Source organism: Trachemys scripta, chromosome 7 (genome assembly GCF_013100865.1).
Source record: "Trachemys scripta elegans isolate TJP31775 chromosome 7, CAS_Tse_1.0, whole genome shotgun sequence".
Classification (NCBI taxonomy): Eukaryota; Metazoa; Chordata; order Testudines; family Emydidae; genus Trachemys; species Trachemys scripta.
Window position 1 is genome coordinate 92,659,077 of NC_048304.1, and position 123,548 is coordinate 92,782,624.

General features: G+C 43.4%; 2 protein-coding genes across 4 annotated transcripts; both read right to left on the reverse strand.

The window, feature by feature from the left end:
* Nucleotides 1-44,567: 44,567 nt before the first annotated feature.
* Nucleotides 44,568-82,011, reverse strand: PANK1 (pantothenate kinase 1). 3 transcript variants are annotated; one of them, XM_034775389.1, is made up of 7 exons: nucleotides 81,640-82,011; nucleotides 66,992-67,344; nucleotides 55,297-55,550; nucleotides 51,350-51,526; nucleotides 50,594-50,717; nucleotides 46,580-46,705; nucleotides 44,568-45,920 (listed from the first exon to the last, which is right to left on the reverse strand). In XM_034775389.1, the coding sequence occupies exons 1-7, from the start codon at nucleotides 81,839-81,841 to the stop codon at nucleotides 45,861-45,863; spliced, it is 1,296 nt and encodes a 431-aa protein (XP_034631280.1). In that variant the 5' UTR covers nucleotides 81,842-82,011; the 3' UTR covers nucleotides 44,568-45,860. The 3 variants fall into 3 exon arrangements, with proteins under 3 accessions (XP_034631280.1, XP_034631281.1, XP_034631282.1); XM_034775390.1 differs by lacking the exon at nucleotides 81,640-82,011 and adding an exon at nucleotides 80,847-81,067; XM_034775391.1 differs by lacking the exon at nucleotides 81,640-82,011 and having other exon boundaries at nucleotides 66,949-67,135.
* Nucleotides 82,012-91,046: 9,035 nt separating this feature from the next.
* Nucleotides 91,047-105,598, reverse strand: LOC117880254 (uncharacterized oxidoreductase C663.09c-like). The gene is made up of 4 exons (XM_034776262.1): nucleotides 104,958-105,598; nucleotides 101,727-101,904; nucleotides 92,409-92,691; nucleotides 91,047-91,883 (listed from the first exon to the last, which is right to left on the reverse strand). Exons 1-4 carry the CDS (start codon nucleotides 105,282-105,284, stop codon nucleotides 91,820-91,822), a joined length of 852 nt encoding a protein of 283 aa, XP_034632153.1. The 5' UTR covers nucleotides 105,285-105,598; the 3' UTR covers nucleotides 91,047-91,819.
* Between the last annotated feature and the right edge of the window lie 17,950 nt (nucleotides 105,599-123,548).

A 123,548-nucleotide genomic window follows, 5' to 3' on the forward strand; every position in this document is an offset into this window, starting at 1 on the left:
TCTGTGGCCTGCCATATGCAAGAGATCAGACTAGATGATCATGATGTTCCTTCTGGCCTTAAAGTCTATGAGTCTATGAGAATTCTACAGCTTACTTTAACCCAGGTGGTTAGTCTAGTCCAGTGGTTCTCAAACTGTGGGTCAGGACCCCAAAGTGGATTGCGAACCCTTTTTAATGGGGTTGCCAGGGCTGGTGTTAGACTTGCTGGGGTCCAGGGCTGAAGCCGAAGCTTGAGCCCCACCGCCCTGGGCCAAAGCCTAAGGACTTCAGCCCGAGGTGTCGAGGCTCAGGTTATGTCTGGGGCTGAAGCCCTTGGGCTTCGGCTTTAGTCTTCCCACCCCGGGTAGTGGAGCGCAGCCTTTGGCTTTGTCTCCCTTCCCACTCCACCCCACCCAGGGTGGCAGGGCTCAGGCTGGCTCAGGCTTCGGTCCCTCCTCCTGGGGTCGGGTAGCAATTTTTGTTGTCAGAAGGGGGTCGCAGTGCAATGAAGTTTGAGAACCCCAGTCTAGTCATTTGTCAATATATGTCAGCCTGTGAACTCAGGAGCAATAGAGAATAAGACTCATCAGTCTCTTCAGGGACTAAGCAACCATCCCCTTATCCTATTATTCTACTCAGTCTAGTTAACTAGATTCCATTACCAATAACCCTTATTAAGTGAATCTATTTAACCTTAACCAGCTTATTACACAAGACATCAAGAGAAACAAGAATGATGCAGTATCAGAGGACAGAGATTCTAGCAGAAAAAAGTTTAGCTGTAAAAACATAAGATCACATTCTTAAAAATCAATTTTGTCTGATTTAGTTCAATTCTTCCCCTGAAATATGCAATGCTTCAGTGTTCTCTTCAGAAAATTTTCCTATTTATAAAAGTAAATTAATCCCATCAGAGAAACTATTACTATGTGATTTACGTGAGCAATCATGTGACTAAATTCTAAATACTGAATATCTGAAAAAGGATTCACTCTGGACAGTTAAGATAAGCCACGAGCACATATATTGTATGTTCATAACTGTTTGGCAAAAAATTATGAACAAACAAGTTAGTACGAATTCCAATCTGCTTGTGGACAATTCATGAACAGAAAACAAGGACAGATCCAATAAATACATTGTTCACAATGAATAGTTCATCCATCTCTGCTCTTATTTCTTGTCCAGTTAAGTGCAGCTTCAATTTCTTTCTCCGTCTCCCCCTTAATCCCCTACAATTTCTAACTGCCTTTCTTGTTCTGTATGTGGAAAAATATTGTAGACATCTCTGGCTATGAACATTCTTTTGGAATCAAGTTCTTATTAGCTTGAAAGCCTCACCTGATTTATTATTAAAAAGTTCAACTGCAAATGAATTATGCATCACAATTTAGGCATGTTTTAAAAGCCTGTGGGCCATATTCTGCTCTCGGTTATGCACGTACATTGACCATCACCTATGTTACTGAATGCTGTTTGTGGAGATGTGGATTATTTGTGAACAGTTTAATTACAAGTTGAAGAGTCATTTCTGAGAGGCTATGCTTCAGGGCATCCTGGACTTTTGACCCAAATATGGCAATAAATAGAATGTCATGAGGACTGCACAACTACCAATACTCCTTGTCTTGTGTCTGTATGCTACATACAGTATGTATTTGTGTCTTTGAACAGCCAGCTCCTTGGGGCAAGGATTGTGTGTTTTGTGAGATTTCATTTGATATACTTCACCAGTTGTAAACTGCTACATTCATCTGTAAAAGAACTGCCTCCCATTCCTTCTGAGGCAAGTAACCTCCCTTTTTCTCTTTAAAATCAATCCTTAAAAATATACTCTATGTGTTTTACATTGTTGCACGAAGCCTTCCGATGTTATTCTCCTTGACAGCATGTCTGCACCTTTGTGTACTTCAGTTTTAACTAATGTCTTAGAGCAGATTGCAGGGAACTGCTCTTTGATGTATTGGTAAAGTGCTTCATATGGTTACTGTATTCTATAAGTAATTGCAAAAGCTCTTGCTCCTTAACCAGTCTAACCAAATGGCAGTCCTATATTCCAGGTTATCCAAAGTGCCTCTTGGGATTTACTCTCTCAACAAAGCACAGGTTAGAAAGTAAAATCAATCCCCTAAGAAAGTCGTCTGGGATTCTGTCTTTAAGAATTTCCCATGTGAACACTCTCATTTGGGAAGTATATTACTACTACCATCCGTATCTTGCTGGCAAACAATCAGATCCTGAAAACTATACCAGAAGGCACTTGGATGAAGGCTTCATTTCAGCACCAGTTGTGTGTGTTTGGGTATTTTTGCCCAAAGTGCAGCACAAACAAAAGCAGCATTATACGACCTGGCTCTATAGCAGCTCCCAAAAAATGACTATCCATCCACTATCTTCTCCAACAACCAACTAGCTGTGTTGAATTACTTGGTTAGTTCATTTTAACTTTGCTACTGCAGCAGGGTAAATAAAATTAAAACTAATAGGATAAAATCCAACCACAGGTAAAAGGTGAGAGAATGACTCCAAATAGCAGAGAGCTGGCTAGTGGTGGCCCAGCAACCTACAATAACACTAACTTTGAGGTTCTCTCCTCCACCTCCACCCAACAGTGTCCCTGTATTGTTTCCACATCTGGATCCCTAAGCAACCTGGACTGATTATTTTTCAAACCCTGGGAGATTTGTATTGTGCACTATTGGATTAAAGAATGTCATCCAAGGACACAGTGCTTGTTTCTACAGGAAACAGGCTCTTGCTTGTGTGCACAGTGATGTCTCTGTTGTGAAACTTTGTTGCCCTGCCAATTTACATCTCAGCCACATGCAAAAACCAAAACCAAATTGAGGCAACACAATTGTTCTCCAATAACATCCTGTTTTGAAGGCTGAGCATTTTCACATTTTTAAGGTAGAAGACAGTGTCTGTGTGGCGTAATGACATACCGTGCATATTTTTGCTCTTTGAAGGTTTTTTTTCTCCAAGCTGCAATGCTGCATACAGTACATGCTTCACTTTGTCGGATTCATTACGCTCATCAAATTGTATTCTGTAGAGTCTCCATTTCCCCTTTTGGTTGCAAATATGAATGTGACCCAAGCATAATGAAATAGAGGGAAAGTGACTGAAATGATGTAGACAGGGAAATTAGCAAATTTAAGCCCCAGTTCAGCAGTAATATCTTCTTTCACACCATAAAACTGGGGCTTCCTGGGACCTCATATCAGTCCCTGATGTGCAGAAGTTGCTTATTTTTGTATGAATCAGGCCCTTGCAGAGTAGAATTGCTGCTCAGACTCTGGCTCAGCTAGGTTTCATTTCATTTCACGTGTCTTCACAGAGGGATTATTTTAAACCTCTATCGCCACTTAAAAACATAGATGTGTTTTTGCCAGTCAGTGTACGGATGTGATTTGTTTTTATTTACATTATGCCATGGGTGTACGTGGCACATCACAGGCTTCTTAGCCAAGAAGAGACTGCAATTCTAATAAAAAACATAACAAAATGACAAAACATAGCCTGAACTGAAATGAGGAGCACTGTAGGCTGAGGTGGGGAAGAGGGGGAGGGGAGGGTCTGGAAGATACTGCTTATGGAAGTAAAGCTTCTCCCCAAAGAGCAAACTGGATTGGTTGAGTAGATCAGGCAGCTCAGACAGGATGACCTTTCTTTGGTGGATTCATTTTAAAGGATTTATGGAAGAAATGTATTTTAAGAAGTGGTTTCTATGAGAGCAAGGTGGCCAGCTGGTGGGAAAGTTCTCCAGGCATATGATGCAAGATGAAAGATGGGCAGATGAGAGTGGGCAGATGAGAGTGCTTTGTCATCCAAATGAAAACATGTCTTCTGGAAAATCAGAAAGTTTACAGACAGAAAGAAGTGTTAATACAAACTGGTCTGGTCTACACAAATGATAGCAGAGGAGGAGGAACAGAGAAAACTAAAATCAGCACAGTCTCAAATTGGAATATCTCAGGGAATCAGAATGAGAAAAGCCATTACACTGCAAACTGAAAAGTTATTGAAAAGATTGTGATTGAAAAGATGGTTCTTTGGTCTCATTAAACTCAGCATTGTTAATGTATAAGGCACCGATTATTTCACGGAGGTCACAGAAGTCACGGATTCCATGACTTTCCATGACCTCTGTGACTTCCGCAGTGGCTGGTGCAGCTGACTTCAGGACCGCCTGGGGCCAGCTGCTCGGGTGCCCCATGGCCAGCCACACTGGCCACTGCTGGAGCGACCCTGGGCCAGCTGCTCCAGCAGTCCCCAGGACCAGCCGCACCAGCCACTGCTCGGGAAGCCACTGGCAGCTTGCTTCAGGGATTGCCCAAGCAGCGGCCAGTGCGGCTGGTCCCATGGACCGCCCAAGCAGCAGTCCTGGGAGCGGCCCTAGGGAAGGCCAAACCAGCGGTCCCAGGGCCCACCCCAGAGCCAGCCACAATGGCTGCTGCTTGGGCGGCCCTGGGCAGCTGGTCCCTGGAACTGTGCGAGCAGCAGACAGTGCGGCTGGTTTGCTGCTTGGGTGGCCCTTGTCAGCTGGTCCCAGGGACCGTATGAGCAGCGGACGGTGCAGCTGGCTGGTCCTGGGGGTGCCCTGGGGACCGTCAAAGCAGCGGCAGGATCTGGGCGGCTGGAGCAGCCCCAGGGACACCCTGAGGCCATTTGGAGACCGGTCCCCGGGAGCAGCAGCTGGGGGGGCAGTCAACCCCCAACACTGCAGCAGGGCCACCCAGCAGGGGACCCCTGGAGCAGCAGGGACCCAGAAGTAGAGATTTAGTCACCGATATTTTTGGTAAAAGTCATGGACAGGTCACAAGCAATAAATAAAAATTCACGATCTGTGACCTGTCCATGACTTTTATCAAAAATATTGGTGACTAAATCTTAGCCTTATTGATGCATTTAAAAAACTTGTAATTGTTTATTTATTATCCACAGTGCACTTGGCTCTTCACAGACAAGAATGAATATAAGCTCCTGGCCCGTGGAGGTTACACTCTAACTATATGAAGGGCGGGATCGAATAGCCAGCAAGTGACTGAGTGGTGACACTGGCACATGCCTTGACAGTTAAACCATTTTGGCATTGGGATTTTTTTCNGGGGGCTGCCCGGCAAACCGTGAAGCCGGTAGCGCTCGGGCAGCCCTTTCCGCGTGGCTGGGAGTGGGAGGGTGGAGGGGTCGGAGTTAGGGCGGGGTTGGGGCGGGGAAGGGGCGGAGTTGGGGCGGGGTGGAGGTGGGAAATGGGCGGGGCCAGGCCCCCGTGGCGGGTCCTCTTTTTTTATTTGTTAAGTATGGTAACCCTACTTTCCATAGCACTTAATTGTACATAACTTGAAAAATCCAGAGGCAATATAGCACATGCCACAGCAAACACCAGTGATAAATAGTACAGCTGAAGGGAACCAAACTTAAAATACCTCAGTGTTATTTAAGACCTTGATTCATCTCTCAGTGACAGTGGGTTTACATCATTTTACACTCATTGACTTAAATGGACTTACTCCTGTTTACACCAATACAAGTTAAAGAAGAGTTAGGCCCTAAAACTACACTTTCCATCAACCTGAGAATCTGTTTTATCATACACATTTACATATTCTCCCCCATAAAAATACAGCTTCCTTTAGTCTATTAATTCATCTAAGTGTACTAAATCTGTTTCCCCAGAGAGAGATTAATAAAAACACAGTTCCTTGTGTACATCTCTCTGCTTCTTTCTTTTCTACAACTTATTAAGATGGAGTTCAGAATAAAACCAATAAAAATCACCTCACAATAAAATAACAGAAAAAGGAGACAAGAAAAGGGAAATATTCCAACAGTAAAAGACAGGTAACATCACTGACTCAAAATGACACTAACAAACTCTTCAGTTACCATCCTCTAAGTTCATTATTTCACCTTCTAAGAGCATCAAGTAGTTAAATGTGAGAGTTTATAGAAGGGAGGCACAGACAAATAATTATGACACATAGGAGGGAAAAAAATGAAAGCCTTGTTTGGTTTGTTACAAGTGCTTAGGAGCAGAAGAGCAGAGTACACCACTTTAGAGAGAACCTTGCAAACAAGACAGCTCAGTGCACAGGCTTTGCAGCCAAAGTAAACTCTTAAATGGCATCATTTACTTCATGACAGGTAACTGATCAGGTTTAACAGGGATAAACAAACTGATTCTAATAAAGTCACACACACCTGGTGATCTCATTCTCCACAGCAGCTCTACAACTCTCAGCTGCAGGGCAGGTCTGGCTCGGGGAAGAGGCTTTTGAGACTCCAACAGTAGGCTCATCTTTTGGCTAAGTTATCTTGCTGTTGACTAAGATTTACTGCCTCTGAAGTTTGCAGGTAATGAGTGCCGGATTTGGCCTCAACTATTGAAGGAGAGAGTATTAGAGGTTCTTCCTAGCTATATTTGAGTTTTGCAGGGCACCGTAACATGCAGCCTGAGCAATCTGATCTCAGGTATCAATCACTGTATTATCTAGAGACCATATGGTAACTGAATATGCACGGAGTTTGTTCTACAGGGCATCAACCCCTTCCCAGTGAAATAAAAATTGGGGATATGTCTTGCTACTCCAAAACGAAGAATAACCCTAAATACAAGGAGTTTTTTTTATACCCATTACTTTGATACTAGAGCACAGCTCCTAAAGGATTAATATGACCTCTAGATGTGGTCAGATGGGTCCTACAAAGGGAAATTTTAGGCTGCTTCTTTTGTTTTATTGGTAAGGGGCCAATGCCTGCATTCCTTACCTAATCTTCACTAGAACATAACTCTCATGGAAGTCAATGGGCTACTGCTAATGCCGCTGTTAGTGCTATCTTTTGTAAAGAGGGCAGGGAAGAGTGGGGACGGGGAAGCAGAGAGAAGTGGATGCTGCACCCCCCCTCTCCCTGAGTGGTGCAGCAGCCATCTGTGCTCCTGAGAGCTCCAGAAGTATTGTGTCTCCCTGCAGCACAATGCATCCCAGAGCTGCTGCTGGGCTGGGCGGTCCTGCACTCCAACCTACAATGCAAAGCTGTGGCTATCTACTATCCAGCCCAAGGAAATTTTTGCCATAGTGAAGGCTGTGTAAGAACTACAGACTTTTACCCAAGATCCCCAGCAGAAGCCATTTATATTACATAGAGGGCAGTAAAATGCACCAAACCTTAGACCATGAGATCACAGCCCTAATTAAAATTGAAGGGGAATAAATATTGGCCAACACCAGCTGGGTCACCACATTCAGCTGCGCCTGAAATCCTGCACGCTCAAAACTGATCATGGTAGGCAATTCAGAAAAAGAATTTGGCAGCTGCTTCCAAATCCAGTTTGAATTGATGTGTGACCCTAGCAACAATGGGACTCCCACCATAGCAAAGGGAGATCATCCTTTTGAGAAGAGCTCTACACCTTTGGGATTGGATAATCCAAGTGAAAAAAACCCTACTCCAGGGATGAAAGATGAAGCCAACGAGGTTTGTGGATCTATAACTTGTTTTTAAATATTCATTCTTGTTTAAGTTTCTTTATATAGGAAACAAGGAGATGTGAAATATGTGTACCATTTCTTTAAATGGGTCTCCGGGTCTCCAAACAACTGGGTTCCAGGAATTTTTAAGATGAAACTGCAGTGATGAAGAGCTGGGGAGACTGAGTAACTTTAGGGAAAATACTGGCTTCTTTATTCTAATAAAATTTCTCATTTCATGTAGAAGACTTTACCACTGTCTCAGGACTTTAACAGCAAGTAACTGTAATTCAGAACTTTCCCCACATGAGTATCAAATTCAGTTCCTGTTAGAAAAGTATAGTAGGGATGACAAGAGGTCTCTTGAACTTAAATGAAATAGTAAGAAGTGGCATAGTTTTTATACTCACTGTAAATTGCCCGTACTGTATAGTATATCTCTCGATCTCTGAGAACAATGAAGTATAGCAGTGTTTTTTTTATTGATACCCACACAGAACAACACAGAAATGTCTTTTGATGTAAATGTTTTGTAAGATGCTACAGCAGGATCATCATGTAGAAAGAATATATGTATCAGGCCAGGGTGGGAATAGGAATTTTAAAATACTGATATAAAAGCAACACACTTTTATTCCAGTCGGGAACCATTCACAGTGTAACATATGGGAATGTTACACTGTGTGCACTTTGAGTATTCTGTGGATGTGCTGTTAAAGTTTTACATCCTCTAAAAGTATTATGCAACTAGCCATGTTTTCATTTAGAAGCACAGTCAAGGAGATTGAAAACTCAGTGGGCACGGCAGCTTCCAAAATCTAAGCAGTATACATTGTGACTAGGTAACTTTGCCTACTTTTAACTACTGTGTATGCTGAGAGGCATCTCAGCATGCTTTACAAAAAGAGTATTGGTTATTATCTGGACACACTACACTCCTGGAGCTTTACAATTCCACTTGACTGGCAGAATGCATTCCAGTGAATAACATTCAGTTCCTATCAATACAAAGATCCCTTCCTGTATGACAGGTGTGATTGTAAAGCTCCCATACGGCAAAAAGAACAGTACAGTAAATGTCTCCTGGAATTGATTACAATTATCACCAAATACCAGTAAAGTAAAATCAATGAGGACAAGCATCTGCCAAATATACATAAAAGTGCATGCCTTCTTTCTGTGTGTGATCACCATGGCTGCACACACCTACCTGTTAACTGCATGCCCAAATGATCAGATGAGGATGTTTGAGCATTCAGTTACTTTTTGTTTCATGCAAGTGCAGTAACCACACACATAATTAAAGAAGGCAGTTCCCTGTGCATACCTAAAACATTTGAAAATCTCTCCCTACAGGCTCGATCTAAAGGATTTCAGCATTTGGCCCAGCCTTCACAGTCATTAAAACTGTATTTTTTTTAAAGCCATTTGTTAGGTAAAGGTATGAACACTCAACCCCAAAAGCTGGACAAAATACTCTGTTTTCAAGCTTTTCCTCCTTGAATTTTTGTAGCTAAACCAAATTTGACAAAGCTTTGTAAAATAAAAATGCACTCTCTTCCATTGAGATATTTTATTTCATGCCATTTCCCAGTCTTAATTTAAAGCAAAAGTTAATGAGTGAGTTTTAAAGTGCTAAAAATGGAGGCTTCTAAAGAAAATACTGACATATCCTCAGTTAAAATGATGTTGCCACACGCTCTCATAGGTAAAGACAAAGTAAAAGATAAAATAGAACAGAAAGGAAAAATAGGGTATGAAATAAAATAGTGGAGAAAAAGTAATGAATGGATAATACTACGGACTATTTTTGTGAAAGATTTCATTGTAATGATTGTTACATTAATAACAATATTATCTACAATAAAGGCATAACAGACCTCTTTTGAGCAAAATGTAATCCTGCTACACTTCATTAAGTTTCATGTTTTCCCTGTAATTTCCCAGCATTAAAGGAAACGTTATTTCACTGACTCTGCAGGAACAGACATACAACAACAAATAGAATGTAGCTGCTCCAACTAGCTTGTTAATCCGATAAAATCAACAGTCAAAAGGTTATCACGCAAACGTACTTGAATTCATCCAAAATGTTTCATTAAGAGTCTACATTCTTGGAAATTAAATAAGTTTAAAAGTAAGTGAATCAAAAAGCATTAGTTCAGCCAAGACTCATTATCAGTATAAGATTTATCAAGTATATTTTGCTTTTTTGGTTTCTAGTTGAATTATCAAGCATGTACTAATTTATAGAGATACAAACAAATAATTGTTTAAAAACTTTACAGTGTAGGTAGGTTTGAAGGTATTTGCATATTTATATTACTTCATACTTATGGGTTGGCTCAGCCCAGCAAGATGCTGATACCGCTAGCACTGAGGACCTCCCAGAAGGCACTCAACGCGATTGAGCCCTGTCTCAGTCGCCATTTTTATTTTTATGGTTTTAATATCCCTGTAAAAGAAGATGGGCCACATTTAGCAATCCTTCATCACAAAATTACTTCCATTGATTTAAATGGGACTACTTCTATAAGTAAAGACTATGTGCATCACTAAGGTTTTGCATGATCAAGTCTTAGGTAATGAACTGACAGAAAGACAATTAATCCTCTTGCACATATTACATACTACAAAGGCATAGCTCATGCTGCAAATGCTCCAATGTTCATTCTTATATTTGAAATAATTATTTCCAAAAGAATTTGGAACAGGTATAGTTGTACAGGTATCCCAAGGAATAAGAGAATTACATTCTGTGATACCATCTGGGAATTTGGACAGTTAAAGCATTTTTTTTATTGTATCACTCATGGTTAATCATACTGATCCATTATAAACTGAAAAATTGAAAACAAATATGTTTTTAAGATCAATCAACCACAGTTCTGTGGTTGGAAACCACAAAAGTAGAGGGAATCTGAAGACCATTCACTTAAAATATTGGTTAAGAAACTCATGTGATTCAAACTATTGGACTACATGACAGAGCTTTTATGTAAGTTTGCCTTATTATACAATCAGCAACAAAAATGTAAATATTGTGGAGCTGGTCAAAAAAATGGGACTCAAATGATTTGGTGTGTGTGTGAAAGTTCCATCCCACTTTTCCTGTTGAATTTTTTTGAATTTTGAAATGTTTCTACTAGCTCCACAGCTAAGTAGAAAATGGAATGAATTTTTCACACACTTTTTTATGAAATATGTGCTCGTTTTAGTACAAAATTTTCAAAGTTCAAGGTTTTTAATAAGCTGTAAAATAATCACATTTATAATTTTATACTACTCTGCAGCAAACTATTTCCATATATGCAGGGCTAAATATAGGTCTACCACAACACACTGTCTCTTTAAAATCTCATCTCCAATACACTTACAGGAAGAGTGTTTGACAGACAAGCACAGAATGCCAGCTTGTGGTACCTCTGACTCTCACACATTGAGTTAATACCACTGAAGTTGACAGGGTACCTGTGGAGGACAATGCTACTCGATGTGAGTAACACAGCACAGCCTGGCTCCAAAGCAGCAACCCTCTTCCCACTGAATTCACTAGGCATTTTGCCTTTGAACTCAAGGGGAGAAAGCCGGACTCTGTCCTGTAACAGTTTTGCAAAGTGCATTTTTGAAATTATTTCCTGTTGAAATTCTTCCTAGCTGGTAAAGTCTAACTTCTTAGATCTAAATCCTGACATCCCTTTGTCTCAAAATAATGCTCTTTGGGTTGCTTTGGTTTCTGCACGTTGCAAGCAGGCAGAGAACAAGGCTGCACTTTGCTCTGGGAGACCCCTGCCCATGTCCCCTCCGGTCACCTCTCTACCTCACCTTGCCCAGGTAACAACACCACATCCTTGTTCTGAGACTGTTAAAACAACTAAGGAAAAGCCACTTTCCCCAGGAAGTTTCCTAGCTGATTTAACTAGAGGAGCATTTGGAAATCTTGTTGCCATTGGCCAGGGGCAGTGAGTTAGATGGGCCCTTGGTGCCCATGTCCCAGCAAATTCAAGCCACGGGGGCCCAGCTCCACCAATGTTTGGGGCCGGATCTTTCCCCCTGCCCCCGCCTGCTGCCCCATGCGCCTTCCACAGCCCCAGCTGCCACTCACGCGCGCCTCCCCCGGAGTGTCCCTGCCTGCACCCTGGGCAGCGGGCGGCTGCCTTGCTGCCCCTCACTGCGCTCCCTTGCTGGTCAGCCACAAAAGGGAGTGGTGCTGCAGCAGGCTGAGGCAGTGGCACAGCCACCGCCTGCAGAGGGGAGGAGGCGCACACGTGATGGCAGCCCTCCTGGCACCCACCACAGGGGAGGTGAGGGGGCTTCCTGGACCTGAGAGGGGCCCCGCACCTAGGAGCAATGCAGTGATGGTGCCGGATGAGGGTGCTGCTGAGGGCGGACGGAGGGGCCCCTCCCCTGGAGCTTGCTGCTGCCAATGGGGAGAGGGCTGGGGGGACTGTGGAGTCCTCCTCTCTGGTTCCAGCCCCGAGGCAGCCTGCCTGCACCCCAAACTCCTCATCCCCAGCCCCGCCCCAAAGCCCACACTGCCAGCCCTGAGCCCCCTCCTGCACTGAGAACCCCTTATCCCTGGCCCCACCCTGCAGCCCTCACCCCTGCACCTCAACCCTCTGCCCCAGTCCTGAGGCCCTCACACCCCAAACCCTCCTCCCCCACACCGCAACCCTCTGCCCCACCCCTGAGCTCCCCCCCACATCCCAAACCCTCTTTCCCCCACACCGCAACCCTCTGCCCCAGCCCTCCCACACCCCAAACCCTCACCCCCCACACCGCAACCCTCTGCCCCACCCCTGAGCCCCCCACATCCTAAACCCTCATTCCCCCACACCGCAACCCTCTGCCCCAGCCCTCCCACACCCCAAACCCTCATCCCCCCACACCGCAACCCTCTGCCCCAGCTCTGAGCCCCCCCACACCCCAAACTGCAATCGTCTGCCCTGAGCCCCCTCCTGCACCATGAACCCCTTATCCCCAGCCCCACCCAGAGCCTGCACTCCCAGCCAGAGTCATCGTCTCCCCCACCCCACATTGTGCAATATAGGGAAACTGTTAATCCAGTCCGTGTTCACATTAGTTTGAAAAATATATATCGGCTTACAAGGCAGGTGTGTGTGTTGGGGTGGGGGGAACTTGGACCCATTCTGGGCACCCCCAAAAATTATACAAACCTGCCGCCCCTGCCATTGGCTGCCGTTGCACCTTGGATGTCTGTCTGTCTGCTCCTGCTAAGGGACTGGCTGCCTCACAACATGAACAGGGGTGGTAGGGCCAGAGAGAGAAACTCTCTTGTCATTATATACAAGCAACAATTCCGTTGAATTCCTTCCCCCAATCATACCGGCCCTTTCCCCCCACCACAACCCTCAGCACACACCCCGTTGCCCCCACACTCTCACACACATTCGCTTTCCCCCTCGCCCAGTAGGGTCCTAGCCCATGACTAGGGCCGGTAGGTGCTATTGCAATCCCAATAATAATGCATCCCCCCCCCCCCCTTAACTCCACAGGTCTTTCCTCCGCTGCAGCCCCCCCTTAACACCCCGGATCCCTTTCCATCTCCTATCGCACCCCAATGCTCCCCCAAGGACCCGCACCCTCTTCTCCTCCACTACCCCGCTGCCCCCCTCGCACCCAAACTCACCTACCGCTTAGCGCTATCACCGCCCCCGCCTAGCCAGTCCTGACGAGCTGCTGCTATAAAACCCTAACCCTGGTTCAGTCTCGGCCCCGGGGATCCGGAGGCGCTTACCTCGCGTGTGGCGCCGCCGGATGACTGGGCTGCAGCTTCGCCCCGCACGCTCCGAGACCCGTGTGGAAGAGGTGGTCAGGTCCGGGGCACATACAGACTCCTCCTAGGGCTGCCCGGGGCGTTCAACTTCTGCTCCTGCCGATCCGCCGTGCGCTAGGCGCAGCCAAGTTACAGTGAAATCCTCGCCCCTAGCTCACTGGCCTCGGATTACACCAACTCCCCTGGCCTCGGCTTACTTCCCATGGGGCACCTGAAACCACAAGGATTTAATACAAACCGGGCTGAAAAGAGCTAAATCTGATCTGGATTGCCTCCAAGTGGGCTGCGGGAGAGAGCTTTGTGGAACGAGAGGCCAGTGTGTTAGTTTTTGCTTCCGGCATGATGTGTTCTCTTTGATTCAATTAAATACTCGGATCTTAAAAAATTAACCACCAAAGCCTGTAAATGCGTATTTTTCAAAAGTACTTTAGGCATCACTTTAAGCAGTTTAAGTATCGGAGAAATTGATGTGGATTTTAAGATCGAAAATCTGGCCAGATGAGCTGGCTGGATATAGCTTTATTCACAATAAAGTTCCTCACTTTACAACTGTCAACTGCATTAGTCCAGGGAAAGACAGTGTCTATCTGAAATGCAAGGTGCTCCTTATTTCAACTCGGTATTTGACAAAGAATTCTGGGAATGATTTAGTTAAATCTATGCCACAGTAGAAATAGTAGGATAAACCCAGCACCTTTCCCAACACTGAACTTCACTCACAATTATCCCAAGTTGATGCTAATATTTGGTTAAGACAGGCTCGCCATAGTACCTATTGTCCAGTCAAGAGGAGCTGCTAGAGACAGGTGGGAGCAAAAGCAAACAGAAAGTTGAGATTAATTTGGGGAAGTGAATTATGCCTGGACTGTCCAGGACTTGTCTAGGCTAAGATTTGTGGAGTAATGTTACCCCTTTTATCTCAGCCATTTTAGCATGGGTTAAAGCAATGTTCCTTGTTTACACTAGTCTTCAAAAACGTATTATATGTGCCAACATCACATATTGAATCTAGTCTAAACAAGGCCTGTATTCAGCACAATAAAGTCCTGTCTTCTGGGGCAAAAACGCGTTTTTCAATCCAATTTCCTCAGATGAGTTATCTTAACTCAATTAAGAGATCCTTTAACTCTTAGACTTTACCTGCTAGGAAGAGTTAAACTTCTTAGATCTAAATCCTGACATCTTTGTCTCAAAATAATGCTCTTTGGGTTCCTTCTATTCCTGCACGTTGCAAGCAGGCAGAGAATAAGGCTGCACTGAAGCCTAACAACCAGCTCTAAATACTCTAAAGGTGCATCCACATTAACAAAACAAAACAAAAAAGTGGAGGGGAACAGGTTACTGTGTACTAGATAATGCGTGATAAAATCCTAGAGTGGGCAAGGCAAGTGTAATTTATGCATGGGTCAGAGATAAATACCAGTGGGGAGCTGAGGGTTTACCTCAGCGCCTGCTAAGGTAGGAAAACCTACAAACTGAGGTGTCCACATTAGGAAATTACCACATTAGTGAATGTGGTAAAAAAGACACCAGGTGCTAAAACTACCTGAGGGGAAAAAGTCTCCTTATTTGTCCATCTAGCCACAGCCTCAGAGGCTATTGTGCCTTTCTCATATTTTTTTAAACCCTCTGACTCTTGACAGATGAATTAGGTGTGTTTTTTTAAATTACTGTGGCTCAGTCAAATTAATTTAACAGGATTAACAAGCCTCTTTGGTCTTCATGAGCATTAAGGGCATGTCTACACTGCAGGTGAGAACAAGCCCTCGCAACCAAGGTCCACAAACACACGCAAGTGCTCCAGAAATAGCTGCGTAGATGTTGTGGCCGGGGGTGGAGCGCGGACTCTGAAGCCTGGAGCAGGATGGGGAAGGACTTAAGAGTCCAAGTCACAAGATTAAAGCAACTTTTACACAGCTATTTTTAGGGTGCTAGTGCAAGTCTATGGCCTGCACTGGGAGGCTCATTCCCACATGCAGTGTAGACATACCCTAAGAGGGCTTCTTAGTTAATTCAATCGAGCTAATACAATTAGAAACATACCCTTTTTGCCCATCAAGACAGAGCCTATAGACAACCTTTGAACTTATCTCTTACTAACAGTAACTCCAGACTTTCCTTTAACTCACTTAAGGAAAAAAAAAGACAGTTACCTTTTCCGTAACTGGTGTTCTTCGAGATGTGTTGCTCCTGTCTATTCCACAGTAGGTGTGCGTGCTCGCCACATGCACCAGTGCCAGAAGTTTTTCCCCTAGCAGTACTCGTAGGAGAGCGCCCCTAGTAACCCCTGGAGTGACTCCTCCATGACGCGGTATAAGAGGTGCTGCGCGCTCCCCCCACCCTCAGTTCCTTCTTGACAGACAACTCTGATGGAGGGGAAGGAGGGTGGGTGTGGAATAGATATGAGCAACACATCTCGAAGACCATCAGTTACAGAAAAGGTAACTGTCTTTTCTTCGTCAAGTGATTGCTCATGTGTATTCCACAGTAAGTGATGCCAAGCTATATCTGTTGGAGGTGGGTAGGAGTTCACAAATTCTCGGGATGGAGCACAGCCCTGCCGAACCCAGCGTCCTCCCTGGTTAGGGAGACGATTGCATAATGCAAGGTGAAAGTGTGAACATATGACTACATGATGTGATCCAGTTGGAGAGCCGCTGAATGGAGATCGGCCAACCCTTCATGCATTCGGCCGAGGCGATGAACAGTTGCGAGGACTTTCTGAATGGTTTTGTCTGCTCCAGGTAGAAAGCCAGAGCCCCTCTCACATCCAGCCTCTGGAGGCGGCCGAGGCGATGAACAGTTGCGAGGATTTTCTGAACGGTTTTGTCCGCTCCAGGTAGAAAGCCAGAGCCCCTCTCACATCCAGCGTATGGAGGCGGCGCTCCTTACTGGATGCATGGGGCTTGGGGCAGAGGACCGGCAGGAAAATGTCCTGACCCATGTAGTAAGCGGAGACCACCTTCAGGAGGAACGAAGGATGTGGGTGGAGGTGGACCTTATCCTTAGGGGACACCGTGTACGGGGGCGCAAAGGTCAGGGCCCTGAGTTCCGAGACCCGTCTAGCTGATGTGATCACCACCAGAAAGTCTACCTTCCACGAGAGGTGCGACCAGGAGCATGTAACTAGCAGCTCAAACGGGGGGACCTGTGAGGCGGGCCAGCACCAGGTTCAGGTCCCAATGTGGGACTGGGGGTCTGACATACGGGAAGAGACGATCCAATCCCTTAAGGAATCGGCCAGTCATAGCATGGGAGAATACCATGTGGCCCTGCACCGGTGGGTGGAAGGCCGATATGGCTGCCAAGTGCACCTTGACAGACAAGGGCACCAGGCCCTAGGCCCTAAGGTGAAGGAGGTAGTCCAGAATGAGCTGGATCAGGGCAGCCACGGGGGAAATGCTCCGCTCATCCGCCCATTGGAAGAATTGAGACCACTTTGCCAAGTAGGCTTGACGTGTGGAGGGCCGCCTGCTTTCCAAGAGGATGCACTGGACCCCCTGTGAGCACGTCCTCTCCTCCCAGCCTAACCATTGAGCAGCCATGCCGTGAGATGGTGTGCGGCTAGGTTGGGGTGGAGGAGGTGGCCCTGGTCCTGGGAGAGCAGGTCCGGGCGGGACGGCAACGGCCATGGCGGGGCGACTGCCAGGCTCGTGAGGGTCCCGTACCAATGCTGCCTGGGCCATGCTGGGGCAATCAGTAGGACCTGGGCCCTGTCTGCCTTTATCTTTTCCAAGACCTTACCTATCAGTGGGAATGGAGGGGAAGGCATAGAGAAACCGGCCTGACCAGGACAGGAGGAAGGCATCAGAAATAGCACCCCATTCCAGCCCCCCCTTGGAGCAGAACCGGGGACAGCGATGGTTCTGCCGAGTCGCAAACAGGTCCACCTGGGGAGTTCCCCACTCTTGGAAAAGTCTGTACACCACCTCTGGGTGAAGAGACCACTTGTGCTAAGAGGAGAAGTCCCTGCTCAAGCGATCCGCCCGCAAGTTCCAGGTGCCTGGTAGGTGGTAGGCCTGTAGGCAAATGTTGTGGGCTATACAGACTGAGGGCTTCCTGACAGATGGCAGAGGATCGAGCCCTGCCTTGCCTGTTGATGTAAAACATCGAGGCCATGTTGTCCATGAAAACCCTGACCTCCCACCCCTTCAGGTGCGAGCGGAAGCCATGCATGCCAGCTGCACTGCCCTGAGCTCCTTGATGTGGAGGGCCAGGTCCTGCACAGACCACAGACCTTGGGTCTGAACGTTCCCCACATGGACTCCCCATCCCAGGTCTGAAGCATTGGACACCAGTTCCATCGATGGGGGCCTGCCTCTGAACAGGACCCCGTGGAGCATGTTCCCCAGGGAGGACCACCATCGTAGGGAGGCGATCACTGGTTCGGGCACAGTGAGGACTTTGTTGATCCTGTCTGGCCTGGGAGAACTCCGAGGCCAACCAGAGCTGGAGGGGCCTCATCCTGAGTCTGGCGTGGCAGACCACATACATACATACCGACATGTGACCCATGACCTGGAGGCATGCTCTGGCTGTTGTCACTGGAAACCTGTGACAGTGTCAATGAGCCCTTTCAGGGTCTCGAACATGTCCTGAGGGAGGGAGGCTCTGGCTGACGTGGTGTCCAGGACTGCCCCGATAAACTCTATGTGGTGTACCAGGACTAACGTGGGCTTTGTGTCGTTTACCAACAGGCCCAAAGTGGCACATGTGGACAGAAGGAGCACCACGTGATCCCACACCTGCGATCTGGGGGGCTGCCCTTGACCAGCCAGTCATCCAGATAGGTGAAGATCTGGACTCCCCCCCCGCCCCGGTGCCTGAGGTAGGCCGCCACCACCAACATACACTTTGTAAATACCCTGGGGGCAGTGGACAGGCTAAATGGGAGGACCGTAAATTGGTAGTTCTCCTGCCCAACCGTGAAAGTGTCGAGGGGAAGTGTCTGTTCCCCTCAAATATATGGATGTGGAAGTACGTATCCTGCAGATCGAGGGCAGAATACTAGTCCCCGGGATCCAGGGAGGGGATGATGGAGGCCAGGGAGACCATGCGGAACTTGAGCTTCACCATGTACTGGTTCAGACCTCTCAGGTCCAGGATGGGCCTGAGCCCCCCTTTGGCCTTTGGGATAAGGAAATAGCAGGAGTAGTACCCCTTGCCTTTGAACTCCCCGGGTACCGCTTCCACAGCTCCTAGGCCTAGGAGCCGCCACACCTCCTGCTCCAGCAGAGCGAGGGGTCCCCCAGGAGGGACGGGAGCAGAGGGTGATTGGGCAGGGTGGAGGTAAACTGGAGGGTGTAACCTCCAGAGATGGTGTTACCTCCAGAGATGGTGTTGAGGACCCATCGGTCCGAGGTAAGATGTGACCACTCTGGGAGGAAAGCACACAACCGGTTGGAGAAAGGAAGCTTTATTGTGGGTGAATTCCTGATGAGAACTGGCAGGGCGTCCCCGGGCGTCCTGTCAAAACTGCTGTTTCTCCGCCTGTTTGCCTGGGGGGCAGGCCGAGACTGCCTCTGCAGGCATTTCTTATAGTCCCGTGACTTTTTATAAGTGGGCTCGTATTTAGAGTGCGAGGCCTGGGCGGGAGCCTGCTGCGGCTTAAACTTAGGTTTAGCCGGAGTCAGAACATAGAGGTCCAGAGTCTGAAGCATCATGTAGGAGTCTTTCAGGCCACGGAGTTTTATATCAGTTTGTTCCGCAAACAGGGCTTTGCTGTCAAACTGGAGGTTCTGCAAGGAGCTCTGCGCCTCACTGAACAGCCCAGAGAGCAGGAGCCACAACACCCTTCTCATGGACACCGCGAAGGCCATGGACCGCGTGTCTGTGTCCGCCGCATCAGCCACTGCCTGTAGGGTTGCCCTGGCCGCTGCTATACCCTCCTCCACCAGTGCTTTGAACTCCTTCCTCTCACGCTCCTGGAGGAAGACCTCGAACTTGGGCAAAGAGCCCCACAGGTTGAACTCATACCGGCCCAGGAGAGCCTGATGGTTCGTTACCCATAACTGGAAGCTCGAGGATGAATAAATTTCTCTTCCAATGAGTCCAGCCTCTTTGACTCTTTATTTTTCAGAGTAGGGGCTTGTTGTCCCTGCCGCTCCCTGTGGTTGACCAACTCAATCACCAGGGAATTAGGAGCAGGGTGGGTGTATAGGTATTCATGCCCCTTGGTGGGCACAAAATACTTGAGTTCTGCTCTCTTAAAGATGGGTGCCAATGAGGCTGGGGTTTGCCACAGGGCATTTGAAATTTTCGCCACCCCTTCGTGGAGCAGCAAGGCCACCCTGCCTGGTACCAAGGTGGACAGTACGTTAAACAGGGAGTCCGGGGGCTCCTCCACCTCCTCTGCCTGGAGGTTGAAGCTTGATGCCACCCTTTTTAATTGTTCTTGGTGGGCCTTAGAATCCTCCCTCCGGGTCCATAATTGCCTTATCAGGGGAGGGCGAGGAAGCCAGCGCCTTACTTTGCCTGTCCACCAGCACCGGAGGGGCCACCACCTGGTCGGTCTCCGGGCACAGTGCTGAGGTTGTACGTCCCACCGACTCCTTCCTTGGAGGCCGGGAGAGGGAGGCCGTTGGCCCTTCTGAGGCTCCGGACACCGAGCAAACCCCCACCGGAGGCTGCGTCAGGGCCCACGGTGCCCACTGGTACCATTGTGCCGGCCACGGGGCCCAGTGCCACTGCACCTGATGTGGCACCAGGGGAGTGGGCTGCTCAGCCTGGCTGGCCTGACCCATCGATGGATGGCTACAAAGGGAGGCCAGGCTGATATATGACCTGCCACTGTCCCTGGACTGGAAGGAGTGGTGGCCCCGGGAGTGGTGCCAACCCTGAGACCTCGATCTCAACTTGGAGGACTGGTACCATCGGTACTGCTGCTCGGCAATCGGCTCCAACGGGCGGATCCACGACAGGGACTCACCGGCGATCGATACCCAGGGCTGCGGGACCGGTGCCGTGAGATGAGTTTCACCCAAACAGCATAAACATTCCACATGCAGATGACTCACTGGCATCGGGCACCTACAAGTGTCGCACGACTTAAAACCTTCCGACACCGGTGCACGTGGCGAGCACGCACACCTACTGTGGAATACATATAAGCAATCACTCGAAGAAGAACATCAACTACTTCACTCAATAGGACTCAGATAGTGTTAAGAACCTGGGTTGATTAAGTACTAGTAATTTCCCCATGTATGACCATCAGGGTCACCCTTTTCTGTGTCTGCTTGCAATTAAATTTAATTAAATGTTAATTTTGATATATTCTGTTCAAAGATCCAGGGTAGAATATGGAGGCATTTTTCTTTAGGATGCATTTTTAAGCTGCGCCAAATGCACTTAGTTCATATGGATAGGTCCACTTTTTAGCATTTCCATTAATTGTAATAGATAAATAATAGAATACTGCCCATGTGAGGATGCCTCCTTATTTCAGTGTGCATGGATAATGTGCTGTACTGCATAAATCTCTAAACATCATGGTAAGAGTACATGTATGAGTTGGACTGCTAGCATTGATTCTGAATGCTTACAGCCTGACTCAGAAACCACTGAACCCAATGGAAAGACTCCCATAGACTTCAATGGGCTTTGGACCCTAGATTCAAACTCTTGGAACAACATGCTCAAATGCAAGCAGCCTTTCAATTATATAAAGAAGATAAACTGAGTTGCATGCTGAATACTGCAGGTGGATTTTTCAGATAAGATCTGGGCCCTCTCAGCTCTACATGGACATTAAAAATCCCATGGCACTTACTATATAGGACTATGAGCAAAATAGGGCCAACATTTTCCCTCCTCCGATGCTATTCAGTGTGCTGAGTGTTGTTTGGTAGCTGTCTTCCATCCCAGACCTGGCTCCCTGTCCGTGGTGCTGTATGTAATTTACAAAAAGCAAGCGCAACACTCCCATTGACTTCAGTGGTGCAGAAGCAGGACCGAGGAAAAGAGCTATGTTGTGTATTTATTACACAGCTTCCACAGAGCTTCTTCAGGGCCAAATCTTGGGCCCCATACCCAGCACAAGTAACTGCAGTATGTGCGCAGCAAGAGAAATTCTTCTCCCCAGGTCATGGAGCTATTCTGCAGGGATACTGCAATCCAAAGGTGAGAGTAGCCCATTTGTCTTCCAGCACTGACAACACATGCCCTACTTTCACCTGAACCCCATGTCCAGGCATCCAGGGTGCTCTTGTGGAGTGGGCTCTGCATTGCACAGGGGTGCTGCCTGGATACCTCTTTCCTTGTACTATGGAATCACCCCAATTCTGCTGCCAGGGGGTGCTCAGCCCAGGGCTGGATTTGTCACAAGCACAGAACTGATAGGGGGTCATTTAAAAAAATATATAAATACAATGGTTATATTTTTTGGTGAGGTTCAGATTATTCTGGTTTCTGGTCTTAAACTAAAACCCTGTGATGTTATCTTAGTATTAAAAGTCTTTCCGCATAGGGAACTCATGATTTAGTAGTAGAGTTAATACAATGTGTGAGAGCACCTCTGTTGGGCATCCAGCTTTTTAATACTGTATTGTGATGAACACTTGATTACAGTTAGAGATGCTCTTCTTAGATTGGTCTGCCGCTCCAGAGACATGAGTTCTATTCCTGCCTCTACCACACACTTCCTGTGTATCTTTCAGAAAATGATTTAGACAGTGCCTGCACTCAGAGGAGCCGATTTTGTGATTTCCCCTGGGGGTGCTGGACTCCCGCTCCACCCCAGACCCCACCCCCCACTCCTTCTCCCAAGCTCCCATCCCCACCCCGCCTCTTCCCACCCCATTCCACCCCTTTCCCATGCCTCTTCCTGCTCCCGCTCCTCCCCCCCCCCCAATGCCTTCTGTATGCCACTGAACAGCTGATCGCTGGGTGGGGAGGCACTGAGAGGGAGGGGGAGTAACTGATCGGTGGGGCCCACCAGTGAGTGGGAGGCACGGGGAGGGGGAGAAAGGAGCTGATCCAAGGGGCTGCTGGCGGATGCTGAGTACGCACTATTTTATTTCTGTGAATGCTCAAACTCTGGAGCACACAGAGTCAGCGCCTATGCCTGCACTGGTCTTTATCCTCAATGGCAACAGTAATGGTGGTGATCTAGCCAATTGCTGCTATTTCATTTGTGTTGACAAGACACAGTTCTCTACTTCATACAATAGGGGTAATAATACTTTCCTACCTCTCTGAGGTGTTGTAAAGATACATTCCAATATGAAGGTGGTAAGCACCATAGAAAAACATATACATACATAAATACATAACCAAATAAATAAAGCAACAACATTACAGGGATTGGGAATACATGGACATTTTGTAATGCAACTACAGTCTGCTGCACTGGAAAATGACAATTTAACAAATCATGTAACTTGTTTACATCATGTGTATATATAGTGGTCAGTAATAGTAGGGGCTGAGATATGGCTGGCTAGAGTAATATACATGACTTCATTGAGTCATTCAGGAACTGAAAGAAATTCTCCATGCCAATAAGAATGTTGCAGGATCTTGTCCTACATTCATGTCTTTCTGACAGGTTTCCCCATGTTACTCATGGACATTTCTTTTAGCCCATGTACATTTCACTTGTTGCTACATGAGAAGTAGTACTTTGAGATATTACATGAAGCAGTTTATCAAACAATAATGGACATGGAATTCACTTTGATCCCTTACTGCTCTCTCTAAAATTTTCTGTTCATATCAAAGGAACACATTCATTTACCTGGAATACTTGGCTGTGAAGAAGTGCATTTCCAGAAATATAATTTTTTAGCTCTTGTTTAGTTTTCTGTCCATGTGGGACAGAACATAAATCTTTCAAGTTTTTCAAACCCCTTCTGAAACCAGTGTGATGCAACACCTAACAAACAGAAACCATGATGCTAGAAATTGCCAGATGCGTGAGGCGAATGCTTTTGGAAAGTTTGGGAGAGCAATAAATGCTCGCAGTATATAATATCATTAGCTGTCTCACACAGATAAGTGTACATGAATGTTAATATTTCACCTACAGCAATTATTTGTGATAAACTCAAAGCAGCGCAGCACCACCTCCCTCTCCCTGCCCCATTAAACCTCCCCAGGCCAGGATTAAGGAATATATTTTAATGGTGTGTTTAGGCCAACATTTTAAAAAATGGCCACTGATTTCAGGTGCCTCCATTTTTGGATGCCCAGCTCTGACACCTTGAGATTACAGGCAGTCATCGGACTTACGACACAATTGGTTCCTGAAAATCGCGTCTTAAGTCGAAACATGGTATCTCTGAACCGATTTTTCCATAGGAACAATGTTATAAATGGGGGACTGGTTCCTGAACCAAGGCCAGATACATTATTTTCACCAAAATAACCCAAATTTTTGTACTCAATCAATTATAAATGAGTAATTTAGCTACATTAATGTATTTATATTGTAAATAACAATTATATTGACATAAAAATTACATAAGCTAAAAATACATAAAAAAATATAGTACTGTACATTACCCCTACCTACAAATGATCTAAAAAGCATAGACAAATTTTAAAGTCTTAACATTTTTTTTTACATACCTTGTCTTCATCATTCCTGGGTGTTGCTGATCTTGTCATTTGATTTGTAGGTTAAGAAACCTACTGAAGGAATGAAGAATGGGACACCTTCTTCTGAGCTCATGACTAGGTCTAATTGGGTGAAGTTTTCAGGGGTTTTTGACGTGATTTGAAAGGACTTCTTTGAGATGACTTTGCTGGACTTTTTGAGGGGCTCTTGGCTGGAGTCTTCTCAGGAGTCTTGGCTGCAGGTTTTTCTGGAGCCTTGTCTGCTTTCTTAAAGAAAGTGTCCAAGGAAGTTTGGACAGATGGTCTCCTCTTTTCCTTGTAAATTTCTCTGTAGCAGCTGTACATGTTGAATATGCCCCTATTCACAGATGGACTGTGTTCAATGTTGGGGTCATGTTCCTCAAACAGAGACATGGCAGCTTCCAAATATTGAAATGCCTCAGCCAACACTTCTGATGTCAAGACTTTACGAGGAGTCTCTTCACCAATGGATGCATCGTCTTCTTGCTCTGCCACTTTCGGCTGTTCCAATTCAATGAGGTCCTCATTAGTTAATTTTTCAGAATGTGATGCCAGCAATGCATCAACATCCTCTGGTGCAACATCTAAGCTGAGTTCTTTGCCCATTTCAACAACATTTTGGTCACCTCTTCAACAGTGTCTGTAAAACCTTGGAATTCAGACACAAACTCAGGACACAATTTTCCCCAAACACCATTGAAATTTGATTGTTTAACTTCATTCCATGCCTCACCAATGTTCTTAACTGCATGGTAAATGTTGAAGACCTTCCAGAATTCCTTACGAGTTGGTCCACCTTCCCTCTCAGTTGTCCTGATAGTCTGGGTAAATGCGCTCCTAAGATAGTAGGCCTTGAAGGATGCAATTACCCCCTGGTCCATGGGTTGCAACAATGAGGTGGTGTTCAAGGGCAGAAACACCACTCTGATGTCAGGCTGCATGTCATCAAGGATGGTTGGATGACCAGAAGCATTGTCGAGGATTAATAATGCTTTAAATGCAAGACTGTTTTTGTTGCAATAATCCCTGATACTTGACACAAAATGATGAATAAACCAATCCTCAAAAATGTTCTTATTAACCCATGCCTTAGGATTGGATTTCCATATCACTGGGAGAAATGTCTTGGAATATCCCTTGAAAGCCCTGCTGTTTTCTAAATGGTACACAAGCTGCAAAGGTTTAAGTTTAAAGTCACCTGCAGCATTTGCACCAAGAAAAAGAGTGAGCCTATCTTTAGCAGCTTTGTACCCTGGCATGGATTTCTCTTCTTTGGCAATGTAGGTTCTCAATGGCATTTTTTTCCAAAGGAGACCAGTTTTGTCAACATTAAAAACTTGCCAAGCACAATATCCACCCTCTTCAATGATCTCAGCCAATGTCTCAGGAAAAGCACAAGCTGCCTCCTCATCAGCACTGGCAGCTTCACCTGAGCCCCTGATGTTATGCAAATTGGCCCTGTCTTTAAAACACACAAACCATCCCCTACTTGCATTACATGGATTTTGATCCTCCAGCCAAACGATTAACAGTTTCTCAACTTGAGCAATAAGTCCAACACGCTGCTTAGTTATCACAGTTGATTGCATAGGAACCGCGCCCTTAACATGTTCTTGAATTCTTTCCTTGTCTTTCGGGATGGTCACAATAGTCGTTCAGGAGCTATCCAAAGCTCTACCGATTTCAGTTGGCGTCTCACCTTTTCTGAACCTCTTCATTATTTCCATTTTTGTTTTCATAGTAACTGTTCTAAGTTTCTTAGAAGAAGAAGAAGAAACATCAGATTTATTCTTTTCTGCCATTATTATGGGAAAATAAACACAAAATGATAAGAAGAAGTTTGGAAACACAAAGATTCACCACATAAAAATGGCATCAGAAGAGCAACTGAGCGTCTTGAGTCAGGTAGATGGGCGGCGCAGAACGTCAATGCGCACGTATGAACGTATTAACTTGTTCGCTGGTATGGCGTTGTGTCGGATCGAGCATCGTAAATTCAAAACCGACGTCAGGTGTCAATTTATAAACGTCATCAATGTTGTTCATCGTAACTCAAACATCGTCAAGTCAAGGACTGCCTGTAGTTTTCACAGTTGCTGAGCACCACAACTCCATTTGAAATCAATGAGTGTTTGGGTCCTCAGCATCTCTGAAAGTCAGCCTCAAGCTCTCAGGCAGGGCATCCATAAATAGAATTCCCTATCTGCATCTATAACCCAAACCTAGACACCTTTGGAACATGCAATTCTTAACTCCTTACATTCAAGACCAGCAAGGAAAGGCTCTTATGACCAAATCATGTAGTCTTTCTTAGCTATTTATTGGACATCAGTGGGAGATCAGAAGATAGTCTAAATCCAACACCAGAATACACTGCAGCCTCAAAAATACATAAATGCAACTCCAGTTCCATTAGATACATTTAGATAAAATGTACAGGGGTTGATCTGTAAACAAAAAATAGAAAAATAAAGTTTAAGGAAGAAATGTCCATAGTATAGAATTAATTAAGATGACAATTATTTGTGCTAGCTGAAATCTTGGTTAGAGGGGAAAAAAGAAACATGAGAAATTAACAAGAGCTTAATATTTACCCTCCTCTCCCATAGCTGTTGTGGGATTAGAAATCACTGCATGTCTTTTCACAGACCATTTTACATACATCTCAGCACCACTTTCCTGCATCTCTGATAGAGTTACCGGTTAGAGCCTTTTAGATCGGGTAGGCTAAATATAGGCATATCAATTTTTAATATTAGTTTAACAAAAATATCCATTTCCATTCAGTAATTACCAGCTTACATACTTTAAAATTGGATATGAGAAAGTACAGAAGTGATCTCTTATTCTTTTCACTCGGTGCTAGCCTGAATACCAAAAAGTCTGAAAGGGAAAATCCTCCAGGCATTGTCAACACTGGGAAAATGCATCGTGTTAGAAACTGTGTTAACTAACATGATGTTAGACACTGTTGCACTTTCCTTGGATACTTAGGGCCTGATCATGTCAGGTGCTGACCACCTCCTGTGAAGTAAGTCCAAGAGCTGCTCATCACATTTCAAGACTGGCCCCTTAAAAAACAACTCCAGTTCATGGGTTTCCAACCAGTTAACCCCAAATTAAAGGCTAGATAGAGCCCATTTCCATGATCAGGTTGAGGTGTTGCCAGGGCCAGCACTGCCATTTAGGCGACCTAGGCGTTCACCTAGGGCACCAGGATTTGGGGGGGAGTGGCATTTTGCCGCCCTCGGTGGCAATTCGGCAGCGAGGGGTCCTTCCGCGCTCCCGGTCTTCGGCGGCAATTCTACGGCGGGTCCTTTGCTCGCTCTGGGACCCGCCGCCGAAGTGCCCCGAAGACCGAGAGCGCGGAAGGACCCCCCCACCGCAGAATTGCCAACGACGACCGGGAGCGCGGAAGGACCCCTGCCTAGGGCGCCAAAAACCCTGGCGCCGCTCCTGGGTGTTGCTTTGTACTATTGAAGGCTGGCAGCCTCAGGGGCACTGCCGCTGCTTTTTGCTCTTCCTTAGGGCAGTCTGTGACATGGCTTGGCATGTTCTTCCACACACATGGAATTAGTAGTTCATACTGTATAAAAAATAACACAACACTACAGATACAAGACAAGATTCTGCCTGGCTCTTACAGAGCTGGGGCTGGGAGGAGAGGGCAAGGACCTCTCCCCCTTCACCTGGACTTTACAAACATGAGGCAAAATTGCAGTTCCACTGCTGAGGACAAAAAAGGCCTGCTCCTTCCCTACTCCCTAGTGGGTGTGCAATACCCAACTGGGGTGGGGGGGGGAGGGAGAGAGATGGAGGTGAAGCCATGGCCCTCTCCTCACTCCACACCAGCTCACAAGGCTGGCGGTGTTGTGAAGTACATTAATTTCATTTCACAGATGGGGAAACTGAGGCTCTTGAACTCCCTCGGTCTCTGGTTTTCCATCTGTAAAATGCCGATAATACTAATTACCAACCTTCCTCTGAAAAGTACCCACCAACTGGCCTGCCTGCACTTAACAAAGCTGCCACTCTCAATGTGGGAGGCGGTGTGCACGAAAGACAATCTCACAATGAACATTCAGGGACTAGCTACCAGATTGCCACCCATTAATAAAAGATCTACATTTCAAGTGAAGGGGGATCATACAAAATGAACTGGCAAAAGAAATGGCATACTGTTTCCTAAACAACCTTTTCACTCAGCTCTGGGAAAGCAAAGATGGATAGGGGAGTGTCTGATAGACTCACGCTTCCCTTTTCTCAGCATTTTACCGGCATGAATAACTAAAATCCGGGGTAATGATGCCATCTAGTGGTAAAAGTGGCACACAGCTGGAGCGCTGAACATCAGACATATCACCGTGGTTTTATGTGAAGAGGAGGAGAAAGAAGAGGTTTAGATGTCATAGTTCCATCCATGGAAAAATGTTATAAAAACCAAGAGCTAGTAGGTCAGCATGGAATCAATGTTTCCATTCGTATCAACAATTTTTCATACAGTTTTTCCACTGCACAAGCATGTAAGAGAATGATTCCACACAAACCCACCTATGTAATTTTGGAGACAGCCCTGAAAAACATGAGATGTTAATCTTATGCTGGAGAGGGTCCCCCCCTTCTTTCAGCTTTGGTGAAAGAGGCTCCCATCTGGGTCTGTGTAAGGCATCCTGCCCAATTCTTGGATGACATGTACCAGTCACCATCTATACACCTGAAGCCTAAAGCCTTCCCTTGGTGAAGAATGTTCAGTGTGATCTTGTCTCTTGCTGGTATATGAACTATATCTTCTAGCTGCTGTAAGAACATGCATTCCATGCAGGGAATGGATGGATCTGGAAACTAGTGACTGAGGCGACTCCTTCATTGGTAGGTTACTGGGTCAAGCCAAGCCTGAATAGGTTGTTATGGAATGAAGAGCATTTCTCTGTGGTGGTTGTTTATTGTCCTTTATAAAAAAGAATGGGTAGATTTCCGTCCATTTCCTAGTGGGCAAGCGTCCACATCACTATCCTGACCACCACACCTGGCAGTCTTGTTCGCAGGCTAAGCAGAAACGTCAAGGTCTGAAAAGGAACAGGAACAAAACTAGGCTCTTTCCTCCAAAAAGCAGGCTGAAGCAAATGAGGGGGAGCTTGCTCTTCCCTACTTGTTTTGTGGATAAAGGGGTTTCAGCCTCTGGATCTGTCTCCAACACTAACATAAGAACAGCCATACTGGGTCAGACCATCTAACCCAGTATTCCGTCTTCCAACAGTGGCCACCGCCAGATGCTTCAGAGAGAATAAATAGAACAGGCACTTGTGAAGTGATCCATCCACTGTCTTCCACTCCCAGCTTCTGGCAAACAGAGGCTAAGAACACTCAGAGCTTAGTGTTGTACACCTGCCCATCTTAGCTAATAGCCATTGCTAGACGTATCCTCCATGAACTTATCTAGTTCTTTTTTGAACTCTGTTATAGTTTTGGCCTTCACAACATCCCCTGGCATCCAGTTCCACAGGTTGACTGTGCGTTGTGTGAAGAAATACTTCCTTATGTTTGTTTTAAACATGCTGCCTATTATTTTCATTGGGTGACCCCTGGTTCTTGTGTTATATGAAGAGGTAAAAAACACTTCCTTGTTCACTTTCTTCACACCAGTCACCATTTTATAGATCTCTATCATATCCTGGGTCTGACGAAGTGGGTATTCACCCACGAAAGCTTATGCTCCAATACATCTGTTAGTCTTAAAGGTGCCACAGGACTCTCTGTTGCTTTTTACAGAACCAGACTAACATGGCTACCCCTCTGATACTATCATATTCTGTTAGTCATCTCTTTTCAAAGCTGAAAAGTCCCAGTGTTACCAACTTCACAGCTGATGAAGGCATTTATTATATAATGTCCTCACACAACTACCCCCCCCCACACACACACACTGTGATGTCAGGAGGGATCCTTCTTGCCCCCCGCCTAGTAAAGGATGTAATAACTGAAGATGTGAGGTTGATAGACTACAGGGAAAAGGCACATGAGACATAAATAGAATAAACATTTTTAAAATGTCACCACCACTGTATTGTAAGAAAGAAAGCTATTTAGATTTGTCCAGGAAAGTACAATCTCTTTGCATATCTGCTTTGTAACAAACTTTTGTTTGGAAGATTACTTCTCAATGACCTAGTAATAGAGCAGAGATGTTAAATAAATGATGTTAGAGATTCAAAAACTCTGCCTGGGAAAAGGTGAATAATACTCACTGAAAGAAAGAAAATCAACTTACATTTATGTTTCTTCACCCAGATCAAAGTCCAAACCCAAAAGGATCGTCTTTAGAGAAAAGGCAACTTTTTAAACATGGTTCCAGCCCTGACAACGGAGAAAAATCATGGTAAAACACCACAGGGAACTATGGATGTCCATTAACTCCTGCCTATCTGAAAATGAGGAATGCAATCTGTCAAGTGAGATGATGTCAATGCCGGGGTCCTGGGGCTCTCACAAAGAACAAGCCTTAGCCTCCCCAGCATAGTCCCTCCCTACTCAAACCTTAAAGAGGCTGATCATGCATTGAAGAGTTGTCAATGCTGTGCAAGGGTAGACAGCAACAGCAATGCCTGGTGGAGAAATGATACCAGTTATTTCCAGTACTTGAAGGAACAGAGGGATCTTTTATACCTGCAGCTGGTGGCTGAGATAGAAAAGGAAATGATGAGAAACACAGAGATCAAGGCTAGAATCCTCATCTCTGTTTTCTGTGTCTGATGAATATTTCAGGATTATTCGTCACTGTGATTTTTTTTGGTGAAAGCTGTAAACTAACTCAGGAGACTTCAGCTAAACTTTAACCTATCTGAATCCTGAGCTGTCTGCTGTAGCCAAGAGCAAATATGCTGAACTCTAGCTGAGTAACAGCATGATCCTTTTCAAAATGCCTTATCTTCTTAGAATAACACAGATTTGTTTACTTAGTCAAATACACTTGAGTTGAGGCTGCTCTAAAAGCTAACAGGATTCCAGTAACTGATACTGGCATTTCTATTAAATATATTCTTTATCAAAACTCCTTTTGCCATCTAGTTAGAATGATGGAGGGTCCCGTTTTTATTCAGCTCCAGTAATTTTATTTCCATTTTATCTGAGACTTTAATTTCCAAACTGAGCCCAAAGAGAGAGCAAGAAACAGCCTTTTCCTTTGGAGAAATTATTCTATGTTTCCCCAGCATTTCTGTTGCTCTAACAGTACTAGGCCAGCTGTGCCCCGTTACAAATACACTCATACATAAAATGAGTTACAGGGGAAACAGTGAGATGCCAGCTTGAGGATGTGTCTACATCTGGAATGCTAGCAAAGAGTGCAACCAGCAGGGGAGACCAAGGAGTAGTTAAGTCTGCTTTATAGACTGGCCACCAGTTGGCAGGCATGACACCGTAACTCAGGTCAAAGGTCTGAGCTATTTCCTCTAACTGTTGGAAGAAGATAGGAATGAGAGAGAGGAGAGAGTTTAGATTGGAGAGTTGTCCACTGGCTTGATGAACTAAACCTTCTCATCCTCACTGTATTTTATATGCTCACTTTCTACCAAGTCCAGCATCTGCACTCTGAGGTTTTAGCAGCTGGGACCAGTCTATTTGGTCTCTGTGCCGTCGAGCACATTGGTGGATGCTAAAAAACAACAAATAGTGATGCATCAATAGCCAATCAAAACACACCATGTTTTGGCCTGTTGCTTAAATGATGTAGTGCAGGGGTAGGCAACCTATGGCATGCATGCCAAATGCTGCACGCAAGCTGATTTTCAGTGGCACTCACACTGCCTGGGTCCTGGCCACCAGTCCAGAGGGCTCTGCATTTTAATTTTAAATGAGGCTTCTTAAACATTTTAAAAACCTTATTTACTTTACATAAACAATAGTTTAGTTATATATTATAGGCTTATAGAAAGAGACCTTCTAAAAATGTTAAAATGTATTACTGGCACGCGAAACCTTAAATTAGAGTGAATAAATGAAGACTCGGCACATCACTTCTGAAAGGTTGCCGACCCCTGATGTAGTGTATTGTTGACACCACTATTGCAACCACCAATTATCCCATGCTAACCAATCTGCATTTTGAATTTCCCAATGTGCTGGATCCCTTTTCTTTTGCTCAATGCACCCCCCTTGCTGCTGTGAGAACAGGAATGAATAGGATATAGGTAGTATTTCCACCTGGGGGGAAGTTCCATTCAGCCAAAGGTGTAAAACAAAATTGTGTGTGTCACTGAAAAAGTTATCCTGAAGACTCGCTCTACAAACAGAAATTATCTAATGAATTAAGGCTTTATCCAGCACCCACTGAAATCTCCCATTGACTTCAATGGACATTAGATCTGACTCTAATACATATTTGTAGAATTCTCCCATTATGCAGTATGGATGCCACATCTACTCCATTTAGTGCCATGTAAACATTCCAGCAGGGCAAACATTACTAAAATCAGATTTGCTTCCAAGTTTGAAAATTGTGACGTGATGAACTTGGAAAGACACAAGAGTCAGGAAGCATCTTTATCTCAGACCATTGTGGAAACAAAACAAGCAAAAAGGCGTAAGAGTTCAGGCTAGGGAGTGACATGTTGCTTTGGGATGATGGGTGTCAAATGTGGCTTTTTGTTTTCTCTCCTTTGTTGCTTTAAATCACAACTTTAACTCGATTTATTGTTTTTTAAATGGTATTTAGAAAGAAAACACCATGTGAAAACAAAAGACGTCTCCTTTCGACTAACTGCTGCACACTGGTGCCCATTAAGGATGTGCCATATGCCCAGGCCCTCTGGAGTTTAGCTCAGTGGAAGCAATGGTGTAGGAGCAGGATTTTATAATTGTATTATGAGAATTAATGTATGATTTGATTTCATCCTGTCAGCCACCCTTTTTGAATAGCAGAAAGGAATGACAGACCAGAACAATCCTTATGACTGATTATGGTCACCCTTTTGTTTTAGGATAAGTTATAATGTCTACTATGGTTTCCTATATGTATTACAAATTAGGCACTCTAGTTAAATATACATTTCTTTGTTTTAAGGTTTTAGTAAGTAAGAGATAGGATCTTGTATTGTATCTATGTTAAGGATATTAGAGGAACATTGAGGGCCTAAAGCCCCAGTGTGAATTGTTTTAGTTATAAGATTTAGCAAGACTTGATTTACAATGTATTCTGCTGAATATAAAATACTGCTGTCTGTATACCTTTGAAGGTTTCTGTAAGAGATTGTTTGTGTGAATGAGGTGATAAGGTGTGAAAGCCATCACAAATGTCCAGATGGTCAAGAAAAAGTGAGAGACTTGGAAAGACCAGGAGACAATCAGAAAACATCCATTGTATCCGATCCTAAACATGCAGGGCCGGTGCAACCTATTAGGCGACCTAGGCGGTTGCCTAGGGCACTAGCATTTGGGGGGTGGCCGGATCTTCGACCGCCCCGGTCATCGTCGGCATTTAGGTGGAGGGAGCTGGGGCAGGGGGCGCGGGGAGGGCCGCCTGCAGCAAGTAAGGGGGAGGCGGCACACAGGGGAACTCCCCATCCCAGCTCACCTCTGCTCCGCCTCCTCCCCTGAGCATGCTGCCCCGCTCTGCTTCTCTCCCTCCGAGGCTTGCAGCGCCAAACAGCTGATTGGCGCAGCAAACCTGGGAGGCAGGAGAAGTGGAGCAGCGACGGTGTGCTCGGGGAGGAGGCGGAGCAGAGGTGAGCTGGAGTGGGGAGCTGCCGCACAGCTCCCCGGGCGGGGGGGGGAGGGGCGGCGGGGGGGGGCGGCCTCGGGGCTCGGGGAGGGGGCGGAGCAGAGGTGAGCTGGGTTGGGGAGCTGCTGCACAGCTCCCCGGGCCAGGAGGGGTGGGGAGCTGTCGCGGGGGGCACCTCAGGGCGGAGGGGAGGGTGGGGAGCTGCCGCAGGGGGGGTGCCTCAGGGCGGAGGGGGGGTGGGGAGCTGTTGCGGGGCTTGGGGTGGGGGGAGGGCGCAAGGTGGAAGTTTCTCCTAGGGCGCGAAACATCCTTTCACCGGCCCTGTAAACATGTTAGCAGCATTGATGACCTCAGAGGTGAGCAGGCAACCCCAAAGGCGAGACAACATAGGAGATAACCATGGGAAGCCCGACAATAACCATCAAATGATAACACCATTTAAGGACTAATGATTATAGGATGACATTGCAAAACGCATGGACTCAAATGGGAATTTACAACTATAAAGCTGGGGTGTTTTGCCATGGAACTCTGGGTTCAGTCCTGCAAAGCCTTAGAGCATCGGATTGCGACCGACAAGAGCCCAGCTCCTCACTCGTGCTTAATCTAACCGGCCATTAGATTGACTCGAGTTACAACAGACTGGTAACTATAAACATCAACTGGCAGAAGTGTGTGTGTGTGTGTGACTGAAAAGCATATGCTAACTGTTGTATTTTCAATAAATGCAGCATATTTGCCTTCTCCTGAAAAGATCCCATGTGCTTTGTATGAGCATAACAATGGGCGGCTGACCCAGCCATGCAACCAGCTTCCAAGGACAACTGTATGTAACAGAACGAACTACTAGTGGCCAGCAAAAAAGAACTGAAAGTCTCAGTCAATATGATGTAATTGTGCCTGATGTGAAAAACCATTTGAGGGTTCTACACCCCTTGCTGCTTCTCCTGTGTACTGTGAATAAGCAGTGTGAGGGAGGTAACTACTGATGATATAAAGGACACACCCACATATGGAAAAAACAAGCTTTTAAATAAATATTACTACAAAAGTAATATGAAAAAGAAAAATAATTTTCTTTTACTGTAAATGGAAATTAGCTTAACTTTCTATTGACACACACAGGGGCTGATTTCAAGCCTACTGAAATCTATAGGAGTCTTCTGTGACACTCTGAACCTCAAAGTAGCACCCTAGATCCCCATATTCACCACTGTAATATGATTACAATGTGTTTTGTACAAAGTATGCCCTGTGAGGTATCACGTAAGAAGTCTTAATTTGTTGCACATTACTACCCTGTTGAATTTTGAGTTACCATTGTATCTGAAGTTATGGAGTATTTCTGTGTGTGTGAGACTGAAATATGTTGTGAAGTTGGGAGATGCCCACAGCCAGCCTTACAGTGGCAATAAAGGAGCATCTAGTAAAACAGATTTACATCGGGACTAGCTAGACAGGTGTTGATGGCCCATTAAGAAGAATCCACTACCCCAGAAATTCCTCAGAGAGGGCACGTACCCAATGAGGGCTGCCTAACCCCCACCTCACAGCAAGGATCTTTCTAGCAGCTGGAAGAAAATATAAAAGAGATACAGTGACATCATCACTGGGCCTCTCACCTCCCTGGAAGATCATCTGGAAGACAAAGACTCTAAATTAAGTAGATTGGTCCCAGGCTGGGAAAGGAATCCAGCCTGTGTATTAAGAGCTGTAAACTGCCTGGAACATCTAGTGGGGTGAGAAACTGCTTGATTCAAATCCTGCTTAGTTTGTAGAATTTAGACTAAACATTTTTTTTTACTTCTTATGTAACCAACTGTGATCTCTCTGCCTGCTATTTATAATCTCTTAAAATCTGTCTTTCTGTAGTTAATAAATCTATTTTCTGTTTTACCTAAAACAGTGTGGGTTTGGTGGAAGTGCTTGGGGAATCTCAGCTCAGGTTAAAAAAGACTTGCATGTCCACTACCCTTTGTCAGAGTGGTGAACTAATTAATTAGCTTGCACAATCCAAGGGAGTTTTGAGCAGCCTAAGGTGGTATATTTCTGGAGTGCAAGGCTTGGGGCTGGGTGATTGGCTGGTGTCCCTCTCTGTATTATTCATGAGTGGCTTAGGTTGTGTGTCCCCAGATGCTGATGGCTAAGTGATCACAGCGCCTGAAGGGGGTTGCTGTTTGTCACTGGCATAGCTTTGTGAGACACCACCCAGGCTGGAGACTTAAGGGGGCACAGCAGTCCCACAGTTCCAGTCTGTATGCCAGTATCAGATCCCATCACATCTTCCCATTGACCTAAGTGGGAATTGGATTAAGACTATACTCAGCAGAGAGATAAGATTTCTTCTTTCCCCTGCCCTATCAACAGAGTTTTTGTATATGTAGGTGTTGCTCAAATTCTGCATTATGGGATGGGATATAACCCATATAAGAACTACCTTCTCTTGGAACCAAGTGCTTTATGGCCTACTGTTTGTCTGCAGAATTACTGTGTGAACGCTAAATCAATCAGTTATAGACTAGTAAACCAAATCCATTCCTAGTGTAACTCCATCAGCCTCAAAGATGTGGTTGGTCCTTGTGTGCATTGCTTGATTTATAGAGGAAAAAATTTGAGTCTATTCCCATCCCATACAAAATATGGCTCACCTCCAGTTCAGTGATTCTCAGTACTTCTGCTCCCCGCACTTGGGCCCTGAGCCATGGTGAGCCCAGATACCCTCCTCACACATACCAAACACCCCACCTCCCCTTAGCTTTTTTCCCCTATAGGAAAGTACAAAAAATACATAAATATTTTTTTTTAAATGAGGAGAACAGAATCAATTAATAAAACAATTCTACCCCTACAGCTGTCTCTCATGTCTGGCTCTCCCTTTCCCTTCCATTCCTCTAGACTTTTCTTTTTCTCTCCTTCTGTTGCCCACTGTCCTCTTTACACCGTATCTCATTCCTGTGTATTTCTCTTCCTTTTATTTTTTTATCCCTTCCTTTCCCCCGTGCTCTCTCACTTTTCCTACCCAATTCCTGGCTTCCTCCATTTTTTGCCTCGATATTCTCTTCTATTTCCCCGACCCCCATCTCTCCCTTTTTCCTCCTTGGCTCATGTTGTTCCCAACTCTACCTCTCTCCCTCCCCTATATTAACTACCTAGTTCTTTTCCCCATGGTCCTCACATCTTTCCCTCCTGTCCTATTTCTTTTTCCAGACCCCTCTCGCTTTAGGATGGACTGGCCTCTATTCCAGTGTCGTCTGGGACATGGGCGTGGGTTCTGCAGACCACCTCTTGGTGTCTCTTCTCAGACTGGGCTCATGAACATGGATTTTGCTGCACGGGAACCAGCCTTGGGGGGGGGCCATGTAGTGAGGTGGCCTGGCTCCCGACGGCCCCTGAGAGGGCGGAGCCACTGCCACCTGTTCCCGCCCCCCGGAAGTCAAGGGGGCGGGACAGGAAGTATAAAAGCCAGGCCCCAGCACTCAGTTGGAGCCCAGCGGCCGGAGAGAACAGACGTGCCAGTGCGAGCTCCGGCTAGACCGAGCCTTCCCAGAGCCAGGTACCCCGACGCGGACGGACCGAGCCTTCCCAGAGCCAGGTACCCCGACGCAGACGGACCGAGCCTCCCCAGAGCCAGATACCCGGACGCTGACCGACCGGACCTCCCCAGAGCCGGGTACCCCGAGGTGGATTGGCCAAGCCTGCCCAGAGCACGGTACCCCGAAGTGGATTGGCCGAGCCTGCCCCGAGCATGGTACCTCGAGGAGGGGCCCGAGCGCCCCCCTGACCCGAGACCGGAGGAGCAGCCCGACCCAGACCACCCTTTGCGAGCTGAGGAACCCATGGTGAGGGATCCCGCTGCCGAGCCCAGCGATGAGCAGGTACCAATGGAGGGGGAGACGGAAAGTAGCCCGGGGGTAGCTGACCCCAGTCTGGCTACAACAGAGGAGCCAATGTCGGTGTGTTGCGGTCAGGACCCCACCGACACAGCGGCAGACTGACTGCCGCTCTTAGGGCCCTGGGCTGGGACACAGTGGAGTGGGTGGGCCTGTGTCCCCCCTGCCACCCCACTTACGGGGTGGCAGCCTCCCTCTCCAGCCAGCGCACCGGACTATTACCCTGAACTATTGTTTGTTGCCCCGCCCTGACTAAGGGCTTGGGGCGTCCTGAGCTTGTTAGTGCTCAGCTCCGGATACACGGACCTGAACCCCCCCTGGAACTATTGTGTGCTGCCCCGCCCTGATTGAGGGCCGGGCCTTAACTCCTGACTTTGTTACTGCTCAGCCTGCAGGAAGGTTCTGGGCCCCCCTGGACTATTGTGTGCTGCCCCGCCCTGATTGAGGGCCGGGCTTTAACTCCTGACTTTGGGAGTGCTCAGCCTGCAGGAAGGTTCTGAGCCCCCCTGGACCTTTGTGTGTTGCGCCCTGAGCTAGCGTTTGGAACTTAGGTGACTTTGTAGTTCCCCAGCTCCGGCTGTGAGAACCGGAGCCCAGACCAGGGCTGCCGCCCAGCCCTGACTGAGGGGCAGGCCCCGAGAACTGCAGAACCCGAGGCACGACTCGGACGTGTAGTGAGGTGGCCTGGCTCCCGACGGCCCCTGAAAGGGCACGACCCCCGCACCGGACTATTACAGGCCATCAGACCACTCCTGTTACACCCAGTGCCAGAGCACCTCTCTCATGCTCCCCTTGCTAGTTCCAACCACTGAAAGTTAGAAATTATTTGATTACATTTTACATCTTTAAATATATATTATGTACAGCTCCTCTAGCTCTCATCTACTGCTGTGGAGGTAGGTGCAAATGTCTGGCATAGTTTCTACAGTTTGTATTATCTTGTTTTTCCTCTGGATACAAAGGCTCTTTGCATGTTTAAAAGACATCCCCTAAATGAGGGACCAACCACTCTGAAATAGGAACAATCACACATGTTTATTCTGTCACCAGTTCAACCCCACATGGTTTTCCTCTCCAAAAATGCAATTATGTCCTGCCAAAAATCACTTGTGACTATCCTCATGACGATCTCAAAGGAACATGAATGCTGAGAAGACTAACAACTGGAATAGCCTTGCCAAAGTTGGAGCATCAAATATATACTGTATTACTATCCTACAAGAAATCATATGTACTTCCATCTAAATTGAAACCTGTGTATTCTTCTCATAAGGAGCAGATTTTAGTTAAAAAAACAACAACCAAAAACTTTACTCTTTGTACCTTCCCCCTTCACAGCCAACAATAACTTCTACCTAATATTGTATTCAGAGGTCTTTATTATTGAAACTACACTTCAGATTATCTATCTCCATATGAAGTGATGAGGCACAGACTTGACCTTCCTTAAAAAGGCTATTAATCAGATGAGAAAAAACAAACCACCGATTGTTATCTTTTAAAATGGCCATTATAAAGTGGGGGCCACATTGGTTGGTGTTTCTCTAGAGAGTAAGGATGGGATTAGAAGAAACAGAATATGCCCCAAAGTGAAACTAGAGGATCTCACCCATGTTGCTCATTTTACAGATGAATTATTGCCTTAGGGCAGTGAGAGACTCTTTAGCAGATATCAGAGAGGAAGGCTAAGGTGATCAACACAGCCTGGTTTTGTATGGATGTCCCAGGAATTAGTACTGAAATGGTGCTTTGAACATGTTTTAACAATCTGCAAACCAGGTGATCTCCCTCACCTGGCAGTCTACTTCCTCAGGATGTCACGAGGAGTTGGGAACCCTGTATTCGGACCCCTGTAACAACTCCTCCCCACTGTTGCAATGGAGTGTAGAATGCTCAGGATCCCAGTTTCTACTGGATGTAGCTGAGCCCAAAGGTAGGGCAGGGAATATGTTTTGATACATTTGTATAGCATCTAGCACAATAGGGCCCTGATCCTGTAATATCAACAAATAATTAAATTATATGTTCTAAGAGATTCAGGTCTGTTGGTGATGCTCTCACACTGGTGAACACTGCACCAATATTTTGGAGAGAGACAAGGTGGGTGAGGTAATATCTTTTATTGGACCAACTTCGATGGTCTCTCTCACCAGCAGAAGTTGGTCCAATAAAAGATATTACCTCACCCACTCCAGTCTAATATCCTGGGACCGACAGGGCTACAACGTTTTATCCAAATATTTTACCATAAAAATAATGCAATCTGCACTTAATTATTTGCATACGCATGACAGCAAAAAATAATGTTAAGGCATTAAAAATCAGGTCAATCCTAGAATAAGACAGTGACTCACATTGTTAACATCATATTCGAGATTACTATGTAGATTTCAAGATGACAAAAGAACTATAGGGACTGTTTTGGCCTTTGGCAACATATATATTTTTACTTATCTTCTTATTCGAGCCTCCTTTTATTACTTCTTGCTCTTTATTTTTCTTCCTTTTTCTATTTGTTGATCAACCCAATTTTACTAATATTTTTGCTAAAAATATTAAACGTCTCTTATATTGTGATGCAGCTTTGACTGTCGTGATTTGTTATACATTTCCTTTAAAAAAATCTCAGAGATCAAAATTAACTAGAAAAGGGGTTACAGCCATGCAAACAAACAGGTATGCAGAGAATATTAAAAACATTTAATCACTGTAGCAGGGAACCTATTATGCCCTTTAAGTTTCAGGTTCAGAATACATACTGAATTTTAAAATAGAGCCTTATTTTGTGCTTTTCCCTATCAGTTGAGACCAGCAGAGACACATGAGCTTACAGCCCCCCAGAATATATATATTATAGGGGCTGTTGTATATAATGGCTGGGGTTGGGTTATTTTCAGAGAGGATTTCCAACTCGGGAATTCACTTCCCTTCTTGCACTGACAGTCTGAATTTGTTGACCTTCCTGGAATGTTGCAAGGTCTATTGATGCAAGTGCTTTCTCCTCAAGAGCCTTTTTTTATTTGTGGATTAGGCAGTTTTTTTCCACCGGTTTTTTACATTGTTAATTTACATTGTTTCTAAAATTGTATTCTTCTTGCACCAGTCACGAGAAAAATGAAAATACAATACATTAAGTAAAGTACACATTAAGCAAAGTGATGGATGTTCTCATGTCAAACAATCACCTGTTAGGAAAAGACAAGGGGAGTAGAGAAAAGAGGACAGAACAGATTTGTGTCTGTAACAATGTAAACAAAATGTGTAATACCTTTGCTATGCAGAGCACAGCCAGTGACTTCTATCAGAATTTGCATTGCTGATATTATGGGTCCCTCTACTGTTACTATAGCAGTTGCAACCACCTAACATATTTGAGCTCATTTGTGGTTAATAACAGCATCAAAAGATAGTTTGTAATGGTTCTGCATATGACAATTTTGAGAAGGAAAACAACTAAAATACACTAGGATGCTGTATGCAGTTTATAAATACTGATAAATTACTGAGTTTCTTTGTAAAGAGAATAGAAAATGTTAAACAGAATTCTAATTAAAAATAGACCATTTTCTCATGATTTCTGTCACATTAAAGCCAAGGTCAACATTGGCTCTAAAGGGTTATAGTATTATTTGTCTTGTATCAGCAAGTCTAGAAATACCTCTCTATGGTCCTTATCCCCACAGTATCTAAGCAGTAGCCAAGAAACACCTCTGACACTAACCTGTTTCTTCTACTTGCCAGCTTGAGACATGCTGGAACCGGGAAAGCTGACAGGTTCTGAGCAAGAAGAGCGCACAGGACAAGATGGCCAGAGAAAGTTTGAAGTAGAAGAACAAGAGATGATAGATAATACTAAAATCCTCTGGCAGAACAACTCCTCATAGGGCAATAACCCATGGTTTTACTAGAGCTGTAGTGAATGTTCCAGATGGGAGAGGTGATCCTACTTTCCCAGCCAGAAGAGTCCATTTCACAGGCTGCTGCCAAATTGAACCAACACAGGTTGGAGGACATGGTGGGGATTTGTTGCTCACCTGAACTCTAATGAGCTCTCTCATCTCTTCTCCTTGTCTTTTTCTCTGTAGGAGAAACATTAGAAGAGCCAAACAGGTTGTGTAGGCTCCATGGCTCAAGGCAGAAGTGGATCAGAAACAAGTAATTGTACTGATGGGATGACTGACATTGGTTTGCCTCTGGCTTTCCCAAGTAGCACACAAGAAGAGTAAGAATAGGGGAAAAAAGAAGAATAGACAAATGACAACAGGATTTACACTTCATACACCTGAAGCATGATGTTTGAAAATAAGTAAGGCTAAGATTTAGTCATGGGTATTTTTAATAAAAGTCACAGACAGGTCACAGGCAATAAACAAAAATTCATAGCCTGTGACTAAATCTTAGCTGCTCTGGAGGACCCTGGGGGATGGGGGGGCGCTGCTCTGGGAGGTCCCGGTGGGCCTACGGCTGGCCTCTGCTCTGGCAGTGGGGGCTGACTGCCTTTGGGACTGTTGCTGCTTCGAGGCTGCCCCTGGGGCCAGCTGCACCAGCTGCTGCTTGAGTGGCCCCAGGGCTGCCCCAGCAGAGGCCAGTGCGGTTGACCCTAGGGCCAGCTGCTCGGGTGGCTCTGGGGTCAGCTGCACCAGCCGCTGTGGAAGTCAGAAGTCCCAGAAAGTCAAGGAATCAGTGACTTCCATGACCCATATGACAGACTCACAGCCTTAAAAGTAAGTCATTAAGGAAAGAAACTGCTGCAGGTCTCAAATACAGTTGTGCTCTACACTGTAGCACACAAACTGAGTGTTGTCCTGTCACCTGTAATGCATGCAGGGCTTACTATTATAGCTTCAAATCAAAAGCACATAAAGACTTTTCTCCTGGGAGTAACAAATATCTCTAAGTGCTTGCTATGTTCAGTAAGTCTTTTGCCTGAAAGTTAGGTACAATTGTGACGTTGCAGTCTATATGATTTTATAAAAATTTGATAATGAGTGAATATAATGTAAGTGGATTATGCATCATGCAAAAGGTCTCTTGTAAGGTATCATTACAAAGCTTATCTACTGAGTGTGATCATCCTATTTGTATAAATGTACCACTCTTGTATCTGAAACTAGAAATATAACTCTGAGGGCCTACTGTAATTATGCAAAGTGTGGGCCATTAATGGTGGCTTGGAATCTTGATGACTCCCATTAACCAGGACAATTGTCTGCAGATGGGTGTGTTTTACCTGTAAGTCTTCCTGTATACGTATGTGCTGGCAAGTGGGCAATGAAGTCTTCAAGTGACGTGATCATATCACCTGAACTGGAATCCATCTTTAATCTGGTGTCTTTCCATTGAGAAGGAGGGGGTGGAAACCCAAAGAGGGACAAAGGATTCACGCCTTATGCAAAAGATATATAAAGGGGTGGAACAGAAGAGAGGAGAGCCATCATGAAGAATCCCCTCGCTACCACCTGAGCTGGAACAAGAGCTGTACCAGGGGAAAGAATTGTGCCGAGGCCTGGAAGGTGTCCAGTCTGAGGAAATAACTTACTGAAGCATCTCTAAGGGTGAAATTATCTGTATTCAGATTGATTAGACATAGATTTGCACGTTTTATTTTATTTGGCTTGGTGACTTACTTTGTTCCGTCTGTTACTACTTGGAACCACTTAAATCCTACTTTCTTTATTTAATAAAATCACTTTTTACTTATTAACTCAAGAGTATGTATTAATACCTCAGGGAGCAAACAGCTGTGCACATCTCTCTATCAGTGTTATAGAGGGTGAACAATTTGAGTTTACCCTGTATAAGCTTTATACAGGATAAAACGGATTTATTTGGGTTTAGACCCCTTTGGGAGTTGGGCATCTGAGTGTTAGAGACAAGCACACTTCTGTTTGCTGCTTTCAGGTAAACCTGCAGCTTTGGGGCAAGTAATTCAGACTCTGGGTCTTCGTTGGAGCAGACGGGAGTGTCCAGCTCAGCAAGACAGGGTGCTGGGGCCCCGAGCTGGCCGGGAAGGCAGGGATAGAAGTAGTCTTGGCACATCGGGTGGCAGCTCCCAAGGAGATTTCTGTGATCCAACCCGTCATAACAATATGCTAGTATTTTTTAAATCTACTCCAGATAAAGGATGGCTCTTCAGTGTCTGACTTCTTTATGCTGCTTAGAGATGTCCAAAAAATTGTCTGCCATACAAACTATAATTCTCCTGAATCAGTGTGACTGTGGAAGATCTTCCCTCCTGAGCACAGCTTACATGTCCAAGCTCACAGCTCCAGCCATTTTCTGGTATTTGTGGAAATACTTGCATGTGTGATTCTGCATGTGCAAATTTACCCTCTGAACATTCTTGGCACTGAAGCTTGAAAAGTAAACCTGGTATGTCCATTATAATTGCTGCCTTTTTAAAAATTCAGGAGGCATGCAATGTTTGAAATAGCCAACACTAAGACCTGGTCGACGAAGCTACATTGCTCAGGGCTATGAAAAATTCCACGTGCCATGCAATGTAGTTAGGTCAACCTACCCACACTATAGAGACAGCTCGGTCGTTGGAAGAATTCTTATAATCGACCGAGCTGCGTCTACAGTCTATCACCTCTTGAGGGGGTGGAATTACTACAGTGATGGAAAATCAATTTCCATTGATGTGTAAGTGTCTACACTACAGTGCTACAGTGGCAGAGCTGCAGCTGTGCTGTAGTGGCCCTTGAAGTGCAGACATACCCACAACGTCCAAGATTATGCAACTATCCTCTTTAGCAACTTAAAAGCTTAATGTAACTTATATTGTTCATATTGGACTAGAAGTATTCAGTCAAATGTATCCCATCTGTAACTCTTTCAGGAATGTTAGTTAATTATGTTAAAAGTTTTTCCACACGTTGTGGTTCATAGAAGTCATACAACCGATGAAAAAAGTCAAAATGTAAAATGGCAAAACTTTAAACCTGTCACATAATAAGCAATACAACAAAGTCTCAAATGAGTGGACGAATCAAAGTAGGAAATGACAAAGTGATGTAACATAGGAAAAACAAGTACCAGGTACAGATCGTAAAAACAACAGGAAGATTAACCAAATTAATACTACTATGTACTTTATATAGTTTGGTTTAAAGAAATGAATTCCACAGAATCATTAAAAACCATCACACAGTAAAGGGCTTTATTTATAGCAGATAAGTCAACACGTCTGTTAGTATCAATTTATCCAAGGTTTGAGAGAGATGGAAATTAATGACTGTGTTCAGAAACAAAAACATAAAATCAAAATACATCAGCGAGAACACATGCTCCCTAAAATTATACTGTCCCTCTGATGGACCCTATACATCATGTGACACATGAAAAAAGATGTATTTCAAATACAGATTTGTAAGACAGAATGATTTAGGGAAAAATACTCAGACTTTACCAAGTCCTGGAGGCAAAATTAAACTTTAGTTCCTAATCCAATATATGATACAATAAGTATTGGTTCTAATTTTAGAAACTGGGATTTGAATAACAACAACAATCTGATGAAGACAAAATTTAAAAAGTTATGTAATTACTACAGTAAAGTCCTCAGACATATTGAAATTACTCTCCCTTGTTATTTTCTAATGCTAAGTATATACTGTATAAATAACTTCTGTACCGCAGAGCTCTTTTTATAGATGAATTTTACCATAACAAGATTTTGTTTTAGTTTTGACCCAGTAATCAAAAATTTCAGAAAGGAATAGGCCAAAATGCAAGGGGCTTTGGTGACACAATGAGCAGTTAACTCATGTTCATGACTTCAAAAGGTGCCAGTGACTACACAAATCTTATCTCCATCTCAGTGTGTCTGCTACTACCTCTTCGTTAACAGAAACACATGTAGTCAAAGAAAGGGCATCTTTTTGGAGGAGAGATGAGAGGGAAGAGTATCTTTTTAAATAAAAAAAGTGAAGGCAACAAAATCAATTAGTTTAGTGTTCACAGTAAAATGTGCCAGCTTTGTAGTTTCATTTGAAACCAAGAGTAAATCATGAAACGTCATGAAAAATATAAGATAAAAATCTCCTAGAGTGATTACTAGATGAAGTTAAAATTACCACACTAATCAGTAAACCCCAGAAGAAACGCAGGTCTCTCGTAGTATAGGTCCTTTTTTAAACAGTATGCACTTTTTAAAATCAATCCATAAAATATTGTTTGGCCACATTGCACAGTTTTTTCTCCCCCCCCCTAAAAAATACAGTATACAGAAAAAACCTTTTTATTCCCAGTATGAATTTTGAAATATAAGCTCAAAACCCAAAAGTTAGAGATCAGCTAAAAGGATTTTAAATTATTTACAAATCCAGCAGGTAGAACTGCCATAATGGCTTCATTTCCATCCATATAGTGACTTTCATTCTATCCAGCAGCATCTTTGTCAGGTAACTACTTCCAGTTGGCTTTGTCACTGATCTTCTGTCATTTTAAGCAATTCCAGAAGGGCCCCAACAGCTCCAAAATAACCCTTAAAAACAGAAACAATAACTATCAGAAATTCTGAAGTACAACCAAGTAGCACAATACTTATGATGCTTTCAGCACTGATAAGGCAGTTAAAAAGATATACATCTTGTGAGAGCAGTCATTCTATACCAGTATTCAACACGTGAATTGTAATTAAATGATTTCAATGGGAGAAGAAAAGGGCCCAGTTGTATCATTATAAGCCTTACACAGCTTCTTGTGACTAACCAAAGGTCACAACAGTACTTGTTATGGAACCACTATATTGGCTCCGCACTTATGGTAAGGCAGTTTTCATTCTAACCCTATTAATCTAATTTCGACACCATTTGACATTTTGTAATAACAAAATCCCAACCAACCAAAACAAGTATCGGGCCTGAAATTTTGCATGCATAGTCTTATGCCAGAGAAAGTTTTGGGCAGATGTATGAGGTTTATTAAATGAAAGTGAATCCAGCAAGATGAGCACCCAAACTAATTACAATTCAGGGATTTAAATCTTCAAACCACCTCCTGAGTTAAAGGCCATTTTCACCTAGTCTATCGCCCCCTTTGGCTTTTTAAGAGAAACATTCTCTGTGGCAACTCTGTACACTCAAACATCACAGAAATAGTTTCCTATAACTAATAAGGAATTTAATGGACACATTTCCCTACCTCATGTTCCAAAAATAGAGCCTTCAGCTGTCCCTTGGACCAATAATCCATAGCGTACGCTAGCACCTTCATAGAGATCATATTGATTCTGAGAAAGTTTCCTACAAACACCACTCTGTCAATGTTCTGTAAAATAACAATAGACAGATGAAAAATAAAACTAAATTCAGCATGTGTGCTGCTTTAGACATGCAATTTTATTTCTATTGAGAAAAAAAACACTTGGGAATTTTCAACTTTATACATCATAGCAATGCATCCCTAATTCCCCCAACTGAAACCCCCTAAGCAGTAAGGAGCTGTGTTTACTAAGGAGACAAGTGGCAGCAGGCAGGCATATTTTATTTGCAGGACAGGATAAAATATGTCACTAATGTGTTACATACATATAATCACATGGCGCTTACAGGATGCATGATACTATGAGATATTTCTCTGATGTGGTAAAACTGAAGTGTTAGTTAGCAAAGCTATTTCCATGTTATCTCGTATGTAATTTATTACATAAATGTTTTTTATTAATATTTCATTTATTAAGGGACGCAGCCTTTGAAGAGTCAAGATAATCAACAAATCCACCTGACTCCAGGCGAACCTTTGAAGGGTATTTGGTAAGGATTACTCTAGAGATACAGGTGAAGGCATCTGTAAACATCATTCCCAAACTGTTGTTCCACTCTGAAAAGTGACTGTAAAATGGCAGGGTGAGGTTCCACATTTATTGTCTCTCACTGGTTTCAATGTTAACTGCGCTCAGTTTATATGGAAAAGCATTGAAAAAAAACCAACCAACCAACAAAAAACAACAAAAACAATTTCAATCTAAGAGCCAATCAAAGGTCTAACCAACCCTTTTCACACATAACCACCTATAATTAAAGTTCCTGTAGCCCATTATGCCTTCAGTTACACCTATACTACCCCACTGAATCCAGTTCTGGTGATGATGTACAAAGAGAAACAGAATCTAGCATTCGTCATTTTAAAATAGTTCACATCCAGCAAGTCAACAATTCAACACCAAGTGAGTACCTGAAGGTGCAAAAGCTCATAAGACTCATGTTGGGAGCTTGGATGATGATATATTTCATTAACAGTCTTCGCTGAATATCCACAGAATTATCTCTAAAGATAATGATAACATATGCTTGTGTTTGCCACAGACTCCAGACAGTCAGTTAAAAGATTTCTGTCCTCCATGACTGTAAAACTTCATTATCTAAATAAAGCTTTTGTTGCTAAATATAGTCTCATCTGCGCATCTGACTGTTCTTTTCCGAGTAGTTTAGCCATGCTGATATAAATAACTAGACCATGATGTCCTTTAGCACTGTCCAGGGTGTAGTCTGAAGAGGATGTCACACTCAAAATGTGTAAGATATTGGATAGTGCTGAAGTACATCATGGTCTAGTTATTTATATTAACATGGCTAAAAGAACAGTCAAATGCGCAGATGAGACTATATTTAGCAACAACAGCTTTATTTAGATAATGCAGTTTTACAGTAATGGAGGATAGAAAACTTCTAATTAACCCTTTGCTTATGTGGCCACATAAGCATACATTCACATATCCTCCTATGAACTTATTTGGCTGGAGATGTGGAAAAAGTCAGTATTTTACAGGTTAAGGTTAAAAATGGGCAGCAGCATTCTGCATTCCCCAAGCAGACAGTGCTTTCTACTCTCTAAAACACATTTCTTGCAAACCGACGGCAAAGACACATGCAATACATTTCTGTTAACGCAACACTAGCAAACTGTTTAGGAACAAATTTAACTTCATTCTTAATAAACTTTCCTTTTTCCACCCAAATATGACCATGAAGTTATTAGAAAATCAAAACAAATGGTATCTGACATGGACATACACACTTTTTATTGAAGATCCTAAACCTAAAAGAAAACTATTCATACATATCATTCACTATCCTATCACAAGCATGCAAGATTTATGGCAAATTATTTTAAAAAAACCCAATTAATTGGTTGGACAACTGATTAAAAATCCCATTAAAGATTCCATAGGGACTAACAGAAGGAAATATGGCTACAATAATGAAATTGGCATGACCATTTCAATTTTAACCTTCTATTTTCAGTCACTTGTAACTTTCTGGAACGATCACCTTTTGGTATAAAACTTTCCAGGCCTGGGTTCTGCTCAGGGATACATTTTGTGTGGAAGTTTAAGTAAACAGAGTTCAGCCACTTTTGAGTACAAGGAGAATAAGAACACGCTATTCTTATCAGATAAAGTTCTTGCTACCCTTTTAACAGTCCTACAGCCAAAATGAAAGTTGAAACATAGCAGCCTTCAACCAATGAGGCATTCTGATGAAATTCAGATCTGATCAGATCAAGTTATGACATCCTGAAAATGACATATGATGTACACTGTGTAGTGTTTTTCATTAAACTATTAACAACTGTAGCCCAACTGTGGAAGGCTACATAGCATATATATGTGTGGCCAATTTAGCTGTACAGTGAAATCTTTATTGATGGTGCAGCATGGAGGGCTACTGTACACTTTATATGGTTTGTTAGGTGCTCTGCAGCTAGGGAAGATGTAGAGCACTTCCCCCAGCTGTGAACAGTACAGGGGGGTCCTTTGTGCCTATTTATGGGACAGTGTTTCATTGATATGTACCCAAAAATGTCCAGGTGATGGAATTTACACACTATTGCCAGCTTTATGCAAGCCATCCCAGCTCTGAAGTCCAGGAGGAAGAATCTTTTATCTATTTATTCTTCATCTTCATATTTAATATTTTTCATTAATATGTTTAAGCTACAATCATAAGACTCATCAAATCTCATGCTTCATGGCCTAAACTGGTTTCGCCAGCGAGTCACAAAGGAATCATCATCATGGCCCTGACCCAACACACAATGCTTCACAACAGGCTATGTGCATTGTTGCTGGTAGGGGTATAGCTTTGCCTTTCTCTGAGAAGATCAGGAACTGGTTATTGGATTAATCCCAACCAGTGAATCATATGGAGCAAACTGTTTGCTTCTAAAACAAAAATATTTATTTTATTAATTATTCAGCATAGGATTTTTCTCTGTACGCCTAGCCCATCACATATTGTGAGCAATTGTTCTTCCTTTGTGTCATACAACTGAAATAAGCATAACAAACAAGATCAAAGTGCTGGTGGGGAAAAGTCTATTCAGATGTTCTCTATGAAATGCAAGTTATTTATCACATCTGTCCATTCTCCCTAGTAATTCTACAGATCATCCAGTTAAAAGAAATTGTCCATTAAACAAATGAGTCAAAAATGTCTTTGTAGAGGCACAACACATTGCAGAGGGTCATTAGTTATCTTTTTTTCTCCTCTTAATGCAACACACGTGGATCTCTGTTGTAACTCTCGATGCTTTGATAGCCCTGTACAATGCTGCTTGAACTCCATGCCACAAGGCAACACTGTAAAGAAGCTGAAAGCAAAAAGAATGTAGAAAACCCTTATGACTGAAGATGACTTTCCAGAAAATGGAGAGTACTTAGAGCTAAAAACTAACTCCAGGAATAGTTCTTGACCACCAGGTCATGAAACAAACACATACAAAAACCAACGCAATGACAATGTTGCAGTCATACTTTATTGTTTGTGGGATAACAACAAGAGCTACTAAACCAAGAGATAATTAGAATTGATTCGCTATACGCACTGATATTAATGTCCCTGTGATCTAAAGAGTCAGAACAGCTGAATGGCTCTGGGGATCATTAATTATAGGAGTGTTCATTTATTATAAAACCTTGTAGATTTTTTTAAAATCCAAATGTCCTGTGCCTTATAGCAAAGAGTACCTTATAATGGAGTTAAGTAGACTTCAAAAAAGTTAGGAGCCAAAATTAAATGTGTGCATCTATCTATCTAGCGGGGCAGTCATAGAATAGGTATATAAGCATTTTGCACTTACTGTTTTTGTTATCTGCACTGCACTGCACTAATGCTAGAGGCCTCAATGAAACTTACAGCGAATTTGCAGACTTACCTCATTCAATGCACACATGCGAGCAATGGAGCCAATGTTGTTGGTGATAGTGACCAAGGTAGCTCTGGCCAGATCCTCTTTACTTATGGAATCTCTTTTTTCTTTACTCATCATGTGGCCAAAGCTGTGTTGGAAATATCACAGTCCTTTTTATTTTAAGTTATTCAGAAAGGTTAAATTTCCACAAATCCACTTTACTAAGCGTATAATATAAACAGTTTTGCTTGGATTTCATGCTGTTGACTCTGGGCATAACATTAAGGTTGCCAACCCTCCAGGACTGGCCTGGAGTCTCCCGGAATCAGCATCCATCTTCCAGTGAGTATTGAAAGCAATCCAGGGGATTTTTTTATAGCTATTTTAAGAAAATGACATTATGTCATTGGGGGGGCGGGCGGAGGAATCTCCCGAAATAGCTTCAGTCAGAGTTGGCAACCCTACATAACATGGACATGTGAGAAAAGACCTCTTAATAAAGAAAACACAATGGGTGAATTACAGTTACAATGGGTAAAGGTATTTCTTTTAAAATTACTGTATTTTAAATTAAAATAAATTGTATTTGCTAGACTTTGAATATTTTTATACTTTATTAGAAAACAAAAACAGGAGAGAGATCCTAAGTAAAAACACTATAATACAGCTAGATGACTTTTATATACAGACACAGGACATAGGGTAGGCATTGAGAGCTCAGTTTAGTGTGCACAGCAAATTTCTAATAAGCTCTTTGAAAACAACCAGTTAAATATGTACCTTGATGCTACAGCAGATCCTTGAAGGCCAAATCGTTCATAGTCTCCCCCATAAATATCTTTTACCAGTTTATCGACATTGGTGCTGTCTCCTTTAGCTGCCATTTCTAGTGCTTCTTCAAAAGTCTCACAGCCAGTCAGCAAACAGCACAGACCCAGGAACGTTCCACCTCCGAGACTAAAATGAGAAGAGTTCTTAGGCACCAGGCAGCTCTAAGAAGCGCCATCCAGACATTCTCTGTCTCCTGCTTTTACTTGCTCTTTGCATAGTTCCTGTCTAGACGTTCACATCTCCTGATTTGGAACGATGAGGAGACATACTCTAGGCTGCATCTATGGTTACGAGCCATGCCCAGTAGAATCTCCATGATTAGAAGCCCAGGGATTCTAATTATGAAGATCCAGCTGGGAGGACTCAAATCACAGGGATGCAACCTACAGCACACTTTGTCTCCCACACAAACCCATGCATGGCCATAGACTTGGAACTACAGCTCAAGCACCTGTGGGCAGCGCTCTAGCCATCTCTCCCTGGTCATAGGGGTCAGAGTGGAAATCACTGGTAATCAACAACCAAAGCACCCCCAAGCCAGGGAGAAATGGGCAAGGAGCAGCCAGAGCTGGGCACTTAGCAAGGGACCAGCAGCCCAGCCAAAGCATCCCTCAGCTGATAACAGGAAACAGCCAGATACTCTCCCAGCCCAAGACAAGCAACAATCCTAGAAACCAACTGCAGCTCTCCAGTTCTGGGCAAGATGTAGCTGGGCAAAGCCACAAGCAGCAGCCAGGGTTACTTACAGGTGCCAAAGCCAGCAAGGAGCATGGCAATTCTTATGTTTCTTAAGCTTGTTCCATGCGGCAGCCTTGTCAGGCTTCAGCTCAGATAATCAGGACATTTGTTGGTTATGTAAATAAAGTAATGCATATTTATCACATGCATATTATGATGTTGAATATTTGCATAACAACTCCAGATTTATGAACCTTCAGCCTTAACAGATCTGAGCTCCAACATTTTTTAAAGTTGAATTTACATAGCCATCCCCTGGGGGGGGAGGGGAGGGATAGCTCAGTGGTTTGAGCATTGGCCTGCTATACCCAGGATTGTGAGTTCAATCCTTGAGGGGGCCACTTAGGGATCTGGGGAAAATCAATACTTGGTCCTGCTAGTGAAGGCAGGGGGCTGGACTCGATGACCTTTCAAGATCCCTTCCAGTTCTAGGAGATAAATTAAATTAATGGAGATATCCTATGTGAGTTCAGTGCAGCATGAGAGGCCTGGAGATGAAAATCCTCATATACATCAACTGAGCTGAATTACACACTATAACTCCATTGACTTCAGTAGAGTTGTAAGAGGAGAATCATGCCCACGATCCTGTATGTTATGTGAATAATTTTTAACTAATTCAAAAATCTGAATGATAACAACATGTATATTTCTTATTGCTTAAACATCAAACATGCTGTAGTGGTACTTCATTGTGAGTATTTAGATCTGAGGTTATCTAATTGGTTCTAAATTGACCTAAGTCAGCAGCAAGTAGCCTTTGTGGAATGAATTAATAGTTGATTTTCTAGATGGACAGCTGTCCACTCCATAGAAATACTGTCCCACCTTGGATTCATTGTCACTCTTGTTTCAGCAAAGGGGTCAAGGAGTGAATAGGCCAAACTACTCCCTCGTTGCCATGACTTAGGCATGTTGACAGGAAAGTTTGGAGAAATGTGTGTAACAGGACATCCAAGCCCGACAGCTTTAAAAGGTGAGTGTTTACTATCAGTTTGTTTGTTTGTACTGTATACTGGGAAACAGACAAATAGTTCAAGACTATAGAATGCTAAAGGCAAAGGAGTTTTCAAGGTAAAGATCTCCTGTGCATCCACACTGAAAATATATTACTCATGGAGGAAAAAAAGCAGAACACACACACATATATCTATATATATAGGCTGAAGTCAAAAACATGTTCTATATCTTATGTGTAATGAAAAACAGTGAAATTTTCAGTGTGCCTTTAGTGTTTAAGTAATCTACCCATAGGTCTGAATATACAGTCAAGCTTTACGAAGAACAGAACATTAGTGAGTTACATATCCTCTACATTAATCAAAAAGAGAAGTGGGGAAGCAACAGAGCGTTGCCACAGATTACCCATTAAAAGAGTGGGAGAAAAGATGCAACATTGGGAGGTTTTAATATGAATGAAGGGGGAGTCATAGAAAACAACAAATACAATTAGAAATATTGCCAAACCCCCCTGTAGTGAGACGGTCTGGTTCCCCGCCGCCCTGGAGAGGGACGAGCCCCTCCAGATGCCAAAGTGGGCAGAGCTTGCGCCTGTCCCCCAGAGGTCAGGGTGCAGGACAGGAAGTACAAGCCGAACCCCAGAGCTCACTAGAGGCCTGGCCACTGGAGAAGCCAGACGCCTGTGGCCTAGCTCCCAGTTGGGAGACTCCTGCAGTTGGCGACTGACCCGAGGACTGGCCAGATCAGCCAAGGCCTGATGCCAACCAGACCCCAGAGAAGCTGTTAAGCCTACTGGTGGCAAGTTTTTTGTTTTTGTTTAACGGAGATATCCTATCTCCTAGAGCTGGAAGGGACCCTGAAAGGTCATCGAGTCCAGCCCCCTGCCTTCACTAGCAGGACCAAGTACTGATTTTGCCCCAGATCCTTAAGTGGCCCCCTCAACGATTGAGCTCACAACCCTGGGTTTAGCAATGCTCAAACCACTGAGCTATCCCTCCCCCCAAAAAAGCCTACCGCTTGCCGGTACCCAGAGGAGCCCATAGTGCTTGATTCCTTGGAAGACTCCGTCCAGATGCAGGTACCTCTAGAGGGGGAGGTAGGAAATAGCCCGGGGGCAGCCGACCCTAGTCTGGCTGCGGCACACCCAGAGCCAATGTCAGTGTGTTGCGGTCAGGATCCCCACTGACATAGCAACGGACCATCTGCTGCTGCTAGGGCCCTGGGCTGGGATGCAGTGGAGTGGGAGGGCCTGCGTCCCCTCTGCCACCCAACGTGCGGGTGGCAGTCTCCCCCGTCTCTTAGGTCCTTCGGAGCCAGGACCTGGGCCTCCTAAACTTATTTGTCTGTGCAGCCCCTGCCTGAGGACCTGAGCAATTGACTTTCTACTGCCCTGCCCTGACCCAGGGTCTGGGCCTGTTATTGAACTGTTTGCTCAGCCCTGCCTGAGGTCCTGAGCTACTGACTGTTTGCCGCACAGCCAGGCTAGTTCCCCGACACACCTGACCAAAGTAGCAAGGCGGTCTGATTCCCCACCGCTCCGGAGGGGGACGAGCCCTGGCCGAACCCCCTAAACCCCCAAAATTGAAGAAACGACATCTAATTATCATTGCTAGAGAGGATTAAACAAGCTGGGATCTACTGTACCAAACTTCATATTTCTTTCATACTATTAATAGAAAAAAAATCAAAAGGATGTTAGCAAATGCTTCAATAATTTAAAACAACCACCACCAAATTTTTAGTTTAATTAATCTTACCCCCAATATTCATCACATATAGGAATACTTTCATTCCCTAATGTATGAATTGCTATAATATTTTATGCTTAGATACGTCGTATAAATCTGTTAGTCTTTAAGGTGTCACCGGACTCCTCATTGTTTTTGTGGATACAGACGAACATTGCTACCCCTCTGATACTTTGTATAATTCTTGTAATTTTTCTATATAATTAAAAAATTAATTACACACTGCTGTACTTAAATGGTCAACAGCAAGTGAAATAATGTAGTATTTTGGTTTTGGCAAAGCAAGCATCTCTGAGGAGAGGGCAACTTAAAAATTCAGTTGGGGTCCCTAGGTCCCTGGCAAAGGCTCCCCAGCAGCTGCAATGGATTAATGTATCTCCAAGCTGTCTTCTATGGAGGGACAGTGAGGGAAGTGGCAATAATCTGACCCCGTATATATAGCATCCTTACCTGGTCCCTGTAACTCTTTTATAGTTGTCCTTGGAATACACTGCTAGGATGCTGACCCCTGAGCCTATGTTAACCAGCAACATTGGATATGGATTATCAAGGCAGTATGGCTTTTTCTGACACTGTTCAGGATCTGTGGGATTTTCAAAATAATAGCACTCTGGCTGGCCATTAAACCCAACAGAATCAACATACAGCAGGCCCTGGATCAAGCAGTCCAGCTCATCCAGTTTATGGAGCTGCAGGTCAGCAATCTGGAAGAGACCAAGAAGTTAATAAATGAACATTTGTTAGTTCAACACATGCAACACAGAGAAGGGCAAAAGGCTCTGATGAAGCACTTTGTACTGTTTGAGTTGCATAATGTGTCACTATTAAAGTAGCCAAAGTTCTATTTAAGCCAGAAGTCAAGTAAAAATAGATTGTTGTCTGCCCAACAACAGGCATATCGCAAAATAATCAGTACTATATAGTACAGTAGCGGTTTTCAACCTTTTTTCATCTGTGGACCCCTATAAATTTTCAAATGGAGGTGCGGATCTCTTTGGAAATCTTAGACAGTCTGCGGCCCCAGAGGTCCACGGACCACAAGCTGAAAATCACTGCAGTACAAGCTTCAGGTTCCCTTTGCCTTAAAGAGATTTTCTGGACTACTTGCACGGCAAACTGCTGCCACCAAGTCAGAGTTCAGATTAATCAGAAAACTCTGCAGGGAAACCTACTCTGCAGCTGTTTAACAGTATCTGACATGCATAGACAGCAGCATTTCCCAGGATGCAGTTATCTATTTATTCAAACATTCAAATCAAACACTTCATTGAAATCTAAACTTAAGTAACTTCATAGCTAAAACACCACGATCCCCCAGTCCATGCTTTATAAAACAGAAAGTAGGGAAAAAATTTAAATGTGTAAGATGTGCTATTGGCACATCAGAAAATACAGAAACATTATTAGTAAGGATTTACACTTCTACAGCACCTTTTTATCCACAGATTTTAAAAAGCTGTTTCTTCCTTAGGTTATACAGGTGGATCAGTTTAGGATGTCTCATGAAAACACATATTGGAAGTCATCATTCTCCATGATCTAAATGTAAGAAACTAATCCCATGTGCATAGAAATAATCCTTGATAATGAAAGAATATGGCAAGAAGAGATATAAAATAACTTTTGTCTAAAAAAGGATGTTTTCCTATGAAACATCATAAGCCACCCATGACTGGACTCAAGCTCGTCATAACATATTACTTAATAGGCTCAGACTGACTGATGCTTCCTGCTTGTATAATAGGACAGTTCTGTGGAAAGTATCTCTTTCAAGATGACACAGGTTGAGTCCATATCAAGGGAGTAAACAGTATGGGGGAAGGATGCAGAGAGAAAAAAATATAACTATCCCCTGCTCAGGTGTACTAGGTTGCACTGTTTACATGATGAATGAGGGCAATGAAAAGGAGCTGGAAAAACTAAAATTTTCAATAAGTTTTATAAAAGTAACCTTATAAAGCTGCTTTATAAACATGCGGATTTGGAACAATCCCCAGTTATTAGATTGCCACTTCTCTAGTTGAATGAACAGCAACCAGAAAAGATGTGCTCCATCCTGAGACATGAACCCCACCATCCCTCATTGATTACAGAAGAAACCATTTTTTGGTCTTGCTAAATGCAACCCTGAGGTTAACTTTTAATTGCTCCAAATTCAGAGTAAAGTTTCCTACAGTAACCATAACCCTCTCCCAATATGTGCATATATTATAAGGATCTTTCCTCACAGAGTCACACAACACAGATGCAGGAAGGCAAAATACTACATACCATAGATGCATCTGTAGACAGATGCAATATACACAAATAACAAAGGAAAATTCACTTTTCTCTATATTACTGAAGGAGTGGAATGAAATATAGTTACTTTCCAATACATTTTATTTGTAACTCACATCACACATTGTTCATTGCTGTGTGAACATGCTGCATAATAAACATCTGATATAATATGTATTAACAAGGGGCCATAATTAGTAGTTATATGACCCTTTATTCTGACTTTCAAAAACTTGTGGACTTAAAATCTCATTCAATATTGCACCATAATAATAATCTGTAAATGTTTGTGTCTCTCCAATAAGTCAATTTCATATAATGAAAAGTATAACAACACAGCCCTAAGAATGAAATAACCTGAAGTATCAGTATCAAGAAGAATGATGGGAACAAAATTATGATTCTGACAGCAAAAATTCTAATTTCTGCAACTCTTGGGATCCATCCAGAGCTCCATTAGAGAGAAATGGAATGTAGGGGAAGTAGAGGAGGATTTAACAGATCTGCTGTCTAAACCCAGGGGATGAAAAAGTTTCAATCCATGGTAACAGGGAAATGGAAATTTGCCCTGCTTTCAGGTGTCTCTGCTGGGTCAGTTGCTGCACAATCATCTGAAAAAAGTCCTTCCTCTGCTCTCTTTCTCACACAATATTCCCAGCAAAAAAATTACTAGAGAACAATTATTTTATCTCATTACAAAACATTTTGTCACAAGTTTTGCCCCTGAATTTAGGTGGCTGAAAGTTCTTTATAACCATTAATTATTTTAGCTTCAGAACTGCTTTATGAGCTAAGTATTACTTACTCATATTCTACAGGTGAGGGAACTGAATTACAGAAAGCTTTATTTGCCCAATATCATACTATAAGTCAGTGGTAGCATGAGAAAGAGAACCAGGTCTGTTCATTAACCAAAAATCTATCCTTCTTCATAGAAGTGACTCAAGTAGACTCAGAAAAAAAGATGTTGCCTTAGACCTTAACCATGGTATTGAGTAGGTCTATTTCTTTCCTGGTGACATCATTCGGCCATATTCTGATCCATCCTGGCTTCAACCTTCCAAGACCCAGTTTTGCTGAAAAAGAACCAAAGTTCTGTACACAATGCATGATAAAGGTCAAAGATTTGTGTGAAAGCTTTTACATTAAATAAGGATGGTCTCCTTTAACGTCAGTGTATTTGCTGATATTTTCCAGCCTTCTATCACCTCTTTCACATGAGAAAGTGAATGTACAAAGCCAGCTCCCCTCTGGCTGAAGCTGCCGTCCCCAGGAAGTTATTGATAACAAGCATTCTGCTGTCCATTGTAGCGTCTCCCCAGCTCGCAACATACATACAAATATCATTTTAGGTTGGGAGGATGAAACAGCTGAACAAACAAACAAGACTCTTGAGGGGAAAGATTGGAGCTTGTGAAGTTTACAGTGAGTTTTACTTGTTTAAAGTGGGAGCCATTTCTTGTTTTTTGTTACTGCATTGCACAAATGGCTTTGTTTGGGACCTCCTATTACATTTTTATTGGAGTGTTTTGGAAACAGTTATGATGGCCACAAAACAGAGAGGTTCTTAAGAAGGCCTGAAAAACCATCAGGAGCAGGAAGTTATAGACAAGTTTATCTCAAACTTGGAAACTAGTGTGACCATAGAGGGAGCAATGCCATATTCTATGCCTTCCCTACAATAGATAATTTCCAAAGATAGGCAGGTTCCAGGGTTAGACAGTGGGGTACAGTGGTGTGCTGGAGAAGTCAACAGATGCTACAAAAGCCACTGTTTGTAGAACAGAGACTACTCCATCTCCATGCCCACTCCCAAATATAGTACACCTGCTCAAAGAGTATGTTTTTCAAATGCTTTCATAAAGACCTTTCTGGCAGGCGTAATAATGAACAAAGGGAGACCGGTCACACCCAAGTGGAGTATAAATTGACTTGACTCCAGGGAGAAAGATGACACCAGACAGTTGCCACCAGGGAAGTGGCAGCTGACCCTGTGAATGGGGCCTTTACTGATTGATTTTCCTCCCCTCCCCCCAGTATAGGGGAACATTTCTTGCTTCTTTGGGAAGGTTTAAGTCCTTGACATTAGTAAAGTAGTTATCCACAGGAAAGTCTGACTATGCTGGATCAGAGTAGAAATTTCTTTGCAAGTAAATGACGTGTTTGAGGCCAGGTCTACACTACAGAGCTATATTGGTATAACTACATCACGGAGGGGTGTGAAAAATCCACACCCCATAGCAATGTAGTTATATCAACCTAGCCCTCCCCCCACCCTACCCGTATAGATAGCGCTACATCGATGGGAGAAGTTCTCCTGTTGGCGTAGGATCGTCTTCACTTAAGCACTACAGAGGTGCAGCTGCATCGTTTTAAGTGTAGACCTGCCCTCAGACTCCAATAATAAAGCATAAGATGACTCAGCCCTGTTCAAGAACATCAATGGATAAACCTGAAATATTTGCAAAGAAATAAATGGTCTCATTAGGACCTGCCAGGGCAGAGATGAGTATACATTTTTTTAAAATGAAGTCAAAAAGACACATTATATACAAATTCAGTTGTATTTGTGTTTTCAAAACCAATTCAAACTTACACAATGTTTTTGGGTGTTCTATATAAAATCTGAATTTTGGAATCCCATCTAAATATAGCTTAAAGTTACAGTTGTTCCTTTTTGGATTTTTCTTGGAAATATGTAAACTTATTTCTAATATTTAATATTTTGCAAGTGCATTTTTAATCCAATTGAATCAATTGCAATAGCCCCACTTGCTACAGCTCTGGTTTTTGTTATGCCTTCTCTCTCTTCCAGGTCTCACTCTAATTTTTCCATTTTCTTTTGTAGAACAGATCACAGTATACCTTTACCGCTACAATGGTGTTCTCCACTTCCTCCCCTAATATTCTGCCTCCTCTCCACAAAAATCTCTCTGAACCTACTTCTCTTCTAGTTTACCTCATTCCTACTCATCCCCATACAGGGTTTGGAAATCTGCCCATACACTTACAAGTCAAAGAACAAGCCATACTAGAAACAGACTGACATGAATGATGGGTGGGGTTCCACTATTCAAGGACAGTCCCACTCCAAGCTGTTGAGAAAGGGGAGGTGGCTAGGATACCTACCAGGGTGCTATTCTTGGACCTCCCTCCCCCCTTGAGAGGATCCATCTTTTATATCAGTCTGCAGATAGCAGGTATCTGATAAGTTTTAAGATCCGCTCTCCCCCAACCTCCTTTGGAAGCTGGAGCGAAGAAAGGAGCATTCTCTGTTCTCACCAGAGCTTCCTGGCTTCTAAGGGTGATGGTGACAGTAAGAGTTTTCACTACTTTATCTTTCCCAAGATTCCACTGTTGACTCCTCTGCCCCAAGGTGACAGCTTCTAGCCTTCTCAAGCAGAAGAAGAGTAAAACTAACAAGAATTTTGTCAGTATCACAGCTACCCAAAGGATTCTGAACAATAGTGGTAAAACCAACACCATTCTTCTGTATCTTGGAGAGCTATGAGCAGCAATAGAGACATAGGGAGCTGCCTTTATGCAGTCAGCATGGCACCCATCAATAATTTGTTCACATCAAGGTTATTTTTGCAATCATCGGGGCTTTTAAAACAAAAGCTCAGATTTTCCAGTAGCTGATGGCACACTTTGGGGAATCTTCCTAATGGGTGTGGGCAAGTGGATTTTTCAAGCCCTGCATAGAAGGCATAGAACAAGATTCTATCAATAACAAAGAATAACCTTTTGGGAATAACAAACATGTAGTAAATAATCACTGAGCAGACTTTCCCAATTCTCATTTATGTGTAGTTTTGCTCCACTGTTTCATATTATTTAAAAAGTAGGTAAGATGTACATTATAAAATTAACAGATGTACACCAAGACAATTCGTATCTCTTGAGTGTATTGATTTATAATTGTTCACAATTGTAATGAACACACAAAAGTATCATTCCAGCTTAAAATGACTAGAAATAATTGATATGGACATGTTTTCATTAAATTCAATACGGAAATATTTAAGCTTTTATGACGACAGGATCCACCATCTGTCAGAAATCAGTCTAACCCTATTACTTTCCATTGCAGTGACTAACAATACACTCCTAGAAACAGACAATTTGAATCTGCCTGAAAATGCCTAAGGTTGTTTTAAAAGAGAGTGTTTACAAATCAATTTTTAAAAGATTAGAAACTACCTTCCTCACTCCCACCTTGGTAAAGTGCCTAAAAAGCTTCCAGGGATATCTTCTTAGATTGATTCTCTATAGAATAGAGAACAAGGTCCCCATCTAGACCCACTGAAATCCATAAGAATTTTGCCACTAACTGCAATGGGAGTGGTTCTGATGTCAGATTTATAATTCACAAGCTAAATAAATATGGTAGGGAAACATGGCAGTTTTTTTATAGAAATGTCAAAGATTTGGAGGCACATCTCTCACCCCACATCTCAAGTGTCTTTCATCTAGACTTTCTCTGTAACATAAGCCAAGTGACAGAATGAGTTATTTCTTGTTATATTACAAAGCATTTTATTGTGGAAGAAACATGCATTTTGGATAGACAGGGTATTCCAGAAGAAGGTAAAGAATTTTCAAAGGATTTATACTGCAGGTGAGCAAGCAAAGAATCCCATATCCTCTTTACAGACATAACCTGAAATAGGGAGCCTGACACCTAAGCACCCCTTCACAGCCAAGGGTCACTCTGCAGCACCCTGTCTCTGATTTCCCCCTCTTCACTGGGCACCAAAGTTCCACCTAATTTTGCCCTTTTACCAGGGCCAAAGTACCTCAGCTTTCCACCATAGGTGAAATGGCAGGGCTCCTCCACCGCTTAACAAGGACTCTCTGACACACCCATTCTCCTTTAAGTGAGTTTATTTGTCCAAACATAAGCGTGTAACAGACCACCCACCCACCCAAAGAACCCCAAAACCCACAGTTCCTCAGCTCTCCGTTTGTCCTAGGATTTCATGGCCTATCCTGCCAGTGGGGTCTTAGGTAATCCTGCCACTTGCAGCACGCCAGTCCTTACCAGATCCCTTCTCATAGCCAGCTCTGCTCTCAGCCAATTCTGTTTCCCTTCTGGAACACTGGCCCCCAGGGCGACCTCCATAGACACCTGGTAGTTCCAGGAAGCTACCACAGGAGTTAGACCTATTCCTCTGTGGTTTCTCTCCCCAGGCACAGTCTGCCACAATCACACCTCCTCATCCCATCCTCTTACAGGCCTTTTTCGCTACAGGTACAGCCCTCCCCACTTTTAATTGGTTCAGTTGGGCCTAATAAATACTGACAACAGGGAGCTGGGCCCAGTCTACTCACAGGATCCAGCTACCCTGTGACCTATTACTCATGAAGAATTGACTTAATACAGACCAATGAAAAATGGTCATAACTGAGTGACAAACTATGTAAAGAAACACTGCCAGCACAGCTAGCTCCCAGGAACAGCAGTGCTGCCTGCAAGTAAATGCAACCAGTAAAATCATTCAGGAAGGAAGGGAAAAGGCCAAGCTGAAAATTCTGCCATATTACTAACTCATTCTTGTTCATGTTCCTCACTGAGGATTATATATTGCCCTCTGGCTGATAAGTGAAACCACAGAAATAGGCTTAAGAGATGAATGGATCCAGCTGGATCCTAGAACGCCAAGGAAAATGCTCAAATGCCAGAAGCACTGCAGCAATGGCCTGGGGAATTATCATTTTTGCCCAGGACAACGGGATGAGCCTCAGGCACGCCTTTCTCCTGCACTGTCCTAAGTCACCAGGGTTTACAAACAGCCTACATAGACTCATAGACTCATAGACTTTAAGGTCAGAAGGGACCATTATGATCATCTGGTCTGACCCCCTGCATGCTGCAGGCCATAAAACCGTCCCTACCCCTTCCCTGGACTCTGCTGTTGAAGTCCCCAATCCTGTTTTAGGTGACTTCAATTGGCAGAAACCCTCCTGCTAGAGATCCCTGCCCCATGCTGCGGAGGAAGGCGAAAAACCTCCAGAGGCTCAGCCAATCTGCCCTGGAGGAAAATTCCTTCCCGACCCCAAATATGGCGATCAGTAAGACCCCGAGCATATAGGCAAGAGTCTCCAGCCTGACCCCTGTCAGCCATTATACAATTTACCTACCATTTCTTGGTTTTCCTTGACTACTATGTTTTACCATTAAACCATTCCCTCCATAAATTTATCTAACTTAATCTTAAAACCAGACAGGTCCGTCGCCCCCACCGTTTCCCTCGGAAGGCCGTTCCAATATTTCACCCCTCTGACGGTCAGAAACCTTCGTCTAATTTCAAGCCTGAACCTCCCCACGGCCAGTTTATATCCATTCGTTCTCGTATCCACATTAGTACTAAGCTGGAATAATTCTTCTCCCTCCCTCGTATTAATCCCTCTAATATAGTTAAAGATAGCAATCATATCCCCCCTCAGCCTTCGCTTTGTCAGACTAAACAACCCAAGCTCCTCTAGTACATCAGAGAGGGAGGCTAGAAAGCAATCCAGCTGACTGTGGCATAGGAGATTTTTACCTGCCTCCTTGTTTCTGAGACTAAAGGTTTCATTTTCAGAGGTGATGAGAACTCAATTCCCTCTGACTTTATTTGGAATTGCAGGTGCTTAGCACCTCTAAGAATCTGCCTCTGCAACTCAGAATTGGAACAGCTCCAAACAGTGAGATATTTGGTGATGGTACTGGACTGCTTTCAATCAGGCAACCTTCTTCAGTGTAGCTCTAGTTTTTCTGGTCCTCTGAATCGAGTGTCTGAGGAAGAAGGTACAAGTGTGTAATTTCTGCCAGTTGAGTGCCACCCAGTTTTGCAGACAGAGATTCTGGATGAGGTTTGCTGATCACATGCACAGTCCTTTGTCCCTTTTGATTTGTGGAAGCCAGTGGGGAGTGCTTAGACTCACTATGGCAAGGACCAATAATGCAGAAAAAGTGTTTGTAGGCCCTAGAAGCTATACTATACCACTTCTCCGGTGGTCCCATAAACTTCGACAAAAATAAAGTTTGATTTTAAAATGATGTTTTAGCCCCTAACATTTTGAAGATGTTGAGGTAAGGGAATCGTTTTATTTTCAGTGTAATATTTAGTCACTTATTGTTTTAATTACACATCTACACCTGGATTGGATGGGGTGGTAATGTTGTATCTGTAGAATAGTAATATGTATCCACTCACCACTTCATCTATACCTGAAATTAAGAACATATCACCCCCCTCTAAGAAATCTTCACCAACTTCTTGTTTAGTTTTATGAATGTGGCAACCATTACTCCAACTGATGGAGGAGTAGGCTGAACATCAGGACCAATCACTGTGGAGAGATATGAAATGGGGAACTGAAAAGTTAATATTTGAGAAATGGAGAGAATAGGAAGGAATAAGGTATTTGAGATCAAATCTGAGGAAAATATTTAAAGCTAGAAGGGAGATTTGGAACCCGATTCTCAAACAGGCAAGAAGTAATGATTCTTTGGGGAATAAAAGAAAGCAGCAGCAATACTAAAAGTCACACTACTGCTTGGATATGAAAGTGTTGTTTTGCAATAATAGGGCAGACACTTTCCTGCTAGAGCTATGCAATCCTGAAGGAAACTAGATAGTACAATTCATGGATATTTAGAAATACTGTTATGAAATACAAAAATGAATGTTACAAGGGGAAAAAATACAAAAGTAGGCTACAGAGGTTAAACAAAGCAATTTACCATTATACATTGCTCCATGGATTTACATGCATGCAATCAGATTAAACACTGTTTCTATGAAAGGATGCATCTAAATTTTTGCTATATACATCCCTATAGTTAGGTTATACATTACAATTCATTACAGTGTGCATGTAAAAGTATCAAGTGTGCAAGAAACTCAGAGAATGACATTTCAATGCTTCAGGACACAGATTCTTAAACTGTGGTCCATGACAAAATAAGCCACTGTGCAACCTTTTCTCTCTGATGTAGACCTTGCCACTATTATCCATGCTCAAAATAGACTGCCACAGTGTACTGTACAGATGGAGACAACTCAGGATGATTCAAAAGCTGAATAAGCCAGGCTGCAGCATTCTGCACTAAGTGACGTTACACATTGGCAGTTCTTCAGATCTGTGTTCTGGGGGATGCCATGGCTTCTAACAAGCTTCTGGATGGAATTCAAAGTGCTGATTTTAATTTATCAAGCTCTCATTGGTTTAGGACCTAATTGCTCTCCCCCTGTGACAGAGGGTTGCAGCTGAGATCAGCAGGGGCACTGGAGCTCCCTCAATACAAATGACAGAGAGCTGCTGGCAGGGCCTTCTCTAGGATGGGTCTTCTGATTTGAAACTCACTTCCCCCACCCACTCAAGCTGTCAGAAGCCACATTTTTTTAGCTTTCCCTGGAGGCTGCAAAGGCCATCTTTTTTTTTTTTTTTTTTCTTGTGTAAGGCTGATGAGAAGAGAGTGGGCCAAGATGAACATATTAATGGGAAGTCCTTTGCTTATTTAGTAATTTTAGCGTATGGGATAAGTGCCCAGAACACAAGATGAGCACCTGTAAGTTTTAGGAATTTGAGACATATTAATCTTATGAGCTGTATGTGATGACCATGATTGGACTCACAGTACCGTTCACTGGAGAGCAAAACAAATGGATCCATCATCGAGAGACTGCAAAAGGGTAGAGTAGGACAGAAATATTTCCTCCCCCTTTTCTCATCAGGTTGGACAAAAATCAATTATTTAAAAAAAAATCAGATTTTTAAAATTTAAACATATTTTTCTTTTTAAAAATAAACTCATTTAAAATTTAATTTGAAGTTATGATATTTGTTAAAGGCCTAAACTTACTATAGTCTATTAAAATCATTTAAATTAATTTAAATAAAGTTAAGTCGTATTTGTTTGCACTGGCTAATGACCTGGAACTAGCGTCTGTTGCAGTGCTAACAGCTTTTGGCAGCCTTTTTCAGAGAGAGAGAGAGAGAGAGAGAATATTTTATTCATTTAAGTTTATTCAGCTACTTCAAATCAATGACTATAGTTCATTCAAAGTTAAGAAGCTGACTGGGATTTGAAAAAAGGAGGAAAGCTTGTTTTCCTCTTCCAATCTAAGAATGAAAACTAGGTGTGATGATGAGATCTAATTCTAAACTCCTGAAGGACATGGTGACCAGAAACAATTAGTTCAATTCATTAACAACAGATATTTCCTTTGTGTAATAAATCACCTGGTTTTAAATGCAAAACATGTTTTGAGAAATTTATTTTTTCTAATGTATCCAGCAAATCTACAGTAGCCTTATTTAACTCATTAAATAATAATTTTAAAATGCTTCGGGTGCATTTTTAATTGAATTAAAATTTCTATCCAAACAGACCTTGAAATAAGTCACAAGCAAAAGAATTAATCATCATTTAGTAAATAAGAAATGTATTTGCTTAAATAAATCCCCCTGGTTAGCAAGAAAAATACCAAATTCAGTGTTAAAGGCTATACATAGTTGCAAATTGGTGACATGTTTTAATGATTACCAACCAAAGAGAATCAACCTCTCTTCAATAACTAAAAAAAAATAACTAAAAAGTACAAATGAAAAACAGGATTATAATTGATTATTTAAATCAGAGTCTGCTTGCTTATTTAAAATCAATCCACTAAGTTTCTCACCCTAAGGAAGTATTGTTCTAAATAGTTCCCAATTAGCAATTCTTTAAGTTAAAAAAGTAACCATCTAGGAGTGACAAAGAGGTAATTTTATTGAAAACTTTAGTTAATGGAAAGATTCTCTCATATTTGGTTTTGGAGAAGGACTCACAGATAGATGCTCCTTAGTGAGATTATGTGCATTTCCCACATACCGTTCTGAAGTCCTCTTCAAACTTGTAAGCCCCGCCTCCCGTGGCACAAAGTGTAGTGTGCAGGCTGGAGAAGTTCTTTTCACTACCCATCTGTATGAACCTATGCATGGCACAAGTGGGAAAGCGGATGAAGTGCAAATTCCCTTTGCGTCCACACATGGTCAAGTTTTTCAGTTCAAGATGGACATCGCGAATGCCAGTTTTACCATAGGCTGTATTGGAAGTCAAGTATTTCCTAATGCTTTTCAGGTTTTCTACTTCCTCCTGTTCCTCTTCCGCTGTAATGTCTTTTGGTTCAAAGTAGACCAGTTTAACCAATGTTCCACCAATATCCATTCCGAACCACGGAAATGCTAGGAAAGGGGGAAAAAAGAGAGCGGTGCTATAAATATCTCAGTTTAATCATATTACTTAGAGTATCTACAGAACTGAAATTCAAATTAGCAAAGTTTACAAGATCAGAGCCTGATCCTAAGGACTGCTGGACACTTGCACCTACCAATTACAGTTACTGGACATGATCAGAGTTCATTCCTGAAACCTCAGAGTTAAAACAAAATTTCAGAGAAACTGAAAAACAAGCCTCTGGGCACTTCCTCAAACATTTTTCTTCAGAGAAATATAATCAGATATTATTAATATATTACTGAAAACATCCATCTTACTTGGCACTAGAGATCACCACATCTTCAAACAGGATGCTTATTGGATTTCATCTACTTTGAATCCTAGCATAGCGAATTAAAATGGATTGGGGGGAAATGAAAAAAGAACAGGAGAGTGAAGTTGAGAGTCATGCTGGCAGTGCATGACAGCTATATTCCCTTTCCTCTCCCCCTTGTCCTACTCTGCTCTTTTATTGGGAAACAAGCTCTCCAGAAATAGTGTCTGCCTTTCCATCTTTGACATCAATAAAAGTGCTGAAATTAAGATGCCTAGACTGGCCAGCTGCTTCAAATTTGCTAAGTAACTACATTGGCATGGCACATTTTCTTCTTGACAAAAGAGGAAGAAAACACCAGCACTGTAGTTTTAACTCCAAGATCTCGAGACATCATCAGAAAATAAAAGAATTAGTGATACTTTATTTTATTGCTTAAAAGCTCATGAGCCCATCCCTCAAACCAAACCCCAGTTTCCGGACATAGATTCTGTGTACTATTTTTCCTCATGATCTGTATGCATTGAAAATACTACTATTCAGACTGCAGCATATCTTCCCTTCACCTCCATCATGCACCATGGGCCAAGTGTGACAAAGGTTTCGCTTGATCAACAGTAGGAAAAACATTAATCGTTACATACAGCAGGCAGCCAATTTGGCAGAGCAGCCTATTTGTAAGTTGGGCCCTACCAAATCCATGGCCATGAAAAACACGTCACGGACTGTGAAATCGGGTCTCCCCCTGTGAAATCTGGTCTTGTGTGTGCTTTTACCCTATACTATAGGGCAGTGGTTCCCAAATTGAGTTCATGAACCCTTGGGGGTTCCCGAAATGTTACAGGGAGTTCTCAGGAAAAAGTTCCCTAATGTGCTAGGGATCCCAGGCAGCACAGGGCCAGCAGCCCAGAGCCCCTTGACTTCCAAGAGCTAAGCAGATCAAAGCAAGCATATCTATCACACTGAGGAGATTTAAACTTCAAGACTCCTTATAAAAAATGAAAAGGTGGATATTTTCTGCTGTTTTTAAAATTAAATAGGCAGCTAGTATTGTTTTTAAAATTATTATGAAGAACAAGTTTAAGCTTTGTTGTAATGTGTGTTGTTTTCCTGGACTGCTCAAGACCTGAATGCTTGTGTAGGAGGAACACTCTGAGTTGTCTTCTTAAATACCTTCATGCTGTTTCACATCTGATACTCCTTGATGAAACATAGGAGCCTTGTCTTATAACAGGCTTATTCAAAGTGATACAAGCTACGAAAGTGAGATCTTGGAAGAGTGTTTTCATAATGTAATAAAAATACTGTAATGATAAATAATAATTAATAATAAATAGTGTGTAATAAGCAGGTCCTAAAAACAAATTTTATATTTCCAAGATCACTGCTTTTATAATTTATACTCAGATAAAGGAGAAAATCCCTAGAAATATTTATTTTTAGGACGGAGTTCGCAAGACTTGACATTTTAGTGAAAGGGGTTCACAGGCTGTTAAAGTTTGGGAACCACTGCTATAGGGATTTCACGGGGGGAGACCAGCATTTCTCAAACTGGGGATCCTGACACCAAAGGGAGTTGCAGGGGGGTCACAAGGTTATTTTAGGGGCGTTGCGGTATTGCCACTCTTACTTCTGTGCTGCCTTCAGAGCTGGGTGGCCAGCGAATGGTGGCTGTTGGCCAGGCGCCCAGCTCTGAAGGCAGCAGCACAGAAGTAAGGATGGCAATACCATACCATGCCATCCCTCTGCACTGCTGCTGATGGCACCTCTACCTTCAGAACTAGGATCCTGGCCAAAAGCCGCCGCTCTCCAGCTGCCCAACTCTGAAGGCAGTGCTGCTGCCAGCAGCAGTTCAGAAGCAAGGGTAGCAGTACCACAACACCTCCTACAATAAGTTTGCAACGTCCCTCCCCCCTCCCCATAACTCCTTTTTGGGTCAGGATCCCTACAATTACAACAGTGAAATTTCAGATTTAAATAGCTGCAATCATGAAATTTACAATTTTTAAAATCTTATGACCGTGAAACTGATCAAAATGGACCGTGAATTTAGTAGGACCCTAACTGTGAGGTAAAAAAATAACCTGATTAAGATGAAACTGAGACACCGTTTGGAACAAAAATGTTGGATGTGATCTTAAAACCACCTTATTCTTGAAGAACTGAGCATACGGAGGATCTGCCATTAAGGCTTATATCTCACTGACTCTTCTTGCAGATGTTATAGCCACAAGAATGGTGCTCCTCTCCCAGCAGACAAGCTATGAGCATGTTGCTATTGGGTCAAAAAGCAGACCCATTAGCACCGCCAGCACCATATTAAGGTCTCACAAGAGGACCATTTCCTTCACTGGAGGAGAAAGGTGAATAATACCTTTGAAAATCATTATAGGGAGTTTTAGAATACAGACTTTCCTTGGATGGGATGATGTAAAGCTGAGATCGCAGCCAAATGAACCTTCAGGGACCTAAGAGCAAGGACCAAAGATTTCAAATGCAACAAATAGTCCAAAATGTCCTGAATCCAAGTTGACGTGGGCTGAATTTGCTCGGATGTTGCCCAAATCAAAAATCATTTTCATGTTGTAGACAAATAGATGGATCTTGTAGCTGGTTTTCTACAACTAAGCAGAATTTCCCTAACCATTTCCGAGCATTGCCACTCCTCCCTGAATATGGGGAGAGAGATGAGGGAAGGCATACATCAGGCTCTCTTCACAATTCAGATGGAACACGTCGAAAATGGACTCCAGGCTGACTTCTGCTCAGGAACAGAATTGACGACACTTTCTGTTGTCCTTTGCCATAAATAAGTTGATCGAAGAAGGGATGCCACCCCATTCTCAGAAAATGGACCTCAACACACTATGCAGAAGTGCCAAATTTTCATTTTTTTATGACCAAGCTGGCTGTACCGGGCTCCTCCCTGTTGTTCACATAACACATTGCTGTAGTACTATCCTGGAGTACATGCACTGCTGCTCCTTAAATATGGTCCTAGAAGGTGTTGTATATTGCCTGAAGTTCCAGCACATTGACATGACCAGTTGCTTCCTGTTCCACCCACAAGCCCTGAATCATTAATTAACATTGATGCTCTCCCCCCAATCTATTGAGTAGGCATCAGTAACTAATGTTCTTATTGGTAGAGGACAGACAAAGGGACCCTCCCCCTCTTCCCCCAACATTCCTTACACTGCTCCATCCACCATTGCACAGAGTCCAGTGTTTCTGGGGGCACTCATATAGGACTGTCCAATGACTGGCAACTTGGATGATAGACTAACCTCAGCCATTGCTGATGGGTATGAAGATGCAGCCTCGCACGCTATACTATGTAAATACATACAGCCATATGGCCTAGTAACCGTATGCCTTCACAGGCTGTTGTGGAAGGATGCGATTGGAGGTCCAGACATAGGTGCTGAACTGCCTGGAATTGTTTACATGGGAGAAAGGCCCTTGAATTTATAGAGCCCCAATGAACTTGAATTTTTGGGTTGGGTTTAGAGTAGGGCTGTCGATTAATCACAGTTAACTCATGCGATTAACTCAAAAAAATTAATCACTATTAATTGCACTATTAACCAATAGAATACCAATTGAAATTTATTAAATATTTTTGGATGTTTTGTACATTTTCAAATATATTGATTTAAATTACAACACAGAATACAAAGTGTACAGTGCTCACTTTATTATTTTTATTACAAATATTTGCACTGTAAAAATGATAAAGAAATAGTATTTTTCAATTCATCTCATAGAAGTACTGAAGTGCATTCTCTTTAGCATGAAAGTGAAACTTACAAATGTAGATTTTTTTTATTACATAACTGTACTCAAAAACAAAACAGTTTTTTTTAACTGCGCGATTAATTTTTTTTTTTACATCACGCACCAGCCCTAGGTTAGAGTTGATTTTTCTTTGTGCAGGATCATCCCCAGTTGATTGAAAAGGTCCAATGTGAATTGGACATGACTAAGGACTCACTTCCTGGATCTGCTTCTTACTAACCAATCATTCAAGAATGGGAAGACATGAAGGCCCCTTCTTCTGAGATAGGCCGCTACCCACCATCATGTATGTGGTAAAGACATGTGGGACTGAAGACAGGCCAAAAGGAAGAACTTTGTCTTGGTAGTGTTGGCTTGCGACAAGGAATCTCAGGAACTTCCTGAGATCTGGGAAGACTGACATGTGAAAATAAGCATCTTGGAGATTGAGAACAGCAAACTGGTTGTTGTGATTCAGTGCAGAAATAATAGTAGCCAGGGTAACCATGTGGGATCTCACATATTTGATATACCTGGTGGGACTGCAGCAATCGAGAATAGGTCTTATTCCTTCCTTGGACTTGGAGATCAGGAAACAGCTGGAGTAGCATCCCTTTCCACCATGCTGATGAGGAATCTCCTGTATAGCTCCCAGTGCACAGAGTCTGAATCTGCTGAAGAAGCACTGACTCATAAGAAGGGTCCCTGAAAAGGTACGGGATGGAGGGGAAGACAAAAATGGAATGGAGTACCCCAATCCAAGACTGCTAAGGACCCATCTGTCAGTCATTATTGCTTCCCAAGCACTGCAGAAGTGAAAAAGCCTGTCCCCAAACTGAGATGATGAGGTTGAGATGTTCACAACTGGTCTGCTGCTCTCGATATGCAAGGCAAATAGGCTGCCTGGATGACGGTGGAAGGGGGACAGAGTGGCTGGGTAAAACTAGACCCTGAAGATCTCCTCCTCTGAAACGTATTCCCCTTTCTGGAGTAGTCTTGTCTCAGTTGGTAAGGTGTCTGCCTAAAATATGGTTGAGGGCAGTACTGCTGCTAACTGCCAAAATTATGCATCCTTGTTGCTGGAGTATAAATTTCCAAAGAGCACAGATTTGCTTGGAGAGTCCTTAAAAGAATGTAAAGTCTCATCCATTTTGCCTGAGAATAGAAGTTGACTATTGAAATGTAGGTCATCCACACACTGTTGGCTAGCTGCTGCTACTCCTGAATTCTGCAACTACGATGCTCATAGTGACCACTAAAGCCATAACTCCGGCAACCATATCAGCTACGTGCAGGGCCGATTACAAATAAATCTTTGCAACCAAACTCCACAACAAATGCCTTGAACTCCTCTGTAGAGGATTTGGGTAACTTGTCCATAAACTTGGCTGAACTTGGCTACGGAGTCCCAGGTCACATTATTTTATTTGGATAGCAATGTCTGCTGGTTTGCAGTTTGCATTTGTAAGGAGGCAGTCAAATAAGTTTTCCTGCCCATGAGATCCAATGTCTTTGCCCTCAAGCATGGACTTGTACCTCCCTTGATGTGACCTCTCATTGGCTCCCTGAGATCAAGGACTGAAGAATGTCCACTAGCTTACGTGTTTTCTCCTGCACAAATTAAGGCCTTGGCTACACTTGGGAATTTACAGCGCTGACGTGGCAGCGCTGTGAAGCATGAGTGTAGTCGCGCTACCAGCGCTGCGAGAGAGAGCTCTCGCAGCACTGTATGTACTCCACCTCTCCGAGGGGAATAGCCTGCAGTGCTGCGAGCAAGCGTGCAGTGCTGCAGGCGCTGATTACACTGGCGCTTTACAGTGCTGCACTCGCTGCGCTCGGGGAGGGGGAGGCGTTTTCACACCCCTGAGTGCAGCAAGTTGCAGCGCTGTACAGCGCCAGTGTAGCCAAGGCCAGAGCCTATACACCTAAGGCTGAAGCCAATTGTCTAAGGAGGTCCTGATGTGCCACAAGTCCTCAGTTATTGGTGAGGAAGCTCGTAGCATCAGCACTGGGACCAATGAAGAAGTCAGCACTCTGCAGATTGGCAGGGGCAACACACTCACTTGATACCAAAGCTGAAAGACGCACTCATCAGGTGCACAAGAGCTTTGAAACAAATAGTAAATAAAGAAACCAGTGACAAGATTTTCATGCATGACTAGCGTTGTGCATGTGATGAGGTGTCCCAACATCATGTCAGTTTCTGGAAACTCCACAGAATCATTAACAGGTAGAATGAAAAAAACTGTACTATTTGAGGTGAACAAATATTGTAGTCAACGGGATTATCAACATATGGCAGGATTTATATAATACAGGGGCAATAATTATGTAGCCTACCCACTTTAAAAAAAGCCCAAATGGGACTATGTCTCTCTTTTATTAGGTCATTGGTTTTATTTCTCTCCATGTACCTCACTCCTCTTTTCCCTCTGCTATGGGCCAGGCTAACACCCGTAGAAGAAAACCAACAAATGTTTGTCCCTGAACATGAGCAGTTTCCCTGCAACACTGGGGCAGAGTAAAAACTTAAGTGTGATTTTTTTTTTAAACACCATAGCCACTGATATTTCAATAGTGCAAAAGCACAGCTTTACGGTTTCCTTTGCAGAGTCTAGCACTGGTTGTCTGGTGGAGAGATAGAAGCACAGTGACTGTGTAACAGACTACAATAGGGAACACACCAAATTCGAGTCTGAAAACTCCCATTAAAATCCATCAACTTTGACACTAATAAGTAATAACGTGCAGTGTAAAAGGGCAGCATAATCAGCATCTCTGCATTCTGAATAAAGGATTTACCAATTAAATTAACTTTTTTATTTTTGTTGTTGTTGTTTCAAAACTGTGCTCTTTTACTGGTATTGTTAATTTTAAAAAAATCTGAAAGTGAGGCAAAAAACTATGTTGCCAAAACTATGCCTGCATATTTCTTCAAATTCTTACAGTAGCACTACATCAGTGGTACCAATAAGTAGGAGCGCTAAGGCAGACAGACAGCTGGCATTTTATCTACTGTCTCTTCTACACATGCAGGTTTACACAACTTAGTGGTTCCAATGACTACAACCAATTTATAGTAATGTTCCCACTGATGCAACCACTAATGGGAAGTATGAAGAAAAATACAAGTGTAGACAACTTTTAATTTCAATATTTTGACACCTGTCCCTAAACTAAATATGAATGGATTAATTATTTAAACCTGTGTGTCACAGGCGCTCCAGAATTTAAATTAAGTGACTGAGTTATCAAAAATTGAAAAATTACTTACAGTGCAAATGCTGACATCTATTTGCTAAGAAGTACTGCTACAATATTTTGGATATGTGTGATTTATTATACAAGAAATAAGGAAGTCACTGAATTCCCTGTAAGAGCATTATACTCTTTAAACTATCAAAAATGGGATTATCCTTAGCTAAACAAAACTGCATGATGAGAATAGTTAAACTGCTAATTGACTCTGCTGAGCAGAGGGAAATCCATTCCTAAAGAATCTCATCACCAAATATACATTCCTTGGGAGAAGAGTGAGAGGAGACAACTCTGCTACAGGTCTGCATTGCAGTAGGTTACAAAAAGATACATAAATAAAGTGAAATGCAGTCCTAGAAAGCATAGCATTGACATAGAAAGCCCTACAATGAGTCATAAACACCTAAGAGAATGGAGTAAAAATATTAGAACAGAACAGCAATCTGGTGCAGAACTGGTGTGCACACTTAGATAAATTTGTTTGTCCCCCTGTGAACATTAACATATAGTTTTTAAATGTATAACGGTAATGCTAGATACTGAGTCAAGAACTTATTTGATTGTTACCTGTATATAAAAATCCATCCAGTATTCTTTGACATTTCAAAGCAAAAGCATGCGACTAAGCAAACAGAAGGTATCTAAAAGATTACATAATTAAGTAATCTGATAGCCCAGCAGCTGGTGTGTATCTGGGGGAAAGGTTCACTCATGGGTAATATAACGAGGAATCCTTGTGGTACCTTAGAGACTAACAAATTTATTTGGGCAAGCTTATGCCCAAATAAATTTGTTGGTCTCTAAGGTGCCACAAGGACTCCTCGTTATTTTTGCTGATACAGACTAACACGGCTACCACTCTGAAATCTGTCAACACGGGGTAATATAGTACATCTTATCCAGTATCCATATTTGCTTGAGCCCATATAAACATTACTGTACAGAATTATGAAATGATAAAACCATGCAGTTAAATATAGAAATACTTTTTTGCATTTTATTTAGCAGTTGTCAAGAGTACAAAATAGAACTTCAAAATATATGTTCCTTAGGAACAGAAACTCAATCAGACTCACTAGATAGAGTACCGAGAACACAAAAGTACTTTTCACATTTTTCAAATTATTTCCAGCTAGAAGTATTGCAAGTTCGGGCGTTTTGTTTTGTTTTTTCGCTTGGAGCGGCAAAAATGGTGGAGCCGGCCCTGGTAGTATGGCTTTCTTAAGTGGCTTCTTTTACACTTACACCCAGCTGGTGTCTTGTTAAGAAACCCTCAAATATAGAAGGATGGCTCTGGAGTAGCATGTACTCAGAATTTTGGGCAGGGGACCTCAAGGTTCCTACTGACTTTATAGAATAGACATACAGCTAAAACCTGGCACTTGGGAGAATTTATCCCACATTGGTTCTGTCATAGCTCTCGGAGCAACTGTAACCTCTTAAATGGTCTCACAGCAACAATAGGACACAAAAGGGATTGTCTTAAAAAGTGTGATTATCCAGTGAACGTTACATAATCTGGTTCCCATTTGGCTTTTTGCATTGAAGATGCCACTTATATCAGTATAACTTATGTCTCTCAGGGGGGTAAATAACCCTGTAAATAACCGGGCAACGTAAGTTACACCACTTAAACACTGGCATGGACAGCACTATGTTGGTGGGAGAGCTTCTCCCGCCAACATAGTTACCACCTCTTGTGGAGATGGTTTTATTATGCCGACAGGAGAGCACTCTCCCACTGGCATAGAGCGCTTCTAGTGTAGCTGTGTGAGATTTAACTACTGCTTACTACTAACTACTACTTCCTCATCAACTGGAGAAAATAAAGGTGGATGGCATCTTCCTCATTTCTGCCAGATGCTTCCTGTAAAATATCTGCCTTGGGTCTTACGAAGAATCTAGATGCAATAATCATTTTTATTTTACTGATTATTTCTTGAGCACTGCATAAATGCTTAAATTTAAAACAATTACTGAATCAAAGTTAAGTATTTGTTTTTGCTTTGTGTCAAGTAAAGCCTACCTGCTTATCTGTCACCAGGACCCCAACCTTACATCCTATTTCTGCTGTGTGTGGGTAGTAGGCATCTCAAATGCTACTTAGTTCAGAGTGTCCAGGGCTCATTGAAGAACTACACCGAGTCCATCCTGTTACATAATCTTAGAATAAACAAAATGACACTAACCTGGTAAGTGCTTATTGAGTGCCTATACTGCCTATCGGGGGGAAAACACATACAGATGTTTAGTATGATCGCCTAGTCACATAAATGTGAGGACGGGTATGTTTATTTGGGTGTGTTACTCCAAACATACTGTAGACTGATTACCTAAAAATGTAATTTTAAAAGATAAGCAGAATCAGACTGGGTCATTTTTGAGCAAGGTACCTCCATGGAAAACACAGATGCTGCAAGAAGTGATGATGATTTAATAGGAGGCCCAGTCTTAGGATTTGTGATTGGGCAAGCTTCTGAAAGTGAGGAGGATCAAGCCAGGTCATGATTTCTCTAGCTTTCCAGTCTTATTGCAGAAATGCATGAGTATGTGCGATTCTACTTCTGCAGAAGGAGATATGGCATCTTTTCATCTCACAGGATGCAGAGCCCCAAAGCACCACTTGCTTTGCGTTTGCTTACAGCCACACTTATTTGCTAGACAGCACTCTTTCCTCTGAGTATTGAAACAATTCTTCAGCATGCTGTTAGGGGACACTGTACTGCCAGAGGTGTTTTCTTCCGATGAGATGTAGAAAAGAAACCCTGATCATTAGAAAATCCATAGCATTTTGGTTTAAAGGATGGAGCGCTAATGTCTTGAGTGACATCCAGTGAATAATTCGGTCCTGCTTACTTTAAGTTCTCCCTGCAGTTTCAGTTGGAGACAAACAAACTTATATAGTATTGCTGGCAAAGGACATAGTTGCAACTTTCCATCCTACAGATGCCTGCATGTCACTGTGGGTGAATAAGCCCTGTGTTTTTCAGGCAGCAAAGCATTTGGGAGTAAAAGTGCTATATAAATCTATGCTGTGTGCATGTGTACCTTGTATGTGAATGATTGCAACAATCTAACTACAAGTTGGCTCAAAAGCAATATATGCTATATGACGCTACAGCTTGAAACATTTAGAAATTACAACTAGTGCATATTGCAGGTCCTCTCCTATTAAGTAATGCTGCTTTCCAGGAGCGCACATTCTCTGTGACACAGAGTAGTTGCCAATTGATTTTCAGGTAGTGTTTCTGATCAGTACCCTTAAAAGGTCTGTCTTGACTAGAAGTGGTTAAGCTTAGCACATGCTGGTTAACCTTGACCTAATTTGACCTTTTTCCTAGCGTATGCAGGATAACACCTTGAAGCATGATTTAGCTAGCTGAGGTGTACACTAGGCGACCTATGTGGCTACACCACTATTTGATGGGGAACGACACAGAAAGTTAGCTATGAAGACTATCCCTGATCATCATCATCATTTTGTCTTTCTGGATATCATAATTCCTTGCACTGCAAAGCACATCTGAACAGGCTCATCACGTGGATGCTCTAAAATAGTTGCAAAAACTTAACATGGTTATTCCATGTAAATGAAACCTTTCTGTAAAGAGCTGTGAGGTTAGGGCCTAAGCTAGCTACATATATGCACAAGTGATCAAAAAAAAAAAAATCATACAATAGGTCACCAACAAATCATTCAGTGCAAGTTAAAATAAAACTATCCTTTTGGAGTGGCTGGGAGGGAATCCCCAAACAATAATAGAATCAATTCAAGAGCTTCACAAAAGTAGATACCATATCCTCACTAGCAAACAGTTTTAGTTTCAAGTGAGAATGTTCCCCTCCTAAAATCCTGTATTTCCAGTCTTTATTCCTGTCTGTCATGTTCTGGCAGACACCATACCAACCATAATAAATGTCTCACTTAGGTGGATTTAGAATGCAATTATACCTTCAGTTTGACAACTTTTTCTTGTTGGTATACTAGGAAATGCTTTGCACATTGTGAAAGAAAATTGACAAGAACAGTGATCAATACTAAAAGACTTAGTGCATTTACCACATGCATTTTGCAATGTGCCCTTTAACACACATAAACATCTCCAAGCACCAATGTTAAACATCATACAAAACCAGAAAAACAGGATTGTTCATGGTTGTGCTCTACTCAGATCCTGTCAATGCTACACTATTTTCTATACCTTTGCTCTCTGGTGAACAATATAAAACATGTTAAAATAAGTGCTACAATATACTATTCTCCTGGAAGTGTAATACATAGCTGTAAATATACTTATGTACAAGACAGCTGTAGAAATTCCAAATTTGCAGATGTTATTAAAGAAATTCATCTACTGCCTTGAGCCTGAACTGAGTCTACTGGGTGTTTGTTTCCCCATCAACTGGTGTCTTCAGTAGGACATGGCAGGTCAATAATTTTATAATCTTTACTATTGAATTGTTTACCATGCTTCTGGTCCCTTTCAGAAAAAGGTTTGAAGGAATTAAATGCCTTATTCCCTCTTATTTAAGAGATTATGTGACTCCATAGAAATCTTATCCTTTTGATTTTTTCATAATACTCAGAATTATATTTTTAAACTTTGACACAATTATAGATAATCAAAACTACCAAGGAAGTATGCTAGTCTGTGGTTTTGTTTAATTGCACCTCAAATATGCATTCTAGGCTTAATTATTATTCTTATAGTTTTTAAAGTAGATATCACAATCATTTTGCAAACAAGAATTAGTCTGTCACATTCAACTCTTCCTTCTACCAAATGCAGAGTAGAATGTATACAGGTTACTGCAGAGGTTAAATGACTACTCAATGCAGACATACTGTTTATACTAAACAAATAATAATAATAATAAAAAAGATATTGAGTGGTGACATTTAGATATTAAAGTTAAAATAAACCATTTATGTGAAAAAAAGGTTCTTAATAAGTAGTGCTATGAAAGTTACAGCTCAACAAACAAGTTATTTTTTAACAATAAAACAGCTCTGTTCCTACAGTTAGTTTGAAAGGAAGGTGTTTTCTTGTTTTTAAATCTTTTCACTGTAAGCTACTACTATCATTGGGCAAGTCAAGGAGGTGAACCACCACCACCGAGGATATAAACAAGAAGTTTTTGTTGCACCTTATTAACTACCAGGTTTTTTAACCTACCAAAAAACCAAACTCCAGTCCAGTAAGCCTGTATTAAAATGAAGAACAAAGTTATCTTTGAATGTGTTGGTTTAGCTTTATCTCCTAACAAGTCTTTTTTACACATTTGGTGAGAAAGAAACTTTACTTTACAACAAAAACACCAAAAAATTCCACTGGAGAAGGCATCTATTATCAAAACAATACATCTCATGGAATCCAGAAGAAATCCAAGATATCTTAGATATTTTTTTTCACATTTTAGCTCAATCTACACACAAACTATTTTGTGCTTAGTTTAAACTTCATTATGTTTTGGCACAGGGTATTTATGGTTCTAACTATTTCTGATTACTTGCTCAGAATATGCTGAACTTTAAAACCCTACACAAAGTAGAAAGTGAATGAGGTCAATAAATCTCAGTTCCAACCACTACAGCAAGCATGCAGCAAACAGTAGAGCGGTTTGTTCCCTAATGTCAATTCACAATTGGATTTACATATAAAGTTTTTGAATTAAATAGCTTTCTTTCATAATTGAACCTAGGTATTAAAAGTCATCCATTACTAAGAAAATAGAGTATGTTATCAGTAATCAAGAAACACATAAATAGTACAAATATTTTGAATACATTTGGACTTCCAGCTTTAAAAGAAATATGTTAAGTGGGTAGTTAATTTACCAGTCCTTAAAAAAAATAAAAAAACAACAACAACAACAACACTAGGCAATAACCACAAAGAATACACTTTACATTCAAATTTCAGATTGTATCAGCAGTATAAATAAAAATGCTTCCAATAAAGCAGATGAACCAAACGTTTCATTTCTGGATGAACTATTCTTCATTTTACAGGACAACATATACAAGTACAATATTATTCCTATGCAAAAGTGATTTGCATTTCCTTTTTTTTTAGTAATGAAATACGAAAAAACAGCAATAAAACATTAACAAGTCTACTAATGACCTTAATTCAGATGTCCATATCATTTACTTACAATGGTTCTTGGCAATTATGAGCTTCATTGGAATGTCTAAGTCACAGAGGACCATGCCAAAGACAACTAAATTAATAACTGATTCAAGGTGTCGCCTACTGATAATCCAAGGCTATATCAACTACAAATTTACATCCCAAGGTATCGGAACTGTAAGCCTTTTTTAACAAGGTCACATTTATGCCAGTTGTAATTTAGGAAATCTCTCATTTTAGCTTTCAGACACAGCAATTTAGAAACCAATCCACAAACCCACCACCTTCCAGCCTCCTCATTGGTCAATCGCTGACCCAGCCCACATGGTATCAGTAGGTGTGTCCCCAAAACACCAGTTTTATTGGCTGGAATAAGATGGTATTTAATGAACTGATTTTGCCGGAGGGGTGGGGGGCGACTGTCAGTCATACTGCAGAACTCCTCAGTACATTCACCAAGCTAGCGAAAGGGGGAAGAATGGGCATCCCTCCACCCCTGCAGCTGGCCTTAGAAAATCCCTGACCTCAAACAGTGAAACAGATACAGAGGACTTGGACTCGTTTATAGGCAAAGTCCTTGTTCTCCAGGAGGAGGTCACACGGGATCCCTTTTCCCCTAAAAGACTAACAGGAGCCTGGGGACCTCGGTGGGGCCAGGCAATAAAGGAACAGAAGTCGGTGAGCTAGGGCTTGTGGGTGCACGCGTAACAAGCCCTTCTCCCCGCGCCGGTGGAGCGGGGAGCTGGCGAGGCAGCGCTGCAGGGTGTATGGAGGGCAGCGGGCGGCGCAAGCCTGAGCCCGGCGCATGCATGACTTACGCGGCCTGTTCCGTCTGCCCGAGTCCAGCCGTCTCCGCAGCCTGCATTTCTTGGCCGGGGAGCCGTGGCCGGGCACCGGCGGCTCCTGGCGCAGCAGCGGCGGCGGGTGGAAGCCGTTGTGCAGCAGCCCGTTGAGCAGCGAGCCGGAGGGGGCGGCTGCCGCCGGCGGGGCGCCAGGCTGGGCTCGGGGCCGCTCCCCCATGGCGGCGGCCTCGCTCCTTTGTCTCCGCGCAGCGGGCGGGTTGGGTTGGGCCGGGCTGGGCGGCGGAGCCTCAGCGCCCGCAGCTCATGCTGGTCCCGTCCCCGCCGCAACCTGCTCTGGATGCGGCGCCGCTGCCGGCGCCCCCGCCCCCGGCCTCCTGCCGGCAGCACACGGCGCAGGCGTCCGGCCCGCTGCGGAGGGGGGCGGTGGTAGCGGCAGCAGCATGGAGGCGCCCCGCGGCCGCCTCTCGCCCGCTGCAGGGACGGAGCGTTCCGGGCTCGGAGCCGCCGCTGCCGTGCGCGTTCCCGGTGTGCGCACAGTTCGGCACCGCGTTCGGGTGCGGGGTCGGGGGCCTGCCTGGCTGGGGATGTGCCGGGGCGGGATGAGCGCCCGGCCCTGTCTGTGCTTGCTGTCCGCACCGCCTCCGCAGCCCCGCCACCTCGGGGCTGTGCGGCGTGTCCGGGGTTGCCTGCTGCCTGCCTTTAGTCTGTGTGCTGCTTGTCTGGCTTTGCTTATGGGATCTGTTCACCAATGCTATGTTTCTCTGGCTGCCTACTGTCTGTGTTGTTTCAGAGTAGCAGCCGTGTTAGTCTGTATCCGCAAAAACAAACAGGAGTACTTGTGGCACCTTAGAGACTAACAAATTTATTTGAGCATAAGCTTTCGTGGCTTTCGTGCATATGCATATGCAGCCGAAGAAGTGGGCTGTAGTCCACGAAAGCTTATGCTCAAATAAATTTGTTAGTCTCTAAGGTGCCACAAGTACTCCTGTTCATTTTTGTCTATATTGTGTTTAGCGCATGGGTGCCAGGTTTGTATAGATTTTGGTGGTGCCCAGAACAGGTCCAAGCAGAACCATCCAGTCTGGGGCAACTGCCCTGGGCCTTGTGCTTTGGGGGGCCCTGCAGTTCAGGGAGATGTGGGGTCCAGGCAGAGCCATCCAATCCATAGGACAGACCAGAACAACTGCCTAGGCCCTGCGCTTCAGGGGGATGGGGGGTCCAGGGTGGCCTGGAGGGTTAGCAGGGGGCATCACGCCGAGCAACCTGGCCCCAGCCTGCCCCACTCCACCTTGTCACCGCCTGGCTTCGCTCGGGGGAGGAGGAGGCAGAAACCGGAAAGGCTTGGGGGATGGGGTGGAATAGGAGCGGGCTGGGGGCAGGTCGCTCGATGCTATTTGTGCTGCTACACCGGCACCAGCCCCTCCCCTCCCCCCACTAACCGCCAAGCTGCCCTGGACCCAGAGCCCTGCACTTTGGGGGGCCTGTGATTCAGGGGGTTGCGGGGGTCAGGGTGGCCTTGAGGGTTAGTGTGAGGCCTGGTGCTGGCAGCAGCGAGCAACCTGGCCCCAGCCTGCCCCCTCTCTGCCCCCATTCCACCCCCGTCTTTTTCAGATTCTGTCCTCTCCCCCAAGCGACGCTGGCAGAGCAGAGCAGGGTGGGCTGGGACCAGGTTGCTCGCTGCTGCTAGCACCAGGCCACCCTGGACCCTGCATCCCCCTGAAGTGCAGGGCCCCCTGAAGAACGGCAAGTCCAAACATTAGTGGAGCGGGGCCCACGTTCCTAAACACTGGTGAAGCACGGGCACCACGGACCCATATAACTTGCCGCCTGTAAGTGTAGCGTATATATGTACAAACCTGTATGTGTGGCTTGGGTATAGAGTGCTGTGAAGATGCGTCCACTGCCTCTGCATGTCTATAAACTCAGGATTTCTGTGCATGCTTTGTGCTTCATGGAGAGTTGTGTATCTGCATGTATGATCTGTTTTGTTATTTTTGTGTGTGCTGTTACATGATTGTCAACAGTGACTACTCAGACCTTCAGTGCATGTGACCTCATGCCTTTCCGGTTTGTTGGCTTTAACTACAAGTCTTTGGCAATCCTTTGGTGACTCAGATAGTTTATCTGGCCTCTAAACAGTGCAAAAACCCATTTACTGAATGAAATATTATTAAATGATAAAATGCATTAGCGTAACAAAATGCATATAAAATTAGGTGAACTGCATGGTACCTACTATTGGGTATTTGAAAATCACCATAACTGAAACACATTACAACAAGCATGTTCTGGGTGTTGGTTCATTCTTTCCTAAATGTGGTTTTCAAACTGCAGATATATTACTGATTGTTTCATAGGGTGCTGGTGGGTCAGTTGGTGCTGGCTCCCTATATCCAGCTGCTATTACAGGTTTCCAGGCTCTTGTAAAGAAGAAGTGGGAAAGAAAGGAGAGAGAGACTAGTTGCCTCCAGTAGGGGTTTTTGCTCCAGTAAGACTAGACAGCTCCTTTCTCGCACCATCAGAAGCAAGAATGAATGGCCAGGGAATTATGTTCAGGGGAATAGAGGACTAGGCTACAGCAAACCTCATGCAACAGGGCAGAGTAGGGGAGAAAGGAATAATACAATTGAGAGTGCGAGATTAAGATAAAAAGGTGACAGTACTTTTGGGGGGGAATGCACTGAGCACTTACCATTTTAAAGAAGATTAAAGTACCTACATACTTTTGTGATATTTTACCACATGAGCAATTGCTGTACTTGCAATAGGGATGCTGTGCAATCATAAACAGGACTACTGATAACAGGTTGGGAAGGGATGGGGTCTGTAAAACAATTCCTGGATTAAGATCTAGTCAGCACTATGATAGTTTGAGAATCCCTGCCTTACTATATTGTATCTAAACTAAAAGCCAGACCACTGCATCTTGAATTGTGATTTGGTGACCATCAGACCACATGTGGTCCATGGAGAGTTGGCTCTTTAGTGTGCTGGCTTTTCTTCTTGATTCCATCTGCTAATGCACGTTATAGAAAGCTAAGGTACATTAAATACTTTCCTGATATTATTTTCCCCATGTAAATTGCTGCAGGTGCCACAGAAGTGCTACACAATTGCACATGAAGAGTGGTAGACTCAGTAGTTTTGAATATGAGAAATGGGGCCATGAAAAACTGTGTCTGTAAGATGTGGTCCTTGCTATTAAAGTATAGATGAGTCTAGATAACAAAAACCACAACTGTAAACAAAAAAAAATAGTATTCCAAAATGCAGAAAGTGTCCTAAGATAAAGAGAAGGGTGTGATGTCAGATGATCCAGCTGACTCATTAATATGATTAACAGATCTGATTTAAGTGCCTAATAGAGTGTGGAGGAATAGACACTTTTTCATATGTGAAACAGTTTTGAATTAAGCTTTATCCTAGGGCTGTCAATTAATTGCAGTTAACTCAAGCAATTAATGAAAAACAAATTAACTAGATTAAAGAAAGTAGTCACAATTAATCAGTTTTAATCACACTGCTAAACCATAACAATAACAATTTAAATTTATTATAAATATTTTTGGATGTTTTTCCATGTTTTCAAATATATTGATTTCAATTACTACATAGAATACAAAGTGTACAGTGCTCATTTTATATTATTATTTTTATTACACATTTGCACTTCAAAAAAGATAAAAGAAATAGTATTTTTCAATTCATCTCACAAACACTACAGTGCAATCTCTTTATCATGAAAGTGCAACTTACAAATGTAGTATTTTGTGTTATGTAATGCACTCAAAAAAGTGTAAAACTTTAGAGCCTACAAGTTTATGCACTTATCCACTCAGTCCTACTCTTTGTTCAGCCAATCGCTAAGACAAACAAGTTTTACATTTACGGGAGATAATGCTGCCTGCTTCTTATTTACGTCACCTGAAAGTGAGAACAGACATTCACATGGCACTGTTGTAGCCCACGTTGCAAGGTTTTTGTGTCAGATATGCTAAGCATTTGTATGCCCCTTCATGCTTCGACCACCATTCGGAGGACTTACATAGGCGGGTCGTCCATTGAAGCTAATAGGACTAGTCAAGTGCATAAAGTTAAGCAGGTGTATAAGTCTTTGCAAGATCAGGTCCTAGAATAAGACATATCAATTCTTTGTCTGTCCTTCAAAGGCATATTTGAATCTCAGAAGTCAAAGTAGTCCCCCAAATCCACCCCCTCACTGCTTAATGTTGGCTCCTCATTAGCTTCCCCTCATCTGCTATTGAAATAAAATGTGGCAAATTTATTAATTAAATAAACAGAGCTGGACAGGAAATGGTTTACTTGACTCATAATAATTTTTTTTCTCTCACCAACAGATGTTGTTCCAATAAAAGATATTACCTCACTCACCTTATCTCTCTACACCTAGCACACCACTTTCGTGGTATTTATCCATAAATGTCATATGAGTTCTCTAATAAAAGCCTATGTCAGTGATCCTCACAATCACTGCAAGATGTATGTTTAAGGATTTGTGTACATGTGCTAGAAATATGTTCTAAAGTCTGTCACCAGCCAAAGAGAAAAACAGGTGTCTTCCAGACAGGAAGTCTTTCTGTCAAAATGTAAATTAAACATTGTAAGCTAGCACAATGGGAGCCTTATTTACATACTGAGCCAGGACTTGGAGGAAAGGAGCACACTGGAGAATGAACGACAAGGGCTTGCCCTGTCTCTGGGGGCAAACAATGAACTTTGGGGGATATAAGGGAAAGGCAAAAGGACACCCTTTTATCCTGCATCTGAGGAAGTAATCAGGCAGTGCAATTACATTCATGAAAACAGGATCCCAGCCTGCCTTGGTTGGAAGCACTGTATAGGACATTTGGGTGAGAGAGACTTCCTGACACAGAAAGTTAGCCTGTTCAGTTACACCTCTGGAATGTGTTATGATTTTGTTTTATATGTAAACTTTCCACTTCCATTTTTTACTGACTAGCTCTTAAATCTTAATCTTTGATAGTAAATTTGTGATTGTTTTCACTATAAACATAACTCAGTGCTGTGGTGTTATACAAGAAGCTGACCCTGTGTTGAATCGAACAAGCTGGGGGGTATAATGTTCCTCTGGTATAACTGAGTGTTCAGTGGATAAGGGGCTAAACAGTACAGAGGAACACTTGAAAGGGGCTTGGGGACTGAGTACACCTATTGTTAACCTGCAAGGCCAAGTAAGGATTGGCATTGCCCTGAGGAGATGGTTTGGGTGGCTAATATCCTGGAGTTAAGCACAAACAAGTCTTCCTCTTGCTGGAGGCAGGAGGTTAACAAGCTGACTCAGAGTCCTGGTACTCCAAAAACCATCACACACGTAAAATATGGTTCAAAGCAAATCCTGCTAATAAAGTTTTAACTTTTGAATATAGGGAAAGGTATGACCTTACTAAAATCTGTGTTCTTACAGAGTTCATCATAAAATTGGTTAGTGATGAACTGGCAATTTCAAAGCAAACATTTTTAGAGGACACCACCCTAGCAAACTTAATGATAGTGATGGTTAAGATAAACCATTTCCTACTCACTCCATTTTGGAAACCAGCTATGGCAGACTTGAGGAGGGCTAGATCATTAGTTTGGCTGTGTTGTCACTTTGATTTGCATTACTTTACATTCACGTTGAAGTTAACTATTGTAGTCCTTACTCAATGCTTAATCAGACAAATTTCCATTGTTTTCAATGAGTTTTGCCTGATTAAGGAAAATCTAACAAACTGAGGATCAGATTATGCTGTATACAGCTGTGGAAGGGGGAGACAAGAAGGCTTCCTTCCAGTTTTGTGGCCTGCAGAAAAGCTGGGCATATCTGTACTTTGGAAAGTGCAGCGGCTGCTCCTTCTCTGTTCCTCCAGGGTGCACACAATGCCCTAGAGGGGGATGCAGGGCTATTACTTCACTCCATATTACACCATCCCATAAATGGTGACCGGTGCAGCAGGAAAATAAGCAGCACTCTTATGTTTTCCTCCCTCCAGAGTAGAGAGGTATGTCTCTGCACTTATGTTAACATGGGGTTGTGTTTAAATGGCCCCAATGGTTTGTTTAAACTTTCGGTGTTGAAAAAGCCATGTAATTTGATTGTAAGACTCGGCTAAAACCACATACAATACTCAACAGATGCTTAATCTTTCTAAAAGTATCAGTTTTAAGTACTTATTTTCAAAGTACTGAAGAGTCCTGAGAAGGAAGGGGCTGTGCTGTGAAAACAAGTTCTTTCCTAAAGGCTCCAACTATCTGGTTACCCAGGTGGGTAAAAAGAAGCAAGATTTTTAGAAATAAACATTACATGAGTGTCCTGTTGGTTTGCCATAGATCTGTTCCCTACTACCACTAGAGTTGGTGACCTTTTAGGGTTGTATATAAAGTAGAGCTGTCAATCGCAAATTGCAAGTGATTAACTCAAAACAAATTAACTTGGTTAAAAAAATTAATTGTGATTAATTGCAGTTTTAATTGTACTGTTAAACTAATAGAATACCAATTTAAATTTATTATACATATTTTGGATGTTTTTCTACATTTTCAAATATTGATTTCAATTGCTACATAGAATACAAAATATACAGTGCTCACTTAATATTTTTATTACAAATATTTGCACAGTAAAAAAAAATTGTATTTTTCAATTCACTTCATACAAGTACTGTAGTGCAATCTCTTTATTGTGAAAGTGCAACTTACAAATGGATTTGTAGGCTCTAAAGTTTTACATTATTTTATTCTTGAGTGCAGTTATGTAAAAAACAAATAATTCTACATTTTTAAGTTTCACTTTCAGGATAAAGAGATTGCACTACAGTACTTGTACAAGGTTAATTTAAAAATACTATTTCTTTTGTTTATCTTTTTTACAGTGCAAACATATATAGCGAGCACTGTACACTTTGTATTCTATGTTGTAATTGAAATCAATATATTTGAAAATCTAGTAAAACATCCAAAATATTTAAATAAATGGTATTATATTACTGTTTAACAGTGCAATTAAAACTGCGATTGTTTTTTTAATCTCGTGATTAATCACAATTAATTTCTTAATCGTTTGACAGCACTAACATAAACTGAACATTTTAGTGAATAGTACAGCTCAATATATATGTAATGAGCAAGAGTTTTTCTCTTTAAAAAAGAAAAGAGAATTTCCAAACTTTAGTGTTTCACTGATTGAGTGTTCGGGGACAGAAACAAAAGAAGAGACACATAGGTACAGACCTCTTTCTCATCACTAGGCACATTGTGCTAAAAATAATTTCAAGGACCTCTCCTGTCTATATGCAACTTACATTTTTATTCTGAGAAAATCAATTTTGAAGTCACACTCTTCTTACTAAGACTCCTAGAATAAAATGTAAATTTTTCTGTAATACAATAGGGATCACTGAACTTATTGTGAACAAAAAGTTCTTTTGAATATACTGTGTCTAGGGCTAACTTTTTACTTTGATTATCCTTTACGTTCCTAGGAACAAATCAGATTTCTAGAGCTCCTGGCTCTGAAGTGCTGGCAAACTTTTAATTTTGTTACACTGAGAGACTTACCTTATTTTTACATGGAACTTGGAGACCGAGGTTATAGAATTACTTGTAGTCAACCACTCTAAGCAAAGGCATTATGTCTCTATTCATGCTTTCTTTTTGTTGCACTGAGGAATTTATTGTTTTAAAGTTCTCTCTGTGCCCACTGAAAACAGATGTTATTATCCTATCACATCACAAGCTCTAATTAATCACAATAATACATAGCAAGACAAATACTTTCTTCGGGCTGGTTGTTCTGTCTAGGGATACTGGGCATCAATTTATTTTTATTTTTCTGGCCAATTTATAAAATACTCCCAGTACTAAGGTTTCAAGGCACACAGTTGTTATTTTTTTAAATACACCATCTCAGTTTAATGAGGAAATAAAAAAGAGAGAGAGAGAAAATAAATACCAGTCCCTTCATAGAAAGGCTTGGGAAAATAATTGGAGCTTAGTGACCACTATATTAATGATTAAGAGTAACAAATTATCATAATATCTTACTAGGCATTATGAATAAACCTCCAGATGCACAACATTTTCCCTTAGAGAAATCTGAAACCTAGCTGGATCAATCATTCTCTGTTGATGACCTTTTCCCTGAAGGAAGAAATAGCAAGTTCTGATCTCTATCTGAAGAAGCTCTGACCATAACAAAGTGTGGTCTTCACCTCTTTGATCACAAAATCCAGCCTAAACACAAGATCCAGAATGTGCCCACCTACATGTATAAAGGCAGCAGAAGGAAATAGGCCCACAATTGATATGGTGGCTATGAAATCCTGAGCCAATCAAGAAGAGCCATTGTTGGTTTTATGGCCTCTACATTATAAATATGCCACTCTTCATTCCTCATGTCCCTACCAGGGTTGCTGGAACAATTTGTATAGTGGGGATGCTAAGAGACATTGAACCAAACTGTAAACCCTGTATATGATGGATACCACTTCAAGCCAGGGTATCCGGAAGCATCCCCACACCTGTAGTCCCAGCACCTATGGTCCCTACCCCCTAGTCACTTAAACAAAATGAACACATACCAACAAACCAATTTTTGGAGTTGCCTGCCTCCTGCATATCAAAACAGATGAAAATAACACTGGGTTTAAAACAACACTGTTGCTAGCAGGAGTTAGATTCCCAGATCAAGGAGAGAAAACACTGTTTTCTGACAACCATGTAGGCTAGACAATACTGGAGATTAGTTTCCTAGGTAATCTAGTGTAGTTTTATAAAACAATTTTCAGAAAACGCTTTTCCCTGGTCAGAGAAACCAAGCTATAATCCTTGTTTCTGCTGTTCAGAGAATCCATGCTATAATCGTCCTACCAACCAAGTGTAAACCTGGTTATACCTAGCTTGGTTCCAATCATAGCGTACATGTGGCCTTCATGGGCAATATGAGGAGTGTGTAATATCCTCCTGACTTTATAATAAATAATGCTTAATGCTGATATAGGACTTTGTGTCCATAGATCTCAAAATATTTTATAAAAATCAAAAATCATCATTATTCTCATGTTACAGATGGGGAAACTGAAGCAATGGTGAACTGAACAAAACAAGTCAATGGCAGAGCTGGGCCTAAAGCTCAGGATCTCCTATCAACCAAATGCTTTCATTTCTTCAGACTATGCTATCTTCCATGTCACATACAGTATGTTCATGACATGGGCCCTTGTAAATGTCTCCCTCTTTGCGTTCAATAACAGAAACAAGGATTTATGTATGTCTCATTTCTGCAGGCCGCCTCACATTTCTCATTTGTTACTTTCTTTTGTTCTGACTCCCTGAGCCTACCACACTGAAACCCCCCCACAATTTTTCATCAATGTTTTGTTGTCCTGTTTTTAATACCCCAAGAAGATCTTCATATCTTTATTTTGCATATACACAAGTGTGATGTGATTTAGCTGTCACCAGTATGATCAAAGTTCTGAGTAGTCAGGTTGTGGACAACAAAACACAAGGACTGTAAACAGTATGCTTGGCGTAGTTTATGTGATCTTCCACTGCGTCACCAGTTGTTTGATTTTCTGCTTTCTAGTACGTCTCTTGGAGCTGGACAAAGTTCACAGGGTAAAGAGTACTGCTCGGTGATGTATATAACAGTTTTGTCAGTCATTCTTTTGTCTCATTAGGCTCAAGCTCATGTGTACTGTGCAGCAACGATTTCACGTAAGTCTGTAAGTGGCCTGATTTTTAGAATAAATATGTACCTGTGCCTCCAATGAATATGAACCTGTGATGTCATTGTCCATCCCCAATCCAAGTACTGAGAGTTACATTTGAACAACATGAACATCTCACTGAAACTTGCCAATCTTTCTTCTTTGTTATAACACGTGAAAATAAGTCAGAGCAACTATGACAAAATTGTAATCAGAATCTTATTCATGCTCTCACTGTATGGTAAATACTTAAAATACAGTTAGCACCTGAGTTTTTAGGGGAGGTGTGTCTGTTTGTATGCAGGGGGTGGGGGTTCCCTGCAGCCAGTAACCTTTAAATCTGGCATCCGTCAATAAAAGAGGAAAAAAAGAGAGGTGGGGAGAAAGAGAAGGTCTGCAGCAGACTTGCCCAAAATGGAGCCAATGTTCACAGCTTTGCACACTGAGTTCTGTTTTCATCACTGTCAGACGTCACCATTAGATTTGATTTGATCAGATCTGTCCTGCACTGTTGTATCACCTTTCAAACTGATAGCATAAAAAACAAAGAGAGAAGGTTACAGGAAACAACCTTTTGAAATGGCCTGTCTCTCACTGCTATGTAATCCCTTTTCTCTCTAACCTCAGCCAATTTACAGAAACCAAGGCATGGTATCTGAATAAAATAAACACAAATCTTTGCAGCAAATCATTAGCAGTATGCTTTTATTATCATTAATAAAATCATAACTATACTCTATACTTTATTGCACCTTTCTTAGGGACTCTCAAAACCTTTTAAAAACATTAACAAATTTAGCCTCAAGAGCCCTGAGGTTGGTAAGTATTATCCCCATTTACCACATAGTGAATTAGAGGCACAGAGAAGTTAAAGTGATTTGCTCAAAGTCATACAGCAAGTCAGTGACAGAACTGGGATTAAAATCTAATATCTTTTGGATGCCCCCATAATATGCCACAACAAAAGGTTTACTAAAGCATTAATCTAGCTAGGTATTTATATTGCTCTCATCTCCACAGTACCGGAGCACCTCCATTAAAACATGTCTTTACCAAGGTAGTGCAGATCCATCCCAAGCAAAGAACCTTCCTGTTTTCCCCATATCAAGGTTCTCAATAATATTCATTAGACAATTAACCGAATATTCTGGGGTGAACAGTTTGTCCTTGGGAACATTCCTGTGATAAGGCTTTGATAGGTCGGTATTCACAGTTCCTGGATGCAAAGAAACACACACCACTTTAGTTTTCCCTCTTCCAAGTTCAATGCTGAGATTCTTGGTAGCCATGTTCAAAGCTGCTTTAGACATCCTGTAGCTATACCATCCACCTAAAGCTAAAAACAATATGTCAGGTAAGCAAGTTCTGCAAAGCCACAAGCAGCATTGTGTCATAATTGTCGCATGTTCATATATTTGGCAGATTTCAGAATAATATATTAGTGAATATCCCTTTGGTCATTTGCTGATACATACAGCATTATCCCATATTTTTTAGCCATGGGGAAGGCTGTATTTCTTTCATGAAAAAGATCTAGCAAAACCAATGGAATCATCATTATCTTGCTTGTCTTTCTAAAAGATAAGTTCCCTGCTCAACCAGATGTTATGAATTTGATGCAAGAACCACTGCATAAAATTCTGTGGTCTGTGTTATGATAATCTATTTTGACTTTTTGCATAACGGTCCTTAAAATCTATGAAAAACACAACAAAATAAGTAATTATAGAGAAAAGAACAGTCGACTCTTACTATTTACCCCTTAGTTTCCTTCTAAATTCAGTTACCTAGTATTTGTACATTTACCTCCCCATGTTTATTTGCCCAGAGACAGATAGGAAGTCAATGGCAGAACTGAGGTAAGTTTTCAGGACGTCCTTTCTCCCAGTTCTGTACTCAATCTACTAGTTAACACTGAATTCAAGGTTCATGTTTACCTATTCAATGCTAGCATTGCCATCTGATTAAAAAAAATACCATAGTGTCTATTTTAGCATTACTTGTGCTGGATAATTAATTCCCTGAGAGTATGAGTCATGCAGTCAGAAATGAGTAACACTCTCTAATTTTATATTAATATTATACATAAAATAAAAGTTTTTTTCCTTCTTCACTTTTCCTTCTTACTTTAGCATGTAACTAATCCTTTTCACAAAGTCTCAGAAATGCAGCTTTATGTAAAGGATTTTTTAAATTTACTGTTAGAATAATTCTCAACTTTTTATAAAGCTGTTTATCCAGAAAAATCCACAGTGTTTTACAAATGATATATAAAAGGTGTATAAAGAAATGACTTCCGCACCCCCTAAATGCACGCACATTATGAGGTAAACATGCAATGTATAAGCTAGTGCACAGCAGTACTACACAACAAAATACAACTGGAAGTGAAAGATATATCCAATTTAAACTGCAGGAGGAAGTTTAGAGAAACAAAAAGGAATAACTCAAAATGGAATTTTGCCAAGACACCAGCGTTAACATCCTATTCTTGAAAAAAAGGGCCTTAGAATCTTCAGTTACCATAAGTGGTCAGGTTCTTTGGTGCTTTATAACACACTATCATTTTGTATCATGCCTTTCATAATTTCGTTCCATAAGAGGTGCAAGCAAAGTCTGAACAAAGAAGCCTGGTATGTTTCAAAACCGCTGTTTCATTGGGAAAACTGACTGGAACTTGTAACAGCGTAGGATATGACAGGATCAAATTATGAACTCTGTGTTGTACTGTGTGGAAACAGTACCGATATGACTGCATACATCTGAACTTGCCCAAGGGAAAGCCTCTTATTAGGCTGCAATCCAGACAGTCGCCCTGCCTGGGCAAGGGGTTTGGCACCTCATTGCAGGGCTATCACTGAGAAGCCATCAAGACTGCAATCTGGGGCCACTGACTTTGATTGTCTCTGAACTTTTGGCCCTACCCCCACAGAACAATGTTTTTTCTACACGAGTTCACAACATGGGAGGATGAACAACTATGGCTGGAGGATCTGGAGCTTCTCAGTTGGAGCACACATCATAAAGACAGAGACCCTATTTAAGAGGGAGGTTCTGTTCTGTGCAGGCGGCTGAGCATTGCCAGCCGTAAGAAGGACGTGCAGGAGAGACACTGCCCAGCTTGAAACTCTGATCAACCGCTGACTCTCAGAAGGGGTGAGCTAAGACTAGGGGCATCTCAGGACTTCTGTTATTTTCAAAAGATCTGTAACTGTGACCCAAGAACCTTTTAATGCCAACTGGCCAGGGGGTTTATAGAAATCTCATGAGTCTTGTGTATACATTCTAGTTAATCAAAGAATGCCATGCGATCTCAAATAAAAGCCATTGTCACAATGGTCATTAGTATAATTGTGAAATGTATGTACAGATATTATGTAAGGAGTTATATACACACACACACACACACTGAAGCACTATGTTTTTAAAGTCTGTATCAAGGTAGTGGTCAGCAGCAAAGGTGAAAAACAGGTTTGCCTCCAGACAGTATGTAAATTAAGCATTGTAAGGTAACACAATGGATGTCCATTTACATAAGAAGTCAAATGTTAACAAGGAGGTGTGAAGTCAACACGGAAAGAGCACACTGGGAAAAAAAAACAAGTCACGGGTTCTTTCCAGTCTAAGAGTACAGACAATGAACTTTGGGGGGAATTTCTGGAAAAGAAAGAAGACACGCTGGGATTCTGCATCTAGGAAGTAAGTAGAAAGCACGTTTATATTCATGAAAACAATGTCTGCGCCAACCTTGGTTGAAAATGCTGAATAGAAACTTTCCATAAAACTTCAATAGATAGGAATTAACCTATTACATTTAGTCTCTGGAAAGCAAGTTATGATTTTGTTTTATATATAACCATTTGTTTCCAATATCCTTGCTCATTATTGCCAGAATCTTGGATCCCTAATAGTAAACTTATTTTTGTTTTCACTATAGAATCATAGAACTGTAAGGGATCTCGAGAGGTCATCTAGTCCAGCCCCCTACACTCAAGGCAGGACTAAGTATTATCTAGACCATCCCTGACAGGTGTTTGTCCAACCTGCTCTTAAAAACCCCCAATGATGGAGATTCCACAACCTCCCTAGGCAATTTGTTCTAGTGCTTAACCACTCTGACAGTTAGGAAGTTTTTCCTAATGTCCAACCTAAACCGCCCTTGCTGCAATTTAAGCCCATTGCTTCTTGTCCTATCCTCAGAGGTTAAGAGGAACAATTTTTCTCCCTCCTCCTTGTAACAACCTTTTATGTACTTGAAAACTGTTATCAAGTCCCCTCTCAGTCTTCTCTTCGCCAGACTATAAATATATCTAAGTGCTGTGGCGTTAAGCAAAGTCCTGATCCTGAGCTGACTCTTACAAGCTAGTGTGTCTACCACTGTTCCTTTGGGAACAGCATGGTTGGTAGTTCTATGGGTGTTCAGTGGATAAGGAACTGACAATACAGGGAATGCTCTGAGAGGGTTCAGGGGTTGGTGTGGGCCATTCACTAGCTTGCACAGGGGGAGTGAAGGCCTGAACAGGTCCTGAAGGAAGCGCTTGGTGTGTTGCCAGAGGCTAGTAGATTCAGGGAACTGATTCACAGCAGGCACCAAGAAGGCTGCCTCACGCGTAAGGGCAAGTGGTGGTGAGGTGTCTCACAATCCTGGGTACCCCAGGGGAGTGTCACAGTAACTCTTGAGTCTTTTAAGAGTAAAAATTACTATGGTTAAGAAATTCCATTGTTAAGCCTGTGTTCTTTGTTTTCCTGCCACATTGTCACTGAAGGGCTTAAACTAAAAGCCCAGAGAACCCACAGCCTAAGTGAAAGCATGTGTAAGTGAGTGGAAGGTCCAGGAGACCTGAGGCACTGGTTTCAGCATTTAGGGCAACTGGACTGCAGCACCTATACATCCGAAACAAGGTCATCAGAAAAGAGTTGTAAGCCTGGGAATGTGACCTAGTCTCAGAGATAGAAACATTAACTAGACTCTACCCAGACCCTATTGACTCAGAAGCACATGGGACCCAGTGATTGGATCCACTCACAACAGACTGACCATAAAGTGGGGCAGTGGGCCAGTTTGTAACATAAGTAACAAATCCTGTTCCTGTGATTCTGCCTTCTCATTCATAACTTGAACTGTATTAGGCTTACCAGCCCCAAACCTTACCCTTTTCAAGGCACAGAAGCATCCAATGTTATGGTTACTGCTTACTAGACCAACAGTAAAGCCATCCAAATATCTTGGCAAATGATGCTACTTTAAAACTGGCAGTATTCAAAATATTTATTGAGTTCGTGTTCCAATTTATTTTGAGATTTGTTCCTGTTAAGCTTCGACTAATATGATAAGAATCACTAGTTGGCTTAAATTCTGAATGTAATAAACTGATGCAATTGAGTGCCTTTCTTTCCAGCTCACTTTTTATTGGCTCAGGCTCTCTTTTTTTCCATTTTGAAAAATAATTGCTGGGGCCGTTCCGAAGACTCCTATTTTGGATAGCCGAGAACACAAAAAGGCATTTACATTGTATATTTTATGCAAACCTGCAAAAGAAGAAACAGTCAGTACTCTCAGATGTGGAAAGAAACCACTCCAAAGAGTCAAATCCCTTATTAAAAGTATTGTGTTGCAAAGAAAGCAGGATCATCAATGACTATCTGGAGAAATTATAAACACATCTGTTTAATAGAGTTTTAAGTCTCTCATCCAGGTAAATTGTAAATATACTCATCAGTCATTTATGATTAAAACAAAGCTCTTCATCAAAGTCACACTAGCCTCTCTAAAAGGTATTTGAGTTCTGACTTCCACATTTACAAAGTTTAAATGAAACTTTTTAAAATGTTCTACATTTTAGGACTATCAATCTTGACATTTGCCTTTCAAATTCAATTATTTCTGTTAATATTCATACAGCCCTATACATGTTTATGGCACTTTACTAAACACATAAGACACAGGGTGAAATACAAGTTTTGCAATTGGCTTTGATGGTGCCATTATTTCACCCACAATCCATACCCTGGAGCTTACAGACTAAGGGTATATCTATACAGCAGCTGGCAGGTGTGATTCCCAGCTTGAGTAGACATACACATGCTAGGTCTGCTGGAGCTAGCTAGCAGCACTAAAAATAGCAGTGTGACTGCAGCAGCACAAGCAGCAGCTTGGGCTAGCTGCCTGAATACATACTCAGGGAGCTGGTCAGGACTGTACTCAGGCAGCTAAGCCTGAACCCCTTTGACAACACTGCTATTTTTGGTGCTCTAGCTCAAGGAGAGTTACCAGAGTTACCAGCCAGGAGCAGGGTCCAGACGCCCAGCTCTCCAGGGGATCTGGGGTTTTCTTGTCAATTTCACAGCTCCTGCCATGAAATTGACAAGACAGCCAATGTAAGGTAGACACTGCCTCCCCCTAACTACACTACGCCTCTTGTGGAGGTGGAGTTATTACGTCAGGGAACGTCTACACTAGCAGAGTTACAGCACCGGCAGTTACAGTGCTGCTCAGAGGGTGCTGAAGGGAAACCGCTGTTGTGTGTTCATACTGTCAGCTGCCTGTGCAATAGCATGTTCACACTTGCAGTAGTATTCGGAGCGGTGCACTTTGGGCAGTTATTCCACAGAGCATCTCTTCCTCTTCTGCCGCTAAGAGTTGTGGGAAGGTGGAGCGGGTCGCAGGGCATCATAGGTCCTGTCCCAATGCCCCATGATGCACTGCTTCGCAGCCCAGCAATCCCTGTGCTTCCGTCTGCATTTGGCATCATCTTTCAACGGTTTATGTACTGCGTGCTCTGCCTCTTTGGTCTGTAGGAATGGATCCCACACTGTTGACCAATATGTTGCTCGCTCTGACTAACACGTCACGAATGGCAGTGGAGTTATTCCTTAAACTACAAAGGCAAGAGGAGTGCGACATTGATCTCGCCATGCGTAGTAGCTACGACACGAGATTGCTTGTGGCATTCACGGAGGTGCTAACCACAGTGGAAAGCTGCTTTTGGGCTTGGGAAACAAGCACTGAGTGGTGGGATCACATCGTCATGCACATCTGGGTGCAGAACTTTTGAATGAGGAAAGCCACATTCATGGGACTGTGTGATGAGCTCGCCCCAGCTCTGTGGCACAAAGACACAAGAATGAGAGCTGCCCTGTCATTGGAGAATCATGTGGCAATTGCACCGTGGAAGCTGGCTACTCCAGACTGCTACCGATCGAATGCTAACCAGTTTGGAGTGGGAAAGTCGACCGTTGGACTCGTGTTGATGGAAGTGTGCAGGGCCATTAATTGCATCTTGTGCCGAAAGACCATGACTCTGGGCAACATGCGTGACATTGTGGATGGCTTTGCACAAATGGTCTTCCCTAACTGAGGAGAGGTGATAGATGGCGCACATATTCCAATTCTGGCACCAGACCATCTAGCCTCTGAGTACATTAATTGGAAGGGGTATTTCTCAATGGTTCTCCAGGCACTTGTGGATCACCGTGGGTGTTTCATGAACATTAACGCAGGCTGGTCCGGAAAGGTGCATGACACATGCATCTTTTGGAACACTGGCCTGTTCAGGAAGCTGCAAGCAGGGACTTTCTTCACAGACCAGAAGATCACCATAGGGGAAGTCGAAATGCCCATTGTGATCCTGGGAGACCCTGCCTACCCCTTAATGCCGTGGCTCATGAAGCTATACACGTGGAACCTTGACAGTAGCAAGGAGCGGTTCAACAACAGGCTGAGCAAGTGCACAGATTTAAAACTCAGCCACTATTCACATACCTGTCACTAACTAGCTGACCCCAAGCAAGCACACATGAGCCACAAGACCCCCAAAATGGTGAGTAACCGCAGGGACAGGGGAGATCAGTGTTCCAGGACCGTATTGTACAGTGGCCACGTGGCTCTCAGGGAGAGCCAGCACTGTAGGGGGGGCCTGATAATCATTACTGTCCCCACATTTTCCACAGGCTGTGTTCATTATGGAAGATATCTCCCTGTTGATGGTGAGCAGGGAATCAAGGGAGGGTCTTCTCCAAGACTGCGGCTTCTGCCCTGGCCCTTATGCAGCTCGCCTGTGTGCAGCAATGGTCCCCTCCCCCGAGGTGATGGCACAGTGGCACGGGAAAGTTACCCTTAATGGGGCAAGAAACAATGCAGCTCTGCCAAAGAACCTCCAGCAGTGGATTGCCCAGTATCTCCATGAGAGTTTCCTGGAGATCTCTGAAGCAGATTCCCGTGAAGTGAGGGAGTCAATCAACACGCTGTTCCACCACTCAGACTAGGCATGCGGTGGTACGTGCATCATATAGACACACGCCTGCTTTCTGCAACCCTCCTGCCTCCAACAACTTGCTTCAGCGATTCCCAAAATCAAATCCACTTACCAGGAGCCTCCTCTCTCATTTGCGCTTCGCCAAGCTTCGACAGCTGTGACTGGCTAGCCTACTCCGGGGTAGATAAGAGCTCCAGGCTGCTTGCATCTCTAATCTCCGAGTCGTCCTCTGCCTCTGGGTCCCCCTCCCCGTCCTCATCCAAGATTTCCTCCTCCTGGCTCGGTCCACTCTCGACTGGCAGGCGAGCCACCGAAGTATCCACAGCGACCTTTGCAGTGGAGGTGGGGTCACCACCGAGTATCGCGTCCAACTCTTTGTAGAACCGGCAGCTCATGGGCACAGCACCGGAGCGGGGTTTTCCTCCCGCGCCTTGTGGTAGGCGTTCCGTAGCTCCTTCACTTTGACCCAGCACTGCAGTGTGTCCTGGTCATGGCCCCTTTCTGTCATGCATCATGAAATCTGTCCATAGGTATCATAATTCCTATGACTGGAGCGCAGCTCGGACTGGACAGATTCCTCTCCCCAAATGCTGATGAGGTCCAGCAGCTCAGCATTGCTGTAAGCGGGATGTCCTGGTGCGTGGAGCAGGCATGGTCACCTGGAAAGATGTGCTGAGACCACTGCACGCATCACCGAGCAAACAGGAAAGGGACTTTCAAAATTCCCAAGGAACATATGGGTGGGGATGATGGTTGGTCACCTAAGGGCAGGGCAGTAGAGTTCAAACCGATGACCAGAGAGGCAAGAACAGGCATTGTGGGACACCTCCCAGAGGCCAATCGCAGCGCTGTAATCGACCTGGGTATCTACACTGGCACCGCGGCGCTGTACCCCCAGCGCAGAAAGCTGTACGCCTCTCATCGGGGTGGTTTTTTTATAGCGCTGCAAATGCACAGTTTCTGCGCACTAAGTGGCTTGGCAGTGTGTACACCTCAGGAGTTACAATGCAGAAAGCTGCTTTACTGCACAGAAACTTGCCAGTGTAGACAAGGCCTCAGTGTAATAGGGCACTTACATCGGTGGGAAGAAGGCGGAAGTGTAGACACTGACATAATTAGGTCAACATAAGCTGCTTTATGTTGACCTAACTGTGTAGTGTATACCAGCCCTGAGGCCTTTTACTCTTGTAACAAGTGTTACATGATCTTTTATGACTGAAGTCTGAGTTTCACATCTCACACAAAAAACACCATGTGAAATCCTGGCTCTGTTGAAATCACTGGCAAAATTCTCATTGACTTTAATTGAGCCAGGATTTCACTCATCATCTCCAGCATCAGAATGACCCCTTGCATCATGCGTGGGACATCAGCTCAATATTGAGTCAAAGGGGAAAATGCCACACAATGAATCCATACCAATATCAATTCCTGAAGTTTGTGAGTTCTCTCTCTAGGTATCCAATTCAATGACTGGCCCAGCCCAACACTGCTTAATTTATGAGATTTGACAAAGTCACATCCCCAAATGGTATAGCTCAAAGCCACAACAGAAATTGCATTTAATGTCTCTAAAGTTTATATTAAAGAGACTTACCTCTCCAAACACTGATCTTACAAATTATGAGGGATAAAATGAAACCCTCTACTTAAATTACAAGAAATGTTTACAAAAACTTTTTGGAATGGATTTTTAAAATACTTCTTCAATATTCATAGTGCACATACTGTCTGGAATGTTTGATCAATAAATATGTCATTCACCAGATGCACCTGAACAAATAGGAACATACAAATTTTAAAATTAAAAAATTGCTGCAGCATACACCACCATAATTACTTTTAGCAGCGAGATAATTCAAGATATATTCGTTAGCCAACAAATCAGTACAATTTAAGCAGAGTTATTCTTTTTACTGCACAAACCATTTTTGCAGGAAAAATATAAATGAAGATGCAGTAATGCTTAGAAAATTATAGTAATCTTCTACATGGTTATTAGCTACGCTGGCTCACACCACCTGGATGTTATAAAACATTAATATATCAATCATTTATCTTCTTATATGAAAAATAATTAGGTTACTGCATAACATTCATGTCAAACAGTACTTACCATTGTCTCCTATGGAGCCTACTTTAGCTGTCAGGTTCACCAGTATGGCCCTATGCTGTTTGGCCTGGTCAGCAAACTGATGTCCAAATGCTCCAGTTCCTTTCCGCAACAGAGGGGCAAAATATTTAGCCATCACTAGGGGCCCTATGGTATTTGTTGCCAATGTTATGGAAAGACCCTAGAACATTAAAAAAGAAAGAAGAAGAAGAAATAAGTAGAAATAAGTAGAAACTGCAAAGGTAAATAGCCTACAGCCAGCAAATGCCAGTTTTAAAGTTCCATCTTGTGCTAACAAAAGATATGAAATCATCTCATCATGTCAGTGTGATATCATTATCACTAACAAACATTACTCATTATTGGTCCTGACTTGGCCCATCTGAAATGCTGGCCATGGTATACTGTAATGTAAGGGGTGACCCTTCCAGAAGTGTTGACAAATCCATACTACTATACTTTACATTGTGGTGATGCTCAAAAATCCAGTGAGGATCAGAGTCCCATTATGCTAGACAGAGTACAAATGCATCAGAAGGTATTATCTGTCCTGAGGAGCATTCTTTTTTAAAAAGACAAAAGATAAAAGGTGGGAGAAACCATGCAAGCAAAGTAATGTGCACATGCCTTATTAATTCCATTTCTTCTTCCTTGTCAAATTATTACCGGTAATTCATTTTTGTTTAGTTAGAGTCAATATGGAGCATTGCTGCTTTGTGGCATTTTGTTCCATGCACTTATTGAAGAGTCTGTTGGGCTAGTTAAATTAAAATGATTTAACCTAAAACACCAAGTAGCATATATATTTTTTCTTTTTAGTGTCCACTGACACTGAAAACAAAGAATTAAACTACTTTAGCTCTTTCTGATTTTGCTGATATTGTTTGAACTTTGAAACATTGGTCACTGGGTATCTGCAAATAAACAACTGGTACTAAAACATGTTGTTTAGTCTCAGGAGCATACAGGTTTAAACGAAGAGATCACAGCTCAAATTATCTATTCAGGTCATCAGAATTTGAAACTATAATTACAGTCAATTTTATGTATACTTGTATACTTTGGAGTTAAATTATTAACTAGGAATACCAGAGTGAAGGTCACGAAGGCCATTCCATTCTAAGGCTCCAATACTGCAAAGATTTATGCATGTGCTTAACTTTAAACACGTGAGGAGTCCACGCATCAAGGCTAATACATTTATTTTTCTTTTCTAAGAATTTTCTAAAAAATCTCAAACTTAGTCTCAGCCCAGGAAACCAACAAGATGAATTAAATTAAGAAAAGAAACAAGAGTTACTTAGCACACAACACAAGATGAAGGGATGGAACAGGAAACTTCTGTAACTAAGATTATGTCTAAACTAACGCTTTTGTCGGTCAGGGGTGTGAAAAAACATACCCCTGACCGACACAGTTTCACCGACAAAAGCGCCAGTGGGGACAGCGCTATGTTGGTGGGAGATTCTCTCCCACCGACTTAGTTACCAACACTCGTTGGGGGTGGTTTAATTATGCCGACAGGAGACTCTCTCCCGCTGGCATAGAGTGGCTACATGGGAGACCTTACAGCGGTGCAGCAACTACCGTACAACTGTGCCACTCTAAGGTCTGTAGTGTAGACATAGCCTACAGAAACACAGGGAAAAATGAATAGCCCACTTAGCATGCTTAGTGAAGTCATTTCACGTTCAGAAAGAGACAAAATGAACACATAAACCCCCAAACCATTATATTGTTATTACTTAAGGTTAGGGATCCGATGAAGACACAGTGGGATTCTCAAAAGCACAAGTCCCATTGAAAAACCCATCCTTAATTAGAAATGCTGACTAGCTGCAGGGATGCATAGCCAAACCTGAGTTGCACTGTGACCCCTGAGGCCAGGTTGCAACACCCAGAGAGAGACCCAGGCCCAGACCTACATGACTGGAGCTGAGCCCCATTGCAGGGTCGGGTGAGTGTGGTGTGGGCTTCCCCTCCAACCCTTCTCCCTGCAGCCCCCCCTCAGTGGTAATTTCTTTGGAAGAGTGGAGGCCCTACGTGTCAGGTTTTGTCCCAGGCTCCCTAAAGCTCTGTGCAGCCCTGGCTAGTTGGTCTACTGTGAAGCGAGTGGAAAATAATTTTACTTCCACTGTCATTATCGTGGAACATGATGTAAGGATGTAAGTTTGGGGAGACGAGGGAAGGGATTGCTTTTTGTTATTTCATAGCTCTCTGAAAAGTGTGCTAGTGCCATTTTTCCTTTTTTTACCCTCACTAAAGACTGTTAAGTAATTTTTGAGTTGGGCTAACTGGCCAAAATACATTTTATTCAACATACTTTTCAAACATTCTTTGCAGTTGCATAATGCAAATGTACTTACTCCTCAATGTGCTATATGTTTAGACCATGCTAGTTTTGAAAGAAAGTTCTGAAGGCCCGAAAATTACATCTTGAACACACATGGTGCATTTGCATTACTGAAATATACCTGCACAGTTCCAGATGGGCACACTCCATCTATCTGGAAGCATGCGTGCTGAAGAACAGGTGTCCAAACAGGCCCTCTAAATTTGGGCACCTTGTGTGTCCCTTTTTTCTTTTCCCATTGGTTGTTATTTTTAATTACATAAACACATTCCGTTCAAATTTCATCATCCTGGAACTTTGCACTCCAGAGTGCACTGTGCATTGATGAGCATGCAACAACGGGAATGGCTGGCTGGAGAAAAAGCCCACTAGACCTGTTTGTGTTGCCATTAAGACTCCTTTCTCCTGGCATTGGATGTGGCCCAGCAGGTGGCATGTCTTTTCTTCTCAGGCCGCTAGTCACCTATTTCAAAATGGACATGCTTTTAAAGCCATTATGCACTTTCAGGTGTCTACTGATATATTTATTGAAATACATCAGCTGCAACCAAATATTCTCAAGCAATGGCTTCACAGTTACCAAGCCACCTTCAATAAAAAAAAATCACCCTCTTTTTCAGACCTCTTTCCATTATCAAGGACACCCCCCCCCCCCCTTCTCTCCACAGCACGTCAATGTAGCCTGCTGAGATTAATTAGCAAAGACTTAAACCGACACACAATTTGGACAAAAACCCTGAGCAGCTGAGCTCCGAGGGAATGCCCTGGCTCAGAACGGGGGTCGTCCAGTTAATCCCACAGGAGCGAAATACAGCAGGTCTGCACTAACTACGCTTTTTTTGACCCCATTGATGTTTCCACTGAGGGAAACTCTGGCCCACCTCTGCTGAGACCTCCTGCAAGCTCTTCTCTCCTCTGCCGCTGGGGTGCAACATTGCCCCAGAGTTGATGAGTAGATCCAGCCGGCCATGCTCCTTCGCCACTGCTTCCGCTGCCTCTTGGATCTCTGCCTCCCGAGTGGCATCCAGCCGCAGCACAGTGAGGTTCTGGGGATACAGCCTTTGCAGCGCGTGTAAGGCGCTGGCTGCTTCGGGGCTCCTGCAGGTAGCGATCACTCTCGCCTCTTTCCGTGCGGATAAAATGTGTTTGCAGAAGTGCAGGCCGAGCCCTCGGCTGGCTCCCTGCACCAGGACCACCCCTTCTGCCATCGCCCCTCCGGCTACACCCTACATCTAATCCTCCCCGCAAGGCAGCCCCCAGCCCGATACCGTATGCTGCCCGCTAAACCCACAGGGCTTTGCCCTCCGCCCAGGCAGCCCCAAGAAACCAGCCCCCGTCCACCGCTCTCTAACTAATAAGTGCTAGTGACATGCTGCATTCGCCATAGAGGTGCATGGTCCTTCCTGGCAGAACAGACCCAGTTCGCTTGCACCTTTGCATGGGCCAGAGAAGCTGCTACAGCTCTCAACGGGCACAGGAAATGCATGTTCTCAGCGCCCCCGGATTTCTGTCGCACTGTTATATCATCACATGCATTCAGCCCCTGCTCTTAGCTGCAGGGGAGGTGTGTGAAGACAACTGGGATTCGTAGTGCCCTGTCTCGTTTCTGTGTTGGCAGCTTATAGGCTTTGGACTCCATTTCCCGGGACTGCCTGGGCTAGGAAAGGCTTTATGAATACAGCGGCAGAGGGAAAAGCCTGTTTTCCTGCCCAAAGGACCCTGGGAAATGAAGTCCCAGTCCCATTTGCTCCCGTAATAAAGCAAGCACCGGGAAACTACATCTTCATTATTCTATTCAGTAAGGCTGTATTAGCCCTCCACGCCTATCAGTGCTGTCAAAGTGTAAAAAACTGAGGACAGACCTATCATGTAATTGTAGATCATGCGGCTATTGTTCCTCCTTCCCCCACAGAGGGGGCAGTCCAGCTGAGCTTCTCCCTGCCCAGGTCATGATTAAGGGAGAGTTAGAGAAGCATAAGGGGATGAAAAGAGAGATGTTAGACATAGTGATGCAATATTGCCAACTCTTCCTATTATATTGTCAGAGTCACAATATATTTGGTGTTTTTCTTAAAGCATCAGCTCCTGGAGTCAAGGGGCTATGTGAGAATCTCAGCTTTCATTTTAAAAAAAGTTAAGTCCATATAAGAACATAAAAATGGCCATACTGGGTCAGACCAAAGGTCCATCTTGTCCAGTATCCTGTCTTCCGACTGTGGTGAATACCAGGTGCCTCAGAGGGAATTAACAGAACAGGTGATCATCAAGTGATCCATCCCGCTGCCCATTCTCAGCTTCTGGCAAACAGAGGTGAGGGACACCATCCCTGCCCATCTTGGCTAACAGCCATTGATGGACCTATCCTTCATGAACTTATCTAGTTCTTTTTTGAACTGTTATATTTTGGGCCTTCACAAACTCCTCTGGCAAAGAGTTCCTCAGCAACTGTGTGTTGTGTGAAGAAATACTTCCTTTTGTTTGTTTTAAATCTGCTGCCTATTAATTTCATTTGGTGACCCCTAGTTTTTGTGTTATGGGAAGGAGTAAATAACACTTCCTAATTTACTTTCTCCATACCAGTTTATAGATCTCAATCATATCCCCTCTTAGTCGTCTCTTTTCCAAGCTGAAAAGTTCCAGTCTTATTAATCTCTCCTCATACGGAAGCTGTTTCATACCCCTAATAATTTCTGTTGCCCTTTTCTGAACCTTTTCCAACTCCAATATATCTGTTTTGAGAGGGGGCGACCACATCTGCATGCAGTATTCAAGATGTGAGCATACCATGGATTTATACAGAGGAAATATGATATTTTCTGTCTTATCTATCCCTTTCTTAATGATTCCCAACATTCTGTTCACTTTTTTGACTGCTAGTGCACATTGAGTGGATGTTTTCAGAGAACTATCCACAATAACTCCAAGATCTCTTTCTTGAGTGGTAACAGTTAATTTAGACCTCTCCATTTTATATGTATAGTTGGGATTATGTTTTCCAATGTGCATTACTTTGCATTTATCAACATTGAATTTCATCTGCCATTTTGTTGCCCAGTCACCCAGTTTTAGGCAGTTTATGTCAATCTAATTATGTCAGTATCTTATTACATGGGTGGTGGATGAAACTTCCCCTGGGGGAGGCTAACTCCTTGTCCCACGTCTTCTGCCACAGCCCCGCCCATACTCCACCCCTGGACCCACTGCTCACCTCTTCACACACACCCCGTGAGGTCCTCGCATTGCTTACCTCCTCCCCCACCCCCTTGCTGCTTGCTCATCTGCTGCTCGCCTCCTCACCACCTGCCAGACCCTCCCGCCCGCCACAAGACCCCCTCCACCTGCCATGCAGCTGGCTCACTGCTTGCCTCCTCATCCTGCTGCTGTCCCCCCCCCCCCCAATGAGACTCTCCCCCCTTTTCATCTTAAAGCACTAGTAATATTCCCCTACGGGAACTGAACAGCTATAGATCAATTGCCAGATGGATTCTCCTCAGCGTGGCAGGGAGTTCGGTGTATACTGTCTAGAGAGAAACGAAAAGCCAAGCTACCTGCAAGAAATTGAAGCCTAATCTCTCCTTTTGAAAAGTGTTTGTCATTGACAGCCTGCATTAAGGCAGTAATTTAATAACCTTTTTTATACAGAATGCCCTGCCAGACTCGCTTACTTAAACTGCGTTTGAATAAAACGACTAGATCAAGAAATAAACTCACTGACTATGTGAGCTCCTCCTTGAGCGAACTTAGTTAAAAATACTTCTGCTGGGTACAGAGAATAACTGACGGGTCATTTGGAAACTGTTTTTAACCCCAATAATACAGTTTCCTACAGTATAAAAGCCAGCTGAATGGGGCCAAAGGCTTCCTGGGTATTGGCACATGTGTGTTAAATGGCTTCATTACCACTTTAATGGCCCCTTAACAGTTTCAGTGATCTGCTACTAAGGGCTTGTCTACACTGGCACTGTACAGCGCTGCAACTTTCTCGCTCAGGGTGTGAAAAAACACCCACCCACCCCCAGTGCTGCAAGTTTCCAGTGCTGTAAAGTGCCAGTGTAGACAGTGCACCAGCACTGGGAGCCACGCTCCCAGCGCTGGTAGCTATTCCCCTCTTGGAGGTGGTTTTTTTATAGCCGCGACTACACAAGCCATCTTAAAGTGCTGCCGCAGCAGTGCTTTAACATGGCTGTGTAGTCGCAGCACCAGCTCTGGGAGAGAGCTCTCCCAGCGCTGTAAAAAACCCACCCCGATGAGGGGAGTAGCTCCCAGTTCTGGTGCACTGTCTACACTGCCACGTTACAGCGCTGAAACTTGCATTGCTCAGGGGGGTGTTTTTTCACACCCCTGAGTGAGAAAGTTTCAGCGCTGTAACGTGGCAGTGTAGACAAGGCCTAGGTCTCTGGTTGGACGACTTTTTCACTGTGTAAAGTTAATCAGGGATCCCCTCCCCTCCTCACTCCCCCTCCTGCTGCTCACATCCTCACACACACACACACATGCCCTGCCCCACAGGGATGAGGGGTGGGGATGTGCCGGCAGCTGCAGGGACCTCTGAAGGGAGAGGAGGGTGGAGTGGAGGAGAGGAGGAACACTGACACCAGGCAGCAGCAGCAGGCTGTCGGCACCTCCAGGAAGGGTCAGAGCAGGGAGGGGAAGAGGCAGGCAGTGGGGTGGGGGCACCACAGCCCAGGAGTCGGGCGGCAGGGACAGATGTGCTAGGGGAGGCACCATTGCCCCTTCCACCCACCGATGTAAGTGCCCTCCTACACCAACACCTCCACGAGAGGCATAAAACTTATGTCTGCATAGTTAGGGTGACACAATGTCTGTGGAGACTGTTGCCTCCCATACATCAGCTGACTTGTCAATTTCGTGGCAAGAACTGTGAAACTGACAAGAAAGCCCCACTCCCCTGGAAAGCTAAGCCACTGGATACAGCTCCTGGCTGGGAGCTGGGGCGAGAAGCCCGAGGGGCCCCCTGCCCGCTCCCTGCAGGCGGGGAACAGGGGGCGAGAAAGCCCTGGGCAACTTCCTCTGGGTGTCTTCCCCCCACTCCTTACAGGGAACGAGAGGAGAGGGGAAAGAAAGCCTTGGGTGGCTTCCCCCCACTCCCAGCTGGGAACGGGTAGAAGAGAAGCCCCAGGGAGCTTCCCCTGCTCCCTGCTGGGAAGGCGGGAGGGAGGGAGGAGAGGAGCCTGCTGGGAGCTTGTGGGGTAGCCAGGCTCCTGGCAGGGAGCTGCCAGTCGAGTTGAGAGATGGGGCTCTCAGTTCTCCACACTGCCCCTTTTAGGTTGGTGGAAGCGCTCCTGGTGACTACTGACCCAAGGACGGTAGTGTAGACATGCAGCACCGCAGTAATTATATGGAGCAGGGAGAGAACCCTAACTACTGGCCTATGGGAGATGCTGGTGTGGGTCTCTTTCAGTCTCTCCTCTTGGAGCTGCTCCATTGTGTATAAATAATTAAATATGCATTGAAGCAAGGAGCTTGGACTCTGGGTCTCCCACCTTCGAGGGAGCCCACTTATCACTGGGCTCTGGAGTCATTCTCACACACCCTCTAGACCAGTGCACATTTAAGTATTTATACACCATCATCATCTGCAATCCCTTGATTTGAGGATGATCTCTACCACAGATTGACATATGGGTCCTGAGATAACGCAGGAGTCTGATCCTGGAACCATAGATCCGCCCGCAGTAGGTACAGACATTTCCTGGCAGGTCAGCTGCTTGCTGGGAGAAAGTTCTTTCTTTTTCCTTCCTTCCCTCTCTCTCTTTTCAGCTTTGAGGGCAAAGTGCTTAACATCCCCTGGAAGATAAGGGTGAAAGAGATGTGTCCCACCTCAAGTGGAACTAATCTGCCCTTCTTCAGTTGGCTATGTGGGCTGTAGCACAGGTTGGTCCATATGCTGAAGAAGGTTGGGCTGAGCCATAGTAGTACTAAAACTGGGTCCTGACTGAGAACCGTGTGATGAGTAGCCAGGGTATGCCTCCTCCTAAGGCATTTTCTGCTCACTCAGATGGATAGGATTATCCACAACTTTTGTGGCTCCTGCCTGCCAGGAGTAACAAGTGCAACTCCTAATACAAGGAACATAATTTTGAAGGGGAGGAAGAAGTGTTTGGCGGTGCACTCCAGTCAGCAGGTCTTGTCTTACCTGATGAATAAAAATAGTTCCATAAGCTGTGGTGATTTGGAAAAAATAGGAAATCAAATTTCAGCCAAATATTTGCTTTCGTGATTGTGGCAGCAGTTCATTTCATTTTAAGGGGCTGCCTCTAAAACAAACCATTTAAGAGAAACATCTTGGTAAAAAGCTACAAAGATTATTTGAGTATGGAATTTCGTCACCTCTCACTCAACAGGATGGGTTAATTCCAATGGCTTAATCTTTCCTTTCTCATCATTTCTAGTATGAAAACACTAGGAGCATTTGGTACACTTTTAGTTTGCTTTTAGGCATCTGTCCTTTGACAGCACAGTATTTTCTATGACTGAACTTACTACTTCTATGCCCTTTATTTTTAACAAAGTTTGAGCTTTTGTTATGCCATAGTTGATCCCGATGCTGCCTGTTGTAAGTGAGAAAGGGTGTCAGTATTTCCCCTTAATTTCACAAGTATAATACCTTGCTCATACAAAAAACAATTTTATTTGAGACATAAGCTTGCTAGACCAGATCCCTGCAAGGCATAATTTTCTGCAAGAGGTAAACTTCATCTTTTTTGACAACAGTCTGGAAAATAGTCTGAGGCCTCTTCAGCGCTTAAAATGTCGGTTGATATAGCTGTCTGTCAGGGGTGTGAAAAATCCACACCTCTGATCGACATAGTTATGCAATCTGAATGGTCAGTGTAGGTGCAACTAGGCTGATGGAGGAATGCTTCTGTTGACATAACTATCATTATTCAGGGAGGTAGTGTTCTTACAGTGACGGAAACACCCTTCTGTTGGCACAGACTGTGTCTGCACTGCAGGGTTATGCTGACATAGTACCCATAGTGTAAACATGCCCTGAGATGAACCTCAGAGTTTTCCTCCCCTCAGTGGTGTTTCAATAGGAGGTGATTCCTTCCACTCTATGATAAGCTTTCTCTGACCATGTCTTGACATGCAAAAATGATGTAATTTTGAATTATTTTTGCAGGACTGAAAAGCCTTCTGAACCCTCAGTGAAACAGTAGCTCACACGGCCAGATGTAACTGGCAGCTTCAGAATGTTAACCTGCATATTAATGAGCATTAAGAGGGTTTTTCAGTACTCTGAAGCAAATCCAATTCAAAACCACACCTTCTCTACCCATCGTAAGTGAGACCGTGTCTTGAAGTGGTCTGCATAAAACAAAATTTGCAGACCCACTGATCCCAAAATCTGAGAGATAACAGGTTACATTTCCTTATTGATGTGGTTTAACTTCTATTTTACTTTATTTAAGAGGGACATCTAAATTTTAAAGACACTTCTGTTCAAGACAGCAAACACAAACAACTCTAAAATCTAGGATCTAGATCAGGGGTGGGTGGGCAAACTTTTTGGCCCGAGGGCCACATCAGGGAATAGAAATTCTATGGCGTGCCATGAAGGCTCACAAAATTGGGGTTGGGGTGCAGGAGGGTGCTCCAAGGTGGGATTGAGGGGTTTGGAGGGCAGAAGGGGGATCAGGGCTGGGGCAGGGGGCTGGGGCGTGGGGGAAGGCTCAGGGGTGCAGGTTTTGAGCAGCGCTTACCTCAAGCGGCTCCCGGAAGCAGTGGCATGTCCCTTCTCTGGCTCCTACACAGAGGCACAGCCAGGCGGCTCTGCACATTGCCCCATCTGCAGGCACTACCCCTGCAGCTCCCATTGGAGCGCGTAGGAGCTGGAGCGGGGCTGAGCTGCTGGTGCGGCCCCCGACCCAGCGCCCTGGCTGGAGCGGGGCCGAGCCACCCACCTGTCGCTAGAACACATACACACACACACACACCAGTTTCAAACACCAAACCAACAGTTTGCAACAAAGTGCTTTTCAATAAACCCACATGCATTTAAAAGCCAATTGCAGAAAGTTACTTTCTACCACAGTATAAAGGATTACAGGCACATGGTTGTTCTGTTTCCCCCCATGTGTGTTTAGGCCTTTGGGTTAAAGAACAAGCAAAAATGTATTAGTATTACCCCCAAATCCCTATGCAACCTGTGTAATACCTGAAGTTTTTTTTTTTTTTTTTTTAATTTAACAGTATTAAGCACAACTATAGTTAAAAATGGTTTTTACCTTGGCCTAGTGGCGAAATGCATCTTAAAGTTATTGGTGCCATGCTAAACAGATCACACTGCAGTAAAGATAGGTACCATTATTTAGTAAGGACAGCATGGCCAACGAGTGACATTATATAATGTATATTTTCAGAGTTAAAAACATGGAGCATACCCATAGACGCCGACTCTGTGGGTGCTCCAGGGCTGGAGCACCCATGGAAAAAAATTGGTGGGTGCTCAGCACCCACTGGCAGCTCCCCGCCCTGCCTCCCCGCTCACCTCCGCCTCCTCCACGAGCATGCTGCCGCGTCCTGCTTCTCCCCCCTCCCTCCCAGGACTAGTGCCGCGAAACAGCTGATTCGCGGGGCAGGGAGGGAGGGGAGAGGAGGAACATAGCGTGCTGGGGAAAGAGGCAGGGCCGGGGTGGGGATTTGGGGAAGGGATCCAATAGGGGCAGGGAGGGGGCAGAGCTAAGGCGGGGACTTTGGGGATGGGGTTGGAATGGGGGCAGGGCTGGGGCAGGGAAAGGGTGGAGTTGGGGCAGGGCAAGGGGGCGTGGGCACCCACCGGTGCCGGAGAAAGTTGGCGCCTATGAGCATACCTCCTCTTGCTGTACGGGGAGATTTTAGCAAACCAGTAAAGTGCCTGAAACCACTATGGCTTATTGTTAAAAGCAGCCTATTCAGCAGTCTCAGCTTGACCAAGGGAGGAGGGGAGGGGATTTTTTGGATGTCACAGAAAGGGCAGCTTGAACCCGCATCCTTCCTGATAAGAATTGTGTTGAAGTTGCTGATACATGCATTTTAGGAGAGCAGGATGTGCTCCAGGAATGTCTATTGGGGTTTCAAGGCTACAAACTCTGGAAAAACCCACACCTGGTTAATCAATAATCAGAAGGAACCTCTTGCTTGACCATTGAAACTGCTTACTTAACAAGTTTTCTTTAAGGGATATGTCATTCTATTAATTACTAATGTATAAATAAGGGGGGAAAGTTTGAGATAGTTGGACTCATTTTAGACTCTCACTCTGGATACATCTTGTGGTCCCCACCGGCAGACGGAAGATTTGGCCATCGGAAGCCTGCCGCTGTGTCACTCAAGAGCCACACTCAGTTTTGGTAGTTATCAAGGGTTGGGGGTGTTTTACTAACCTGTTGCGGACGTGTGTAAGTGCTTGAGACTAAGTAAAGTTTAGCTTTAAGTGAAAACACTCTTGTGTTGTCCTGTTTGTTCCAGCCATTTATCGGTCGGATGGCCGTGTCTCCCCTGATTTATTTCCTGACACCACCTCGCACAGAGAAAAAGTTACCAAAAGCTTTGGGTTAAAAGAACTCCAGGTAACATTGCAGTCCAGCAGCAATTTAAGACAGTTTCTGTTGAAAGAGGACAGTCTCCAAAATACATGAGGTTTTTATATCATCCTAACTCTTTGTTTCAAACAAACTTCAAAAGTCTGTAGTTAGCAGGTTGATTCGATCACAACTCTGAAATAATAGATACTTAAGGACTTTAGGCACCCTTCCCCTAACATTCCCTTTTCTGATTTGGGGTGGGGGAATTAAGTTGTCTGCACAACTGGGCTGCTTTTGGCTATTTTTTTTTCTTTTAGTTAAAATACATTTTTCTGTAGGGCCTTCTTACAGTATTAAATGGTAAATCACCATTCCTTAATGTAACTGTACCCATTTCCAAGTGGGGGCCCTTTGCAGATATCAGTGAATGTATTGTGGCTTGTTTTTTAAACATGTTTCTTTCATGCTTAAAGTTTGGGGGTTGTTTTTGAAATAAAATGGGCAACCATAATAAGCACCCATAGCTTTTAAATGTTTGATTGTCTTTAGAGCAAATGCTTGTTCTAAAGTATGGTGGAGTTTGTGAACCCTTCAAACATTTCAGTTTTGGGTTAGACTGTAGTTTATTTTTCTGTAAATATATTATTTTAAACTTTTAATGACTTTGAGTTGCTAGAAAGAGTGACCCATAGCGTTCAACCAACTCCTGGATTATATTTAAACTGTCCAACAGTGTTCAACCAAATCCTGGGGTCATATTTAAACTGCCCATAGAGTTCTACGAACTCCAGGGGTTATATTTAAACTGTACAATAGCATCTGTGAATTCCTGAGGTTTTATTTCATTTCATATTAATCAGAACTCATCATCCTCACCCACCCACCTCCCTTACTGTGGGTGCATACTCACCAAATTTAATAACTGATCAATAATACATTAACACTGATGGCAAAAAGAGTGAGTAATCTCAGTCACCCTGGCTATTCAGTGGGGGTGTGGTTAAAACCATTCAGTTCAACAGGATGAGTCAGCATTATTGTACTCAAACACGTCTGAACCATCCCTGGTTTTTTGTTTTTTAATTGTAAACACATTTTTAGGATTTTTCCCCTCCCACAAGATTCTACAAAATACATTTCAGCTTTTTGCTGTAAATGGGTCTCTTTTACGCAAAGACACAAGAGCTAGGTTCTCACAAACATTTTTTATTTATTTAAAAGACATACAGCTCCTTGAAAACAAGCCAAGATGCTCCATTAAAACTTTTAGCTCACTTAAGGGCTACAGAAACACAGTCACAAAGTCACAAAGCCCTTTTCAATATATTTTTTTTTATTTACAGCTATCAAGTTTTATATTGCTTGTTTGTCCCCTCACGATTCTCTAAATTAATTATTTTAGATTTCTTACAAATAGTCTTTTTCTTAAGCAGGGTTCTGTAACATTTTGTGCGGACCAGACCGCCACTATAACGCTGTAAACCGGCATCTTCCGGTTTGGTCATTTTCTTTAAAACACGGTCAGGGTCTCCACTGAATTGCACAGCATTTATCAAAGTCACCCCTTGCGCTAAATGTTAGGCACAGACATTGCATAGCATAACCTATGGCAATAACAGTGTTTAATAAGCTTTCCAAACACAGTTCAGCACACGGGCCCTGGAGCTTGCAGTTTATATCCATTGAAGTCCAAGTCACACAGTCATGGTGCCGTTAGGCTGGTGCGTCTATGACACAGCCCTCACAATCTTCTAAAAGCTTTTCCCTAAGACAGTGATTAAGGACAGCATAAACAGCAACACGTACAATTGTCTGCATTACTTTTTTATGCTCATGACGTGGCACTGGCTCAGTTAGTTCCATGCCAAGCCTCCTCCTAAACTCCTCATAGCTGTCACCCTCGGAGTCCTCTACAACAATTTGTATCCGCGTTGAGCAAAAACAAGGCAGGCCCGGTTCAGCTTCACTATCTGATGCAACACTGTGCAGGGCCAACAGGTCTTCTGGAAAGGCATCGTTGAGCTGTTGAGAGAATTTCAGAAAAGAAAAAAGTAAGTTCCCACTGCTTATTTTTAGATTTATACAACCCTGGTTCCTAACCCCATTACACCCCATCATCGACCGTCACTTCTTAATCATTCATTTACCTGAACAATGTCTTTTCCATTCACCTTGTCCGCCGGTGACTCCCCCGAGCTGCGTTCGCCTTCCTCCTCCAGGGGGGTGGACGACGAGAGGCCACCATGCTCATCGGGGTGTCTCACGAGCAGTTGGGTTTCGGATTCGGGTTCTATCAACGGCTGGGCCAAAGGGCTCCCCTTGGCCACTCCCCCCTCCTCCTCGGAACTGTCACGATGAAGCGCTTTCTCCGTGGATGGTCGAAGGCTCTTGGGGCTAAAACAAAGTTTGAAGTTCTCACAGAGGTGGTGAATGAGTCCATGTTTCCTCTCAGCCTTTCCACGATTTCTAAAACACCTGTTCTTGGTAAGAGATGGCCTCTTCTGTCTGGTGCTGGGACTTATGGGGTGATGGTGCTGTGCTCTGATTGGCAGAGGGCAGTGGGAGGAGTTCTAAGAGGGGTCACATGAACCTCTTCTGGGCAGTTCATCCCATCCCAGAATCTGCCCTATTTTGGTCAAATCTGCTCTCGGGTTGGTCCTCTGTGGCCGAAACCCATCGTGATTGGTAGAGGGCGGTGGGAGGAGTTCTTAGAGGTGTCACATGAACCACTTCCAGACGGGTCACCCCGCCCCAGAATTCCCCCCAATTGGTCAAATCTCCTCTTGGGTGGTCCTACGGGGGTTAAACCCATCCTGATTGGTAGAGGGCAGTGGGAGGAGTTCTTAGAGGGGTCATATGATACACCTTGCTTCCAGTCATGTGTCTGGCTTGACCCTGGAAGTAATACTCCCATGGGACGGGACTTCTGGTGACAAGTGTGCGGTGCTTAAGGGGTCAAGGGGCAGGGTTAATGTTTGATTGATGGTAGGGCCCTTATACTACTTATGAGGCAAGATTGGAATTCTGAGTTCTAATACCAACTCAAGAACTGGACTCACTCTGTGGATGTGGGCAAGTCACTTAACCTCTTCCTCTTTTCACCATATGTATGTGATTAATCTCTGAGCAAAAGTATTGCCAAGCTTAAAATGAACAAAGATATTGTCAGTGTTAGGCCTCAAACTTCTGCTTTGCATAGGTGAAAAGGGCAAGCTTTGCAGAAGTAAGCTAAGACTTGTGGTCAAAACGCGCTGCAACCAGATAACACATTCTAAGCAAGATAAGTTGTGCCCCCAGGCATAGCTTGACTAACCCACAATGAAAACAACTGGCTACAAGAAAATCAGTAAGTATAAATTATACAGTCAAAGCGACACAAGAAGATAAGCAAGCATAAATTATACAGCCAAGGCAACAATGCTAACCACAATAAAGATTTGGCTGACCCTAACTGGTCGGTCTGTTTTAAAACATGGCTGACAGATCAGATAAAAAGTACAAAGGCACGGGATTGTGTGTGTGTTTTGGTCATAAGGGAAACCTGACCCACACCCCCTGAACCGAAGAGATGTGCACTTCGCGACCGTCTGTACCTGGCCAGTGCAGAAAACGGCTGACTGAAGGGTAACATATTTTCGGGCAAATGCAGGGTAAGGTTATGGAGTAAAAAAGTCTGGTTGCTCTGGCAGAATTGATCTCAAGTTGTATTGATACTATAGTGTTAAGATCGTAGTAAATAGCTAATGAATAATAATTTTACATGTACTCTATAGGGTTAAGAATAGTAGTAAATAGCTAATTAATAATAACTTTATATGTACTTGTGCTTGTCTTCAGTATAACTTGCCATTTATATTAATCCTTATTCAGTGCTGGTCTTGCATTTCTTATTTTGTCTGTGTTGCCTTTATAGTCGAAAGTCATTAAAAACCTTTTTTGAGGAATAATTAGTCGTTTTAATTTTTCTTATACAGGCACTACTCAACCTCATTACATCTGTGTTGGGACGTAGTGATCACCCAGGGCCCAATTAGGGTCCTAACTGTGCCTCCCTCTTCCTTTATCTCTGCAATGTAAACAGTGATTATAATCATATCTATCTCACAAGAATGTAGTTAATATTATTTTATTTATGCCCTGATTTTGCAAACATTTTTACATTTGCTTAACTGCAAACATGTGAGTAGTACCACTGAAGAACTCACAAATTAAGCATTATATACTTCAGGATTGGGACCTTGATATTTATATGCTTTTCTAAATGTAAATATAACTAACATTTGAGCACCTCAGAAACATTCATAAGTTTTTCCTCACAATATTCTATTGGGTTATTATGGCTATTATCCCAGTTTCACAGATGAGGAACTGAGGCAGAGAAAGAATAAATAATTTATATTTTTTCTACTCATCAAAACATGTAAGAAAGGAGGAGGAGGAGGATCACATTATAAAGATTTGCAAAATCTACAGTGACTAATAGCTCATTTTGGCACAACATGTGAATGGGCTAGAGAGAGCAATGCCACATCCCTTCTCAATCAAGAAAATCCAAGACCAAGGAGCTAAGTAGAGCCCACAGGTGTATTCAGACCCCCCAGAGGGTACAAGGAGCCTAGAAAACATGTGATCATATATGCCAGCAGTTCTCAAATTGTGGGTCAGGATCCCAAAGTGGTTAGAGACCCCCCTGTAATGGGGTCACCAGGGCTGACATTAGATTTGCTGGGGTCCAGGGACAAAGCCAAAGTTCCAATCCCACTGCCTGGGGCCAAAGCCCAAGGGCTCCAGCCCTGGGTGACGGGATCAGGTTTTGGCTTTGGTCCCCCTGCCTGGGGCAGAGGGGCTCAGGCAGACTCAGGCTTTGGTCCCCCCTCCTGGAGTATTTTTGTTGTCAGGAGGGGGTCGGGTGCAGTGAAGTTTGAGAACCCCGATATATGCTTAACATCTGTACAATCTACTGCGTAGCATCTCATGTGAGCAGAGCTTATTTTGTGGGTCAGCATTTGGAAGTGTACCACCACCACACTTTTTTCCCCTAATCTGACCCGTGTTCACAGTTTCATTTGAACTGCTTATTGACACTGCACAGGCTTATTTTAAGCCCTGATAAAGAACTGGCAGAAATAACCTGATCAGCAAATTAGCTGGTACATCCTGAGAAGCCAATGTAGCTTTGGGCTTGCCCTGTGGCGGCTGTTCTGTAGCAACATACCGCTTCCCACGTGTGGCTTGTAACGACACAAACAGCTCCCGCTCCCAATTCCTGACTTTGGGTGGGTGCACTGAGCATTGGCCTAGGCCAGTGGTTCCCAAACTTTAACAGCCCGCGAACCCCTTTCACTAAATTGTGACATCTTGTGAACCCCCTCCTAAAAATGAATATTTCCAGGGATTTAAGTTTAAATTTCCTCAGTGTGATGGGATTCGCTTGCTTTGTTCTGCATAGCTCTTGGAAGTCTGAAACCACTGGAGAAAGATAAAGTCTCAGGTCTGGTTCGGCATCAAGTCTGTTTCTGTATTTGGTTTTCAGATGTGCATACAAGGAAAATGCTTTCTCGCATAAGTATGTTGTTGAAAATGGTAACAAAACTGCAGCAGCTTTTTCTGCCAGAAAGGGGTACTTGTTTCTTAAACTCAGCCAAAAGTTGATCAATGATAGATTTCTGAAACTCCTTTTCAGTTCATAATTACCCAGGAGATCTCAATCAATTTCTCTTTTTCCTGGTGTTTAATATCTGTGTTGAGAAAGTGGTATCATCAAAAGGGTTGCGAATTCAGGCATTATCGCCTGACATAGCCGGAAAGTATTCCCTGAAACTTGTGCAAAGTCCTTTTAGGTGTGCAATTATATTGGTTTTAGTGCACTGATCCAACTGAAGTGTATGTTCTGCCAGGAAGTCATGAAGATTACTGAAACACTTAGTTTGATTGGTTTCAGAGTAGCAGCCGTGTTAGTCTGTATCCGCAAAAAGAAGAACAGGAGTACTTGTGGCACCTTAGAGACTAACAAATTTATTAGAGCATAATAACTTTCGTGGACTACAGCCCACTTCTTCGGATGCATATAGAACAACTTCCCCAGAACTGCAACTTCTTTATCAGAGATTCAACTTGCTCTTGCACATTGAAAACTGTTATATTGAGGCCTTGAAGAGATAAATTTAGGTCATTAATTCTTGAGAAAATATCTGCTAAATAAGTTAGGCTCTGGAGCCAGACATTATTTTCCATACAGCTGGCAAGGTGGAAAGGGTGGCTGTTGAAAAAAACTAAGATTTCCGTTCTAACCTCAAACAAGCGCACAAGGATTTTACCCTTTGAGAGCCATCAAACTTCAGTATGGGTCAACACACAGTCATGTATACTACCCATTTCTTCACAAAGTACATGAAATATTCTGGAATTTGTTGGCCATGATTTTATGAAATTCACCATTTTCACTGCATTGTCCAGCACTTCCTTCAGTCCCTCTGGCATGCTGTTAGGGCTGTATTCCCACTTTGAACTTTAGGGTACAAATGTAGGGGCCTGCATGAAAACTTCTAAGCTTAACTACCAGCTTAGCTCTGGTCCGCTGCCACCATCCCAAGAATTCCCATGCCTGGGAAGCCTTGAGAAACCTTCACCAATTTCCTGGTGAATACAGATCCAACCCCCTTGGATCTTAAAACAAGGAGAAATTAATCATCCCCCCTCCTTCCTCCCACCAACTCCTGGTGAATACAGATCCAACCCCCTTGGATCTTAAGACAAGGAAAAATCAATCAGGTTCTTAAAAAGAAGGCTTTTAATTAAAGAAAAAGGTAAAAATCATTTCTGTCAAATCAGTATGGAAATTAACCTTACAGGGTAATCAAACTTAAAGAGCTTAGAGGACTCCCCTCTAGTCTTAGGTTCAAAGTACAGCAAACAAAGATAAACACTCTAGTAAAAGGTACATTTACAAGTTGAGAAAACAAAGGACAACTAACACGCCTTGCCTGGCTATTTACTTACAAGTTTGAAATAGGAGAGACTTGTTTAGAAAGATGTGGAGAACCTGGATTGATGTGTGGTCCCTCTCAGTCCCGAGAGCGAACGCACTTCCAAACAAAGAACACAAACAAAAGCCTTCCCCCCCGCAAGATTTGAAAGTATTTTGTCCCCTTATTGGTTCTTTGGTCAGATACCAGCCAGGTTACCTGAGCTTCTTAACCCTTTACAGGGAAAAGGATTTTGGAGTCTTTGGCCAGGAGGGATTTTATAGTACTGTACACAGGACAGCTGTTACCTTTCCCTTTATAGTTATGACACATGCGTTTTGTTGCAAGGGCTTGTCTATGGATGCTGCAATGAGTCCAAGAGACTTTTGATGCAACCTTTTTTGTTTGAGCTGCAAATCCAGTATACTTCCCCATCATTGATGTGGCCCCATCAGTGCAAATGCCTAGGCAACGAGACCAATCTATTTCCTTTTCTTGAAAATCTGCATTAGTCAGATTGAAGATATCTTCTCCAGTTGTACGTTCTTCCAATGGTCGGCAAAACAATAAGTCTTCTTCAACCATACCTTCATTCACATAACGTACAAACAGTAGCAAAATAGCTAGATTAGCTACATCAGTTGATTCATCCAACTGTATAGCATAATATGGACTATTTTTCACTCTATGTACAATTGTGGTATCTATATTATTTGACATGTCATTAATTCGTGACAATGTATTATTGGACAAAGGTACCATGCTATGGTATGGGCTTCTGATGCTTTTGCTACTCGGTAGCTCACGCAGTATGACGCTTTAAGTGCATTTTCATTATCAGTACTTGCTTTGGATATAAAACTGGTAATGTCATTTTTCTTCTCAGCTAATTTTTGCTTGAAAAAATCAACAGGCTTGTCGAGTTGTGCAGGATGCCTAGTTTCTAAATGGCGCCAAAGTAGAGAAGGTTTGAGGCTGCTGTTTGCTAGAACATCACCACAAATCACACACAGTGGTTTTGGATGTTCTTGATCACCAATGCATGTAAAGCCGTATTTTATATAATCATCATCATATTTTCTTTTCTTTGTAAGTGACTTTCCAGGACCATCACGATCATTAGACTTAGATTTTCCACAGTTTGGACTTAAGGCAACACTAGCTGATTCCAGCGTCTTTACACTTTCCTTTTTCAGCCACTTATCCATTGAACTTGTGTACAAAAGTTCTAATAAAAATAACAGAGAGAGACTGCTAACAACCAACAAACTAAAAACTGAGAAGATTCACTCACTGAAGCAAATCAGCACTCCAGAGAGAAGGAGAATTACTGAGACACCTTAACACTCCTACACTGGCCACAACGTGCTTCTGGCTGGTTTGGCTCGCAAACAGCTTTTCTTCCGCGGAGGAAGGTGCCCTGGGAGGGACAAATTAGCTTGGACCACCCCCCACATTCAGCGTGGCCCCCTGCTGACTGCCCTGGATGCAAACGTCCCCTGCCTGACAAGGACAGGGATCCGAGCTACCAGCTGCACCCGACATCGAGTGCTGGGGTTCGGGGCTGCTGGCTCCCCCGCTGACAGGGGAGGGCTGGGGCTGCCGGCTCAAGCCGCCCAGCCCCACTCCCCACGAGGATCGAGCTGCTGGCTCCCTGGCTGACAGGAGGGCTGGGGCTGCTGGCTCAAACTGCCCGCTCTCCCCGAGGCTCGGGCTGCTGGCTCCCCCGCTGACGGGGAGGGCTCGGGCTGCCGACTCAAACTGCCCGGCCCCGCTCTCCCTGGGGCTCGGGCTGTCTGCCCTGCAACTGGGTCCTAGCAGAGGCTGCTATTAATGAAATTTTTCTTGCGAACCCCCAGGGGTTTGCAAACCCCACTTTGGGAACCACTGGCCTAAGCGGTCCCAAGTCGCGAGCAGCAGCCAAGCGGGTCACGTTTGCGTGTCGGAAAGGGCAATGTTGCTATTTGTGTCGTCACACCGGCCCCGGCACATCACATCCAGGCCGCACGCGCCTCCCCACGCCCCAGTCCCAGCCTGCGCTGGGTGGAGACGTTCCGCTTCCCCTGGGCGTGACGTTGGCTTCCAGCCCGCCCCTCGCCTCCCATGGTGCTGTGCGGCACAGCGCGCCGCCATTGGGTGGATTTGAAAAGGGACGGCGGCGAGTCTGACGGTGTTGCCGGCAGAGAGGTGTCGCGTCCCCCACAGGTGAGCGCGGGCGGAGGGGCTGCCGCTCTCCGGGCCAGAGCTGCGCTCCGAGAGGCCGCTTCCTGGGTTCCCTTCCCCTCCCTCCTTCCCTGCCTGGAGGCTGCCTCGGCTTTCCCTGTCGGTGCGCTGGGGAGCGCGTCGTGCCCCGGCATAGGCAGCCTGGGGCCGCCCGCCCTGGCTCCCAGCGCCCTTGTGGCTCCGGCATGCCGGGCTCGGGAGCGGCCCGTCTGAGGCGCTGCGGTGTCCCGAGCCCAGGGGTGACTGCTCGGGCTGAGGCTGGGGGCGCTGCTCCTGCAAGAGGAATATAGTGAGTTGCGGCGGTAATAGCCCAGCTTAGCTACACGCGGCTTATCTAGGGCCGAGTTCTTGTTATTGGTTGAGCGAGTGACATGTTAACCACAAAAAGAACAGGAGTACTTGTGGCACCTTGGAGACTAACAAATTTATTAGAGCATAAGCTTTCGTGGACTACAGCCCACTTCTTCGGATGCAAGTGGGCTGTAGTCCACGAAAGCTTATGCTCTAATAAATTTGTTAGTCTCCAAGGTGCCACAAGTACTCCTGTTCTTTTTGTGGTTAACATGTCACTCGCTCAACCAATAACAAGAACTCGGCCCTAGATAAGCCGCGTGTAGCTAAGCTGGGCTATTACCGCCGCAACTCACTATATTCCTCTTGCAGGAGCAGCGCCCCCAGCCTCAGCCCGAGCAGTCACCCCTGGGCTCGGGACACCGCAGCGCCTCAGACGGGCCGCTCCCGAGCCCGGCATGCC

Bases quoted from the DNA above. Each gene is read 5' to 3' on its own strand.
- PANK1 (XM_034775389.1), bottom strand. From the start codon at position 81,841: ATGGGGGAGCGGCCCCGAGCCCAGCCTGGCGCCCCGCCGGCGGCAGCC. The intron at 46,706-50,593 runs GTAAGTCTGCAA...GTTATTTTACAG, and splicing joins GCATGTGTGCATTGAATGAG to AACATTGACAGAGTGGTGTT. The intron at 45,921-46,579 runs GTAGGGAAATGT...TCTGTTTTTAAG, and splicing joins CTCTATTTTTGGAACATGAG to GGTTATTTTGGAGCTGTTGG.
- LOC117880254 (XM_034776262.1), bottom strand. From the start codon at position 105,284: ATGGCAGAAGGGGTGGTCCTGGTGCAGGGAGCCAGCCGAGGGCTCGGC. The intron at 101,905-104,957 runs GTGGGCCAGAGT...TTAATGTTCTAG, and splicing joins TGCAGGAGGTCTCAGCAGAG to GGTCTTTCCATAACATTGGC. The intron at 92,692-101,726 runs GTAAGTACTGTT...TATTGTTTTTAG, and splicing joins AGGCTCCATAGGAGACAATG to CTTTAGGTGGATGGTATAGC.